Raw genomic sequence first — 111,384 nt, forward strand, 5'->3', positions numbered from 1 at the left:
GTCCCTTCCAGTCCTAGAGTCTATGAGTCGCAGCACCGTACACTGCACCATTAAAATGTGGTGTTCGTCCTCCATAAACCAGCATAGTTATCGGATGGAATTTGTCCCCTAACTCCATCAGCTGGTAGATGTATGAAAGGCTGATAAGGTAAATGAATACCTACATATCAAACATCTGCTGTCCAGGAATTCAGACTCTGATACATTGTCAAACATATTATTTAAGCATGCGTACAATGAATTATCTTCTAAGTAACTACTCCTTCACAGTGTGATAAATGATCATTTCCTTTTACTGTTAAACTCCCTTTTATGTGTACCCTAGCCATATCAAATTAATAAAAGATCAATCTGCTAGTACAGTGCGGCAAGATTTTAAGCATATTTGCATATCGTTTTGGAACCGCAAGACAGTAATACTAAATAGCTCCTTTCCGCAGCAGTCTATTTATAACTGATATTGTGATCTAATTTCCAAAGGCACGTGCCCACGAGAAGTTGTGCTTGCACGGATACCTGCTGTTTGCACGAAACCTTCATCTGCTCATTCACACTGGCATTTGCATCTGTTAAATAGGCACTGGCACTCCCAGGGCAGTCATTATTTGTGCAGTTTTAACCAATTTTGCTGGCAATCCTATAAGGTTTGCGCATACAAAGGAAACATATTCAATTTTGAGAAAGGAGACTGAACATCATCATTTCAACATTCATCCCTATATTAACTATGTGCAGATTACTAGAAATTACCATGTTACTACAATATAAAACTCAATGGTTTATCCTCACCTTGATCACTTATTTCAGTTTTGGTCTCCCCATGTAAAAAAACATAGAAAATGGCTAGAGAAGGCAATGAAAATTACTAGAGACACAATGGGCATCCATATGACAGAAGCTTAAAAAGACCAGGACTAATTGCTACGCCTACAGCTGCTGCAAAATATGGCTGTCTGCTTGCTTGCAGCTGTTAGTTCCTCAAACAAATGCTGTCATTTGCTCTGTGATGCAGGGCTGTTGATCTAGAGCTCTTAACACCCTGTGACTAAAGTTTTCTCAAGTGGTTTAGTGATTTTTAGGAGTTTTGCAGGAGACGCCCAGGCCCTGATTTTCAAATGTGCCAAGCACCCACCATTCCAGCTGACATCAATGCAAGTTACAGTCTTTATGTTTTTAAGATGCAGGGGTGGCCCACAACATTTTGGCAGCTGAGGCGGGGAGCTCAGATGATGCCCCCTCACTTGGGTCAAAACTTTGAAAGGTCTCAATTCTGCCGTCTTCCTGTTCTACTCCTCTCATGGTACTGCTTTGCTACCTACCCCAATAAAGGAGAACTAACAACTTAAAATGCCTAGTTCAAAAATTTTAAGTAACACTTAACTTTCAAACACCTGAACAGCAAATGTAACTTTTCTTGTCTGCATAGTAAACACTGGCATTTTTATCTGTTTGAATAATCAAAGTGGTGCTTTCCATGCCTTCTTGGTTGCAAAGATTTGAACTGTTTCCTGAAGATCCACAGTCTGGGCCAACTCATGCTCTATTGAGATGGTTGCAAAGCCAACCAGCCTTTCTGGTGTCATAGTGGAGCATAGATGTGTTTTTATTAACTTCAGCTTGGAGAAGCTGCGTTCTTCACTAGCAACTGTTATAGGAAGTGTTAGAAGTATGCGCAGAGCAACAAAGGCATTTGGAAAGAGGGTGCCATCTTATTTGTGCACATATATTCCAGAATAGCCTTTGGAGTTGATCCTGCTGAAATGTATCTTGAAAGGGTTTTCAGTTCATCACCTAAATCACCCGCATCAATACCACGCATGTCATCATGTATCAACACTGTCTCTAGTGCCCTGCATTGCTGGTGTAGGTCTTCTTCAAGTATAGTGAGGAGTTTTGGATTATCATACAACATCCCAAATATACTGCTGTGTTCCTTGAGCTGCATGAAACGTTCTTCAACTGACTGTATTGCATAATCTAGAACCTGGTTAAAGAATTCAACTTTGAATTGTTTTTGGGTCTCTTATGGGATTATCCTGTGCTTCGTAATCAAAATGTCATCTTCTTCGGTGACTCTTGTATTCTTGAATGAGTGGGAAAATAGCTTCAGTCTGAAGTTCCTCTGCCAACTTCCGTGGACTCTTCAGAACATTTTGAAATCCCTCATCTGACCTGTAAGACTGTAGGTATGACTTTGCTTTGTCCAGTTGTTCCATTGCTCCAGATATATCAAGGTCAACACCTTGGAATCTCTTGCTTACAACATGTATTTCAAACAGTTTGTCATGCCACAGTATTAAGCCACACAGAAATTTGAAGTTATGTATGTTTCTGGTGATTCCATTTCCCTCTGCCACTATTCCCTTATGAACAATTCCTGTCATAGCATTATCCTCTATAGTGGCAACTATGGCATCATCTATCTTCCCAATTTGGTGTTTGATAGGCTTTATTGCCTCCATGTGACTTTCCCATTGTGTGGCACTCAGTGGTTTCAATGTCAGAGAGGATGTTCCCAGATGTTGCTTCAAAATTTGCCGTTGATGAAAAAATACATAGAATTACATTAAAAAATTCAGCACCTTCCCTAGAAGCTGATGCTGCATCACTGACCACCAAGTTCAATGAATGAGAACTGCATGGAACAAAAAAAGCTTGAGGGTTTAACGCTTGGCTCCGTGTCTGCACTCTTCTGTTCTTTCCTCTCATGTTGGCACCATTATCGTAGCCCTGACCTCTCATGTCAGCTATCGCAATTCCTGTATCTTCCAGCTTTTTAAAAAGCACATTTGTCATACCAGCTCCTATAGTATCATTAATGTCATTAAATTCTATAAAATGCTCTCTGACAGTCACCATTGCAGGGACATTTTCACTAGGTTCTGTTGTTGTTACAAAACGCACCATTAAAGTCATTTGTTCCATATGGCTGATGTCAGGTGTGCCGTCCAGAGTAATATCTTGCTGACTTCAAATCTGCCACAATCTTCTGTTTAACTTTTGTAGCCAATAATGGTATGATCTCATTTTGAATTGTTTTTCCAAGGTAGTGGTGTGTGTAAATTTCTTGAGTGGTGACTCTTCTTAGATGCTCCTGGAATACAGCATCAAACTCAGCCATTAGCTCCACAATTTTAAGGATATTTCCATTGTTTGGCGCATACGGCTGATCTGAAGTGCCACGCAGCGCTAGGTTTTGGGTAGCAAGCATTCTCACAATGGCAATGAGCCTTTTCAGAACATTTTGCCAGTAAAGAGACTCTGATGCAATCTTCTTTTGATGCTGATCATATATGGTGGCCTTTAACCTTAGTCTCATCTCAAGCTCTTTCCACCTATGGAATGCTCTCTGATGATTTTCTGCCTTCTCATGGCATGCAGCAGCAGCTCCAAGCACCAGCACTCCAAGCGTGTACCTGGGGCAGCAAGCCGCGGGTGGTACCCTGCCGGTCCCTGCAAGGGCGGCAGTCAGGCAGCCTTTGGTGGCTTGCCTGCAAGAGGTCCGCCGGTTCCGCAGATTCAGTGGCAGTTCGGCAGCGGGTACACCAAAGCCCCGGGACTGACGGACCTCCCACAGGCAAGCCGCCGAAGGCTGCCTGACTGCTCTGCTTAGGGCAGCAAAAAGGCTAGAGCCATCCCTGATGGCATGCCAGATTTCTAGCCAGATTTTTCCAGTCTTTTGTTCCTGTGGAACCCAATGTGGCTGGAACATTAGACCGGAAGAGTTTGCAACGAAAACAGTATGCAGCATTCTGGGTTTTTGAGTACATAAGCCATGGCCTCTCCACTTTGTCACCATTGGGGATTTCATGCTAGTAATGTGTTGGATGGAAACTTCTATTTTCATTGTCTTTGCGGAACAGGAAGTTTTTCACTTGCTGTGGCCCATGCAGTACAAGGAAGTCCCTCAGGCTACTGCTCAAGTGGGTCCACAGTCCTGGAGCATCTAGACGTAAGAAATGAAACTCAGCAGCAGCTGTTTCTTGTGCCTCCACCACACTCTTCTCTGATCTACACTTTTCTTCAGGAATGCGCATGCTTATAGCCATTTGAGATGAAGATACGGATGCTTCAGTAGCTGGCAGGTCACCTGCACTCTGACTAACTAGAAGATCAGGCATCTCCTCGCCAGTCACATCCTCACTGGGGCCGGAAGGCTCACCATGAACATTTGTGTCTATGTATCTCAGGAGAGCTCCTTCCCGCTTAGATAGAAAAGCTTTCTTTGCTTTCTTTCTTTTTCTGAATGCAGCCCCAGAGGGGCATTTTCTTCTTTCGCTCATGACTGCTGTTCCATGCCAGCTATAGTTATTTGGTTGTCATGGTTTTTGTTCCCATGGCAACTGAGCTGGATTATTAGGGGATAGCCTAGCGTGCTTCAGCTGGTTAGGTGAGCTCTGTGTGTGTAAATAAATGGTAGTTTTGTTAGCTGTCTGCTGTCTGGCCTCAAGTGATTTCTTCCTAAATCGGCTGCCCCCAAGGATATAACAAGTGGTGACGATGGATGGGATTCCAGTGCTGCTCCAGGAACAGAAGGAAGTAGAAGTCAAGGTAAAAAAAAACAAACAAACAAACAAAAAAACTGCTTGTTTGCACTGACTGTGAAAGTGAAACAAAAAATCATGGCTACTCTGACCAGGCCACTGGAACCTTTTCATGAGAATATAGTGCAGTGGCCTGTGTATACTGAGCATTTTGAGCTTTTTGTTATTGCAAATGACATTACAGAAGCGAAGAAGGTGCCAATATTCTTAAGTGTTGCAGGGGCTAAAACCTACTCCAGCTTACTACACCCTGTTAAGCCTGAGACTAAATCTTACAGTGACGTTGTGGAAATCCTGGGGTCCCATTTTCCCCCAAAACCACTGGTAATTGCTGAGAGATATCGGTTCCACAAAAGAGACCAAAAAGAAGATGAAACAGTTGTAGAATTTGTAGCAATTTTAAAAAAGTTAGCAGAACACTGTGAATTTAAAGAGATGTTAAATGATGCCCTGCATGACAGGTTAGTGTGTGTCCTGTACAGTGAAGCTATATGGAAGTGCCTACTGACAGAGGCTCAGCTTACATTACAGAAGGCTGTTGATATTGCTATCTCCATGGAACTGGCTACAAGGGACGCGCAATACATCGGTGCATCCCCTACGGTGCAAAAAGTGTCACAAGAACCTACACACAAAACTGTACAAAGTCAAGAATGTTACCGCTGTGGTAAGCCAGGTCACCAGGCATCAGAATGCTGGTGTAAGGACCTGGTGTGTTGACACTGTGGCAAAAAGGGACACATTGAGTGTGCCTGTAAACAAAAGAAAAAGAGGCCTGTGGTCTGGTCAACAAAAAGAGGAACCCTGCATACCCTAGAACAGACCCAGGATGATCAAGGTGACACCTCATCGCAAGAGGAAGTGCCACTGCATGTTTTGTCTTTGGCAGTGGGCTCACATGAATACTGGGTAACCCCGTTGTTGGATGGCAAACCTATATACATGGAACTGGACATCAGTGAAGCCGTCTCGCTGGTCTCCGAGACTGTGTTTAAAGAAAAGCTATAATATCTTCCACTTAAGGCAACAAAAACGTCTGAAGACGTATACGGGAGAAGCTGTGCCCATGTTGGGCACTATTGATGTTAAGGTGGAGCTCAATGGAAAGGCTGCTAAATTGCCACTGTTTGTGGTGAGAGGTAACTCCCCAGCCTTAATGGGTAGGTCTTGGCTTGGGAAGATTCAGCTGAACTGGGCAGAAGTGCACCGGATGACTAAAGAAGAAACCAGTCTAACCCCTATACTAAGGAAACATGGTGCTGTTTTTGGAGATGATTTGGGAAGTATGAAGGGAATCACTGTGACATTGAACATTAAACCTGACAGTCCACCAAAATATCTGAAAGCCCGAACTGTGCCATATGCCATCAGGTCAAAAGTTGAAACAGACCTGGAGTGCCTAGTCACCAATGGAGTTCTAATACCAGTTACCGATAGCTCATGGGCCACTCCTATCGTCCCAATAGTGAAGAAAGATGGCTCTCTCCGGATTTGCGGTGATTTTAAAGTCACTGTCAACCCAGTGTTGTGTGCAGAGCAATACCCGCTTCCCCGCATCGATGATCTCTTCTCAGGCCTGGCTGGAGGACAAAAGTTCAGTAAGATTGATCTGAGTCAAGCATATTTACAGATGCACGTCGATGAAAAGTCCCAACAGCTGTTGACTAATGTGACTCATAAGGGGCTTTATCGATACTGTCACCTACCCTTTGGAATAACGTCTGCTCCCGCCCTGTTCCAGAGGGCTATGGACCAGATCTTGTGTGGCTTGTCAGGAGTTCAGTGCTATCTGGATGATATCCTGGTCACTGGAAGGAATGAAGAGGATCACTTAAAGAATTTAGAGGCTACCCTACAAAGACTGGAAGAGTATAGCCTACGAGTTCGCAAAGACAAGTGTGAATTCTTCAAGCCCTCTGTTGAATATTTGGGACATATCATTGATTCTGCAGGTCTTCATAAGGCCCCTGCAAAAGTTAAAGCTATTGTGGAGGCTCCCCCACCTCGAAATGTAAGCCAGCTGGGCTCGTTTCTAGGACTACTGAACTATTATGGAAAGTTCATCTCACAGTTAGCCACACTGCTAAAACCACTTCATGAGCTCCTGGGGCAGAACAAGGCCTGGAAGTGGACTGAAGCCTGTGATGTTGCATTTAACAAAGCTAAGGATGCATTGCTAAATTCTGAAGTTCTAACACACTTTTTGATCCATCCTTACCCCTACAATTGGCCTGCGATGCCTCCCCTTATGGAGTGGGAGCAGTCGTGTCACACATTATGCCTTCGGGAGAAGAGAGACCTATTGCTTTTACTTCACACACTCTAAGCAAAGCAGAAACTAACTACGCCCAAATCAAATGAGAGGCATTAGGAACTGTTTTTGGAATTCGGAAGTTTCATCAGTACCTGTTTGGGTGAAAGTTTACTCTTCTCACAGACCATCGACCTCTGACATCAATTTTTGGACCCTACACAGGCATTCCCCCATTAGCTGCTAGTTGTATGCAACTTTGGGCATTGTTACTTTCAGCACACACATATGAAATCATATATCGAAAATCCACTCTGCATGGCAATGCAGATGGCCTCTCAAGGTTGCCTTTGCCGGTCAAACATCAAGATAGTGCCCAAAAGGAAATCTTCTACTTTGAACAGGTAGAGAATACATCCATCACTGCTACTCAGATAAAGAAGGCAACTCACGTTGACCCAGTATTGTCCCAAGTTATGGACCTGGTGATGCATGGAAAATCTCGACAAACCTCTTCGGTCTCACCCAACCTTGTTACCTACATGTCCAGGAGGACGGAGTTATCTGTCCGATCTGGTGGTTTGTTGTGGGGGAGACGTGTCATTATTCCACCACCACTGAGATCACAGATGTTAGAACAGCTACATTTCGGTCACTGTGGAATAGTGTGCATGAAGGAAATTGCATGAAGCTATTTTTGGTGGCCTGAATTGGACAGTGCTATTGAAGAGAAGGCAAAAGCTTGTATGTCATGTCAGGGTGTGAGGAATGCACCCCAGTGGGCACCCCTACACCCATGGGACTGGCCTGAAAACCCATGGCAATGTATTCACATTGACTTCCCTGGCCCCCTTGAAGGAAGCATGTTCTTGGTGGCAGTAGATGCCCATTCTAAATGGCCACAAGTCTCTATAATGCAGTCCACTACTGCAGAGAGTACTATCCAAAAACTACGGGGACTTTTTAGTCTTTTCGGTCTGCCAGAACAACTTGTGAGCGACAACGGACCGCAGTTCATCTCTCAGGAGTTTTAAAATTTTATGGAGGCAAATGGGATACACCACATCACGTCAGCACCACATCATCCATCCACCAATGGATTAGCTGAAAGATTTGTGCAGACAATGAAACACGCTTTGAAATCAGCAAGGGGACAACACTCCATTCAAAAGCATCTGGATCCCTTCTTACTTTCCTACAGAAACACACCTCATGCTATGACCCAGGCATCCCCGGCCTTTCTAATGATGGGACGACAGCTGCACACTTGCTTTGATCTGATGAAACCTTCTGAACCCCGACAAATAGTGTAACATCAGCAGCAATATCAAGTCATCAGACGGGCACCCAGAGCAAAAGACCGAACCTTTAGCCCAGGACAGCCAGTTTTGGCTCGGAATTATACTTCCAGAGCTAAATGGGTCCCTGCCACGATCATCAGTCAAACAGGACCTGTTTCCGGACTGCAGAGAATGTTACCTGGCAGAGACATGTAGATCAGCTGTTGCCAGGTCATGCCAGTCCTCAGGACACATGTGCAGTTGAGTGGTCTGACTTCACCTCTTCTGGTGAGACACTGAATCACGAATCACCTGTTTCTGACTGTTCTCCTCCATTACTGCCGGCGGCTGAGATACCCCTTTGCCCAGCACGAACTGATACCACCTCCTCACCTGTTCGTGCTGCGGACCCTGAGCCCATGGTACTTTTGGGTGCAACAACACCAGGAGTTCGCCGTAATCCACCTAGAGACAAAAGGCCTCCTCATCGGCTGGATCTTTAGCTATGGCAAACCCATGGTTATGAGACAAAATAATCCCCAGGGTTTAGCCGGGAATGGAGGCAGTCTACCCTCCTTCTCTAATCTAGTGTGTGTTTTATTTAGGAGATGTTCTTATTAAGGGGGAAAGAATATGTTGTGTATTTGGTTGTCATGGTTTTTGTTCCCATGGCAACTGATTTAGATTATTAGGGGATAGCCTAGCATGCTTCAGCCGTTAGGTGAGCTCTGTGTGTGTAAATACATGGTAGTTTTGTTAGCTGTCTGCTCTCTGGCCTCAAGTGATTTCTTCCTAAACTGGCTGCCCCCAAGGATATAACAATAGTGGCTCTCACAAATAAGCAGGCTGGTAGCAGGCCTGAGTGAGGGAAGGTATCAGCATCTTAAGGGCCTAACTGGCTCCTACTACTTCAGTTGGCTGCCTGTTCTCCTCAAGTGAGTTCAGGGAAGCAGCAGGAAACAGGAAGCTGCCTGAGAAGCTGGTGTGAATCAGTCCAGGCTCCTGGGGGTGCTAGAGAGGTACATAAGTGGCTCCTCCTCCTTTCTCTCCCTGAAGCTCCTGCTGCTTTCTCTAATTCCCTCTCCTCTTTTCTCCTGCCTGCCTGTTATGTCTCTTGTGCCCGCTTTCCTACAGCACAGCACTCCACCATCTCTGTGCATCTAAAACAGAGAGAATACATATGCACCAGAAGCAGACAATTTTCTACACGCTGGGTCCTAGTGACGCCCCCACACACACACAATCTGGCACCTGCCTCATGGTAAGGCCAGACCTATTAAGATGCCCGAATGGGGCACCCCAAGTCAATGGCCACGTTTGAAAAATGTGAGCTCTGACTTGGTCACTAGCCAAGACACAAGAAGTAATTCTTCCGCTCTACTCTGCGCTAGGCAGGCCTCAACTGGAGTATTGTGTCCAGTTCTGGGCACTGCATTTCAAGAAAGATGTGGAGAAATTGGAGAGGGTCCAGAGAAGAGCAAAAAGAATGATTAAAGGTCTTGAGAACATGACCTACAAAGGAAGGCTGAAAGAATTGAGTTTGTTTAGTTTGGAAAAGAGAAGACTGAGAGAGGACATGATAGCCGTTTTCAGGTATCTAAAAGGGTGTCATGAGGAGGAGGGAGGAAACTTGTTCACCTTAGCCTCCAATGATAGAACAAGAAGCAATGGGCTTAAACTGCAGCAAGGGAGGTTTAGGTTGGACATTAGGAAAAAGTTCCCAACTATCAGGGTGGTTAAACACTGGAATAAATTGCCTAGGGAGGTTGTGGAATCTCCATCTCTGGAGATATTTAAGAGTAGGTGAGATAAATGTCTATCTGGGATGGTCTAGAGAATATTTGGTCCTGCCATGAGGGCAGAGGACTGGACTCGATGACCTCTCAAGGTCCCTTCCAGGCCTAGAATCTATGAATCATCTGGCACACCAATAGCTAAGATCACCTGGGTCATGCAAGCTAAGAGTTAGGATGTTGTTAGTGAAGGGCTTCACTCTGAATTTTGTTTCCCCCATTCATCTGACAGGGGCTGAACTTGAGACTCAGGAGGCCAGCCTTTGTTCGTGGATGAGGATGTTGTTAGAAGGTCAGGTGTGTAATTTATTCAGGTAGAGCTGGCTGATAATGTTTTGTTTTTAAAGGAATCTGTTACGTTCAATACTATAGAAGTGCCTAGAGATGCTGTGTTGAACATGCTTTAAAACCTGAATATTAATAAATGGTCCTTAATGTTCTTTGCCTCTTCCAGCGGCTTTAAACATTTTCCAATTCAACTGCATTGTGACCTTCGTTACTTTCCTGATGTGTACTGAAGGACTGGAATGGTCTCAAGGAAGTCCAGGGTCTGTCTACTGTCTGGCCATGGAGTTTCAGTGCTCTGTAACAAAATGGTAGGTTTGTTTCAATACATTTCTTCTCTGAGGGAGGGCAGGAAGATACCTTTTTAATATGAGAAAGCAGAAGTAAGTGAAGTGAATTTTTAGGAGAAAGGGTTGGAACTGGCCAGCTGGACAGTGATGCATGACTCCATCCATTCTCTTAGGGCCCAGGTTCATAGATACTTGGCACACAGAACTTTCTCTGACTTCAGTAAGTATCCCATGGATGATGCAGCTACAGAATCAGGCAGTTGGAGGCCAGCCAGCATTGAGTTCAGAGCACAGACGCAGCAGTGCTGCTCCCTGGCTGGTGAATAATGGCATTGCCAAACCCAAGTTCAGCAGTTCAGAAGTAGAGTTAAATAACTTCTAGCCTGTAATGCAGAGGGAACTAGTTCTGTGGGCATGGGTCCCCACGATGTGCATCTGCATGACAACATTACTGTGGTCTGAAAAGAGCAGGAAACATCCAACAAAATACCCCCGGGCAGAGAATAACTGTACCCAATCGACAGGTTTAGCAATTGGGTCGCACTATTCAAAGCTGGCACCTCACCTCCCTGTCAGACATGACCTTCCAAGCTCCCTCTGTGTTTCCCTCACAGATCCATTAGCCCAAGTGCCCAAGCCACATTTTACATCTTCGCCTACTTTGTCTTTAAACATCCCTTCTGAGTTTCATTCTTCTACCCTCTCCCCTGGAGCTGCAGCAGCACCTCAGGCAGCCCCAACACTGAGTCCCCCAGAAAAGCTCAAACTCAGAGCCTAATTGCTCGGTGGCCTCCTGAGCCTCACATTTGCTGCCAATCAGGAGACCCCATTATCAAGAGGTGGTGCCACCTATTTAACTGCCTCTTTTAAAGGGCCAGCAGCTTACCTGTAAGTTCAATGCTTGTCCTGAGGAACAATTTCAGGGTAAGAATGGTAGCCTCTCTCAGACTTGTTTGATAAGTACTTAACTTGTCAGATCCAGGATATTCTACAGCTCACACTAACTCAGCATGATGGCCCATGTGCAGTAGCTGCAGGTATTTGGACATTGAGATATAGCCCACTTATGAGCAGAAGGTATAACTGCATGAGGGCAGTAATCAAATATTTTTCTTTAGCATATGCATGGTTTAAAGTTTTGTTTAGGTCACTGCGGCATGTTGCGGGTTTTTTAATCACCCTTAACAAAGAAGCAGTTTCAAAACTTTTTCAATTAAATTCTTCAACCTAATTGTCCACATCTGCTAAATTTCACAATTTTACTAGTGAAACAGGATGTGTTACCTCGGAGGGTTATAGGACATGACGAAGGCAATCTGCAAGAATCTAACCACAACACTACTAAAAGAGAGGGTAAAAAGCAGAATTGTCATTAACTGGGATTTAAAACATTGCTAGAAACCCTCTTTGGAAATAAATATTGGTTAAATTGGACTGACTACATTATCGGCATGTTAACACTAGAAAAGGGTGAGGTTTGGGCTTGGTTAGCTGGTTACAGATCTTGTGTTTTTGAGGGATTTTGTTTGTTTTTTGCTATCTGCACTGAATAGGTATTGCCTTCTCTTACTATAACAGATGTCAGTTCTAGAACAATGACTATGATGTATCCATCATACAGTTGCGCCCTCCTTCCATGACCAAGAAAGGGATGGTGTGGAAACTCTTTGAAAGACCCTGGTTCAGAAATTAATCCTGGAAAGCCACTGCCACATGGTGAGCTGGGAAGTGGACCACAGGGGAGGATGTTGCAGAGCTGTGGGGCAAACAGGAAGGGGAGCAGGCTGCAGCAAGAGATGGAGACCCCCCAGAAGAGGGGTTGAATCCCCTTTAAGACTCGGGGTGAGACCAATGCAGACCTTACTCAGCACATGACATTTCAGTCTGTCATGAGCCAAGCTTCTTATATCTGTAACAATTTTACTACCATTGTCATGTATGACTTAATTCTGTAACTACTATTAGAGCACCAAAGCATTTTGTAATATGTATGGAATGATGCTACGTGACTGTCAGGACTTGACTTCACTAGAAGCGGAATTAGGCCAAAGTTAAGTGCTTTTGAAAATGCTATCCAAGATAGACAAGACAGACAAAAGAAGTATTAGTGTGCCCTTTACAGATAACGGTCTGAAGCATGGGTAGATTTAAGACCAACTCAATGAAAGCCCTTAAGTACATGGGTAATCCCACTGAAATCAATGCGACAACTCACATACTTACAGTTAAGCAAGTGCTTAAAATGCTTTGCTGTACTGGAGTCTAAGTGACTTGACCAGTGTTACACAGTGACTTTGTGGAAGAGCCAGAAATTGAGTGACAGATCTCCTGAATCCCAGTCTAGTGCCTGATCCACAAAGCCATTCCTTTTCCATTAGGTGCCAATGCAAGAAAGCACTTTAAACGTGTTTTTCTTTATGCACATGCTTAAGTCCTGTTGACTTCAATGGGACTGACGCATGTGCTTAAAGGTAAGAGTGTGCTTAGGCATTATACGGAAAGGGGCTGTTTTTCCAGAACTGAGGCCTGGAAACATAACAACTGTTAAAATCCTAAAATGTCGTGGTGACCTTAGATTTTGCTACTCTTCGCTCATTAAATAACAGGCTAACGTGGATGAATGTTCAGTATAGAAATGAACACTGTCAGCTTGTTTGTTGTGTTAAAAGACAACATTTCATTTTCCCAGGAGAGGGCCACTTAAATAGAGGCCAAAGGAGACAGTATCAAAATGGGTTGATCAATTCAGGGCATTCAGTTCCTTCTCTGTTGAAATGATAAAGAAGAATTTCTGGATTTTTAACACGCATGTGACTACCACAGGTAATTCTGTGACCATAGCATGTTGGAATGTATGTGAGTCTAAGACTAGTAGGGACTGGTACTTTAAAGATAGTTGTTCTTTAGAAAAATGAGTAGTAGCTTCCCTTGATGTAAAATTTTATAGCAATAATGCCTCGTCATCCTCTTAAACAGAACTGAAAAACAATTGTAGGACAGTCATCTTTTACATGAAGTCATTCCTCAGTCTGACACAGCAAATGTTACAAAATGTGCTGAGTAATACTGCTGTGGGCTATAATATCTTACATCTTTAATTCTGAAAGTCCCTTTGCTAACCACACTATACAGCATTCCCTTTGCCCGCTGTTGAAATGCAGCCACTTCTGCAATGGAGTGAGACAGCTGTTTAACAGCTCACGCTAACACTGTACAACTATGTAGTACAGAAAATGAAGAAGAGTAGCATAGCTTATTGAAACAACAATGGAAATTTAGGTTCAGGAAAGCATCCCCCTTCAGGAAACCACATTAATATGCTCAAGTGCTGTCCTGACTCAGCGCCTTCGGAAAGTACCATGTAATCACCCAAACTGGAACTTAGCCAGGATGTTGGGCTGCTAGCACATAGTCCGGTGAAGAGGGCCATGGAATTGTTAATGACCACAAATGGTAAAGAGGTTTTATGGGTCTTCTGGGAGATGGCTTCTCTAATAGAACAATGCTATTTAACTCAGCGCAGAGGCATTTGTCCAATATTGACTCAGAGCATCATTATTGGTCCCATCGTAGCCGCAGAGATTGGGGGTGGATTGGCCATGTAATGAAATAGAATAGGTGAATTACTGCACTAGTACGGGAGCTGAAAGACTGCTTGACCGAGGCAATCCCTTTCAGCCTCAAATCCATTACCTTATATTATAGACACGGAATATTTCAGACTTGATCAGTGTTTCCAGCTTGTTTCCAATATACTCAGAGATTCTTAAATAACAAATTTCCTGATAGGTCAGTATAGATATAGATAGATCTTACAAATAAGGATCTTACAACTAAGACATGAGCGGTACTCCCGTTATCATACTTGGTTACTGAAGTCCTTTCTTTGGGGAGAAAGTTAACTGTAATGCACCCATGAATGAGACCCCACCCCCTACTGCTATGGCACATGCCCCATAGATATTTCTAGCTGTCTTCACAAACTGTTATATGTGTTGTCTTGCGAAAAATTAATCCAAGTCTACAAATAGGAGCAAGTTTAATGCTCTGAGCTGTGGCTGTTCAACACCTTTGACAACCAGCCCATTCATTTAGGAACATAGATAAGGATTTAGGTGCTTACCTTTACATTAAACCCAGGTTTGAAAATGTTGGCCCAAGGTCCCATTCCTGAAAGAAACCTGCCACAGTGTTATGTGCTGTTTAAGGTGAGTTACAGATACCAGGCTAATTCTGAGCCGGACCTGACTCCTGCTAGGCATGGCAGAGAGAGCGCACCACAAAGGAACTTCTTTCTGCTCCCTGAGTCTGGGGCTGATTCTACAATGATCCCAGCCCTATCATCATTTAAAGCAGCCTCAGGGCTGAAGTTCACCAGTTAGTAGCTGCCTCAAGAGGCCATCTGCCATCCAGGGAGAGCTGGAGCACACAGCACTCTAGCCAAACCCTGACATAGGGTTGTAATGGGGAAGAATAGTAGCTGGCTATGCTGGCTGGGGTCAGGGTTCCCCCTCAACCAGGGAATCCACAGCTAGGTAGATCCTGTTGCTTTCAAGCCTCATTAGCATCACTAGTGTTATGCAAAGGGGTCACATTCTAGCACAGTCACTCTATTTTAGAATGGCGGGGAGACTTTCCTGGAGTACTGTCATAATGGTTGAAATCAGTGGCCTGCAAATGGAGCAGACTTGTGCATTCACCATGACTGCCACACATTGAATAAGATAACTTTCTCTTTAATGCCAGGTTGTTTGTGATTCCCCACATGATGCTATTGCAGAAAGTCAGAGTCAGAGTCACATTGCCTCTTACAAAAAGGTTACAAAAAATCATCGAAATAACAAACAAGGTGTGGTGCTTCTCTCACACACCTGGTCAGATTCCTCTCTGCTAACAAATGCTCTACCAAGTCTGAGTGTTCATGAGTCGTCCAGGACTTCAAACACCTGCACTGTAGTTTAGACCTTGAAACGTCGATCTACAGCAGGGGGAGGCAACCTATGGCACATGTGCCAAAGGTGGCACGTGAGCTGATTTTCAGTGGTACTCACACTGCCCCGGTCCTGGCCACCGGTACGGGGGGCTCTGCATTTTAATTTAATTTTAAATTAAGCTTCTTAAACATTTTAAAAACCTTATTTACTTTACATACAACAATAGTTTAGTTCTATATTATAGACTTATAGAAAGAGACCCTCTAAAAACATTAAAATGTATTACTGGCACGCAAAACCTTAAATTAGAGTGATTACATGAAAACTCGGCACACCGCTTCTGAAAGGTGGCCGACATCTGGTCTACAGGTTCGTTTCAATTTTCAGTCTAACTTGGACGGTTTGATTATTCCCCCCCTAACCTGCCATGAATTCAGAGTGGACAAAGAAAGGACTCTCCAAGGAGCTGAAAAGGAAATGATGCAAAAGGATATTGAAGAACAACATATCACAGTCTCAAGCCACTTCCTATTTGACAGATGTCGACATCCTTGAAACCACAATCTCCATTAGCACTCACTGCCTCCCTTGTAGCAGCCTTTACAGAGGGGACAAAGTAGGAATGTGCAGGAAGACTGCACTACCTTTTACTCTCACAGGTGAACCTTGTAGGTCAGGAACTTAGGAGCACAGCAATTGCTGTATCAAACCAATAATCCATCTAGTGTTCCTTCTCTGACATTGTCCAGTATCTGCTGTTTCAAAGGAAGGCTCGGGTGAAACTCCTCAAGGGCAAGTGATTTCATAACTCTCTTGCAAAATCTCTTCTTGATCTCCATAACTCAGAGGTTAGTTTTTGCCCTGAAGAATGAGAGCTATATCCCTTCCAGAACAGGTGTGGTTTGGTCAGAGCCATAATTAGGTATTTTTGCCCCCGAGGCAAGAATATAAAATTGTGCCCTTCCCCAGGATCGGCTCTTCGGCTGCAATTCGGCGATGGGTCCCTCAGTCCCTCTCGGAGGGAAGGGCCTGCCACTGAATTGCCACTGAAGAATGAATGAAGGGGCGGCGGTAGAGCCTGTGATTTTGGGGGGGGTCTAACTCATGATTTTTGACTGGTTGGGGTGGTAATGTTGCTTCCAAGATGGTCTTTGGTTCCAGTCCAGTTCCAATCCAGAGAGGGACTCCCAGGTTAAGAGAGGAGGGAGGTGCTAGATATCAGCTGTGGCCACTAGGGATCAGCATGTGTCCTGAGAATGCTGGGAGTTCAGGCTTGCAGGGCAGGATCAGGTGTGGCAGGTTTGTAGAAATTTTGGTGGTGCCCAGAACCTGCCCCTGCCCAAACTCTTCCCCCTACCCACCCAAGGCTCTGGGAGGGAATTTGAGTGAGGGAGGAGGTCTGGGGTGCAGGCCCTAGGCTGGGGAAGGGGATTGGGGTGCAGGCTCTGGGAGGGAGTTTAGAGATGGGAGGGGTGCAGAGGGATGGGGTGCAGAGGTGAGGGCTGTGGGTTATGGCTGCAGATGAGGGGTTTGGTGTGTGGTAGGGGCTCAGGGTGAGAGTAGGAGTGTCGGGGATGAGGGCTCTGGCTGGGAATGGGAGGTTTGAGGTGTGGGAGGGGCTCAGAGCTGGGGCAGAGGGTTGGGGTGTGGGGAATGAGGGCTCTGGCTGAGATTGGTGATAAGGTGCTTGGGGTGCTGGAGGGGCTCAGGGCTCGGGTTGAGGGTGTGGTGGGGGGTGAAATCTCTGACTGGGGGTGTGGGCTCTGGGGTGGGCAGGACTGAGGAGGAGTGTGGGGTGCAGGCAGGCTGCTCTAGGACAGGTGCCAGAGAGGAGGACTCCCCCCAGCCCTTTCCCTGCAGCCAGCAGCAAGCTCTGGGGGAGAAGCCTCCCTTCCCCCCCCCCCAGCAGCACACTCACCCCCACCACTGTCACTGCATGTGCTCCTAGGGCCCCTCTCAGGTCCAGGAATCTCCCTCGCCTCCCTCGTGGTGAGTGGGGCAGGAGTGGTGATTGTGGGGGGAGGATCCTATTGAAAAATGAAAGGATCTGAGGGGGAAGGGCAGGCTCAGAGTCAGTCTGCCCTGGCAGTGAGTTGGGGGCACTAGAACCCTGTGGCAGCAGTTGCTGCAGGGGAAAGAGAGGGACACCCTGCTCCAGCTGGGAAGGAGGGGGGAAAGCAAGTCGGGGCCAGGAGACACTTGGGGGAGGCATGGGGATGGGGGGGCGGCAGGTGGGGCCGGGGGGAGATCACCTGGGTTATAAATATCTCCATGCGAGGGGCTTTTTTCTCCTCCACTGCTTTCTGTGCCCCTCGGCTTTGTGTGCCTGAGGCAAGTGCCTGACTCCCCTCGCCCTTGTTACGGCGCTGGGTTTGGTTTCCCCGAATCCTTACTATTATAACGCTGGCTAATTTTGCTCTCATCTAAATGTCCAGTCCTTTAGGGGATCAAACAGACAACATGGTTTGGGGAGTTTTGCCCAGCTGCTGCCTGGGCTCTACCTGCAGATACAAAGACAGCTTCAATTCCTGGTACTTGTCCCAAGGACTAAAGTCCCTTTAAAAAAAAAAAAGAAGAAGAATGAATGAAAGTGAAAAAACACACCAAAAAGTTACCAAAAGCTTCTCAAGCTCACCCATTCATACCTAGAGGAGAAAAGAAACATTTTTTCTACTATAGGATGCCTCCATTTCAGTTCTGCTTGCATCTGGCTTGACACCTTATATTTTTTGATATGTAGTCTGTGGGCTTAATGTTAACGGGAAAGTAACATGTCTCAGCCCCTCGGGGATCATAGGAAGTGCCAGAGGAGATCTGATCCAGAGTCCAGTGTCCTCTCTCAAACAGCAGTCAGCACAAGATGCCGCAGAGGAAAGTGCAAGGCTACTAACTCTGTGAAGGCCAGCCCCTAACCGTTAGAGATGCATTTAAATTTTGACGTATGGGGGGCTTTTGGAGTAACTCAGACAGCTAGAATCAGCCATTAAAAAAATCCAGGTCTTCTCCACTGTTCCTGGTTTACTGCCGTCTTAAAAGTTTTGTGCTCTTTGCTCTCCACATCCAAACATCTGTGCTTTTTGCTCTCCATAGTCTCTCCCTTCCTTTGCTTTAAATAACAAATAATTTATCTTATTGCGGGCGAGCTGTCCCCAAGCAAGCCAACAGAACTAATAGCATGCCTTCTACTCCTCCCCATGATAGCTCTGATGCAGGAAAATGCAGGCCTGACGAGATACTAGGGGTTGTCTTATTGCAGCTGCACTGATTTTTTGTAAAGATGAGCAGTGGCAGGTTTTCTCACAACCCTGCTTCCTTCATATAAAGCTAAACATGCAATGCAGTGTAAGCTGGCTCCGCCACGTGGCCCATCTAATCAACTGCATCCTGATTGTCCTGCTTCAGTGACGGGGGGGTGCGGAGGGTGATTTATAGCAAAACAGGAGTGCTTTCTCCTTTTATACCGTGCTACGGACTCATTAGATTGGCACTTTAAAAAAATCAGTTATTCATATTGTTTATATGTAATACACCTACAGTATTTGGGGGATTTTACAGACTGGGAGGAAGAGAAGCTGCCTGCCCTGGAGAGCTTACAGTTGAAACTGCCAAATAAAGCGAAGGAGAGAGGAAGAAGAGCAGTGTGATGGAAAAGACATCGTTAAGCACACGTTTGGTTAAGTACCACGATTTTTGCCTGGATTGTTTTTAATGAAGCTCCAGCAAACATTTTTCATGGAGTCTGTTAATATCCCTGCAAAGTGAGGGCGGGTAGGACAGGGTTTAAAACTCTCCTTGAAGAAGTGTGTTGTCAAGGGACTTGCTTGAGGAGAAAGTGGAGGAAAGCCGGACCAGACCAGGGAGCATGCCGGTCATGAGGGGCAGCCCACAAGAAGGCTCAGAAAGGAGAGGAGCACAAGGACATAAGACTTGGTGTAAAGCTTGACAGAAATGATTTTTTTTCTTCCTGTGAAAAATTTTGATGAAAACTTTTTTAAAATCCCATTTGAAAAAAAACAACAATTTTTTAAAATATATTGGCAACCAAAATCTGAAAATGTTCGGCATAAAAATGGAAAATTTTGGTCAAAAATTGAATATTTTTTTCAAAAATTTCCATTTAACCAAAAAAGCCATTTCTCATCAAAAGCATTGTCACCTACTTCTTTTGACCAGCTCTAGTCTTATTTTCCACTGACTCAAGTGAGAATTTCTGGGTACTCAGCACTTTTGAAAATCAAGCCATGTCTTTAGGTTCCTAAATATGGGTTTAGGAGCCTACCATTTGCCCCCCAGGTTTGAAAATCTTGGCCTGATGGTTTTATAAATTCTTCCTGATTAGTGACTTTCTTTTCTGAATACAAGTGGAAAGCTAAAAACAACAGCTCCATATGAAACTCTGCAAAAAGTTGGGGCTTGAATGTAGCCTGAATGGGCTGCTGGATGAGGTTAATGTTTTTGGATGGGGAGTTGAAGGAAGGAAGTTGAAGCTGTTAAATATATGGCCCTGCTGTATGTCTTACAGCAAAAGCCACCAGAGGTCACTGCAGCCCAAAAACTGTTTATTATTGTTCTTTAACTAGGAGCGGAATGCAACTTCTTGGGTCAGATAGTTTTATTTCCTTATGACATGATAATACCATCCTCAAATATTGTTTAAGAAAAGGAGAGGTGGTAGCTGAAGCATGTTCTTATGAAGCTGATCCTGCAGAGAAAAAGGATGGAGCATAAGCAATGCAGAGTCAAAGGGAAAGCAGAGAAACAACTGGGTCAGGACAAGCTGCCAAACCTGTGACCTCAGTGCATGCTGCTAACAGGAATCAGAAATCCTCTCCCCTGTCACAAGGTTACTGGCCCTTGAAGGGGAGATGGGTTTCAGCCCCCCTATGACACTACTAACTTTCCCCCCTAGTTGGGGAAAATGAGGAAGGTCATAGAATAGAATATCAGGGTAAGAAGAAGCGACCTCAGGAGATCATCTAGTCCAACCCCCTGCTCAAAGTAGGGCCAATCTCTAGACATATTTTTCACCCCAGATCCCTAAATGGCTCCCTCAAGGATTGAACTTACAACCCTGGGTTTTGCAGGCTAATACTCAAACCACTGAGCGATGCCTCTGTCATATGATTCAATCAGGGGTAGAAGCTGGGGTGGGGGTATTTAGCATTAGGCAGCGGCTCCATCCAGAGGAGTTGTAGAAAGGCTCCTGAAGAAGCCCCTGAACTAGCAGGGGTGAGAAGCAGAGGAGACTTTAGTCAGAGAATACTGTTTTCCCTGCTGGGGTGACCTGGTCTCCAAGCTGTGGAGGTTGGTGGGAAGACTTCACTCCAGCAAAGGCACTATGGAAGAATGGCCAGTCTGGGTGGGATGAGGGTAACTTGAGGGTCAAAGGAAACATCAAGGACTTACATAATTAGATCCCAGAAGGGAATCTTTTGTTTTGAATACCTTGGAGTGAGTGGAGTTTTTAAGGAGCACGGAGGAGAAGGAAACAGAGGTAAAAGTGCTGCAGGGCCATGTAGGCTGTGAGGGAGTGTTCTGGAGATGATGAGCGTGTTCTGTCCTCATATGACTGACTTCCCTCTGCCAGGAGCATGGTGTGGTTGGTGAGCTGCCACACTGCAATGAGATGAAAGGGTCAGACACCCCAGAGAAGGGGGAGTGATCTGTGCACAGAACATATCTCCCTTGGAGCAAAGTGAGTGCAAGAGACCAAACTGTGACTCTGAGTCTGCTCCTGAGTCACAACAACTGCATCCGTCCTCAGGGGCAACTCTGTAACTGGTCCCCTAACAAGGTGTGTGGGCCAGTGTGAGGAATCTTTGTGGCTCCTGTTCCCAATGCCTAAAAGCTCTTTTTTTAAAAAAAAAATTGTGTGTGACTGGAAAGAGGGAAGGAAGGATGGGAATCGTTGGGCTGATCCTACTCTTTTCTGCTGCCAGAGACCAGGAGCCCAGCAGCTCCTGGGGGGGAATCAGGGTGGGGGGATGATTAGGGGCTGGTCTAAACAAATGTTTTGCGGAGGCCTTTCTGCAGATAAGCCAGAGGTTTTCCAGGGATTTTTTTCAATTTGTGTTTTTGTCTTTTATTCCACTCATTTAGCTACAAAATCCTGAGCAGTCCGCGTATGGGGACCCAGAATAACCATCCCACCCTAAATAGGCCATCAGCCAAGTAAACAAGACACTGCAAGAACAGATGCAAAATGGAGGCTGCCAACAACACTGCTGAGGTGCATTTACATAAAATAGTTGCCACCAGCACTTGCTCCTTCTGCCTTTAGCTGAGCTGGCCTCTGTGCTGCCCCATTCTTGTGGCTGGAAGCTGTCCACCTAGCTCAGTGGAGGAGCTGGCTCGGCAATAGCCAGACAGTGGGTTATTTGTAGATATCCTAACATCATCATCCTGCCTGTGCCCTCCCTCTTCCCAGAACATCAAGGGATCCATGACCATGGATTTCACAGGCCGCAAAATCATCCTGGGCAGATGTAGCTGGGGCCATGGACAAAAAGAATTGGGACGAATTACTCAGACAAATTCTTCATGCTAGGAATAGGCTTAGATTTAAGGCAGTGGAAAGGGCTAGAAATTTGCTTTTCATTTTTAAATGAAAGATGAGATTCTCTTTGAGGTGTAAAGAGCCCCAAAGCTCGGTAGCAGGTTTTGCAGCCCCGTGGACCTGCAAGTAGGAAATTCCTACATTAGACAAGCATAAGAAGGTCCTAAAGTATATGGGCTAGTGTTCTGAGCACTGAGGTCGGAGAGCCAGTGCTCATCTTACCTACCGCAGTGACTTCTTCTAAGGCCTCTTGCAGTCAGGTGCTAACTCCTCTGCTTCACCTTTCCTCTGTGTAAAACAATGGGAATAATACTGGCTTTTTACAGGTCCTACCTCATGCGAGATTTTAGGTCCAGATTCTGAAACCGTTATGCATGGTGAATAGCACCTTACTCTGAGAATAGACCAAAATCAGTGGAACTGCCTGAAGAGTAGGGAACCAGAATCTGTCCCTTAATGTTTATAATCTGCTTTGAAGATGAAATTTCCTTGTGATTTAAGCTTTCTGCCAACAAGCTGGTGGTCTTAGAGTAGAAATACTCCTCCTTTCTCCTCCCAGTTCTGGCCATGTGCTCTCTGGTTCTAGTCAACATTATCAAAAACATCACCAAAGGAAATGTTACTTGCTGTGTGAGGTCGTCCCAGCCAACCAGTAGCGAGGGGGTTGGAGGAGGCATTGTTGGACTTTTGTGTTTGATGGGAAAGGCATTTTTGTTTTCTTCTTGAATGTCTGAGGGACAGACAGATGTCAACAATGACAAGTTCTGCAGTTTCCCAACAAGATGTTAATCTTCATGTTAAAGCCTAAGAATTATGCTGAATGGACTCTATTGTGCTGAAGGGAGGTACACCTTTCCTATGTGCAAGCTGTAGGGCTGTACCCATGGGAGTGGCATGCGAAGAGAGGAAGTAACCACCCCATTGAAGAAATGCCACCCTAGGTGAAACAATGTCATGTAGCAAAGGCAGTTCTCCAGAGACAACAGAGATCAAGGGTGCTGCACCTGTTCGAAATAATAGGGCAATATGGCAAGAGGATGGTGCCCTGGCATGCACCAAACTGAGTATTTAGGCCAATATTTTCAAAAGCAGCCACTGACTTTTGTGGGGTGGGCGGTTGTTTCTGCATCTCCCGCTAGACATGCATTCATGTTTCAGAAAGATGTTACAAACTGAGCAGCCAAAACTGAGGCACGCAAAGCCAGTGGCCATTCTTGGCATGTTTGGTGTTAGTCTTTTCTATTATGACAGGAATTACCAGGTGGCACTGCTACAGCCTTGCAAATGCTTTTTCTTAGGCGAGTGAACAGTGTACTGTATACCTGGGAGCTCTCAGCATCCACATCTGCAATGGGGTGCTCTCTGTCCAGTTGTTGTTTCCACCAGAAATAACTGGATAGAAAGATCCACTGAACTTGCATGATCATCATGCGCTTTCTGGCTGCGAGTGCATGTCCCCTACTTCATGTGCCCTCAGGAATAGCATGGTACTAACTACTCTAGTGCTGCTCCGCTGTGCACATTCCCCTGTCTGCAATACCACTGGGGCCTGATTTCAAGCCTGGGGTTGCTTTAGTTCATGCACCTGTTAGAACCTGTGCTGTGTGTGTGGACCTGAGGGAACGTAACATGGCGCTCGTGATCCTGGAGACACTCCCATTTCCCTCCTACCATCTGGCTGTTCTGTGGAACTTGCCTTCTGTGCACAGCAGTTGTGCTAACCTGAACAGTACTGGCTGCATAGAGAGGGAACACTCTGGATTTGTCCCACCAGAGTTTACTAAGGACGGGATCAGTTTCTGTGACCTGGGTGCACTTCCCCTCCATAGCCTGCTCTGCAGAAGCCAGGATGACAGGAGCTCTTTGTGGGCTGTGGCTGAACTTTCTTTCATTAGCAGCAGGCAACTTGTTGAAATTCTTCACTTGCAGGGGCATGTCTGTTGGCTGGAATCAAAGGTATCACCTGGAGGGCTATTCACCTGAGAGGTAGGTGAATAGAATTCCAGACTGAGACCCACCCTGTGAACAACCAGGAAGAAAGACTCTTCCTGTAATTCTTGCACCCTTCTGACTGTCACTTACTGGTTTACCCTTCTTTACAGAGAGTCCACATCCCAAGACAGACAGTGATTCTGCATGCTACCCTAAAATGAGGTTTCATAATTGCTTCTCTCCTTGCCTTAGCTATGTTTCTATAGCACGCTTAAACCAGAAGAATCCCAAAGCACTTTATAGCCATGAGGCCTGGTTTTGCCATCAGTAACACCCATGAAATCCCATGGCAGTTTTGTGAGTGAGACTGAGCACTGTGGGAAGAATTTAGCCCTGTAGCATTTAGAGAGAGAGCATTTAATCTAATACCACTGAAATGCATCCATCTCTGCAATGGCGCTGTCCGCTCACTGCTATCCATAGCACGTGGCATTCACTATATTGGCAACACTGCTCAGCAGGGTGTGAGGGGTCTATAACTTATCTAAATGACATGAACATCAGCAGAATTGCTCTTTAGAAACCTTTTCTTCTGCATTGTAGTTTGGGTAAACATGAAACATACTGAAGATGTGATGATGCAATGCAGTATGTATCTGAATGGGACAACAGAAGTAGCTAGCTTGTGATGTATTTAGTACTATGGTGTTTATTGTTTGTAAGGGGAGAGGGCTGAAATTCCCTATTAATGCCTCGTTGTAAGGACAGCACCATATCAGGGAAAGGGAATTTGAGAACAGACAGCTACAGGCTTCCCTTTACTAAGAGATGGTTCACAGGCTGGAGAATGAAGACTCCTGAGCATTTGCCCCTGAAATACATGAGGGTGGGTGAAAATGCTAAGAAAGGAGCAGTACTTACAGTTACAGCCAAACATGAGGCAGATCCACTCCGAACCAGCCAACCTCAGATTCGCGTTCTCCCCTTTGGATTTCCCCATCTCAGTTCAAGTGCACACGGTGGGATTTTCGAAAGTGCCTGAATGAGTTAGGAGCACAGATCCCACTTGGACATATTTGAAAATCCAACTCTAAATATCTGCCTAGCTAAATAATTCAACATTAACAGCATCCATTTCCTTAACTCTGTCCATACAGTTTTGTCACAAACACAAGAGTGTTGTACTGCTTAATTAAATGGGTATCCATATGCAAAGGATTATGTGTCAATTTTCCTCTTTCTTACTTCGTTTTCACAGCAGTGTGACTCTACTGATATCAGCGGAGTTACTTCTGAGAAGTACAGTACATATGTGCTGTATATAGTACAGAAATTCCAAGAGAAGATCTGTAGAACAACAGAATGTGACCTACTCCAAGAAGACATACGTCCTATCTTTAGAGCCCTGCAAATCTGCGGAGATCCGCTTTATATCCTTGGATATCCACAGCCGCAGATGCAGACATCCACAGGCCACATTTGCAGATTGCAGATCAAATGCAGATACCAAATTTGTATCCGCTCAGAACTCTACCCATCTTTACAACTGGAATTTACCTGCCTCTTATTCTGCACCCAAACAGGAACAGTGTGAAAACCACAGAGCACAGCAATTTGTATTTGCTGCCACTCCTTCTCAGTCTAAAATTATTTAACGAAGAGAATCAGATTATCTGCGAACAGTTACAGCACCCTCTGCTGCAGCTACAGAGTAGAGAATGGTGGGTACAGTTACCACTGAAACCCTCGTGTATGGTAGACACTTAAGAAGGATGGATTGTCCTTTCACTGACAGTGTTGTAAATCAAGAGTAACTCCATTGAAGTAAATGGTCCAAGTTCTCTGCTGCATAGGCAGGCATGTTATTCTTACAATTTATTTGGGTACTTATATGGCCTAAATCATCTACTGTCTGAGCTCTTTCAATTTGTTAATAGATTTTTCTCCCTGTGAGGTAGGGAAGTGCTCACTCCTTTTAACAGATGGAGCACTGAGACATGATAGATTAAGTGACTTTGCCCAGTCACTCAGAAAAGTTTGTGGGTGAGTTGGGAATTGAACCTAGATCTCTGAAGTCTCAGTCAAATGAGTCTCAAATCTTAGCCATTAGACCATCATTTCCCCCCCACACACACACTTTCATCAGAGTTTCATCTATTTACACCATCAGAATTTGGCCCAAATATGTTACAATGGTATAAAAAATATTCAAAAACCAGAGTGAAGATAAAGAGCGCCTCCTTTTTGTTTAATCAAAATCCTCTCAATCAGTTAAATCTCTGCTTAAACTGGATTTGTCCCCCTTGAAACTTTGACCCTTTATAGCACAGCTTGCCAGTGTATGTTACTGTTGTACCCATTCAGCACACTGGAGCAAGTCTGAAAGCCCTCGTGGTGCAAAGAGCTGTACTTGCCATCAGCGATATGAAATTCAACAAAAACAAGTGCCAAGTTCTTCACATAGGAAGGACATATCAAATGCACCACTACAAAGGGGAGAATAGCTGGTGGTGGTACTGCTAAAGGAGATGTGGGGGTTATAGTGGATCAGAAATTGAATATGAGCCAACAATGTGACCATTCCGGGGTGTATTACAGGAATGTCACATAAGACATGGGTGGTAATTGCCCTGTTCTGCTCAGTGCTGGTGGGGCCTCAGTTGCAGTGCTGTGTCCAGCTGTGGGCACTATGCTTTAGGAAAGATGTGGGTGAACTAGACAGAGTTCAGAGGAGACCAATCAAAATGATAAAAGGTTTAGAAAACCTGACCTATGAGGCAAGGTTTAAAAAAGAAAAACCTAGACATGTTTAGTCTTGAGAAAAGAGTGCGCGGGAACCTGATACATCTTCAAATAAGTTCAGGGCTGCTATAAAGGGGACTGTGATCAATTGTTAACTGTAAGTAGGATAAGAAGTAATTGGCTTACTCTGCAGCAAGGGAGATTTAGGATAGATATTAGGAAAAGCTTTCTAACTATAAGGGTCGATAATCTCCAGAGTAGATTGTAGGTTTTTAAAAACAAGTTGGACAAACAGCTGTCAGGGATGGTCTGCATTTGCTTGGCCCTGTCTCAGCACAGAGGGCTGGACTGGCAGACTTCTCAAGGTCCCTTCCAGCAAGGCCGGCTTTAGGAACTGCGGGGCCCAATTCGGTGGAGGTCCGGGTCTTCGGCAGCATTTCGGCAGCAGGTCCTACTCGCTCTGGGGCTTCCACGGCACTGAAGGACTCACAACCGAAATGCCACCGAAGACCCGGAGTGAGTGAAGGACTCACCGCCAAAGACCTGAAGCGAGTGAAGGACCCGCTGCCGAAATGCTGCCAAAGACTTGGAGCGAATGAAGAACCCACTGCTGAAATGCCGCCAAAGACCTGGACTGCCGCTGGGTGAATAAAAATTAAAAAGTTAAGAACTCTTCCTTAGGGCAAGGGGCCCTCTTAGGCGCAGGGCCTGATTCGGGGGAATCGGCCTAAAGCCGGCCCTGCCTTCCAGCCCTATATTTCTATGATTCTATATACCAATTTGATTATATCTGCAAACAGAGACCAAGGAGCAGCCTTCTCAGCACAGGCTGACGTGCTAACACACTGAAAATATCAGTGTGCACTTGCAGCTCGGGCTCTCAAGCCCACTCACTCCCTAGGCCTGCCATCCTGAGCTCCAGCCCAAGCTACAATGTCTACACAGTTTTAACAACCAGAAGGACTTTGCTGCATAACTGTGAGTCAGCGTGAATAGCAATGAAAGAGCAACATGCTTCTGACTGTTCCTGCAGGACTGTAAGAAGAATGGAACCTGGCTCTCTAGTGTCCCATTTTGTTATGGGGATGGGAAAGCGTGCCTAGGTGATACTCCAAAAGGACAATTAAATTTTGTAAACACATTTGTTAAACCGCAACAGGAAGTGTGGCTGATTGGGCAGCTGATTCTGGGAGCTGCTGAAGTTGGGGAGACTTGCAGGGCTGCCTGTACCTCTCAGGAGCAGGATCTGTGAAATTTCAGGAGCTGGTTCTGAGCAAGATGTGGGCTGTTTCCTTTGAGAGTCTGATTCTCTGTGGTGCTGAACACCAACTGTTAGGTGTTAAGTACCCACTCCATTCCCATTGACTTCAGTAGGAGATAACAGTGCTCAGCAGCTCACAGGATAGGGTTCTAGTTTGTATATCAGAGCTATTTTGCCATTTAGCAGCTACCACCGCTTGCTGCAGCAAATAGTGCTGTGCAAAATATTTGCCTCTCCCACACCCAAGAGAAAATCTCCTGATATGGGGGTTTATTCATTACCAGCTCAACACTCACCCAGGTTCCTTTTTTTAAAAAAAAAAAACTTATTTGTTAAGGTGCACAAATCTGGCATGTGAATCTAGGTGCAGTTTTGAGTGAACTTCAAATAGTTCATGTTTTTGCACTGGGACTCCGGGAAATTTGCAGTTCCACATGGGCTTGGTTCAAAATGAGGTGAAAGTCTATGGTTACAGCTGAAGTTTGCTTTACGATTTTGGCCTAGTGTGGAAAGAACCATTCAAATCTGGCTGTGAGGTAGCCAGGCTTTAAAAAGAAAAGAGATGGGATGAAGCCAAAGATCTGGATCCCGTATTCCCAAGTGGGCTTGTAACAAGGTAGGCTGTCCTCTTCAGAAACAGTGGAAGTCTGGAACCAGCCCACCCTGTTCCAAGGCATGACCCCTTTAAGAACAAGTAGTTCAGAGAAGGCTCACCAAAGCTGGGAATGGTAGCCAGGTGTCTAAATGGTGTGATCAGCTGATGAGGATTATAAAGGAGTATTCTTAGGGTGGAGGGGAGCTTAGTGTCAGGAAAGATTTTCAGGGAGTGTCTTCTGTGGTGAACCAGAATGAACTGGGGAAGCCTGCAGGGCTTCAGGCATAGCCCTAGGAAGGAGAGCTGTGGAGCCCTGCCCCAAAGACAGAAGGAATTTGAACCCAGGAGCCAGGACTATGAAGAGACCTGGGGAAAAGTATTTTGCGAGAGTTCCAGTGGCTGCAGTGAGAGTGGCATAGGGGCAACTGGGGACCTGAGAGAGAGGTGCAGTTTGAAGTCCTGAGAAAGGAGGAGTTTCAACCTGGAAGGACCACAGGAACTGTGTGGTGTGAGGCGTTGAAAAATTAGACCATACTTTGAACAAGATCATTGGAGACTCCAGATAAGTGGTTCTCAACCTGCAGCCCAGTCAGCACACAACTGCGGCCCATGTGACATCATTAGGGCCATACAGGTAGCACATATATATACTGTGTAGATGTGGCCCACATAACACCTAAAGAGCTGCATATGCAGCCCACAAGGGTAAATAGGTTGAGAACCAGTGGTCCAGAGGCATGTGGAGGTGGGGTGATTACAGTGCCACATTGTGGGGTACTCTGGGGCTGTACCTACAACGGGGCTCATCTCAATGGAGAGGGCACTTGTGCAATTTCACAAGCATTCTTTCAATATCCTCATCAGGATGACTCTGCTGGAAATGGTCCATGACAAGCACTCCAAAGCATGAGCCTGATGGCATTTGAGAACAGCTGTGTCTCTGAGCTGAAGATGGGCTGTAACGGCAAAGGGACTGATTCTGTAAGTCTGCATGCAGGTCAGGGATTTTGCATCCTAGGGATTTGGTCCATTTCCTATCTGAGCCTGAAGTTTGTTTACCCCTCTCTCCTTCTCTTCCCACAGCAGCCTGCAAGCAGGTTAATGACAGTGCGGGGGTGGGGAATCCCTTTTTAATGGGAGAAGATGATGTTCTATCAAATGGAATTAATCCATGAGCTTGGTCATCTCTCCTGTGTCTGCTGTTAAACTGCTGCTGCCCTGAATGTTAGCCATGGAGAGTCTGATTGTGTCTGGGCCTTACGTAGATGCACAGTGGGTATGGAAGAAGTCTCTCCAACCTTTATAAAAGGACCTTGTGGTCTAGGGACACTCCCTCACTCTTCCTCATAATGTCCCAAAGAGAACCGGGAAGGAGGTGGGGCCATGATCCCGGTACACTAGTCAGAACAGATGGACACCAGTACATGGGCAAGTAAGAGGATGGTTGCTGGATGTGCACACTCTGTGCGCCCAGCAGTCAGGGCCACATTCTGCCTCCTTACTCTCCCCCTGGGCCAGTGCAGCTCAGCACCATCCTGCACCGAGGGCTTTGGCTACAGCGCAGACTCTACCACATTGCTGCTGTCTATGAATATGAGGCACTGCAGAGCAACAGCAAAAATCCAGTTAAAGACTGAGATTTATTGCATGGTTAAACCAGTTGTTTTTAATTACTTGTCTTCTTGCTAATGTCAACAGAAGAATCCTTATGGTGCCCCCAACGGAAAAAAAATCATGGACTGATCCTCAGCTAGTATAAATTACCTTCAAAGGAGCTATACCACTTAACATCATGTGAGGCTTTGGTTCTATAACTTAATGTCTTTCTTAGATTTGGATCTGGACATGATCTGGATACTGCAGGTATCTGGGATTCTCCAAATAGCTGTTTACTAAATGTAGTTCTTTGGATATTTCCCTTCTCAGTAGAAAACTTTGAGGGAAAAATCTGTTTTAAGGTGATACCATATGTACATAATGCAGCATATCTTTGAAAACAAGCTACGCCAAATTCCAGGTTGCCTGCTTCATCTTCCTAGAGCACGTTCATTCATTCATTCTGGCTTTCCAGTCCAGTATTTGAGGGTACGTCTACACTACAGGATTATTCCAATTTTACATAAACTGGTTTTGTAAAACAGATTGTATAAAGTCAAGCGCACGCAGCCACACAAAGCACAACAATTTGGCGGTGTGCATCCATTACCGAGGCTAGCGTCGATTTCTGGAGTGTTGCACTGTGGGTAGCTATCCCATAGCTATCCCATAGTTCCCGCAGTCTCCTCTGCCCATTGGAATTCTGGGTTGAGATCACAATGCATGATGGTGCAAAAACAGTGTCATGGGTGATTCTGGGTAAATGTAGTCACTCTTTCCTTCCTCCGTGAAAGGAACGGCAGACAATCTTTTCGTGCCCTTTTTCCCTGGATTGCCATGGCAGACGCCATAGCATTGCAACCATGGAGCCCGTTTTGCCTTTTGTCACTGTCACAGTATGTGTACTGGATGCTGCTGACAGAGGCGGTACTGCAGTGCTACACAGCAGCATTCATTTGCCTTTGCAAGGTAGCAGAGATGGTTACCATCCCTATTGTACCGTCTGCCATGCCATTGTAAATTGGCGATGAGATGACGGTTATCAGTCGTTCTGTACTGTCTGCTGCTGTCATGGGTGCTCCTGGCTGGCCTTCGCTGAGGTCGGCCAGGGGCGCAAAGACAAAAATGGGAATGACTCCCCGGGTCATTCCCTCCTTTATGTTTTATCTAAAAATAGAGTCAGTCCTGCCTAGAATATGGGGCAAGTGTACTAGAGAATCAGAGAACCAGAAAGCATAGCCACTCTATGTCAGATCCCGCAGAAATGATGAGCTGCATGCCATTCTATGGGGTGCCCCTGCAACAACCCCACCTGTTGCTTCCCTCATCCCCCAACCCTCCTGGGCTACCGTTGCAGTGTCCCCTCATTTGTGTGATGAAGTAATAAAGAACGCAGGAATAAGAAACACTGACTATTTAGTAAGATTAAATGAGGGGGAGGCAGCCTCCAGCTGCTATGATAGTCCAGGCAGGACATTAAACGGTGGCAGGGGAGAGGAGCCCAGCCTCCCACTGCTATGATAGTCCAGACAGTACAGAATCTTTTCTTTAGATATGAAGGGGGGGGGGCTGATGGAGCTCAGCCCCTAGTTGCTATGATGAAGATGGTTACCAGCCGTTCTGTACCATCTGCCGGGAATGACCGGGAGTCATTCCTATTTTTACACAGGTGCCCCCGGCTGACCTCACCTGAGGCCAACCAGGAGCACTCACGGGATGATGACAAGGACAGCTATCAGTCATTTTGCACTGTACGGTCTGCCACCGGGGAGGAGAGGGGAGGGGAGAGGATGCTGCTGTTCAGTGTCACAGCACCACGTCTACCAGCAGCATGCAGTAGACATACGATGACATTGAAAAAAGTCAAGAAACGATTTTTTTTCCCTTTTCCTTCACGGGGGAGGGAAGGGGGGGTAAATTGAGGAGATATACCCTGAACCACCCCGGACAATGTGTTTGACCCTACAGGCATTGGGAGCTCAGCCAAGAATGCAAATGCTTTTTGGAGACTGTAGGTACTGTGGGACAGCTGGAGTCCTCAGTACCCACTCCCTCCCTCCATGAGCGTCCATTTGATTCTTTGGCTTTCCGTTACGCTTGTCACATAGCACTGTGCTGTGGCCTCTGTCTATCATAGCCTGGAGATTTTTTCAAATGCTTTGTCATTTCGTCTTCTGTAACGGAGCTGTGATAGAACAGATTTGTCTCCCTGTACAGCAATCAGATCCAGTATCTCCCATATGGTCCATGCTGGAGCTCTTTTTGGATTTGGGACTGCATCACCACCCATGCTGATCAGAGCTCCACGCTGGGCAAACAGGACATGAAATTCAAAAGTTCGCAGGTCTTTTCCTGTCTACCCGGCCAGTGCATCCAAGTTCAGATTGCTTTCCAGAGCAGTCACAATGGTGCACTGTGGGATACCGCCCGGAGGCCAATACCGTCGATTTGTGGCCACACTAATCCTAATCCAACATGGCAATACCGATTTCAGCGCTACTCCTCTCGTCGGGGAGAATTACAGAAACCAGTTTAAATAGCCCTTTATATCGTTATAAAGGGCCTCGTTGTGTGGATGGGTGCAGGGTTAAATTGGTTTAACGCTGCTAAATTCGGTTTAAACGCGTAGTATAGACCAGGCCTGAGTGAGAATCCCTCTTGTTTCTTCCAATTCTCCCAAATTTCATTCACAGCTCTAATGATCTATGTACCAGTGACGCTGGGCCAGATCCTTAGCTGGCATAAATTGATGTAGCTCCACTGACGTAAGCTAAGCTAGGCATATTCAGATCAAATAAGGATTTGGTCTTTTATTTTTTAAGTAATTGGCTATGTAGCTTAGTGACTGTACACACATGCCCTGCACCTTCCACAATAACTCCTGTCTTGTAGTAACAAAAGAATGATGCTGCATAACTAAGCTCCTTCTTTTTCTTTGGTATAACTATAAAGCAGGTTTAGGGGGCATGCAGATCCACTGGATGAGAGCATATTATCTTTCCTCATCTCTCCACTTTTCCATCCACGACTTATAATCAAAGGTAGGGAATGGCTTCCATACATGGAGAGACTAAAAAGATTAGGGCTGTTCAGCTTAGAAAAGAGATAATTAAGGGGGCAGATATGATACAGAGTTCTATAAAATCATGAATGGTGAGGAAAAAGTGAATAAAGAAACATTGTTTACTCTTTCCCACAATACAAAAACCAGGGGGTCCCACAACACAAACAACAGGAAGTACCTTTTCACGCAATACGTAATTAACCTGTGGAACTCATTGCCATAGTATGTTGTGATGACCAAAAGTATAACTGAGTTCATAAAAAGAACTAGGTACATTCATCGAGGATAGGTCCATCAATGGCAATCAGCCAAAATGGTCAGAGAGACAACCCCCTGCTTGAGGTGACCTTCTACCTCTGACTGCCAGAAGCTGGGAGGGGAAGAAAGGGGTGAATCTCTCCAAAAACTGCTCTGTTCTGTATGCTCCCCCTGAAGCTCTGGGACTGGCCGCTGTAGGAAGCAGGATAGTGGGCTCGATGGACCCTTAATCTGACCCAGTATGGTTGTTCTTATGTTCTTACGTGTTCTAATTTAAAGCTGTTTCCTTTTTTCCCCAGGGTGTTGCCTATTTCTGATCTGCAGTGTTATTTCAGTGGCATTATTCATGTTTGGCCTTAAAGCAAGTGAGATCAGAACTAGGCCATAGCTAGGAGTGGAAGTTCCACAGTAGATACAAAAGATACAAACAAACCTGAGCCAAGATCAGGTCAATCAGGAGATAGAACTTTTTTTTTCTTTCTAGTTAGAACAATTTTGCATTTACCTGAACCACCAAAAAGATTTTCAAAAGATTTTCCAGGTAACCCTGTGTATGTTAAGTGATTTGAGGATTTCTTCTTCTTCTTCTTCTTATTATTATTATTAATTTATTTATTTTATGGGCATTTGAAATTAGTCCAAAACAGTCTCTCAGCTGGTGTATATTGATGTAACTCCATTGATGGCAGTGAAACTATGCTGACTTAGGACCTGGCCCTAAATTTTAAATATTCTTTTTCCAGAATCAGCCTCCCGATCCTGCAAAAAAAGTCCAGGCAAAAACTGGACTGTAAAAATGGTAAGTGTGGTTCAGGTTTTCAACTGGGTGACCCACTTAGAATCATAGGTTGCTTGCATCTTCACTTCAGTTCACAGGCATGAGTGTGAATCTTATCCCTTTCCTCAGTTCTGTCTTGCAGAGCATTGAAATGTTCATGAGTCCTAAGCTGTAGTGTAGACCTGCACCAAAACTCTGGATCTAAGAACACGTGACTTTTGAGTAGCTTGAAATCTAAACCCATATGTTTTTTGATACTGTCTATATCTTGACTTTAGTAGGGCTTTTGATACAGTCTTGCATGACCTTCTCATAAACAAACTAGGGAAATACAAACTAGATGGAGATACTACAAGGTGGGTGCATAACTGGTTGGAAAATCATTCCCAGAGAGTAGTGTGGCAGAGCTCTGACCTTGCTCCCGTGGGTCCTGCGCTTCTAGGCGGTTTATGCTAGCCTCAGTGGCTCACTGTGACCCTCCACATAGCCTCTCTCTCTCTAGGGCCAGGGTTACAGTCTACTGAGCCCTTTTCATCATAGGCCTGCAAGGAGGTTGGTGAGAGAACTCCCACAGTCTGTTCAGCCTCCTGTCCTGACTTCCCCTCCCAGGAGATGTTCCTGTAGTGGTGGGTTGGGGGGAACCCGGGCGACCCTCTACTCCGGGTTCCAGCCCAGGAACCCTAATGGTAGCAGTTGTTGGCAGCCAACCTTTCACTGCCAGGGTTGCTACATTTCCCTGGGCCACTTCCCCACAGCTCTCCTGCTTCTCCCTTCTTCACTCTTACCTTAGGGCTCCTTTAACGGTGGTCTGAGGGTGTCTTCAGTAACCAGCCCTTCAGCCACACTTCCTCACCTCTGGCTCCCTGGCTCTTCCCTGTCTGACTGGAGTGAGCCCTTTCTATAGTATCAGCGGGGCCTTAATTAGAGTCAGGTGGTCTCATTAACTGAATGGCCTCACCTGACTCTTTGCAGGTTAATTAGAGTCAGGTGTTCTCATTAGCCTGGAGCAGCCCCTGCTCTGGTCAGTCAGGAAACAGAAAACTGTTAATCCAGTGGCCAGTATATCTGACTTCAGCTATTCTGCTGTACCCAACTGGCCTGGGTCTATCACAGTAGTTATCAATGGTTCACAGTCATGCTCGAAAGGCATAACAAGTCAGGTCCTGCAGCGTTCGGTTCTGGGTCCGATTCTGTTCGATATCTTCATCAATGGAGTTTGCGGACAATATCCAGCTGGGAGGGGTTCAAATGCTTTGGAGGATAGGATTAAAATTAAAAATGATCTGGACAAGCTAGAGAAATGGTCTGAAGTAAATAGGATAAAATTCAATAAGGACAAATGCAAAGTGCTCCACTTAGGAAGGAACAATCAGTTGCACTCATACATAATGGGAAATGGCTACCTAGGAAGGAGTACTGCGGAAAGGGATCTGGGGGTCATAGTGGATCACAAGCTAAATATGAGTCAAGAGTATAACACTGTTGCAAAAAAAAGCAGACATGGTTCTGGGATGTGTTAGCAAGAGTATTGTAAGCCAGACACGAGAAGTAATTCTTCTCCTCTATTCTGCACTGATTAGGCCTCAACTGGAGTATTGTGTTGAGTTCTGGGCACCACATTTCAGGAAAGATGTGGACAAATTGGAGAAAATCCAGAGAAGAGCAACAGAAATGATTAAAGGTCTAGAAAACATGACCTATGAGGGAAGATTGAAAAAATTGGGTTTGTTTAGTCTGGAGAAGAGACGATTGAGAAGGGACATGATAACAGTTTTCAAGTACATAAAAGGTTGTTAACAAAGAGGAGGGAGAAAAATTGTCCTTCTTAACCTATGAGGATAGGACAAGAAGCAATGGGCTTAAATTGCAGCAAGGGCAGTTTAGATTGGACATTAGGAAAAACTTCCTAACTGTCAGGGTGGTTAAGCTCTGGAATAAATTGCCTAGGGACGTTGTGGAATTTCCATGAATGGGGATTTTTAAAAGCAGGTTGGACAAACACCTGTCAGGGATGGTCTAGATAATAGTTGGTCCTGCCTTGAATGCAGGGGACAGGACTAGATAACCTCTCAAGGTCCCTTCCAGTTCTACAATTCTATGATTTTGTGCCTCAGACCCATCACTAGCCTTAAGATGAGATGCTTTTATTGTAAACGTAATGATACGCTCCGCTTCCAGTACCCGGCAGGAAAACTGGAGTATTAGTTCAACACCATGCACACTGTCATCATGTACCTTTGAACAGGATGAAAGCAAATATGCTTATCTAGCCATTACAGAGCCTCTTTCAAGACATCTCAATATTATACATGCCACCGCAATGGCAAAATATACACCTATGAAATACATGGCATCTGTGCATTTTGCAGATTCAGTGCATGGGGTGCTAATGTGAAACAATTGCCACTAGCACAAGCTGTAGAATCAAACTAGCACATAATCATAGTTTCCAAACCCAAATACACTATTCTGTGCAACCAGCAGATCACTCAGTATGCAGAGATGTAAGTGAAAACTGAGTGACCCGAAGTTAAATATTTAGAGGATAAGCAATAATACCCTTTATTTTTAGTGGCGAGTATCTGATTCTCCTCTTATCTACACTGGTTTAAATTGGGAGTCACTTTATGAAAGTCTCTGGCGGTACAACAAGTAAAATTGGTTTATGAGAAGAAACTCAGGCCCAGTAGTTTACACTTTCTTCTTTTTCATCACAACCTCTCTTTATGTGCCCCAATGACTTGCCTCCATCTTACCTATCCACGAGAAGCCATCTAAAAGAAATGAATTTCCAAAATCTTGTGACATGGTGAATGTACAATATAGAGCAGCATTTCAACTGCAACTTATGCAAAAAGCTGAATTAGGCAATTAGCTGGTATGCAATTAACAGTGACATATGCTGCCTAATTGGTACAGACCTTGACCAATGAGTCTTAAATAAATATTGCTTAACTGCATAATATCCTACTATAACTGGACAACATCTTTATGTATGTAGATCTCATTGATCAAGATCTGGCCCCATTAAGGGGCATATATTGCACTCTGATAATTTACTTAGCAGCTAATTGCATACATCAGCTGTTGTACTGAACCCTTACAAAGATTGAGAGTACACTGGAGTCTAGGGACCAGGAAACCAGTATGGAAAAGAATTACTTTCAGCAAACAGGTGGTGAATGTTTTTAGGATGCATCTGGCCAGTAAATAGCTATTTAGCGTCAACAGTCTGCCTTCCACTATAAAATCAGCAATTAAAGTGTTAACAAGAATAGTCAACCCACTTCCCTTAGGTGTGTAACCCTGAGTAGGGAGTGCTCCTATCAGCTGCTGGGAGAAAGGAAAGTAAACACTCGCAACTGGCACCAAGGTACAGGGAGTGTCTCATGTTTCCAACACTTCCCTGCTTGTTGAGCAAAGTAACAATTAACAGCTCCCTGAAATCTTGCATAAAACTGTTGGAGGCATCTGTCAGGTAGAGAGCAGTGCTGTCATGCGTCCTCAGCGGCTCAGTAAAAAGGCATGTGAAACACCTCTGTTACTTTTCAGCTGGTTTTGATCACACACACATACAGGTAAGTGAATTTAGCTGGAGCTGCACCTCTGCTTTCTGTTTAAAGTTCAGTAAATGATTAGTATGGCGACATTGTAGAGACTTCATGTCAAATTCCTTTCAGCTAGTTAGTGCTCCCCTTCAGAAATTATCTCTTATAAGATGACTCTTATACTTAAAGGTAGTCCCTGCAATTCAGGGTGAGGGTAAGATAGGTAGAGGAAAGTGTTTTTTACCTGTCTTGTAGCTAAACAGAAGCCATAAGTCTCTGGTGAGGTCATTCTGCTATTCTTCATTAATTCTATTGCAACTATATTTTCAAAGGTCACTTTGACATTACTTTTTCCTGGTAGCAGGAATTTTAGGTAGCAGGAATCCATAAAAAAATGTTTCCTCTTCATAAATATCAGTCATCCATTATTAGAACAGACTAGCTCACGTAAGCCTTCTATTAAAGCCCCTTGTATAATGTTTACCACGGCAAATAGGACAAGGCATGTTTATGGGTCTATCCCTTTGTGGCTAACATTAGAGCTACTGGGCCACATTCATCAGTAAACTTGAATGTGCTTTGCAGTGCTGCAGTGATCCAAGCTAGCTGTAAAATCTGACTTATTCAGCCAGTTAAGCTGTGTTTATCATACTGGTGAGTCTGGTCCCGCGTTATGCATTGAAACAGTTTTATGTTGGTTTTTTTGGTCATCTTTCTGGTTGTCCAAACTTACGCAAAATTAACTTATTTGAATAAATTATATTTTCCATGAGAGCTATTGAGGCACTGGAAGAAATAAGGTCCTTTTAAAACAAAATCTACATTGGGTGCTCAGGACACTACACCTAACTTACAGCATCACAGAACAGTATAAAAGCAGATAAAATCCATTTTATACTGATGAAAAGTGGATTGCTTTTTACATAACACATTTACATCCACAAATATTAAATAAAATCAGATCAACAAAAAGAAATACCAGGATACAAACTGAAACAAGAAATAATCAAAGTACCAGACCTCACGGAACCTAAGAAAGAAAGGATTTAAGGTCACTCCTATACCTTTGTATTTATAATGTAAAGCCCTGCATCCTATGAGGTATGTATTTTGTTGAATCGTCCTTCTAATATAGATAGCTGAACTGCACTAGAATCTGAGGCAAACAGTAAAGCTGTGTGAATTAAGGATGTCTTGGTTTGGTGACAGTTCCAAAAAATCGGTGGGGAAGATAATTTTGGGTTGACCTGAAACATTATTTTTTTTTATTATTATTTATTTATTTATTGAGATTTTTGGTGAATCAGAAGATCAAATTCAGTTTGGTTTGAAAGAAAACACTTCAAAATGAAAGTTTCACTTCACTTTTGAAATTTCTTGGGTTTTCTGTTTTTAATAAAGTTGAAGGAAATATTGAAAGTCATTCTGAATTGAAAAATTAAAACATTTTTCATTTAAAAATGTCAGTGAAACATTTTGATTTTTGTTGGAATTTTTTGGCAAATAATTTATGACTTGGTCATGAATTTATGACATATTTCAGTTGACTTGAATTTGCATTTTTTTTGCTGCCTTCTCCCCTATCCACCCAAAAAAAGTTTCCAGTTAGTGTAGGGAAGAGTATCTGATTCAACTCTGACCTACACTGGTATAAATTGGAAGTAACAGCATGTAAGTCAGTGGAAATATACCAAAGTAAAATAGGTTTGAGAGAAGAGACTCAAGCCCAGTATTTAACCCATTCTTCTTCATTACAACCTCTTTATATGTCAGGAGATTAAGGTACAGTTAGATAGTGGGAGAAGCTGTAAAAAGGGTATATCTGAGGGTATGTCTACATTGCCCGCCGATTAATCGATCCAGCAGGGGTCGATTTATTGCCTCTAGTCTAGATGCGATAAATTGATCCCCAAGCGCTCTCCTGTCGACTCCTGTACTCAACCACCGTGAGAGAATGTTATTTTTGTTTCAGCTGAGCTGGGCTACATGTAAGGAAAAGGGTAGGGTGTTTCCTAGATCAGTCACCCTAGCTGAACTGGGAGAGGCTGGAGCCCTCCCTGGAATAAGGCAACAAGAGAGGCTGTGTGATGAGGTGGGCCGGTGCTGACTGCCTAATATGTGACAGCACTTGTGTCCTGAGACAGCCGAGCCAGACCAGATGAAAGCTGGCTCTGGCCTAGATAGATCAAGGCCAGACCTGCCTTAGGAATGTGCAGAACCTAGAGATGAGGACCTGGGCAGCTGAGTTGCTATGGAAACCAGTCAACAACCCAACTGTCATGTCCTGTGGGAGGCAGAGAAGAGAACAGGAACCCGTATGAACTGTGTGGGTTTGAGACTTGAAGTCTTGTGGGTTCCAGGTCTGAGTGTAAATGTGTGTAAATGCTATAGCACAACAGATTGACTTGTAATGCTCTTCTCAAATAGGTGTTTAAGCTGCACTGGCCAGATCAGAGGGATAAAAGTAATGAAAATTTTGTAAAATTGTCTCACCACACCTTTTTTTTTCTCTTCCCCCCCCTCCCGCCCCCTCGAAATTTTGACTGTGTCATCCATGTGGGGGAATTTTGTGAAAATGTCACTGGTTGGTTGGTTGTCATGTTTTTGGCCTTCATCAAAATTTGAAATTTGGATGGAAAGTTTTATCAACATTTCAAAATTGAGACAAAATTTAGCTCTATTGTGAGTCCCCCTGGGCATATCCATGGCAAATGTCTTCAAAGGAGGGCTTTTGCTGTGTGCAGTGGATGATTAGACCATCAGTAAAAAATCTTCCGCCATACAAAAGATGCCCTTCGCTATGTAGGAAGCCATCTGCAGCTCTTGGGATCCACTCCTTAACTGAATAAATAACCTGACTGCTAAAATATAACAAATAATCTGTTAACTCTGTGATCAACAAAGCAACTGTAAAGCAAATAATCTAGATTTAATAATTTTATCTGCAGTGCTGGGTGTTAAAAAGACAATTTGTTGCTGGGCTCCTATTGGTAAGCTACATTCTGTTTGATATAAGGGACAAACCTAATTGTGTATTGCTGGCCAGCCAGAGACCAATGCCACCATAAAAATAAAATTTTCTCAAAGTATGAAAAAGGGTTATTTATGCATGGTTGTTGACTCTTTATTTTTTTCTTAACTGTCATCTGTGAATAATGGGGTAGCCCTTTGGACTGGCACATGGGTTCAGTTTGGTATAAACTAGTATCTAGCTAGCAGTGTTAGTTAGTAAATCAGATTAAATCAAAGTAAATTACTTCAGAATACATTAAATGGTTCCTATCAAATACACTGAGGAAGAGAACACAAAGTAATGAAAGTTGTATGTAAGGATCTCCATTTTCAGTCACCCACCAGAACATTCTGTGTTGTGCAGTAATCACTGAGCAGATTTCATTTCTCAGAAGGTATATTCAACTGGATTCGAGATGATCCAATGTCCATTGAAGTCAGTGAGACTCTTTCAGTTGACTTCAGTGAGCTTTTGATAAAACTCTTTTATCAAACGCTTTCTTTTGCCAAACTCTGAGTTTGGCAGGGGAAAAAGTTTCTTGCACTTCTTTACCCATAAAGTTGTTTAGTTATAGTCGCTTCTGTTCTTATAGGATAAGTAGCAGGATTTAAATTTATGGGGAAATAATGATGCATGCCAATGACTGGTGTTCTTAGAATTACCGACTGTTAGAATCCTTTCCCTACCTTCTTAGCCCAAAATGGTAAGAGTCAGTATGCAGAGTCATCCAGTCCTCTGATGTCTCCTGCTTTCATGACTTCAAATTCTCTTTCCAGGATGCCTCAAATGCTCTTGTACATCCATCAAAGTGTTGTGGATGGTTGGGATAAAGGTATTCTATAAATGGTATGTTAAGCCTAAGGCGACTGGATGCCCTGATTTTATAGGGACAATCCTGATTTTTGGATCTTTTTCTTATATAGGCTCCTATTACACCCCTACCCTGGTCCTGATTTTTCCAATATCACATTAAACCCTAGTTAAGCCTCTTTGCTTGCTAATATTTGCTTAAATATATTTTATTTTTATTTTGGATGTTTATATACTATGAATGTATACAGCTATAAAAGATCTCTCTTCAGAGGATCAAATCTTGTCTAAAGGAGAGAGGTTAGAAGCTGGCATGCACCAGGGTCTTTCTGATTTTTAATTTCCCTACTTCTCATTTCTGGCCATTCAGAACTTCGCTTCTTCAAATGCTTTTATTAAGTTCATTACTGCAGTTGTAGAGCCCGGTTCACCCAGACCCTCCTTCAACCTGGACTCTGCGGCCTCCAGTTCATACAAGGACTGATCTAATGGTCATTGAAGTGAATGAAAAGTCTCAGTTGGCTTTGGTGGGAATTGGATCAGGCCAACAAAGATCCTTTAGGTCCTTACTCATGGTCAGAATCTGCTCTATAAATGCAGAATAACTCTTAATGGAATTGGGCCAGGTTCACATTGGTATAAATGAGAGCAGCATTTGATATTCAGTTTTTACTCATTCCTCAAACAAATGCACACCAATTGGCTTCAATTGACATTTGCCTGAGTATGGACTAAGTAAAAGCTGAGTAAAGATCTTTGAATTTAGCCCTTAGAGATTTGAGAAATTTACCTTCTTAACTTTATTATCTCTTCTTGTCCATGTACCACAACACTCACAAATGATACTTAATTGAAAAAGCTAAATCTTGATTCTCTTCAGTTACACTCTACTCAGCCTGCCTTTTTTTCTAATACCGTGGAATGAATTGAGAGCAGCCAAAATTCTATAATAATATTTCCCAGGAGTTCACTGTTGGAGTCTCATTGGTCTAGCTTACGCAGTGCCAAGACAGCTATAAGGAAAGCAATTGATAACGTTGCAATTAGTATCCTTGGTTTCTTTTTAATACCTCTGCTTTTTGACTTTGTGTGCCACAGGACTCCACCGGATCAACTGGAATTTCTATGTTTCCCATCCAATTCCACAGGAACCTGGTTCAGCTTTACTTGCTAGGACACTTTCACTTCGTGACCTGAGGCAACTTTACATCAGTTGTCCATGAGCTAATCTATGCTGTGCCAAGGATTCAAGTCTCATCCCGGTTCGAGCCTCTCTCATAAAATCATACTAAAGTATTTTAGAGTAGTTACTGCAAACCGTTTGAATTAGTAACACCATTGTAAGCTGTGGTATTTGGGAGTATTACTATACATAGTACATATAGTCCCTTTATATTACAGGAACTGTATGGATTATGTATAGTAATAGTCATACGTATAGTGGGAATGTCCTCCTTTAGAGTGCTAGCACAGAATATATTGTGTTCCGTCAAGGAAAAATGACATCATTTTAATGTCAAGTCACAAACTTTAGGAAAAACCAAGTATATAAAAACCAATACGTTTTCCAAGTGTAGCACATTAAGTGAAATTACATTGCAAATAGAGAGATGTAATGAACAATGATTAATACTTCTGTTCCTTTTATGTAGTGCCATCTAATCTGAATAAATGAAGAAAGTGACTATGAAATCGCAACATCTACCATCTGCTATTTCCATCAGTGAGGACAAGTACATTACCAGGTAACTTTTCTGTAAGAATATTGAAAGCCTTGGTAATGGGCTGTTCCACTTATTCATTAAGATTAGATGCTGCAAAGGAGAAGTGTTGAGTCTATAATAGTAATACAGATGATGAGAGCCTGATCCTACTAGCTCTCTACATACAGAACTCCCAAGGAAGTCAACAGCATTCACACACTCTGATCTTACAGAACTGAGCTTTTCATCTTTTTGATTGACTTCTGTACACAGGCATAGAGGCCAACATTTGCTAACATGAGTGCATAAATTCAATTTCAGTGTGTAAGAAGTGGATGCTCAGCACCTCTGAAATTCAGTTTAGAGGACTAAAAATGGGTTTGGGGGCCTAACACTTGCTCTTTTGAGAAATTGGACCAGACATCTTTTTCCAAATTGTCTACATATATTTGCATATAGGATCATCTACATGAGAGATGCACAGAAGCCTGTCAGGTCATCTGCTCCATCTTCCTACGAATGTACATGTTTGTTCAGTCAAGTCTGAAAAGTCTCCAGCAATGGAGCTGACATTGTTTCCCTTGGCAGACTGTTCCACAGTCATAGAGTAGATCTTGCTGTCAGGAAGTTTTCCTGATATTACACTAAACACTGAGCTTTCTGATGCACAAGGCAACTGCAGACATTGCACCGTCTTTTAGGACATAGAGCCTCCTCCCCAGGTAGTACCTGGCTTCATATGTGGGCTAGTGTGACAGAAATGGGGTCCATTGCCCCACCTCTTCCCTGACTTTCTTTAACCCCCTTTTGGATGATGTACATCCCCGGGGTCCCACAGCAGGAACAGTCCCTAAGGACGTACAGGGGCTGTGACTGTCCTTTCCCCCACTCCCTATGCACAGGCCAATCACAATCTGTCCCTTAGTGTTTATACTTTCAAGTATCAGAGCAGACTCAAATCGCCTTACTCCGGTTCAGTAGCACCTTACTCTGTGTGGGCCTGTTGATTTCAATAGCGTTACTCAAGGGACCTATTCATTGTAAACAGGGACATCAGAACCTTACCAATGGCACGTAATTATTACCTACCTATGTGCTCCCTGCTTAGTCATCATTCCCCTTATGATAATTCTGCTTTAGGACATCGTGCTGTAGGTCTCACCAGTAATTAATCAATTAAAATTTGTGTGAGCACAGCACACAAACACATGCACTCCAGATAAGGCACTAAGCCAGCCAAAGCCTTTTGCTTCTTGTTAAATACACATATGCCTAATTAACTGGCTGAGAGACCTGGATCAAAGCAGAGGCTTTTCAATCTTTCTATTGCCATGCAAGTTTCTCTGCTTTGAGGAAAATGAAAATTTGAAAATGAATGGGCATTAAAATAATGTTTGCTGACTAAAACCACTTCAGATATAACTTTCATATTGTATCTTTCCATTGCCGTAACCTTGGATCTGCTGTTATTACACGTGCCTCTTTCAGTACTGTCCTGCACGATGCTCCACAACACAAGCCCATTGTCTTCAATTTGCCCAAGGTGTGGATCAAGAGAGAAAACAAAAGGGTGTGTGAAATGAGCTGGCTGGCATGCACAGCACCTTCTCGTCTCTTGATAAACACCCCATTAAGGGTGCCCACAGAAAACACAGGCATAACAGAATCATGCTGGAAGGGACCTTGAGAGGTCATCTTGCCCAACACCCTGCACTGAGGCAGGACCAAGTAAACCTAGTGCACCCCGAGAGCTGTTTGTCTAACCTGCTATTAAAAACCTCCATTGGTAGGGATTTGACAGCCTATTCCAGCGTGTAACTATCCTTAAAGTTAGAAAGTTTCTCCTAATATCTAACCTAAATCTCCCTTGCTGCTCAGTAAACCCATTCTTGTCCTATCTTCAGTGGACATGGAAAACAATTGACCACCGTCCTCTTTGTAACAGCCCTTAACATATTTGAAGATTATCAGGCTTCCTCTGTCTTTTTTTCTCAAGACTGAATATGCTCAGTTTTTTTTAACCTTTCCTCATAGGTCAGGTTTTCTAAACAGTTTGTAAGTTTTGTTGCTCTTCTCTGGACTCTCTCCAATTTGTCCACATCTTTCTTAAAGTCTGGTGCCCAGAACTGGAGACAGGACTCCAGCTGAGTCCTCACTGATGCCGAGTAACATGGGACAATTACATCCTGCATTTTACATACAACGCTCCAGTTAATAGACGTCAATATTAGCCTCGTTTGCAAGTGTGTCACATTGTTGGCTCATATTTAAATTGTGATCCGCTATAATCAATGGATCCTTTTCAGTAATACTACTTCTATCCTGTCATTCCCCCATTTTATAGTTGTGCATTTGATTTTTCCTTTCTAAGTGTCATACATTACACTTGTTTTTATTGGATTTCAGACCAGTTCTCCAATTTGTCCAAGGTTGTTTTGAATACTAATCCTGTCCTCTTACCCCTTCCAGGTCGTCTCATTTTGCAAATCTGATAAACATAATCTCCACTCCATCATCCAAATTATTAATGAAAATCCTGAATAGTAGCCAACCCAGGGAAGAGACCTATGGGACCCCACTAGATAACCTCACCCTTTCCCCAGCCAAATCAGTTTGACAGCCAGCCATTGATAACTGCTCTTTGAGTGAGATCTTTCAACCAGTTGTACACCCACCTTACAGTAATTTAATATAGACCACATTTCCCTAGTTGCTTATGAAAAATCTAGATATATCACATCTATTGCTTCCGTCCTATCCCCTAGGCCAGTAACCTTGTCAAAGAAGTGAATTAAATTGGTTTGGCATAACTTGTTCTTGACAAATCCACGCTGGCTATTGCTTGTAATTTTATAATCCTTTAGGTGCTTACAAATTAATTATTTGATCATTCGTTCCTGTATCTTTACAGGTATGAAAGGCTGACTGGCCTATAGTTCCCTTGGTCCTCTTTGTTCCTCTTTTTAAAGATAGGTACTATGTTTGCCCTTCTCCAGTCCTGTGGGCCCTCACACATCCTCCATGAGTTCTCAAAGACAGGGCTAACTATTCTGAGATTGTTGCAGCTAGTTCCTTAAGTATCAGGTCCTACTTATCTAAATAGTCTTTAATCTGTTCTTTCCCTATTTTGGCTTGCATTCCTTCCCCCTTGTTGTTAATATCATGTTAAGTATCTGGTCACAATTTACCTTTTTAGTGAAGACTGAAGAAAAATAGGCATTAAGCACCTCACTCGTTGATGCCATCCATTATTAGCTCTTCTTCCCTGCCAGGGAAAGGATCTCTGCTTTCCTTCATCTTTTTCTTGCTCCTAGTCTATTTATAAAGCCTTTGCTAGTGCCTTCTATGTCCCTTGCTAGGAGTAACTCATTTGGTGCCTATAGTCAACTTGAAAAATCTTAACCACTCTGTGTATACAAGTACCTAGTAAGTTGTATGTATTTTAATAAGGAAAGAAAACTAACATCACTTAAATCAGGTCCATTTTGTCTTCTGACCTATTTCCAAGGTCCCGCAGTCAGCTAGAAAGCATAGCGAACAAGTAAATCTGGTCTGCTACCAGAGTTCCCCTATGGGATTTTAGTTCCAAATGGTTTGCACAATTTTAGTCAGACTGTTGATTGCACTGATGCAGGGCAGATATTGAGGGTGTCAGTTTTTGGTTATGCCAACTCCCACAGACAGCTGTCAGCAGGCGTGTTGCCCGAGCAAGCGCTGACTGAAAGTTGAGTAAAGATTTTTCAGGATTAGTCTCTGTTTTAACCTGATATAGAGCCAATCTCAAAAGTAACCCCCGCAGGGTCACGCCGTGCTCTCAGTCCATGGCTAAAGTTCTCGTTGCTGTCTACAGGACTTGCAGCATGCATGGATCAAGGGCCATATATGGCCCTCAGCGTAAGACCAGAGCTGTTAAACTCTTTCTTCATCCCTTCTCCAGCAAGGAACTGGCAACCTTCACAGAAATGAACCAGTCGGCCAACCTCCCAGCTGTTGAGTCACCACTGCCAGGTGGATGCATTATGCACAGATTAAAATGCCATAATTAAAAGCTTTCGAAACATGAAAAGATTTTTTTCATTCATGACTTTTTGGAGATTCTTGCATTGAGGATCAGCAGGAGCTCAAATACTACATACCATATTTCTGAAAAAAGTGCTGAATTTTACCCTCCAGTATTTGTGAGGCCCTGCACATGCATGATCAAAGACATTCTTGACCTTAGTTGTCTTCAGTCATATGACAGGGAATTTTTTCTTTGCTTGTTTGTGTCATGGTTCAGGGCAACATTGCCTATATTCCCCCTCTGTGGCTCTCGAGGGCACCCACTGTAGGCTCCCAGTTCTTCAGCTCTCACCTCATTTGGGTAGACACCTGTGTGTGATCGGAAGTTTTCAGATTGCACAGTATCCTGCCTACACTGCGTTATCTCCTGCAAGCCAGACCATGCAAACAGGCCAAAGTCTGTGCTTTGCTAACTCACCGAAGGCTATGAGCAGCTGTAATTGCCAGCAGCCACAAGTTACCCCTTTCTAAGCAAGCACATTTATTATTAAGGTGAAAGCATTGCAGAGAAGACATTTAAAAACAATAAAAGCACCTGCACACATGCTAAAAAGCTTACCGGAGATCACCCCCAATTCCAGCAAGGGCTCTGGTAGGAGTCAGTCCTTCAAACCCGAGAAAAGTTTTTTTCTGTTATTACAATTTCACAACAGTCTAGTGCAGAACTGGTACCTCCTCCCTCCATCCCAAGGAATAGATACGTCTTTCCTTTATTCAGTTTGGGCCTTTGATTATGAGACTCTGGGAACAGTTAATCATCAGACAATGGTCTCTTCCTTGGGGCATAGCTTCAAAAAGCCGGGGGTCTGTTCTGCCCTCCCCCTAGAAATTCCTCAGGCAAACCACTTGGCACTGTTTTGTCCCAAAGTCCATTCTTGTGTGGCCTGTTGGTCAGTGTAGTCTCTTGAAATTCATAACACTTTCCAAGGTTCACATCACATCTTCCCCTTTAGAGAGAGGTTACATACAATCCTGGCCCACAATGATACCTAAACCATTCATTTCATACAATGGACCCTCACTATACTTAAACGTAATTCGATATGGTCTCCCAGGGATATTGCAGAAAAATGCCGTATCTGTCATGGTTTGTTTCATGTCTCTTCGTATTTTAAGCTTTCTATTTATTTTGTTCTGGGGTGACTCAAATAGTGCGAGTGGATACTCCTACACTATTCTTTCCTGGCTGATTGGACACAAGGGATGAATGACAAGCAAATTCACTTCAAATACAGGAAAGTGTTTTCACCAATCTCCTTACTATGATTAAAGGCAAGGACGAATGGCAGCTAACAGTTGCTTGGATTAGCCGAAACTCTAGAGCCCCAAAACTGCTCTCCAGTTGGTGGAGCTGCTGGAAAAATTATTTTGGGGGGATCATTTTGATCAATAAGGTATTGATCCATACAATAAGGTCCTAATCCAGAGCCCACTGAAGTCAATGGAAAGATTCCAATCGACTTTAGCGGGCCCTAATACTTCAATCTGCTACTGAATAAAAGATACACCACCAAAGAAGAGATTCGCTTCAGGAGTCATTTCAGTCCTATCCTTCTTGGGAAAGTACAATACAATGCTATTCTGTTCAGTATCTTTCAGAGAAACTGTATTACCTAATGCTTTGCATGTGCAGAGATAAGTAATACAATTAAATACTAACAAAGGAAGAAACTGAGACTGGGCAAGGAAGAAAAGTCCATTTAAAATGGGGTTTGAAAACAGACAGAAGAGTGGCGTAGGCTACAGAGACAGGAACATTATTACATATGGCAGAAACCTCAAAGAAGCCTCTTACTTTAGTTGTAGCAAGACAGTGTGAAGGAACAGACAGAAGAGAAAGTACTCTTGTCTTTCAGAACCCCACCATCTATTTAAGACTAAGCTTGATAAGTTTATGAACAGGATGGTATGATGGGATAGCCTAATTTTGGCAATTAATTTGGCAATTGATCTTTGATTATCACAGGTAAGTATTCCCAGTGGTCTGTGATGGGATGTTAGATGGGGTGGGATCTGAGTTACTACAGAGAATTCTTTCCTAGGTGCTGGCTGGTGAGTCTTGCCCACATGCTCAGGGTTTAGCTGATCGCCATATTTGGGATCGGGAAGGAATTTTGCTCCAGGGAAGATTGGCAGAGGCCCTGGAGGTTTTTCGCCTTCCTCTGCAGCATGGGGAACGGGTCACTTGCTGAAGGATTCTCTGCAGCTTGAGGTCTTCAAACCAGAATTTGAGGACTTCTATAACTCAGACATAGGTTAGGGGTTTGTTACAGGAGTGGATGGATGAGATTCTATGGCCTGCATTGTGCAGGAGGTCAGACTAGATGATCTTAATGGTCCCTTCTGACCTTAAAATCTATGAGTCTATTCTTTAATACCTTTTAAAGTAAAAGGCGGCAAATTTTGTACATAGCTAGTCTACACTGCCATATGTTGCTATCACTCTCACCCTCATCCTGTTTGTCCACCATCTTTGCTTGCAGTTATATCGACTTTTGTTGCCTCTCGTCTTCAGCTGTAAGCAATTTGGGGCGAGGATTGTCTTTTTACTGCATCTCTGTACAGAGACCAGTACAATGGGTCCACAATCTGAGCTGAATGACTGGGAGAAAAATAATCATCGTATCTCTCTCTTACTTCCTGCCAAAATCTATGCTTCCATGAATGAGGCTGCAGTGCCTAATGTGCTGACGGACTAGTGCTTTGATCCTGTTCCTGGGAGAGTACCCCTTTCCAGAGATGACAAAGCCCCTTGTGATGTCACAGCAGGCTCTCTATTAGAGCTGTTTGGAATATTTTTGAGTAAATGAAATTAAGTCAAAATATGCTGTTTTGGTTCTAGACTGGGACATGGCAGGCCCAGGTTCAAGTCCCTGGTAAGCCTGATTCAGAATGATCTGGGATGAGAAAATCTGCTGTGAATGAGGCAGAGGAGGGGCTTGGATCTGGGTCTCCCACATCCCAGGCAAGCGTCCTAAAAGGGGGTTGGGAAGATTTTTTTCTCTTTCTCTACCCCTACCCCCTGAATTGAAAGGTTCAGGTTTTGGACACAACCTCCCCGCCCTTCCTAAACTGAAAAGCTCAGGTTTTGATCTGAAAACGGACATTTCGACAGAATCCCGTTTTCATGAAAATGTTGGAAAAACTTTATTTTCATGTCACTGCAGAACAAAAAACAAATGTCAAAACCTCGAAAGTTGCCCCAAAACAAACTTGTGATCCTCTGATCAGTTCTCCTACCCATCAATACGTTGATCATTTGTTTGTGCTTTCTGGTACTTGCAGGCACAAATCACATTGGAGGGACATCCAAGTAATAGTTGCTGGAGGAAAATGGGAAGCTGGTTTGAGACACTGTTCAAAATCAGGCCCTTAGTCTTTCACATCCGGTTTCCTTATTCACCTATGTACTTATGGTCACTCATTCAGAACCATATGGTGTTCTTGATCAATACAGTTAACTCCCATTGCCAACTCTAAGCATACTACTTGCTCATGAAGGATTGTACACTGCAAGGCCCTAACAATATATAAATATTGTACATGATTCTTCTTTAGGTTCCTGGTCAACTATGGGCCAGTTGTTCTAATATTTACACGATGATCTGTTGCTTTGTATGATCCTGTGCTTGATTTAAATGTCACTTTTTTCCTGATACTACTATAAATATATTCTTGTAACTTTCCAGCCCTCTGTAAATCATTATTGGCAAAGGGATTAATTAAATAATTCTAAGAGTAGATGTGTACAGTGGGTTTTCAACAAATGTGCACATACCATTTGTTTACTTGGGTGAGTCTGCAGATGCTGTGTTTTTGCTTTGCACGCAGGCAGGTTTTTATTAATATTTATTGTGCTTAACGGATTATGCCCTCTGGCAGTGATCTGCATGGGTTTGTACCTCTGGTTTTGCTTTCACTTTCAGGTTTGATCAAACCTAGAATCTAAAACCAATCATCAGCTGAAGCTACCAGCTTTCTCCCGATTTCATAAATTTTGCCATTTGCTGAAAATCATCCTTAAATTTCCTAGCAATGTTTAGTGAATCATTCAATGGATGGTTTGAATTTCAAGTTTATAGTATAGCCTGAAACCTAGTGAGTTTCCCTGGGTTTAAGTTTTCCCAGCAAACCTATTGCACAGCTCTAGTCTTAAACAAATTATGGTAAACTTGTGTAAAAACCACCATCATTACACCCACCCTCCATCTCAAGGGCCTGGTAGGTCAAAAGAGCGTGCATGCCTGTGATACTTGTAATAAGACACAATTTGTAAGATGTGCACTCAAGAAGAAAGGAATGTTCACCAGAAAGGGTCTGCACGGTGTTATTGGAACCTTCTCCATTCTGCCCTAGAGTATTTTCCTTTTCTCTAGGTTGTGAGTGTGTTTAAACCCTGACACAATGGCATTTAAACACTTATTTCCTCCTCTCCCATTTTTCAATGCTAGCTACCTATAAATAACATCAAGCGGCAGGACCAGGGGTATTGAGCCTGCTTTCCCTCATATTTTCATTACCAGATTTCATTGCAGGGAATTCTGTGCTCATCATTCTATTTTAGGTCTGAGGTTTATTGTCTTTGTCCAGGAAATATTGGAAGGGCAGCTGTCTTCCTTCTCATTCTCTTGCCCATTCCCCTGAATGTGGAGTTGATACATCTTTCTGTAACTCTGCAAGCAAAAAAAAGTGAGCTAGGTTGTGTAGTTATTTAATAGCTCCATCAAATGAAGGCAGGATAAACATACAGTTACCAAAGCCCCATTAATATTCCTCTTGCCAAAGAGAATTTCTTCAAAGTAAATTAAATGAACCATAGTATTTATTTAAGGCACAATTTTCCTGCTTGCTTTGCTACTCATTAGTATAATCTGAGTACAAAGTGCAAATTACTCTCTAGCGCTATTATTGCTGGTGCTGAGTCAGACTAAAACAACCTTGACTATTAAACTATCTGTCACGAGGCCATCAGTTGCCCCTGCACCCACATATGAGCCTGAGACCTCTTCTGGGTGCAATCATCAGTGCCTTTTATTTACAGTGTCAGCTCCCACTGGCTTCTATTTACAGACTGCTAGCTTCTCCAGCCAGCAGGGATGCACAGCCCTTGGCCCCTCCCTTCACTGCCTTCCTGCCAGCCCTATATAGCCCCCTGGCTAATGAGGCCCACAGGTGCTTCCCTTCTATCAGTTAGGCATGGCATACTCAGCCAGCCCCAATTAATGCTTCTTAATTGGAACTGGGCTAACAGTGGGCTGGCTCAGGACCTCCTGGCCACCACCTTGTTACACAATCCTTTCAAAGAAATAGAAAGAAAAATGCAGGCCAATATTCCAGAGGGAAATATGCCTCCAACAGGATGTGTGGTAATCACTAACAAAGTGCCACAAAGCTGTAATGTGTAACAGATTAATATCCCATTCTCTTATATCATACAGTGGCTTGTGTGTTTAGCAGCCCTGTTCTCTGCTAGCATATGTTAAACTCTGCATATCTGCTCCTTCACTACTGGAGCTAGTGGAGATGGCCGGCCCCTTCATGTGTTTTTAACTTTTAACTTAGAGTCATGAGTTCAAGTCCCTTTGCATATGGTAAAAGCACAAGCTACTGCATTCTCGACCTTTTTGGGTTTGAATATCATGAATGAGATCCCGCCCTCATTGAAGTCAATGGCAAAACTAAGTGGAATAATATTTTGCCCCCTATATTTGCCCCAAAATAGTTCAACTGGAGATCCAGATTTTCAGAATTCTGTCCTTCAGTTTCACAGAGAGATGCATTATCTGTGGGTCTACAGTAAAGGTTTTCTTTCCTGTCTGTTCTATAGCATCATCCCAAATAAGGAGAAACTTAACATTTTACACTGGTCTTCTTTACCCGGAATATTGTCACCCTGAGTTTCACAGGCCTCCTGGCTCTACTCCTTTCCATTTGGAAAGTTAGAGGTGTTATTCAAATTGATATCTAGGAGCAGTGCAAAGTTTATACATTTCCTAGACTGGATGGACTATGTAAGCTTTATTTCCAACATTCTTCCTTTTCTGGCCATGCCTCACTCATTTTCTGGTATACCTGTTCAGTAGTATCAATCTGCCTTACATTTTGAAACAAATGCTATTCTGTGGATCGTGGCCTTAGAAAAGGGTCGGGGCTGTGAATTCTGAGTGTTACCTGGGAATGGTGGATACTAATTGAAGCTCTACTTAACAAGCTTCCTAAGTATCAAATTTGAGTTGCTGGGTCTTTAAAGCTCCAACCCCTTTGCCAAATAAATAGATTAGAGAACTTCTGACTAGAACTCATGAGTCCAAGCTGTGGGAAATGAAATTCATTGTTTTGTTCTTCAACCAGATGAGACAAAGGGCCTGATTCTGACAACCCCTCTCAGGCTAAGGAGTACTTTGCTCTGTGAGTGGCCTCACTGATTTCAGTGAGATTACAGATTATCCAACGTGTGTAAGACTTTCAAAATGTGGTCCAAAGTGTTTTATGGTAGCTTTAAAATCTCAGAGCATAAAAAGCAAAAACAGAGAAGCATTGAATTGCTATCTCATAAAGGTGATTTCTTTCTGTATATGAAGCTGAGATCTATCCTCCAGCTTCATCTATTCTGAACTATATTTTTCATGTTTCACATCAACCTAGCTAAATAAAAAATGAGACCAATTGTTATTGTAACATTGTTATTTTAATTATACAGAAATAAAGCAATTCAGAGTAGAGAGTCCCTTAGGAACCTTTTATCTGTCTCCTTGCATGTGTGCATTGCAATGAGGTCTTCCTTGCATAATCCCAAAACATGTCTGCAGTCATAATTTTGTGCACGTAGGATTGTGCTGATCATGTTATTCCTTTGTATTATTTGGCACATGACATTGTCCACTACTTTGTGATCATCTAATAAAGGACCCTGCTGAAAGATATATGTGCAAAAAGGGCAGATTCTAGTCATTTGAGGAACACGAGCTATGAATTTCCAGACTCTTGCATGATTCAACTTTCAAGCTTAACTTTACAATACTGTAGCTTTAATTACAGATGGGAGGACACTTACATTCTAGAGTGTCACTACTGCAACACCAGCACATAAAATGTTTACGGGGAAGATTTTCAAAGGCACTGTACCTATTGGGTGTCTGGGAAGTGGGCGGTTCAAAGGCACTGTAGCGAGGTGGTTACCCGCTGCTGCCCTTTGCAGCTTAAAACAGCCCAGGCGGGGGCTGTAGCTGGAGCCAGAAGCCTGGGCTGATGGTGGGAGTGGCTTCAGCTGGGGGCCATGCCCCAAACTGAGCAATAAGGCTGTATAAGAAGGCCAGGGGAGCCAGAAGCAAAATGAGTCTTCCTCTGGCTGTAGAGGGAGAAGGGCCTGGCTGCTGGGAACTAGACAGGGTACCTAGCATGGAGCAGGGCTGGGGAGCTCCTGCCTGGAAAGCCCCAGGCTGTGGCCTAGGATTAGGCCAAGAGGTACTGGGGTTGCAGGTGCAACCCAGGGGTAGACCAAGGCAGCAGGTCCAAACCCCTTTGCTGATGATGAGTGGCTGATACTGCAGTCTGCCCCAGGGCGTGGGGCTAGACAATGACTGGCAGTAGCCAATACTGAAGCAAAGTGGGGACAGAGGGTGGGGTGTTCCCAGGGAGGGGAAACCCTAAGGAAAAGGGGTTGCTGCCAGGGGGCAGAACCCTATGTAAAAGGGCACTGGGTCCAGGGAGTGACATGGGGGCCAGCCAGGACAGGTGGATTACTGGCCTGCAGAGGGGGCTCCAAGCTGGAATATTGAGCTAATTCCTGAAGTGACCAGCAGGAGGTGCTGCGGGGGTGAGGCCGCCGGGTTACAGGCACAAAGAATACGTCGGGTACATCTACATTTTGAGCTGGCAGATGTGATTCTCAGCTTGCATAGATGTACCTGCACTATCTCTGCTTGAGCTAGTGCCTAAAACCAGCAATGTGTCAGCAGTGGCATGGATGGTGACTCACTCTAGCTCCTAATTAATTAATTTTTAATTAATCCCCAAATACGTATCCCTGGGGCCAGGCAGGAATGTACTTGGGGAAGCTGGTCCGACCGGCCTCCAGCGCTGCCACAGATGCGCTGCTATTTTTAGGCACTAGCTCAAGCAGAGCTAGCGCAGGTATCTCTCCACAAGCTGGGAATCACAACTCGCAGCTCAAATATAGACGTATCCTTAAACACCCGACTTCCATCTCCCCTTCAAATGGTTTGAGAAACTATTTATATTGATTTATAAGCAATATTTTAACTAGGACTTATTCCAGGCTCTAGACTAGATAGTCTTCAAAATGTCTTATTTTTTCATGAGCTAGCAAATTCCCCTATTTTAATGTTCCAATTACTAAGCAAGCACTTCTAATTGCAGCAAGCCCAGAGTTCTGTAGAAAAGTTCTGGGAATCAGTTGTTCCCAGGCCTGTTACTGTACTGAAGAAGACATTTTGTTATTGTACAATATACTTATTTTATATTGTTATTGTAAAGTGTCCATTCCCATTAAATTATTGTATTTGGGCCAACATTTCAAACTTGGGTGCTTTAGGCCTGGTCTACACTAGGGTGGAGGTTGATGTAAGATACACAACTTCAGCTATGGGAATAGTGTAACTGAAGTCGACGTATCTTATTTCGATTTACCTCCCATCCTCATGGTGCGGGATCGACGGCTGCAGCTCCCCCATTGACTCTGTTTCTGCCATTCACCCTGGTGGAGTTCCAGAGTCGACGGGAGCACATTCAGGGATCAATATGTCACATCTAGATGAGACGTGATATATCGATCCCCAATAGATTGATCGCTACCCGCCGATCCGGCAGGTAGTCTGGACGTACCCTTAAAATTGGCTGCCTAAACTAATAATTAGGCACCAGAATACATGGCCTGATTTTTCAGAGGTGCCGATCGCCCCACAATTACCACTGATGCCAGTGTGATTGCAGGAGCTGAGTACTCCTGAAAACTAAATAGGGATTTAGAAGTCTAACAATATTTGAAAATGTTGACCTTGACATCTGGATTTTATGGCACTAGAGAGATTTTTAATAGTCTCATTCTGATCACTTCTTCTAGGGATCAACTTAACTCTTTACTGAAGACATATAACTATTTTTATACTGACCAAGAAAATCTGCAACTCTCCTATAATCAGGTAAGAAATGTAGGCAAACAGAACTATTTGAAAAGCACAGCAGGAGGGGGTGCCAGTGAGCTGTTGGTACATACTGCAGGTGAGCTGTGGAACATGGGGTTTCAGATACCTTAGGAGTGAATTAGTGGCACATTAATGTATTATGTGGAGTGTGCTTCTTCACTTATAACATAAGTCTTTACAATATAAAAAAGCAAGCATGACAGCCAAATTCTACAGTCCCATTCTTCAAGAGTGGTGGAGAGCTGAAACTCACAGATCTAGGTTAGGTGAGTCATGAAAAGGGAAGGAGTTATTGACTCAGCAGCATGATCTCCCTGCCACCTCACTCCTTACTTTACAGGGAGTCTTACTCGGAGAGCTCCACAAGGATCCAGAATCATCAGCTGAGGGAAGCAGCATTGTGCCAGGACACTCTGTACCTCCCCCAACCCAAAGGAGGAAATCTCATGGTCACTGGTGCTCAAGTTTGCTGTAAATTTTTCAGCATCCTCCTCAACACAGGAAAACCCCCAGTAGGAGCCTTTGGGGACAACAGCAATCGGGGTAGATCTTGGTAGAACAAGCCTAGCATAGATCATGGGGCCAGGGGGCAGGGCCCAGTGTGAAGGCAAGGGACCTCAGAGTGAATGGGTCTTGTTTCTGGTGCATCTCCCAAAATCCCCTGGTTTCAAGGTCTGACTCATTCATTCTCTTCCACAGTGGACAGCTTCCGCTCTTCTGCCTTCACGGGAACACATGGGGCCCTCAAGGAAATAACCCTGGGAAAATAATCTGCAAAGGGGGAGCATGGGCTTCTCAATCTGTACTCAGTCAAAACTCCACTAAGTCATTAAGAGTTTTGCCACAATAAGGGCACTATGCAAGGACAACAGAATATTGGCCTGATGCAAGGCCCATTAACCTCCACTGACATCAGTGGGTATTGGAGTGGGCCCTTTCCCCTTAATTTACTACGTAGCCCTGCAGTGTAGTCAGCAATCCACTCCATGACTGCAAAATCCAGGCCAGGACTTAAGCAGACCCTTTTTGGTGACGCTCCAGCACAGACTTGGGTTTCTCAGTCTGGGAGCTAGAGTGCCAGGCTTGTCTGTGGCCTGGTCTGCACAAGGGGTGGGGCCAATGTAAGATGCACAACTTCAGATATGGGAATAACGTAGCTGAAGTCGACGTATCTTATTTCGACTTACCTTCCTTCCTCATGGCGCGGGATCGACGTCCGCGGCTCCCCCATGGACTCCACTACTGCCACTTGCCCTGGTGGAGGTCCGGAGTCAACGGGAGTGCATTCGGGGATCACTATATTGCATCTAGATATATTCCCTAGGTCCATCATAACACTGAACTCTGATTTTTTTTTTCAGCCAGAAGGCAGCAAACCAGTTATCGAAGGAATTCTAGCTATTTTTTGGGGAGTACGTTGTCCCATCTGGTTAAAAATCCAAGATGAGAAGCAAATTCCCCCTTTTGTGACTCTGAAGTCGCCAGAGCGTGTGAGTTTGTTCCCTAGTAAAAGGTAATATATTAACTTCTGTAAGCCTCATGGAGGCTGATGTTTTCACAGTCCAACTGTGAAGATAAAACAAAGATGACATTTGTACACCAGATACTATAAAGGCTCCACTTGGCCTTTGCATGGTGGAAGCCTGTGTAAGGTTTCATTTGTTGCTTGTTTGGCCTTGTGACAGCGTCTGCAATGCAGAAAGCAGACACTTTTTTGTAATGAATCCAGGCTTTAAAGTTGGATTTAAAAGTAATTACAAAAATCAATGACAAAAAAAGCCCAATCTCTTATATGGGCTACTTGCATATCTGAGGTGGGGAACTCTGCACGTGTGAACTGAATTCCCCCTGCATTCTGCAGTTATGGTTGGGGAATGGCATATTTTCTTCCCTCCCCTCGCACCAGCAGATCCCCTGAGACAACTGAAAGCTGTGTGCTTCCTCGTAAACCCTAAGCCAGAGCTCTGTTGCTAGGGAATCCTCCTCCATCCCCAGGAGGAAGCAGACTGAATCAGCATTAATTTAACCCACTAATGTCCCACAGGTTTCAGGGTGGTGAAATCACAGAGATCATCTGTCCCTTTCTCCAGGGCATAATTCTCAAATAGAAGCTGAGCAACCTGATTTTGGTAATTTTCCTGATGACACTGCCTAGTATGCCATGTGGCCCATCTGTGACTTCTAGCAGCAGATATCCTCAACAGCCAGAGATGGGGCACTAAATGGGGAGGGTTTTGAGTTGCTACAGGGAATTCTTTCCCGGGTGTCTGGCTGGTGGGTCTTGCCCACATGCTCAGGGTTCAACTGATCGCCATTTTTGGGGTCAGGAAGGAATTTTTCCCCAGGTCAGATTGGCAGAGACCCTGGGTTTTTTGCCTTTCTCTGTAGCATGGGGCATGGGTCACTTGTCGGTTGAACCTAGTGCAAATAGTGGATTCTCTGTAACTTGAAGTCTTTACATCACAATTTGAGGACTTCAGTAACTCTGCCAGAGGCTAGGGGTCTATTACAGGAGTGGGTGGGTGAGGTTCTGTGGCCTGCGATGTGCAGGAGGTCAGACTAGATGATCACAATGGGCCCTTCTGGCTATAAAATCTATGAGCCTATATCTAGAACAGGATTTTTTGTTCGATTTTTAGATAAAACACCAGATACTCATACTTTGCTCCATGTAGTACTTTAAAAGGGTAAGGCTGTGTGTCTGTCAGAGAGGTCACGGAAATCACAGATTCCATGGCTTCCGTGACTTCTGCAGCAGCCAGTGCTGGCTCAGTGGCTGCCCTGGGCCAGCCACAGCCATTTGAGTGTGAGAGGGGGCTCAGGGCTGGGACAGGAGGGTGGGGTGCACGGCGGCACTTACCCCCACCAGCATGTTCCTGCAGCTCCTAGGTGGAGGGGCAAGAGGGCTCCGTATACTGCCCATGCATGCAGGTGCCACTCCTGAAGCTCCCATTGGCTGCAGTTCGTGGCCAATGGGAGCTGTGGAGCCAGCACTTGTGGCAGGAGCAGCGCGCACATCCCCCTTCACTGCCCTTCCCCTAGGAGCTGCAGGGACACGCGGAGCCAGGTGGGGAGCCTGCAAGCCTCGCCAACCCTCCTCTCCCCTCCGCCCCTCCCAGCACCAGCACAGGTCCCGGGCCATGCACTGCTGCCCACTACCCCACCCCCCAGCATCAGCAGGGGTCCCGGACCACTCTCCAACACCCCTGGGCCAGTCCCCCAGAGCACCCCCGGCTGAAGTTTTAGTTAGGAGTATATAGTAAAAGTCATGGACAGGTCACGGGTCATGAATTTTTGTTTACTGACCATGACCTGTCCATGACTTTTACTAAAAATACCCATGACTAAAATGTAGCCTTAAATATGAGCCATGCACTTAATGATATGATCAGATTATTCTTCAAATATAGTTTCTGACACTTTTGCCATTATTTATTGAATATATTTCCATGCAAATTGTTTACTGCAGTACTTGATCAGTGCTATAGTTGGTCAAAGACTATTTGTCAAAAAATTGAATGAATAAGGGAATTATTTATACAGAGAAAGTTGGATCTGTGGTTAAGGTACTTCATGGCATTTAGGAGAGCTTGGTTCCCACTGGACCACAGCTGGTCCCAGTTGGGCCACAGATTTCCTGTGTGACCTCAGACAAGTCTCTTGTTATTGTTTTATTTATATTATCACAGTGTATAGGAGCCCTAGTCCTGGATGAGCACCCCATTGTGCTAGGAGTACAGATCTCTGTGGTCATCAGTTCTCCACCTGTAAAATGGAGATAATGAGACCTCATTGGCCGGTTTTATATATATAGAGTATAAGCTCTTCAAAGCAGGAACTGTCTCATATTATGTCTCTGCACAGTGTTTAGATCATTAGGACTTTCATCTCAGTTGGGATCCCTACGTGTAACTATAAAACTAATAATAAAGTGTGAATAATTTGACACATTTTTTTCCATAGTTGACCTGTTCTGCTTAGGTTTATGAGTAACCTGTGGTGCCCTTGGTCCCACATGTTTAGTAAAACATGATATTGTGATGTACTAGAGTTACCTACTTTATACCATCAAATGAAAGACTCTAACATGATGTTTACAGTTCTGAACCTGAACAACCATCCGTTATGTGATGCTTGGCTGGAACCTAAACTGAATTCACCCCAATTACAAAAGAATATCAACCTGTAAATACATGCTTGATCCTTGTTTCAGGGGGATGATGCGCTGGGGTGAAGTTCATAATCTCCATCACATTAGCAAAGAGACACCAAATTCTTCAGAAGAACCCCCAAACTGTGAGGAAGGTCAGTGTTCTTTATATATTCATCAGAAAGTCCTCTTCTGTGGCTGTGCCAGTACAATTGATAACAAAATTTAGCCCTGTCTGTGGGGAGGAGTATTAAGAGACCTCTTTCCCTGATTCCAGTTTTTAGACTTGAATACATTATAATAAATAGTAGTGATGGCAATACAGCTATGTGCTCATTATCTATATAGCAATCAGCCCATAATACTGAACTATACTATCTCTAAGGAGATTACTGGTACTTGCAGCCAGTTCAAACAGCCGATAACTCTATGACTGCTTTATGAACATTGCAAACCATGATGCCTTTGTACCAGCTCCACATACTGGCAAACAGCTATAGAAATGATGCTGCAAGAGGCACTGGGCTATAGTAAAAGGGTGGTGGAGTAGCTCTACAATGTTGATGATGTTTTATTTTGTCCAGGTTGCTTCTCTTACGAGAGCAGCACCCTGAAGCCAAGGAGTGTGCAGGAGCTCAACTCCCTGACCCCACACAGAACCAGAACCTTGAGTGATGCTGCACAAGTGAGGAAAAGGGCAAATTCCCCTACAATAGCAAGAAAAGATGTGGAAACGCACAGGTTCTCCATTAATGGGCATTTCTACAACTACGAGGTGTGAACGCTCTCCTGTGTTAAGTTACTGTGAATGCGGCAGAGAACTGATGAGGTGAAATGCAACGATTTGTTTATGGCTTGATTCTGCCCTAACCATCATCAGGTGAGGTGTGGCATGAGCACTCAGTGGCCCAAGCCTCCAGAGAGCTCCCGCACAATGTTACCGCCGTGTCTGCTGCACCATGCTTGAGGAGCGAGCAGTGTCCAACCTCCCCACTCTGTGTCTGGCTAGCTCAACTGGCTGGTAAAGAAGAGACATGGAGTCATGACTCTGCCCTCACCCTATCCCTCCTTGCCCTGTTCCCAGCACCTAATACAGCTGGGGATGCTGTACACACTGGTCTGTGGTTATGTCAGAGAAGGTAGGCCACAGAAGTGTGCCTTGCACTTGGAAGAGAGGTTTGGGATGGTCCTTCATTCCTGTGGGATTTTATTCAGCAGCGTTGGACCCACCAAGCTCTGTCTCCTGCAGAGGCAAGCATTAGCCTTACAGCAAATGGTTCCATTGTGCCTGAGGAGAAGACAGTCATATTCACCCTAGAGCTTTAATCGATCTTTTAGATATCCTGAGCCCAAACCATTGAGCTCCTTGAAGCAAAGGGACAAGACTTTGAACCTGATGCAGTCTTCTCTGGGGAGCCAGCGTAGAGAGCAGGGGACTATGCATCTGTACCTGTACAAGGTCACCACCCTGCCCTCTTAGGGGGCCCTGGCTCCCTTATGCACATCCACATGGGCTGACCAAAATCTTTTCCAAATGTGTTTGCTGACTGGAATAGCCCCCTGAGATGCACCTCCCAGTTTTACAAGGTCTTATTCCAACATGCAGTACTTCAGTATCATCTCACTAATTTTAATTGTTGTACACTACCTTCAAATGTTTGGGGTTTGTAATGTTTTACTCTTGTTTTTTTTTTTTAGCTCATTAATTTTTTTTGGCCAGACATTAATTTAAGGTCTATTATCATAGGCTGTGACATGACAGGCACATTTGCTTCAATTTACCCTTTCAGAGTCCCCAGTAAATCTACTTCAGGCTCATTTGATTAAATAATACCCCTTCTTGGGGCCAGTTTATTACCAAAACACAGTTCATTGATTCCATCAACAAAAATCCCAAGCGCAGTCCATTTCCCATAACCCCCATACCTGGTCCTTTCAACCCTGATCTCCCCAGCAAGTATCCCACCAGTCTCTCTCCTGAAAGTCTTTCCATGGCCCAGTCCGGTGTCTTCCTCTTCCACCACACTTAGGCTTCTCATTGGTCCTTTTCTGTCAAGATGCCTAGCCCAGACCTTCCAGCTGGAGCACAAGCCCATTCTTCCTAGCAGGAACCCCCACAGCCCCTCTGCTGGGAGATCAACTTTACCAGGGGAGTGTTCCTCACTCCCCCGTGTCCTCTCACTCTTCCCCTGGGTACAGCTCTCCAACACAGAGACATCAGTGAGTAATCCTCTGTGGTGGTCCCCTTGCCTTCACAGTCCTCTCTGGCTTGGGGAGGTCAGCTAGCAAACCCCCTCTTGCTGCTTTCTCTGCCTTCAGGCATCTTCCCCCAAGAAACACCTTCTTTCTCTGGCAACTGTCAGCTTTCCCTGTTCCTGACCTCACTCAGACAGCTCTGATTCACCATCTGTCTCTCTTGCTGGGTGTCTCCAACTCACCAGGTCTTGCTCCTATCCTGGTCTCTTTTGTCTAGGGTCAGCTGCCCTGATCCGCTACAGTCCCAGGTGTTGCCCTGTCCTTTTAATTGGGCATATTGGGAAACCCTGCTCTGGCACAAGGGCTCTGGACTTATTTCATTCCCAGGGACCAGGCAGACTGTGACAATCTTTACATACAAAAAAGTTTTAACCCTAATCTTTGGCCCTACTGAACTAAACTACTTTCCGAATGGAATATTTGAGCCAAATTCAGCACTCATATCTGCTGGGAAAATGCAGACTAGCTCCATTAAAATCAGCGAAATTAGCCTCAGAGTTAGTGATAACTGAGATCAGAATTTTGGCCTATTGCTTTTAGTGCTAAGAAATAAAAACTGTAATCTAGGATTTTGCAGTAGAAATGCTGTCATAGTTATAACTATAGTAGCTCAGAATATCTTCATAATATTCTAATTAATTATCTTTATATTCTTTCTTTCCTTCCTTTTTAAGAAACTAGAAAAAAAACAAAAAACACAAGAACCACGCATTGGATAAGTCTGTTCACAGAAATATGTCACACTGAAAAAAATTGGGAATTTTTACCAGGCTTTTAAAATACGCATAAGTAGATTTCAAGGAGCAGACAATTTCAAGCAAAGAAGGAATAATATACCTGTTGCATGATGTATCGTATTTTCCCAGAACGATTTTACAACCGTGTGTTTTCACCATATTGGTGTTAATGTCACATTTTCTTGCTCTTGTTTTTTAGACGTCAGTTTTCACTCCAGCCTTTGGATCAGAAACTAAAATAAGAATAAACAGTAACATGAAAACAGGAGAGGTAATAGAGCAACTGCTTCAGAAATTTAAGGTAATTCTCTTTGTGTGTGCGTGCACACACACACACACAATGAATTCTGGAAAAGATAACCAGAATATAGAAATGCCTTCTGTTGCCGACTGTATCTAAGGACAAAAATATTATGGAGATTTGCCACAAACAGAAAGTATACCAAATGAAGTGTGCTATTGCCCCTTTTAAGGATGAAGGTAGGTCTTATTTTCCTAAGACTTCACAGGTGTTCTGAGACGAGTGACAAGTATTTGATGCTGTCATTACTCTAGTTTCCAGAGCAGAAGAAACTAGAAAATGACTTCATTATAATTATATTGACAGTAAGGAAAGCTGTACTATATCTTCTGCTTTTCCCAGACTTGGAAGCTAATGTATTGCTTAGTGCGTGTGACCATGTCTCCCTCTAGTGACAGGTCCTTGCAAATATGATTTGCTTATAACTAGTGACAGTTCATCAGCCCATACCAGTCAGGCTACAAAATACATTTTGAAAACTCTGTTTTACTTAAATCTGTATATGTTTATCAGTCAAGGACAAACTGTGATTTGATTTAAATGTCACAAGTCACTCTCTCCAGTAGCAAAAGAGGCTCAAATCTTGGTATAACTAATAGTGCCTTCTGAATCTGCCTTGTTACCATGGCAATTTACCACCCAGGAGTCACTTTATAAGGGTGTTGCTGTGGTAACCACTGTCTGGTGCAGTCATAGCAGAATTATAGCAGTTAAGCCCAGACTGCAGGGAGTTTGCAGAGGGTAGGGATGGGGCCTGCACCCTGTGCCTTCCCAGTCTCAGCCCCATAAGGTAGGCCCCATGCATGAGGAGCTAATGTAGCAACTCCAGCTGCCTGGTCTGCTTGCTGCTGCTTCCATATAAACAAGGTAAGCTTTAATAGCTATTACATTGGGCGGGGTGGAAATAAATATTTTGTGATTTGAGCCTCACCTGCAAAAAAAAAAAAAAAAAAAAAAAGTCACCAGCTTCCACTGCTTACAGCAAAAGAAGCTTTCCTTCAGCTCAAGTGGCAAGACCTGTGTTTTAGTGAGGAAGCTCCCCTGTTCAAACCTCACTGGTAAAACATGGCATCTGGATGTATGCAGCCAAGGAACATTACAGGAGCAGAAAGGCTATTAAAAATAGGCTGCAATGATCTTTTATTCTGGGGTGACTAGAATAACCCTTCCTTTGGCCACTGTCTCCAGTCAAAACTCTCATACGTTCTCATAACTAAGGTGCCACTAGCTCGATGCCCATAGCTTTTCTTATATTTGAGTGTTACATAAAAAAATGCCAAAAGAACAGTTCTAAATTGTGGAATATAATCCCCTATCTGCAGTTCTTGCCATTTCAGAATCACTTTATACTGGAGATAATTAATAATAATAACAACAACAACAACAATAGTGCCTAGCTTTTATATAGTGCTTTAGATCGTTCTAATCTGACCTTGCTGCAGTACAGAACCCTTAAGTGTGAAGTCGGTGAAATGCAGTGGAACATGTTGTGAAGTAAAATGCTAAAAGGAGAATGTGGACTTTTATGAATAATACCCATAACTAATTTTGTAGTGTTATTTAGGCAAATCAGAGGTAGTAAATCCAAATTCTCTACTGTCGTGTCTCTACAGCTGGCAAATCTGATTGTCGCAAAAAAATTTGTATGGAATGTTAGTGTTTCCAGGGAAACAAAGGAAGTAGCGATCCATTGCTATTTTGTGAGATGATCCACTGTGGGGATCCATTACTCTTTTGGAAAGTACAATGGTAGTTTTCATTAATTACATGGTAGCTGGGGGCAAAGGGAAGGAAAATGGTACCTTAGTGTGAGACCCTATGCAAAATCCAGAATCTTTAAGGGTGTCACACCTACGAATTTTTCTATCTACTATCAGTACTGAAAGCCCACTGTGATTTAAGATCACAAATTTCTGGTGCATCTCTGTTATCCGCTGACAGTTTAATGATGGGGAAATGTAGCATATGTGAAATCTGTCACTCGGTGCATTGAGTCAATTCTGGTTTTTCTTTGGCAGATTGAAAACAGTCCACAAGAATTTGCACTTTATATCATCCATGCATCAGGAGGTAAATAAGCCAAACAGTTTGTTTCTCTATTGCTCCACTTCTGATTATTCTTCCAATGGGTTTTGGAGGCTGCTCATATCTTTAACAAAAGGGACAGGCATTGCAGTCTTACTTGTGCTCTGCCAGTTGGGGATTAGGTTGGTCTAAAACCATTCAAGAAGACCTGGTATGGTCTCTCAGTGGAAAATGGAACTTAATTTATTCATCATATACTTTGTATATATAATGTGTGTCAAGTTAACTTTGTTATTTTAGAAAAAGCAAAAATATGCTTATGGACCTAACTTCAGATAAAATGCTGTGAAACCCCACTGAGCACTTTGGAGTACCGGGTACCAGTTAAGTTTGTTGGAGGACGTTCTATTTGAAACCCATAGTATATTGCTCTCAAAGGGTAATAAAATACTTACATGAGGCGGCAACAGCCAAAATCTCTTTCAAATGGTGGCTGTCTGTCTATGAGGTCTGCAATTTTTATTCCTGTTATATTTTACATTGGCTTTCAGAATAAGGAAGCTAATCTTAACTCTCAGTTGTCCAGTTTATATTATTGTGCCTTCAGCAGAGAGTTTATCATTTAGTTTAGCAAAAATACCCTGCTTCCTTTATTTCATTAGAAAATAGTACATTTCATAGGTTAAAAGTAGCATTCACAGTGGTTAGGCCTACTTTGGACAGAGGGGAATGTATTGGTCATTCATGTCAAAATGTGAAAGATACAGAATGGTTTGCAGAATTAGTCACTGGGATTTTATTAAAGAGAAACTAAGGCTAAAATTTCCAAACCAGTGGGCCTGAAATTAGGCTCCTAAATCCATATTTCATCACCTAAATAGAAACTCCTGGTTCATTCTCTGCCAGTTTCTATTTCAATGCCTAAATAGAATTTTAGGGCCCTAATTTAGGTCCCTGGTTTGGAAATTTTGGCCTTAGATCTGTAGGACCATATGCTCCCATTGATCCTCATGTGGCACTCCCATTTATGTTAAGGACAGTTGTGTGTGTTAAATAAGAGCAGCGTATGTCCAAAGTGTGAAAGTAGTATGTCTAAGCAAAGAATTGGCCATATTATTTGGGTTAGGTATTAGTTACTACTGCTGTATGTTGTGCCATAATATGAACATGCATCAATTCATTTGTTTTCATTCCCAGAAAAGAAAAGGCTCAAGAACACAGACACTCCACTGCTGGAGAGACTTTTACAGGGTCCCTCAGAAAAGATTGCCCAATTTTTTCTCATGGACAAGAATGCAGAAGAAGTTACCAGTGATGTATGTACATCCTCCTCGTTCTGCATATTTCCCAATACTCTTCCCATTTAACACACCTTACTGATGTGCATTTCTTGTGGTCCCCACAATAGGTTGCTCAGTACCTTAAATTTCACGTTCCTCTTCTGGAATCCTTTCTGCACAAACTAGATGAAGAAGAAGAACGGGAGATTCAACAGACAATTGCAAAGTAAGTAGGAGCAAACTAGGTAGGTTTGCTTTATTTGTTTAGTCTGAGAAAATACACTTCGTTCAAAGTCGTTGGTAGGTTCTACAAAGTAGCACCTATATACAGCATGGTGCTATATTGTGGCTAGCTCTGCACAGATGTACAAAAATAGAGAGAGGGTGCAGGTAGCCTTCTCATCCCTCGGGCACACCTGCCAAGTAGCAGCCACAGTCTCATGGATTACCATCCCAGTGTGCAAGACCTGTGGATGTCTTCCAGGAACAACTGTCCTGAGCATACTGGCCAGCACGGCGTGCACACTGCACCCTTTGAATGGTGTTGCAGCTTCCACAGCCTCAGTGCTCCCAGAGATATTGTTGCTAAGTCAGTCAAAATGCCTCCAGGGACTGCCGCTGGGCCAGAGCACACCTGCATCACACCCATACCCAAACTTGCACCCCTCACTCACCCATGATCTGTGGCTGTAAATGCCAGAACAAATCCTGTAGTGTTTGCATAGCACTTAGCAATGATTTGCTAATAGAAGAAGGGAGGGTCAATGGTGAGGGTGCTAGCCTGGCACTCAGGAGACCCAGGTTCAGTTCTCTGCTCCACTGCCCATGCCCTCAGTTCTCCAGCTGTAAAAGGAGGCTCGTAGCGCTGCCCTTATGAGGATAATTGTATTAAAGCAGAGATACTCAGACTGAGGCTCGGGAGCCACAAGTGGTTTTTAAATGTGTCTCCTCTGGCTCTTTGCAGGACATGATATTAAAACACTGTGATTTAATTATTAACCAATCAGGATGCTTTTACTATGTTATTAACTGATTATAATTGATAAAATAATAATACTTGGTCAGTCATTTTGCTGGGAGCATAATATATGTATATACATAAACTAACTATGTCCCCTGTTATACAGTTTAAATATGAATAGTACTATAGTAAATGAAACAACGAATTCACACTACGGTGGCTCTTTTGGGTAATGTCAATCACTAATTTGGCTCCTGAACCACTGAGATCTGAACATCACTGTATTAAAGATTGTGAAGTGTTCAGAGACTATAGTAACCCTAGTCTGGATAGATGTATAACTCAACACCCCTTAAAACTGCTCTTCAGCTAGCTGACATGCACTTTCTTGATGCCAGCCAGGGATATACCACAGTCACAGGCACTTTAAAAACACAGATAAATAGCTAAGGCTAGGTCTACGCTGGCAATTGAATGACAAAACTTTTGTCTTTCAGAGACGTTAACTCCCCGTCTCCCGCTCCTGAAAGACAAAAGTTTTGCTAACAGTGTTTTGTTGGCACGAGCGCTCTCCTGCTGACAACGCAAACGCCGCTCATCTGGGGTGGAAGTTTTTTATCGGCAGGAGAACCAACAAACAGCAGCTACACTGCACGACTTTTAGCAGCACAGCTGTAATGACATAGTCATGTCACTAAAAGCTGTGTAGTGTAGACACAGCCTAAACATGTAGAGGACTTGTCACTGAAGTCAACAGAGGATGTCAATTTAAACCAGCTGATGATGTGGCCAAAACAAACAGGACAGGGAATCCAGAAAAATTCAGAAGTTTTCTAACAAAGTTGCCATTTCCCATCAGAAATTTTTTTTTCTGATGAAAAATTTCTGACCCATTCAAATATTTTGTTGAACATTTGAGCTGAATTTCTGCATAGTTCAGTGTGTTTTGAAATTATTGCTCTCTCTCTCTCTCTCTCTCTCTCTCTCTCACTCTCTCTCTCTCTTTCTCTCTCTCTCTCCCCCCCACCCCCCTCAGATACGGTAGGGAGAAGGATATCATCCGTCAGCACCTTGACAGTAAAACAGTAATAAAAACGGAGACTACCGTATAATGTCGCAGCCTGCAGCTGATAAAACACTTCCTCTAAGCCAAAGGAGACTTAATTTTCTATCCCTTATATCCTTGGAAATATTGAGAATGTGCCATAATTCTGACATCTATAGCACATGGGCCTGTCAAGTGGGGTAGGAGGTGTTACTGGTGACTGTGCATCTGGGATTGAAAAGAGACTCCACTACAATCTGAATGGGAATTAAGAAGAGCTGATAAAAATCATATTGTTCTCTAGCCTGGGTACTGCACATTGCGAACACTCATGTAACTTGAAACTTCAGAAAGGAGAAAAGCCAATTAAAAGGGCACAGCTTTGAAACCTGTTCACTTGCCCCCCACTAGCCAGAGCCAGAGAGAAATATCGTAATCACCCAGATGGAGTAAGAAACGTACCGAAAACTGAAAATAAAGTCACAGGCTGTCTTTGTTTTAGAGAAATCATTTAGTCTGAGTCTAGGGGTGTTCGTTAATGGATCTAGGGCCAAATTTACAAAGGTATTTAGGCACATAAGCAGCTGAAGTAGCTAAATCCCTTTGAAAGTCGATGGAAGTTAGGCACCTAAGTCTCTTCCCTTTGTAAATCAGACCTTTAGTGTGTTAGTTTGAATGAGAAGATCTGAAAAAGACCCTTCCCCTCATGCTTTGTATTTAATCAATTGATTAAAAATAAGAGGTTAATTTTTCACCTGAAACTCCTTTTTAAGTCACTGTTTATTGAGCTCTCTCTAAACATGATCACAATTGATCAGTTTCTTCAAGACCCCACAGAGGTATTTTCTTTTGGATAAGAAAGTGACTACTTTCCTATTTCCTTGTTCCTTCTTCTTTAGAGGCTGAGGTGGGCTCTGGTCAGCAGGCAAAAATATGTGTAGGCAGTACGATCCCAGTGGGTATCGCTGGGGCAGACTAGCATAATTTACCCATGTCCCAGGCATTGTGTGGCCACAGCACAGAGTCTGTATCAGTCTCTTCCTTAATATCAGTCACTTGGATCACGCATCCCAAGCATTTTGCTAAGGCCAAACTTGCTAAGTTGTGAATAAAGCTCATCTAATTCATAGGAATAACTCACTGCCCTCTGTGATCAGGCTGTGCTTGCCTTTTGTCTTGTGGTTTCTATGTCCCATGCTGAGCTGTCATGTACTTATGCAAATTACACAGGACAAACATTGAGGGGTTGCTGTACCATAATGCACAATAGGCTGCCATAGAACATAGTGGAATAAATTACACAAACATAAATAACCACTTTACTCTTGCCTGAGACATTGTAACTTGGATGGTGCATCAAAAATGAAAAGCACTGGTGTTAATGGGAATTATTATTTGTTATCAGCAACTAGTTTATTTTAATGCACAGCTTCTTATAATCCTGCCTGTGCACTTTAATAAAAAGTGCTTATTTTTTAGCTAAAACCATTCTGCAGTCAAGAATACTTAGTATTAAATATCTCAAAGCTAGAACTGTCCATTCCTTACACCAAGAAACGCAGCTGCAGTATTTGAAAAGTTTCATTGCCAAACCTTAAAAAACAGGAAATATGAGCCAAAAGGTTTAGGCTTGTAAAGAGCAGGCCACATTTCAATGAAGTCCAGACCAGTTTATGGGTTTGGGTCAAACTCAAGTAAATTAAATGATTATGTGGTTTCCACCCAAAACCAAGCACAAGTTACAGTTTTAGCTGAGTTTCACATTGAGTTTTCAGTTCACTTGACGATGGAGTGTAACCTTTGGCGCCGGTTAGATAGCACTACACCATAACTTACTTATTGTTATATTAATGTAACTGGAGTACAAGCCTTTTGGCTGATTAGAAATTATATAATTTGATTGTTTTAATCTTAATACAAAAAAGTATTTTTTGTTACTCTGGTCTCTCTCAATGGTTTGCAATGTATCCAGTGCATTATATGTTTGAAAAAATTCTAATGAGTGTTATGTAGAATGGCCTATGGAATTCAGCCTCGTAACTGGTGAGTAGTTATTTATGAATACAGAGTATGAAAATGTTGACATATTAAAATATTAATAACTCAATGACCTTGCTGACATGTAAAAGCTCATCTATCTACAGGCCATATGGAAAATGCCTGGGAAAAATTCAGGTCAGGTCCAGTAACACCTACAGGCACACAGTTCTTAATGTAGCAAAGCACTTAAGCATTGGCTTAACTTTAAGTAAGTGCTTAAATCCGTTGGCTTTAATTGTTTAACCAAATCGGGCTTAAGTAGAGGGGAGTTCTGCATTTACATAAAAGCTGCAAAATTGGTCCCACTGAGAGGGTAAGTGGCTAGATTTAAGGTACTTTAAATCTAATAGGTCTATTTTCAAATAAAATAACCCATTCCAGTAGATAAATTATGAGAGTAAAAGTTCATCCTTACAAAGGTTATCATGGAGGAAAACAGGCTCATATCCAATTATTCTTATTACATTTAAATTAATGTCTCAATTAAGGGGAAAAACTAGTCTGTCTACATGGATCTTGGTCACCCTCTCATTGTGCATATTGTTTCAACTGTCAAATTTATCTTCCATTTGGTACTTGAAGATCAGGAGCAGATACAACCTGGTAGCCTATGCTTTTGTTTTTTGTCAGGGCTGTAGAAATACAGCCCCTCAGAATGACCCTATCAAGTTACACTCATGTATATTGGGGCATATGTATCGTTTTCAGAAATCACAGAACTTAGCTTTAATGTGCTCTTCCTGCTTGGTAATGAGCCTTTAAAAAAAATAGAAGTACTTGTGGCACCTTAGAGACTAACACATTTATTTGAGCATAAGCTTTCATGGGCTACAGCCCACTTCATCGAATGCATAGAATGGAACATATGGTAAGAAGATATATCTACACACAGAGAACATGAAAAGGTGGAAGTTGCCTGACCAACTCTAAGAGGCTAATTAATTACAATGAGCTATTATCAGCAGGAGAAAAAAAACTTTTGTAGTGATAATCAAGATGGCCCATTTCGGACAGTTGGCAAGAAGGTGTGAGGATACTTAACCTGGGGAAATAGATTCAATTTGTGTAATGGCCCAGCCACTCCCAGTCTCTATTCAAACCCACGTTAATGGTATCTAGTTTGCAAATTAATTCCAGTTCAGCAGTTTCTTGTTGTTACTTTTATGTTTGTTTTATTTCTACTCTGTCAAACTTATCAATGCGTGAAATACAAATGAAAAGTAAAAGAAGTAAGTGTTGTAAAAAACCAAGACTAAGATAGATGGAGAAGACTTTAACAATATAAGAAACCAGAAAAGAAAGAAAAAAGGCTGATTCAGCAAAGAAATGAAACGCAGGCTTTAATTTTAAATGTAAGTGCCACTGACTTTGTTCAGAGATTGAAAGTCAAGTACATCATTTGAGTGTAGTGTCATCTATTGAATTCTGTTCCTTTTCCTTTGTCTGTATGTTGTATATGTAGCTTGTTAGTTATTCAGGGCAAAGACCTGTCTTTCCAGGTTTGCAGAGTGTCTAACACTTTGGGGCATTATAAAAATAACTGGAACCTGGCATGGGCCTGGATGAATTTTTCTGCAGTGTCTCCACCACCTGAACTGTTAAAGAAACAAAATTACCAGTTTGTAATGGTACCAGCCATTTGCAAACATGGCAATGATTTTGTAGAAAATTGTTTGAGCGTGATTGTCCAATGTGATGAATCAACTGGCCAGGACAAGGGAAGAGTTTATTCAAAGCTTTATTCGTTATTGAATGAAAAGCAGCAATGAGAGATGAAAGTAAGAGCAGAATTGCCTTTGTTTCTTTGAATCAGAGGACTATGACAGTGACAACTAATAAGAAAGCAAGCAAAAGCAATAAACAGGGCAGAGATGAACTTTATCTCCATCTTCACAGATGAACTAGGAAAAATGAGAAAAATGAGTTATTTACAGTGGTAAACAAGAAAGTGGCTTTCTATTTTTGGTAGTGATAAATCACTTTAAATGAGCCACATTAAATCTGAACATCTGGGTATATCTGTTTGTAAACCTTTGGGAGGAAAGGTTTTCTTTTAGAGATATTTGTGTTTTGGTATTTGATGGCATCATATACCCTCAGTTCATTTATATGGATAAACAGGAATGCCAAAACGGCCCCTGTTGCAAGTTACAGCAACCTCAGGGAGGTTTCTGGGGAGCCATGCTGCTGCACGGGTTTGCCAGATTGCAGCACATTCCAACTCTGCGTCCAACATATCCTTCATCTGCCTTTATGCCAGCCTTTTGCTCTACATCTGTTCAGGATACCCAACAAGACACTCTTCAGGTGCCTTAAGGCAGCTTTCTAGTTCCCCTTGTGCTGTTGTAGCATCATGTGCATTAGCAAGTTAAAGTAGTGAATGTCTGTACTGTACTTTCAACAAAGTGCTATTAAAATGCTAAGTTAATCGACGATGATTGATTATGCAGTGACACAAAGGAGGCTTAAAGGGTGCTAAGGGGCTGGCCCAATCTACAGTTACACTAGCTAAGCTAAAAATTACAAAGGCTTTCAATTCTTTTGCTGCACAGAATAAACCTGGAACAAGATGTCCCACTTCCATGATACAGGGGCCTTGTAGTTGCACCAGTTTAACTTAAATCATTTTTCTACTCAATTTAGTTAAACTGGTGCAAAACACTGTGTGGACACTCTTAATTTGGGTCTGAGTAACTTACTTCAGCTTGTTTTCCCTGTCCCTAATCATTCTGAGCTAAATTGATGTAAGCCAGGTGTCTATCCATTTAAAGAGTGTCCACACGGCCTTTAGTTCGACTGATGCTAGACTGGGTTTCGTGTTCCACAGCTGGCCAGGTGAATTATGGGGCGTTTATATCTTTCTTTGAGGCATCTACCATAGGTCACTGTAGGAGACTGGATAGTGGATTAATTGTTAGGGGTAGAGCCTCACTTGGTGTGAATTGTCACAGCTCCACTGGCTTCAATAGAGCTAGGGCAGTGTACAGCAGCTGAGAATCTGCTCCTTAGTCTTTTCCACCATGGCAATTCATAAGTTCCAAAGCACACTTCATGGAAATTTGGACTAGACAGTCTCACAATTAAAATGCCATTACTCCTTTATGTAATTCACAACACATTTCCCCTGAGGTTACCTGCGATGGTTTATAGCGCCAGTTGAGCCTGACTTTCTGCTATGAGTTTCGGACCCTAAGAGAAAAAAAGGCAAAGATTTATAGGTGTGAGAATCCTGGAAGAGAATGTATATTCAGACAGACAGTCCTAGCTTTAGGAGCATTTCCTGTCATTTAGAAACATACAGTTGTACATGCTGTATATACATAAAGTTGCAAAGTTCTCTCTTCAAGAAATTTCACTCAATTCCTATATTCACTTGGATCAACTCTGAAATACTTCAGTTGAACCCAAAGGGAAAAGAAAAATCTCACTGTATTTAACACAGTTAAGGCTGCTACTCTTGGACTGAGATTTTTATTGAAAGATGCTGCAGTTGTTAGAAAAGTATTTAAAGTACAGTTCCGCTCTGAAATGGAACTGTAAACAGTGGCCCTTTCTACCTCTATAGAGCGGCTTGTTGTGTGGATTCAGAGTCTCAAGTTCTTCCTTTTATTGACAGAAATGAGTGTTCACTGCATTTTACCCCTTAGAGCCTTGCAGAGCAGCTACAGCTTTAGAGGAGAGAGCTGGATTCCATTCTGGCTCAAGCAGCGGAAAGGGGATTGGTAACTAAATTCCAACTAAGGAATATCCAAAAAAAACAGGGGAGCGTGCTAAGAAAATGATGCACAGAACTAGGGTGGGCAGGAGAGAGAAGCAAAAGGAGGTGGTTGTGTGATTTAACAGTGAAATGAATCTAAAGTTTCTAAACCAATATGGAAAAGAATGGGGAGACAGGGAGAGAAATGGAGCTAGGTGAAAGAAATTGAGAAAATCAATCACTAAAAATCTAGGAAACAACTGCTTTCACCTAACTTTGAGCATATACCACTCCTCCCTTGCTAAGAGCTGGTCTTGAGGAGAGAAATTTAAATTAGAAATTACCCCACAGGAGAAACTGTTAGATTAGATTTGAGAACCTGCCCTCAAGCCTGCATCGGTGAAGTGTCCTTCAGGCCTTTAGACTCTTGACGCTATTAATAAAGGGTGTGTTCTGTAGGTGTAAACTTTTGAACATGAGCAAAAGGTTAATACTAGATGCATCTTAGACATTCTTTGACATTTTGGAGTTTATATATTTAGATGCAGGCAATATGGTTCCTTCTTTAAAAACCTAAATGGAACCATTCTGGCTACTTGTAGTAGTTTTTTAAAATGCAGATAGGTACACCTCCCAGGCCTGCCTTCCTTTTTGATTAAATATACATGAAAAAAAGGGAGCTACCTCTTCTCCAAAGCATGCCTCAGAGTTTTCTGCTTTGCAGCACTTTTCTCTCATGCCAAGGAAAGATGTAATGATGGTCTTCAATTGTTCATCTGTAATGGTGGGCTTATATTTGATGAGACTGATGAGCAGTCTGAAAGGAGAACAAACCACAGCAATGCTTACTTAGCTTAAAGATACCACATAAATTACCAAAGAGTGTGTATGCCCTCAAATCTACAAATCCTTATTTCAGTTACATTGTCACCTCCTTTCCTTTGTGTAGTTTCACTGGACCTGGTCACTGCCTCATGGACAAATGGGCAGGTAGGTGGAAATCTCTGCACCGTTCCTCAGTACAGAGTAGTAATCTTTGCTTGGAAGGTTGATTGGCCCTTGTATGCAATTGTGCAAATATTTTTGTAGCCACCTGTAACTTTGGCGACTCCAAGGAAGAGAAGGACCCCTCCCCGCACCAGGGCCTCAGAGTTCCCCCTGTTTGGGTGTATGACATGAATAGTTTGGGGGGAAGGCAGATCAGCAGCCTGACTGACATGCTAGACCAACTAGCTACAGGCACCAGATGGTTCCCATATGGTGGCATGGTTCATATGTGTGCACTGTCCCCACACAGACACAGCTCTAGTTGCCAAGGTGTCCGTTTCCAGCACCAGGAGGAGATGCACCTCTCTCTGTGGGAAGAAGAGAGAGCACACTAAGACCACAGGTCTCATTAGTTCTAAGGTGTGCCACAGAGCCACTGAGAAGAGAGAAATATTCGGGTTCTACCATTGTTGGGGACCAAAAGATGGCCCAGCGGTGCTCATTGGAAGTTGAGAGAGCCAGGTTTAGTTACTTGTTCTGCTGCTGATTTCCTGTGTGACCTTGGGCAAGTCACTTAGGCGCCAAAATGCCGTGTGTAGACGACGCCAGACGGTGAGTGGGAGCAAGCCTCCTAGCCAAGGTCAACAGACTGGGGTTAGCATGGCTCACGCTAGTGCTCTATAAATAGCTGTAAAGAGAGTGCTCTGAAGTTGCAGCTTGGGCTCTGAAGACTAGGGAGGAGGTGAGCTTCAGAGTCCGAACTCCAGGCCAAGCCACAGCTTCCAAGCGTTGTCTATATAGCTAGAGCAATAGTGTAAGCCTGGCTGGGAGGCTTGTTGCAAAATGCTGTGTAGACATACCATCTGTACGTCAGTCCCCCATCTGTAAAATGGGAATAAGACGGCTGCATCTCACAGGGGTCTTGGGCTAAAGACCTCAAAAGATTCTGAGGTGTTAAGATACTACAGTTACAGGGCCATGTAAGCACCATAAACAGCCCTATTTATAAAATTGCTTGTCTTAATGTTAGTGTCCTAAATCCATATTTTGATAGATAAATGTCCATTTTAGGAATGTATCGCTGATTCAGGGTCCAGATATGAGCATTTAGAGCCCTAACATTTCAAAACTTAGCTAATATGAGACATCTTAAAGGGGCTTGATTTTCAGAACATACTGAATCCTCTTCTTCTGAAAAAAAAATCAGACTCCCTTCCAGCCTCTCATGTTAGGCACCCAAAAATAAAATTATTATCAGCTTTAAAATTTTATACCTCAGGGATAAAATTTTCAGTAGCACCTATATGATTTAGGAGCCTGAATCCCACTGATCTTACCCATGGTGCTTAAATCGCAATGTAGCCACCTACATTTGAAAATTAGTTGCTTACAATGGAAGGAAAATGAAGACCAAACAAAAAACTGAACAAAACTTCAGGAAGCAGGGGTGGAAATCCAGAGAATTGGTGAGGAGAAGAAGTAAGTAAATATTTCTGAAAGAGCGATTTTTTAACATGGGATTTGAAGGAGGAAGAGGAAACAGTAGATGCTAGAGAGAATGCTGGGTAGACAAGAAGAGGGTGGATAATAGCAGGATGGTGATATAGAAGCTGAGGAAAACAGAATAAACAGGCATATCTTACTCCTGCTTCTTTTTCTGTAGCCCTGCCTCTTCAGTTGCACACAAGTCTTCATGGAAGGTGAACAGATCGGGAGTCAACGGTATAGGCACATACTTCTCATCGATTCCCAAGCCGGTAATGCACGGCCTTCTGAGAGCATAGGAGTCACTACAGCACTTGCAGACATTAGGGTTGATAGAACTGGCATAGTGTCTTCGACATATTTTGCCAAGAATAAGGTCAACCTGTATGGCGAGGGAGAGAATAGTTTTTTTACATTGGCATTTAAAAAAAACACAACAGACACATGCTGTCCTTGGTAATTTCATGAGGGTTTCAACCTTTATAAATAAAAACCTTTATAATTTAAAGCAAATTCCTTAAAAGGAAGCACCAGCCCACATTCCTATTGAAAGCTGAGTGCCAGCAACACAAAATGGGGCCAGATTTTCAAACAAGTGGCCTCCATGCATATGCAATTTAATGCGCTGTCATCTGTGCACACAAATTATGGAATTTACACATGCACTCGATTTGTTTGCACCAGCAGGGATTTACAGGTATATGTATGGGTGACACTGCAAAAACACCTGCATATGCTAAAGTACATGTGCAGGCCAGTTTGTGGCCTTTTTAATAATTTGGCTCATGAGATAGATGTATCAGTGATGGAAGAATGATCTAAAGTTAATCATCCCAAGGGAGCAATGTCATAGCCAGGCCATATTTGCTCCCAGTCTGGTTCTGCTCCCAAGGTATGCAGGAGACACGTGCTACTGACTGCAATGGGAATGGGATCAGAATTCCAGTATGTGTAACTAATGCCCTGACTCAGCAAAGGACACACTTTACTGTAGTCTGACTGTTTTGTTTGCAAAACTATATGCTGGATCCTCAGCTGGTGTGAATCAACATAAATCAATTGACTTCAATGGTAATATGCTTGTTTACCCCACCTCATGGTCTGTCCCTGCACCGCAAGGCCAAGTCAGTGCCAAGTTGTACATTTTGCTACCTCTTGGGGGTTCTGAGTTAGAGCTTCTCTCTAGACCCTCTGGGCAGTTGGAGATTGGGAATAGTGGGGAGACAGCAAGATCTCCAGGAACAAATGGTACTGAGATAAGGAAAGAAACATACTCACATTTGTCTCAGCACAAGGAAATATTTTGTCCTCACTTAGATGGCAGCACTTGGTGCCAACTTCTGCCAATTTCTTTGTGAAGTGGAGCAGCTCTTTGGATGACAGCTGAGGCATCCTCTTGGTGTAGCGGACTAGGATTCTGAAACAACAACCTCTCAATTACAGGTGGTTCAGCAGGTTAGTAATTGATGAGCCAAATCCTCAGCAAGTGTAAATCAGCGTACCTCTGATTGACTTTAATGGCTCTCCAACCATTCACACTAGCTGGGGATCTAGCCAGTTGCTTTCCATTTACACAGGTGTAAGCAATAAGATTCAAGTCCTTTGTGTTTACCTACAAATACCACCACTCTACCATTGCCTTCAATGGGAGTCAAGGGACCTTATCTGTTTTCAAGACAGCCCTCTGTGACTTCATGGAAGGCTGCAGTAGGGCAGGAGATGGGCTGGAAAAGAACCCACTCTTCTTCATAAACAAGACAAACACTGACTGTGGCGTGAAAGGTGAATAGACTGATGGTCAAGCCAGGTTTGCTGGGACATTTCTCCTGTTCCAAAGGCCTTTTTAAAAGCAAATGTATTGATTTGAGAGGGACCATACTGAGAGGGCAGCATATCCTGTACATCTCTCCAGAGAAGAAGGGGCCAACTCAGCAAGGCACTTAGGAAGATGCCTAATGCTAAGCACACATGTAGTATGAGTGACTTCATTCAGAGTACGCCTGTGCTTAAAGTTAGTCCTGTGCTTAAGAACCTTGCTGAATTAGGGCCAAAGCCAGCTGCCTTGTGAGCTTGTCACGCTCCCTGTGACCTAATGTTCGTCAACCCTGACATGGTGGGACTGTCGCCTGGGATGAGGTGGTTGTTCAGTCTATTGAAGCTTTGATCCCTCTCCTGCACAGTTACATTTTTTTGTTAATACACATGAGTGGGGCATATTGCAGCACACAGAGAGAACAGCAGCCTATGAGAAAGGGCAAAGCAACTCACTTTGAGCCATACTATGGCTTTTAAGTCAGAGCTCAGGGTTCAGAATTCAGTCAGAGGGAAACTGCACATCTCAGTGATCAGCAAATCTGACCTGTATTATACACAGGAGACCAGGCAGTTTAACAAAGTATTTATTATCTTCACATGTCATGAGTTGAAATATGGACCTAATTCATGAGCTAGAACGTTACTGTGACAAAACCTAAAGTTGTTTACACCAGACCGTTGGCGGGTATAAATCAGCATAGCTCTACTGATTTACACCAGCTAAGGATATGGCCCCCTTTTATTTAAAACTGGTAAACAAAGGTTGGATGCTCATTAGGAAACAAACCAAAAAAACAAAGCCCCAAACATACATGTTTTGGAAGTGGTACTCTCCCTGTGCCTTGTACACGTCACAGTTTGTCTTCATCAATTCCTGGTTTTCCTGGATTTGCTTTTTGAGTATTTCTTCCTGAAAAACAGTGTAACTATATTGGTAAAGCAGTCAGTGTGCAATGCAGGATACTACTGCCTCACAATGAAGCTTTGATTATCCACAACTTCCTGTTATCTGACATATCATTATATCTCTGCTGATTGCATTAAAATTGCCCTCCACTGTCTGATGCCTCAACTATCTGAACATAACTAGTGTATAGACCATTAGCCCCTACATCTCTTAAATAACAGAATTGATAATTATTCAGGGCCACATCCCTATGAGTCCTGGGGGACCCTAACTGCCACAAAGGGGACTTCCAGGCAGGGCTGATCAATGTTGAGGACAATCAAGCGGGTGCATTAGGGATGCTGAGAAGTTCATTGGTTGGAGCCCACAAAGGCCCCAAAGTGCTCAGGGATTTTACAGACCTGATATCTCCCTTTCTTGGCACCTCTCTCTCTAGCCACGTGAAGATCACAAATAGGGCAGCACAGCAGTACTAGCGCCCTAGGAGCCATCTGCCTGGAGGTGCAAGGAAGGGGCAGAGGGATCAGTGATGTGGGATTTAGAGTGCGCTCCTTAAAAACAAGTGTTTGCATGTGGAGAGAAGGCTCTGCTGCCATCCTCCCCTACTTCCTGTTTTCCAAGAGAGGGGCTTACTTGACCCAAATGGGCAGGAGTCCCTCCCAGCTACCTGCTCCTGTTTGAACAGCGAGCTAGCTCTAGGATCAGTGCCCTGGAAGAGCAGATGAGAGCTTCCAGTTGCCACTGAAAAAGCAGATGCTGTCCCCCACATCTCCCGCACAGGGATGTTCATTCCCAGCAAACCCCACATGGTTCAAATAATGGAAGGGGGAGAAGACTCCAGTTGCCTTCCTGCAGACTGGAGACCATAGACCCTTATTACTACAGCTCTCTTCTTCTAGGAAACCCTGGGGTGCAGTTCCAGACCAGGAGAGTGGAAATGCTTCCACCTCATGCCTCAATCGGCATCAGACGATGACCGTTTGTGAATTCCGCTCAGGCCTCCCGGTTATTACATGAAGTACAGTGGCACCTACCCCTTTGCCATAGCACTCGGGAGGGTTACTTTCTTTGCAGCAATTTCCCAGTAAATCCTCGTAGCCTTTACCAACTCTTAAAAGCATGAGATGGGAGAACTCAGGATGTCGTCTTGAGTATTCATAGACAAATCTGCAACACATGAACGATGTCAGCATTAGAAATTAGGGCCCTTCAAAGATTCATAACTTTTAAGGCGAGATGGGTGCATTACTATAATCTAGCCTGACCCTCTGCAGAACACAGGCCATAGCATTCCACCTGGTGAGGCTAGCCCAGCAACTTGTAACTGAACTGTATAGAGTACATCTATCTGAACAACTCTTGCTGTTTGGCTTATCTGACATGCTTATTAGAGTCAGCTCAACTTGCTTAAAGCATAAGGATGATAAGCTTTGATGATAAGATGTTTTTCTTCTCAGGGACCTTTTAGCCTGTCTAGCTGAAGATTATCATTATTATTTAGTTTATTTGAAGTTACAGGCCATTAATGAAAAATTTGGCCCTACGTACAATTTGTATGTGGCTACTGACGATACATGCAGATTTCATTTATTTGCAGGGTTTATGGTAAAGATTAGCTATTTAGTTATTTATTTTGGTGTGCGGAGTTATTGGTCCTGATCCTGATAATGCTGAGCACCTCCTGGTCATGAAGTTAATCTGGCTGTTACTAGAACTGGTTGGGAAATGGATTCTATTTCCAATGAAACATTTAGAAAATGAAGATTTTTCAACATTGGCTAATTTTTTTTTGATGAATTGTTCAAATTTTCATCAAAAATTAAAATAACAAAAACATCTTGGATTTTGAAATCCCCAACAATGGCTTTTCAGGGTGGTGGTGTTTCGTTTTTTGAGGTGGGGAGAGTATGAAAAACTGAAAAATGTTGAGGAAAATGCAAAAAGGTATTTTTCATCAAAAATCTTTTTGTCAAAAAAAATTCTTCCCGCTCTAACTATAAGACATTTTAAAAATGCATAGCTTAGCTTTATCCATTTACCTCACATCTAAATGCTAGCGAAATTCTTTCCAACAAGGAATCAAGTCCTCAGATATGGTGTCATTCAAGTGAGGTAATCAGCTTATACTAACCCAAAATCTGGCCCAGAAGATGTTGGCTTTCACGTTCATAAACGAAAGCACTGTATTTCGTTTGACCTAAACAGATTCTGGGTGTATATCTGGGATGTGATCATGCTTCCATTAAAGCCACTGGAAATTTTTGCTATTGATTGCAATGGGAGTAGAATCAGAGCCAGAATCGGACTAAAGCAGACATGTTTAGATAAAGATCTGGGTTTGGTTTAGGCAAGTTTATGACTGAATCAGGGCTAGCACTGGAATCAAGGATTGGAATGGACAACAGTGGAAATTTAAGATTTTCACCATTTTTGGTTATGATCGACCAACTCAAATAGCAGAAAACTTATGAAATCAGAAGTTCCACATTTGCTCCCATCCCATTCTGAAATTCAGAAGCATTGAAGGTTCTGTTTTTTTCCCTTTCTCTAAAAAATGATGGAACTGGCAGTATTCAGGTAAATCTCAGTAAAACCAAATAGCTCTGCGTTTATATTTGTGCTAATATTTTTAAATATTCCATTAAGTCCCCTTCAGAGCCAAAAATAACACAGTATTTCAGTTACTGGATGATGGAATTATAGAACTATGAGGCGAGCAGATCTTTCATTGTTTTAGTCACATAAAAGGTTTACAGATGTGTTAATAAAAACCCATGATAAATGTAAAGGCAAATACAAGTAAAGGCCAATATTTGAAATAAAAATCCCTTGAAAATTAGACATACTATTTTTTTTGTTTGTTTGTTTGCAATAAACCTACTCAGTGCCTAAACCAGACTTAATGGGTCAAGACATGGACTTCTACACTGACCACATTCCCACATACAGGCTTAGTTCACAAGCTGGAGTTTTGCAAGCAAAACTTTAGCTTCTAAATTGGAATAACAGAATCATAGAATATCAGGGTTGGAAGGGACCTCAGGAGGTCACCTAGTCCAACCCCCTGTTCAAAGCAGGGCCAATACCCAACTAAATCATCCCAGCCAGGGCTTTGTCAAGCTTGGCCTTAAAAACCTCTAAGGAAGGAGATTCCACCACCTCCCTAGGTAAACCATTCCAGTGCTTCACCACCCTCCTAGTGAAAAAGATTTTCCTAATATCCAACCTAAACCTCCCCCACTGCAACTTGAGACCATTACTTCTTGGCCTGTCACCTGGTACCACTGAGAACAGTCTAGATCCATCCTCGTTTCAGGTAGATGAAAGCAGCTATCAAATCCCCCCTCATTCTTCTCTTCTGCAGACTAAACAATCCCAGTTCCCTCAGCCTCGCCTCTTAAGTCATGCGCTCCACTCCCTAATCATTTTTGTTGCCCTCTGCTGGACTCTTCCCAATTTTTCCACATCCTTCTTGTAGTGTAGGGCCCAAAACTGGACACAGTACTCCAGATGAGGCCTCACCAATGCCAAATAGAGGGGAGTGATCACATCCCTCAATCTGCTGGCAACGCCCCTACTTTTACATCCCAAAATGCCGTTAGCCTTCTTGGCAACAAGGGCACACTGTCGACTCATAACCAGCTTCTCCTCCACTATAACCCCTAGGTCCTTTTCTGCAGAACTGCTTCCTAGCCATTCGGTCCCTAGTCTGTTGCAGTGCATGGGATTCTTCCGTCCTAAGTGCAGGACTCTGCACTTGTCCTTGTTGAATGCTGGGCCTAAACAATTGGAATGCTGGGCCTGCAATACTTAAATGACAGAGATGCACCGGAGTAGATTGAGAGCTGCATTACTTGGCCAGGAAGGCATCTTGTTCCTTGGCAAAGTGCTCACACACATCTTTGTCTTCTATGAACTCTCTGACTGTGGGAGACAAGTCTGCAGGTTTGTCATCATTTTCCAACTCAATTATGCATTCGGTTCGTTCCACCTCTGACTTTTCACAGCAGTCGCTGAGTTTAGTTGATATGGTATCTTTGTGGGAACAGACATAATTTGACATCTCTACCTGTAAAGAAATTAAAAAAGACTGGTACTTATATCTAGTTTTTTCCCATTGTTTTGCAGTGGAAAACCCCTCTTTCCGTTATGATTTTTATATAGTAGAGCTTAGAGAAGTCCCCAGCTGAGATAAGGGCCTCATTAATATCTACCTCCTAGCTGTTACACAGTGTTTTTCATCTACACCGCTTGGGGGTGGGGAGGAGGAGGGTTGCAGGGCGTGGGAGTTGTTTTACAAAGGTCAGTATCAGTATCTTCATTTTACAGATGGGGAAACTGAAAAACAGAGATGTGAAGTGAATTGCCCAAGGGCAGACTGTGAGTCAGCACCAGAAGTGAGACTAGAATCCTAGTCTGAGGCCACTGCTTTATCCACTAGGCAACACTGCCTCCATTGTCCTAAGCACTGTACATACCCATAGTAAAAGACAGTGTCAACCCTGAAACTCTTAAATCTAAATAGGTAAGACGGACAAAAAGTGGGACAAAGAATTGCAATATGCAAGTAGAAGATGCCTTGAAGGTATTTAGGTGCCTAACTTCCATGGGATTTAGACACTTAACTGCCTTTGAAGATGTGGGACAGAGAGATTAAGTGATTTGCCCAATATTATACAAGAAGTCTGTGGCAGAGCCAGGAATTGAACACAGTTCTCCTGAATCCCAGTCTAGTGCTTAGTCACAAACTCATCCTCATGCCTTATGCTTTCTGCCTATTTCACTCAAACAGAGTCACATGGGATAATTTAGCAGGCTAAACAATTCTCATCTATGTATCAATCTTTGAGGCTTTAAATGCCTAATTTGGAAAACAATTAACAGATGCATAAAAGATCAGCAAAAAGGAACAAAACTAGAAGGAAGAAACCCCACTATGAAACCTACTTTTTTAAACATAGAAGTGGTAAATAAGTTATTCTTTTACCCTCTCGTGTATACAATCCATCATGTCACTATGACAACACTCTGTGTGCATGTGAGCAATATCCGTTGCAAGTTTGGTAGCAGTAACAAAATCAATCTTTGGAAATTTTTGGCTGACTTGAACAAGTTTCCTAGAAAGAATAAATACAAGTATTGTTTAAAACTTAGAACGCAATAATATGATCTCTAGCAGTGGCCTGCCTCTGCTGCCACTGAAGTTAATGATAAAAACTGCAATTGAATTCAGTGGTAAGGAAATTTGGTCCCCAGCTCCCGCTGAACTTCAATAAAAGCTGGTCACTTAATTCCCTTAGGCCTCTTTGAAAATCTAAGACAATGGTGTTATTCATGAGTACAAAGCTGAAGTTACACATTGGTAAATCAGGCCTATAACTGGTACAGAATTACCACAGGAACACTACAGTGACTATTTAGAACTAGTTGGGCTGCATTTTTAAGTCACACCGGCAGCCACCAAAGGTCTGGGCTGGTGTAAATGAGAGCAGAATTTGGCCATTATTTTAAAGCTAACTTCCCCCTAAAAGTTAAGGTTTTAAGAAAATTATGCTACACTTACTTGTGTATTTGCATGCCTAATTTGCATTCCCGATTACACATCCGGCAGGCAATCTGCATGTAAAAGTTGGGGTGGTTGCATGCACAATCATGGTAACTGTGTGTTCTGGTGTGCACATGTTTTTGTGTAGACATTTAGCTGCACATAAAGTTTTCTGCTAAAGTGACATGTAAGTTCTGTTATAAAATGGACATGAATTAGAGTATACTTGTTGCTCAGATGGCAAAGCAGTAACATTGAGTCCCTGCTCTTTACACATATCAGCCTCTGTCAAATGAATGTGCACAAAAATGATTTACTGTTATCTAAGTAATTTAAGTGGGGCCTGCAACCTCTAAAGCTTTGTGGACTTTCATTTTATAGCAATCCTCTTCCTTTCTCTTTGGTAATCCCTAAAGTTGCAGATGGCTGCTTGTGGTAAGAAAAGTGAACAGCACGATATAGTACTATCTGAGAGGATAACGTTTTCCCCTGCTTGCAGATGGGATTTAGGGGCTTTAAATAATTCGGCAAAGAAACACTTAGAGCTTAGGTTCATCCCTTCAACCATCGTACACAGTGACAGGAAAGTCCACAAGAAGGGTATGTGTGGTGATGCAAGATGACTCCACTGATGAGCCTTGAGCCATCCAACAGTCACATCAGCACTGGCTGGGGAGAGGGGAAGATTAGTATTATATTAGCAGGATGCACCTGTTTATTACATCCCCTATGCAGCCTACAGCTTTAGAGCTTCATTCCACTGGCAACTGTGGACTGCCGGAGGCCTCATGGTCCTACCACACCCTGCCCAAGAAAAGGAGCAATAAAGGTGGGTCCTACAGGCCTGCCTAGAAAGTCTGCAGGGAAGCAGCCAATCAGAGCTCAGCAGGTGCAGAAAAAAGGAGCTGCAGGGGGGAGCCATTCATTTCCCTGGTGGGGACCAGAGACGTGAGGATGGTGCTTGTTGCCAGAGCTCCAGGAAGACTCAGATGGGTTTGGTGATGCTGGCATTCCCTGAGGAAGAATTTCAGCCCTGAGGTAAAGGGTGAAGGGGCTATGTGGGAAGTGGCCCAGGTAATAGCAGCAGCAACTATTACAGGAAGCAGCACATGGCTGCTATTTATAGGCTCCCTGGATTGGGACCCAGAGTAGTGAGGGAGGCTGGGTCCTACCCCCCTGCACCCGGCAGGTGGCCTAAGTGCCAAGAAGGGGATACGGCTTGTTTAGTGGCCCAAGTGAAGGGCAGGACTGATTCTCCAGAGAGGAAGCCCTAGGGCACTGCCCTATACCAAGGCAGACATGTCCTTAAAGTTAGCCCAGAAGGGGTAGAGGACTGAGCCCAGAAACAGGATAAAGACATTGTCAATTGCCCAGAGATGGGGCTGAAGACCTTGGACAGGGCCAACAAATTGTTGGCCTTCGTTACCCCGGGAGGGGTTTGCAAATTCAGTGCATATTAACTGTGTGACTTGGGCCACAGACGACAGGGGCACTGTGAAAAGAGCAAGAGTGCAGGTCTGCACCTGCTGATAGAAGGTGCTCATGAGAGGCCCTGGTCATAGAAGGTAAGTTTAAAATTATAGAGCTGTGTGTCCTCAACTTCCTAGAAAACAGTCATAGTGTGTTGGGGGAGGGAGCCACTTCCGGGTTATGTTCATTCAAGCAGTGATGCTATTGTAAATGAACATCCTCTGAGTGCTTCTTGGTTCTGCCTCCATCACCAGGCTGCACAACACTACATGGTGTCTTGCAGGAGAACCCTCCCTGAAGCACATCCATCCTCACTAGCACAGGCAGATGCAAGTTGAATCCCCTTGCACCAGCTCTAGCCAGCCAAAAAAAACCCTGGTGCTTAGCCATCCTTATCTCTGTCTCCTCCAGAGACAGGTTGCCATGGAGAAGAGCTACAGTCTGGAGGCCTGTGGGGTTGTTTTTTTTTGGGGGGGGGAGGGTTGGGTTTTGAGTTGTTGTTTTTTTAAACATCTCAGGGCCCTGCCTTGTGTTCTTTGCACACCTCTTTCACGGTCCCTTCAGTTCACTTTGTCTTCTAAGGACAAGCAGTAGGCTTCTGGCAAGTGTACAGTTGTGGCAGGGGAGGGACCTTTTTTCTACGTAACCAAAAAGTTGTACATTGAATAAACAAACTACAGACTCACAGAGCCTTTAAGGCTCTTTCTCCAAACTTCTTCAGGATCTCACATGTTTGTTCCTCTACCAAGCTACTTTCTGTCACTGACTTGATCATAGATGAAGCCTGTTATAAAGATGAGATCAACCATTAAAAAACAAAAACAAAAAACAACATACTGATCAAATGAATGAAGAAAGCAGAATGAGAAATAGAGAATTTTAGCAGAAACACAAAAAGGTTTTTTCCTGCTTAAGAACATAAGAACATAAGAACGGCCGTACCGGGTCAGACCAAGGTTCATCTAGTCCAGTATCTATCTACTGACAGTGGCCAATGCCAGGTGCCCCAGAGGGAGTGAAGCTAACAGGCAATGATCAAGTGATCTCTCGCCTGCCATCCATCTCCATCCTCTGATGAACAGAGGCTAGGGACACCATTCTTTACCCTTCCTGGCTAATAGCCATTTATGGACTTAGCCACCATGAATTTATCCAGTTCCCTTTTAAACATTGTTATAGTCCCAGCCTTCACAACCTCCTCAGGTAAGGAGTTCCACAAGTTAACTGTGCGCTGCTTAGCTATAAAGTGTCCACCAAAGCAAAAGGAAGCCGTATCACATCGTTTTAATTCATGTGGCTGGATCACCAGCCCCTTATTTAGTTACGGAGTTTTGTGAAATCCCGCCTATTAGAAACCCTTTATTAAACACTAATCTGTGTTTTTAAGCTGGGCAGTTACGGACAATCTGCTCTGATGAGCTACAGTACATATGCCTCCTTCTTAAGAGTTTCATTTTGCAAAGTGCTGTGAGCCTCTTAAAGTACTCAGCTACACTATACTGCTGCCAAAGATGTTAGCAGAAGGTGATGGTTCTCGGCACCACGCAATATGAGGCCCCAAGCCAGTCTAATGCAGCTATTCTCCCATCCTATTGCACCAATATCTTATCAAATAAGTACATCTACCTGAGATTCAATAGTGAGAAGGGTTACATCAGTACTACACAGACAGGCAGAGATAAAGAAAGAAGATAAGATACTTTGTTCATTTAGAATAACAGGAAAGAGGAATTTTAATAACAGAATGTTGACTGAGATTTTCAAACACTCTGGGTGACGTAGATACAGATGTTCCATTAATGTTAGGGGAAGTTGTGTCTAAATCCTGTACACTACTTTGAAAATCTCAGCCACCAATCCTAAAACAGTGTCCTCTCTTTGAAAATAAACTTTTTGTTGTTACCTTGAAGGCAGTAGGAGCTGCCAGTGCCCAGCACCTCTGAAAATCAGACCATTTTTCTTAAGAGTCAAAAACCCCAATTCAGGAAAGCACATGCTTAAGTCCTGTCCTGAATGGAGGTGATTGCTGGAATCAGGGCCTAAATAAGGGTTTAGGTGACTAAAATGGAAAAAGCTGACCTTCAGTTCTGCTTCAAGCATTTCTCTAGCTATAGGAGACCACTAATCAAAACCTTAAGTAAATGTACATATTAAAACAGAATACCTTTTCATTGAAGCATGCAGTCTTGTTATCAGCTTTGCAGCAGTCTTTCATTATCTCCTCATAATGACCAGCATTGCTAAGAATTGTTGGGGAATACAGGAAAGGATTCCTCCTGGCAAGTTCATAGATGTATCTAAAATGAAAATGTGCCTTGAATTAACTTTGAGCTTAAGCTCCCAGGGCAGAGTCCAGATGGTTTGGATTGGTTGTAAAGTGTCATGCGCTTATGCTGCTCTATAATTAATATACAGCAAAGCCTGTTATAACAGCCACCCCAGTCAGTGCTATTTTCCTGCCATTATAACTGGGAACAGTATAATGCAATGGGATTTACCAGGAAGGAATTCTGTTGCAAAGGGGTGCTAAGATTTTGCTAGAATTTAAGGGCTCAATCCTGCAAGGTGCTGAGTGCTCTAGGCCAGATCCAGCAACACATTTAAGCACATGCTTAACTTTTAAGTACCTGTGACTTCAAGGGAACTTCTTCTCATATGCTTAAAGTTAAGCCCAAATGTGTTGCTTGATCAAACTAGTGTGGTTGGCACCTTGCAGGACCGAGTGCCATGAAAGATGACCACACTTAGCAGGTCCTAGAACAGGGTTCATAATAGAACACCGATTGATGTTTGTTCTGGGGTATAATGGCCCTTTTGGAGCAAAGAGGGGCAGAAGACCCCATTCTGGGGAGTTGAAAGGTACAAACATCTTGAATGGGATAATGGGGGCAGAGGGTGGGGGGTGGGAGTTGAGATGCCAGTTAGTTACCTGCCAGCACCTGAGGGGGAAAAAGGTGAGCGCCAGGCTTAAGTAGTGATAAAGCCACCTGGAGAAAGAGCTGAATGGAGGTTCTTATAAGAGAAGGAAACTCAGGGGTGCAAAGGAACCTGCTTGGATCTTCCAAGCAGGAAGAGTGTGAGGAAAGCTCTTAAGGCAGGTTGGCTGAGGGAAGACCCTGACTAAGCAGGGGAGAGAAATAAGGGGAATTGGAGAGAATGGGTAGGAAGGGACCCAGAGAAGTTGCAGTGCAAGTGAAGGAGCAGACTATCCGTTCAGCACAAGGTCCCTGGACCAGAACCCAGAATAGATGGTGGGATTAGGTTCCCCTACTGGCCCCAGGCAAAGGAGCATACAAGCCCCTGGCAAGGATTATTAAATTGGGAGGCTGCAGGCTGAGCCATAAAGACATGCTGAGGACTAGCCTCGGATAAGGCAGAAAGATTTTTTTCCCCCTGTTAAGATGTTTCTGCGACTTCTAGTAGCGTTGCCAACCGTTCTGGCTTTGCTGGGAGTCTCCCAGAATCAGGCTTTATCTCCCAGAGGCTACTGAAGCCAAACTGGGAGATTTGAGGCAGGGGGTCTCCGCACACTGCCCTTGCCCCGAGCACCAACTCCACAGTTCCTATTGGCTGGGAACTATGGCCTATGGGAGCTGTAGGGGCAGTGCGTGTGGGCTGCAGGAGCGGCTATCAGAGTGATGTACCAGTCACTTTTAGGAGTCAACCGAGGTAAGTACTGCCCGGCTGGAGCCTGCACCCCTCACCCCCTCCTGCACCCCAACCCCTTGCCCCAGCCGGGTGAAAGTGAGCGAGGGTGGGGGAGAGTGAGCAACGGAGGGAGTAGGGGTGGAGTGAGCAGGTGGTGGGGCTTCGCGAGTGGGCGGGGCAAGGGTGTTTGGGTTTGTGCAATTAGACAGTTGGTAACCCTAACTTCTAGTTTGGACAAATGCGACTCCAGAAAGGTTGGACTTAAGATGGTGATTCAGCCAGAGGGCCAAGTTACCAGCAGAGAAATTGTGGCTGTGCAGGCAGCCCCAGAGAGAGAGGAGCTGTGGCATGCCCGCCCACGCAGTAAGTTTACAGTGCTGAGGACCACGGTGTGTAACTCATTCGATTCTAATAGAAAAGTAGTTTACTTACAAGCCCACAATTGCTACTCGATTCTCTTGGTACTGTTTGCATGCCTCTTCAGGGTCTGGTCTTTTAAAAGGAGAAAGGAATCCTGGTGTAGAATTTTTATGGGATAGAAAACATTCATTTCTTTCAGGATCAGCTTTAGCACAACAGGCAGCTAACCCGTATTTCTCAGGAAGGCCTTGCTCATGGCAGATTTCATCCAGGAAAATGGCAGTCTGTGGAAAGAAGAAACGTTTGTCTGTAGTTGCACTGTCTTTCCTCTTGTGGAAAGAACATTGAAGACCACAAACTATTGACAGAGCCCTGACTCACACAAACTGATTCCCACCTCCCTTTTTTTTATTCCTTTCTACTTTGACTGCAGTGGGAATTGGATTGGGCCCTAAACTTGTAGGCCAGGATTTATCAAAATTGGTGCCTCACTTTAGGCTCCTAAATCCATGTTTAGGCAGCTAAACAAGTGAGATGGTTTTCAAACATAATGAGCACCCAGTAGCTCCCACTGAGGTTCAGATAATCTTCAAATCTTTACCCAAACCAAGATGGTTTGTCCACCTCCATATTGTAACATCAAGTATGACAAGACACAAAGCCATGTGTGCTTGTGCATCTCTGATTAGAATTCAAACTGTGTGATGAAAAGCATCCTCCTCCCTACTTACAAAATAAGTTCAAGCAGCAAAATTCAGATCCAGATCCCAAGCTCCCCACAGAGCTGGGATGCTTGCTTGTGTAGGGGGACTGGTATCCCCTTTAACATTCAGTGGGGGTGTTTTGGTTGCTAGCTCCCAGCACTAAAAGGGGAGGGATTGATGGCAAATCAGGACCCTGAGACTGACAGTCCCCAGGAACAATGGCAAGAGGCCAATGTTCCAGGTCAGCCTGACTGATGGGGCGGGCAGGCTAATCAAAGAGACAGAAGGCCAGGGTGGGTCCCGTCCTCCTTGTGAGCTGGAATTGTCTGAGTCAGACGGAGTGAGGCCAAGCTAAGGAGAGAGCAGGGGCACATGCTAAGCTGCTAGGAGCAGAGCTGCAGCCCAAAAAGCCAGAGCACAGACCAGAGAGAGACCTGCCCTGGGAGGGGAGCTGCTGCAACCAGAGCCAGAGGGGCCAGACAAGCAGCCCAGGAAGCAGGTGAGAGCTGAGATAGAGTCACAGAAGCAGCCTGCAGAGCAGACCTGCCCTGGGAGCAGAGCTGTAGCAACTGGAGCCAGAGAGGCCAGAGAAGCAGCCCAGGGAGCTGGAGGCAGAGCAGCAGCAGCAGCCGTGCTGAGGCAGTGTGGAGCTGGGGCTGGAGCAGTCTGGGGCTGGGTGCGGTGAGCAGCCGGGGAGAGCGAGGGGGACGCTGGGCAGTGGGTCCAGTACAGGGAGATGCCTCAGCCAAGAGGCTCTGCAGGCCAGACTTGGAGGGGGATCGTAACCCTGACAGGGCGGGGGTGACACTGGGGAGAAGGGTCCTGCCACCCAGAGCCTGAGAGAGTGTGTGGCCACCACCAGCAGCATCCAACCTGCAGCGTCCCTGCAGCACAGCCAGGGCCTGAGAAGGAGGCCTGGGACCTACAAGGAACAGACTGTGAAGTGCCCTGATGTCCAGAGACACTGTTTGTGATGGTCCCTGCCACAGAGCAGGGTGATGAGTTTTCCTTTAACCTTTCCCATTTTTCCTTATTCTTTTTAAAAATTAATTGTTAATTAAATAACTTGTATTTGCTTTAAATTGTATAATGTGATCAGTGGGTCAGGGAGGTGCGCAGTGCAAAGAGAGTACCCCAGAGTGGGGACACCCTAGCCCCTGTCCTGGGTGATCACAGCAGGGTTGGGGGTTGAGCCCCCCAGGAATCCTAGGCCCAGCCTCGTTGGGGTTACGAGGACTCTGCCAGACAGGAGAGTGGAAGGGGAGTCCTCCAGGGCAGGGAGGCCTCTGGGTAAAGGAAGTGGGAGCGAGGACTCAGATCCTTTCGCCAGCCCACTTTACCAGGGTAGTGCAGAAGCCAGGAAAGTTCCCCACAATAGCGGGACCATTCCCCGGCATACACTTGGTTCCAGGGTTTTGGTTCAGCCCAGTATAACAAATAGGAGGCATGTGCACAAATGTAATCCAGATTTGGATACTGAAACAAAATTTCAAGGATATTTGGATGCAACATTTTTGTTCAGACTTCATCTCTGACAGAAAGTCAGACTGCTATGAGTTAATTGCTAAAAACAAATTAAGGCTCCTTCCTTGCTGGTAATGGATGGCACTGGCTGCTACTGAATTTAGTTACATTGACCTTAGATGCCAAATTTCTGTCTAAGCAGACTTTTTTTTTTTAAAGATACAGACCAGGATTTTTCAAAAGTGACTAAAGATTTTGGAGGGCTTCAGTTTTGCATTGCCTTACTTGAGATGCCCTAAAGTGAGCCTTATTTTCAGAAAGTGCTGAGCACTCATCCTCTGAAAATCAAGTTCCTTTGAGGCACCTCAGGGTGGACATCCAAAATTGAAGCCCCTTTAATCACTAGTCACTCTTGAAAATCTTGGTCATGATAGAAATACAATCACATTGTCTTGGCCACAATAATAATACTATCTTGGCTTACCAGCGGCTTCAGACATTCTGGGTCTGCCTTACTTGCAACACATTTTTGTGCAAGGTCTGTGACATCTTTTACCATTTTAGCTGCTTCTTCATAAGTCATTTCCTGCACATTCTGAGCAAATATGGCCATGGCACTGCAACAAGATAATACTGTTACATACATAGCCAGCTACCAAAAAGCAAAATTGATTTCTTCAAGCTGTATGGGTGCTATGTCTGATCCAGATGTCAAAGACTTCCTCATAGGAGCTGGAGGACAGGTCCAACATAGAACCTGAGATGCAACTAAAGACAATTTTTCCTGACCTACTGAACCATGGTGGTAAAGTCAGTGTGGAATCAGACTTATAGTCATGTTTTTTCATTGTGTAGTGATAAAATCTGATGAAGATCCATCTCAAACCTACAGGAGAATGGCTGAAGAACCACAATGCTGAACCATTTGCTCAATGCTGAACTGAAGACAGTTTAAATTAATTTGCCTTTCTATAGCCATGGTAGAGCTAATGCATTGCAATAGAGATTTCCATTCCCCACGTGTCCATTATCATGGCAAATCAGTCTCTTACGTTCATATTAGTTGGATATCATAATTAGTATTTCTCCGTCTGATCATTAGGGTTATTTGTATGATAACTCGTTCCTACTTTTTTGTCTGGTTCCCACTCTCTCCCACCCCCATTCTGAAATGAAAATCCTCTGATGCAAGAATATAAAATTAGATGTTAGGAAGCAATCAAATTCCACCAAGATTCTTGCAGTTACAGAAAACTGATAGTGTGAAAGACCCTCACATCAGCCTTATCAATGATCCACACTCATTGTTCCCAGGCAAGGCAAAAAAAAAAAAACATAATGGAGGGATGGGTATGCTTTCTTGACCCAAAATTTGGCTGTCCACTTAACTCTGAGTAAGAACCATCATAGTTAAGCATCTTAACCCCACTTTACTATGATGAAAGCTGATGAACTCTCAAACATGGAGCCTGCTATTATGAAAATGCTCAAGTTATAAAAATTGAGAAACACAGAGAAGGTGAAAATGTTTGACTGTTCATCAAGCTTTCAAGGAGAAGAATTTTCAAACGGGGTGTGTGTGTGTGTGTGTGTGTCTGTAAAGCTTCAGCTGCATTTCATAAGGAATCTGTAGGTGTAAATAATTTCTGCACTGCTTGAAAGAAACAAGAGCTTATCAGAGCCTGAACTCCCCCCATCCCTATGCTGTGTAAACAGCAGAGATCTGCATTGCAGAGAGTGGTTTCCAGCTGGCAGTTCTCTTTCCTCCTGGTGTTATTGCAGAAAGGCTGAAAAAGTCAATGGACTACAGTAAGGGCAGGGAAGAAATATTGGCAGGATTCTGCACATTTAATGTGCCTTCCCAACACCTTATTGTTGAATGTGACAAAATCTAACTGCCCTGTAGTTTTGATCTTGGCTTATCTCTGGCTGCCGTGGTTCCTACTAGCCAGAAATAGTCTTTTCTTTTAAAACTCTAGTTCCTTTGACTGTTGCCGTTTGAAGTATCTCCTGGAGATGAGTTTATGAACTGGTGGGGATAATGGGTAGCTAATACTTGGGACTAGATAGTGCAGTTAAGCTCAGTCCTGAGCTGGGGTGGTGTATGAGCTGCACCATCCCAGGAGGCACTGTAATTCATCAACAGCCCTCTGAGTCATAATTTCTCCCATGCTGTTCCTTCTCCAGAGGGACAGCTGTCTACTACTGGTGTATAGCCTCTCCCTGTGCCTGCTCACTGAAGCACACCAACACTTCATTTGGGGGAAGGCTGCAACTAAAGTTCTGCCCATTCTCTGCTTCTCCCCACCCCCACTCCCTTCGTGCTGTCTCTAGCTGAGAGCTAACAGGTGCCCAGGGCTCATTGGCACCTGCATATCCACAGGCAAGGTGAGAGCAGTCTGCATAGAGCTGCAAGGGCCTGTTCTTATTGCCCCGCTTCCTCATCGGTGGGGCAAAGGCCAAGTCACCTAATTTGTCTCACTTTATGTGATGTTTGCTCTGACTTATTTTGTTGCTCTGAGGATCGCCTTTTATTCTGCCAATATTTTTAATGTATTTTTTTCAGTATCTGGCTCATTTCTGAATTGGATAAAAATACACCGTAAGGATCATTGGCTGCCCACTTTCAGCTGGATTTTTATCAGTCACACTTACACGCCTTTAAAATTCTCCTCGTGTAGCTCAGTAAAACAATGGCCAAGAGTAGGTGCTTCATCTGAAAAAGAAGATAATTTGGTCTTTGAATCACCAAATGTTTAATACATATGTATTTTATGAAGCATTTTCTTGATCTGTAAAGAAGGATAGTTGAATAGTTAGGATGCTACCCGGCCCTGGAGTCACATCTCTGCTCTGCCACTGATTTCCCATGTGACCTTGGACAGGTCTGTTAGTTTCCCTCTGCTTCTGTTCCCTGTCTGGGTTATGGGGACAATAGTGCTGCCCCACCTGACATGGTTGTTATGATGGGAATAAATATGCTAACAATTAAGTGCTCTGATACTTTGGTAATGGTGGGCCAAGTATTTAGTACCTCAGTATCTTAAAACCTTACTTCGTTATTTAAAGGTATCTTTGATCACTGACCAGTTTGAGTTAAAATGGGGGATTATGTATTTAAAAACTAATGAGCTAAAATCAGCACTGCATAAGTGGCTAAAACTCCTTTGAAGTTAGTGGAGCTTGCCCTCATACACCCAGGGTGAATTTGGCCCAATGAAACAAAATGGGTCTTAGTGGCTAAAGATTGCATGCATTTTTTCCCCCTTTCCTAATGGGCCCAATCTTGGACATACTGAAGACAATGCTTCAACCGCACAGGAGTGAAAGAAGCGATTATCTGAGAATGTAGCCGGAAAGAAGTCAGTCTGTTGAAAATCTAACTATTTGCCCATGGGCATTTGTGGAAACCAGACTTTCAACCAGGGCTCTCAAGAATGCCTCATTTTTCTAGGAATCTAAGATTCTCAGTAGGCACTTTTTTTTCATTTTTTTAGGACCTGCCTCTGCATTCAGTAAAGTAGCTGCCAAGGTGAAAGTACAATATCAACATGAGTATGATGAAGCTCTGTGTGTTTAAAACCAACCTGCATATTGTACACCTCTAAGTAAATATTATACTGTCCCATATATTACATGGATACTCAAAGCATTAATAAGCCACAAACTGGAGAATAATCACATAAAATTGGAAAAAGGTGACAGAAAACATCTTCTAGATTTTAAATATTAAGGGCTAGATTCTGCCACTGTTACTCACTAAAACTAATTGCACTGCTTACAGAATAAGGTGCTAATCAATATAAGTAAGGGTGGTGGAATTGGGCCCTAAATATTCACCCAGTTTGTTCTTCAAAACATATTTTAAGAAACACTAGATAGCGCTAATAATACTAAGACTCTTACTGACAGGGATATCAAACTGAGCATTACATATAAAGTCCAAATCCTGTTTACCTTATTCATGCAAATCTCCCCTAGCTCTCCATGACTTGCATGAAAAAGGTGAGCAGATATGTCTTGAAAAGAGACCGTGTACTTGCAGAGTCTGACTCAGAACCTTAAATGTTTTCTAAACCATGTTCACAAATCCAGTAGGTAATCATGGTTATTGTATTTGAAATGTAGTAGCCTATTTTGAGAAGTCAGACCCACTTTGTGCTTTTGATCTAGTTCCTGTGAAGTCAGAGCCATTATATAACTGTGATGTACTATTCAGATGTATCAATTATAACTGTTAACTTTTTTGTTTTAGAATGGGCAATGACCATATGAGATCCCCAAATGACCACAACAAGTTGTGTGTGGACATTATATGAAAGCTTATAGTTAATGTACAAGAAATATTCTTACCTACATCCCGATATCTTCTGGGCAGGGTTTTTGATTCGGTAAAGCTTAGCAAGAAAATAAAAGAAATTAATGTTCCCCACTTCATGGTGTCAGATTTGGGAGGGCCTGGAATTTATATGAAATGTAGAAAGACAGAGGAGAAAAGTGTTTCTTTTATATTCTTCTCAAGTAATGTCTGGTTAATGAAAAAACCCTTTTGCTGTCATATCTGATGTTAAAACATTTGGAATATTCCTGCTAATAATTAAATAGATAAAATTATTTACTCATTATGTTTAACTGGGCATCTTGTCACAAAAAGGCCTTGTAGATTCATTAGCCTTTCATAATTTAGACAAATAGCCTTTTGTAAATTACCTTATCTCACTACAAACAAGATGTTTAAACAAACTGTTTTTCATTACTGTGCTCTTTATCCTGTAGCCGATAATACAGACTCTTCCAACCCCACCAGCATATGTTCAAAGGTGAACTGTTCTGCTAGCAGTGCATAGGTGGTGCCCTGTCAAGTGAAGGACCCCGAGTTCAGAAGTAGACTTGTGACTCTTGCTTTCTAGATTGCTGAGCCAGCGCTCCTCCCAGCTACAGTGCCACAGTGGTGGAAAAATTGGAATAAGGTACCATGTAAGATACTCGATCTGCAAAATTATCCACTAGAACATATCCCCAAACTTGAAAAAAGTCTTTAACCTTCTCCCAGAACTTGAAACAAACCTGATCTGTAGGCTGCAGAATGGAGAGGAAATGCAAAAAAAAAAAAAAAATCCTTTAATTTTAGTGACTCCTGTTTCATTTATTCATGCTACAGTGGTCACTATTAATAAATAAAATATTAGGAGACACATAATGTAGTTTTAAAATTGTAACAAGAAACGAGGTAGGAAAGGGCTGGAGTAGGAGCTATGCATTAAGCTTTAAAAAGCAAAGTTGTAAGAGGCAGAGATAGCATAGCTTTCAGGATTGTTTTCAATTCTTCTAATGAAATTTCTCGTTCCATGGTAGGAGAAATCAGACATGGTATCAGAAGCCAGAAGCTGACTGATACTGAACCAATATTTAAAAAAAAAAAAGGGGGGGGGGAATACCAAAATCCAGCCCTCCCCAAATCTTTCCATCTGAGAAGCCCACAGAATGGCTAAAGAGGATGGGGAACTTCAACAGATGCTGAAGCGCAATGAATCTTCACGCACAGAGGTGAAGTAACAGCTCATTAACTTAAGCTGAAAGCAGTTATAAACCATTGTTCTTTACTCAGGAAGGAGGCTAACTTAAAATAATTGAGCATTTTATTACACTCATTTTTGGAATGAACAAATGGGTGTACTTTTTACCAAAAGAGATCCACAGAAAACCTGGAAGCCATTGTAAGGGCCCCTGTATGACCAACCAGAGGACTGTGGCTTTTGGCATCTGTAAAGAAGAATACGTAGCAGACCACATGGCAGTGGGGATTTTAAACAAAGAACTTTCAGAAATGTTACATTAATTGCTGGTGTAGCTCTTCAAGAGTGGGTACGAACTGATGCATGAGCCTCCGCTACTCAAAATGGAAGTCACCCAGTAAGAAACAGTGGAAGCATAATGCAAGAAGTAGCAAATAGAAAAATTCCATGGCAAAAAGGGAAACGGTTTAAAATATACATCTTAAGGGCACTGAGCCCTCTGCGCACACACAAGCCAGGTGAGGATTACCCAACCAGTGGAAGCATGCACAGGAAACATAAGGAAGAAAGAACACTGGGGGCATCTCTGTTAACGCAGAGGAACTATAACACAAGGTGGAATCATGCGAGACTAGGAAGATCCAATTCAGAGAAGCATAGCATTACCCAGTGGGCCTTGAAAAGAATAGATAGCTCAGTGTGAGGGGAAAAAGGACACACTGGTCTGGAAGCCACTGACTATTCTACATTTGTTCAAATTCAGTCTTTTGTCAGATGCAGAGCAGCAGATCAGAGAACAGTTTTCTGATCCAGAAGAAATAGTCACGGACGGCAGACCATGTCTTTCCTTCTCTGAATTCCTGGCTGTTGGGATACAGTGTGATTTCACTCATATTACACCCAGCCCCCAGAAGGCACTAGAATGCTCGTTTCAGTGCATTAGTCAAGTGGTTGTTTCCACTTGGTTCTACCTTGGCTGAAGATCTGTGCATCCAGTCCTATGAACTACACCTTCAAACTGCTTCTTGTGATGAGATGGCGGACTAGCCTACATGGGTCCCCTTCAATCCCAGCCACACCTGGGCCTGTTTTGTAGCTTTCCTTGTCATTTCCTCATCACACTGATGTTTTCTTTCTCTCTTGTGTTTGCTCCCTAGGATCCAGGAACAGACTATAAACCAAGCCAGTCCACCCTGGGGACTCCTGCACACAGCATGAGTTTCCCCCACCCCAGATCTGAGGCAGCCGGAAGAACACCAGAGGTGGAAGGTAGCTGGACAGGTGCCAGACAGTGAGCAGGGGAGTTGTACACGGTGAAGATTATTCCTATTCTTATCGGGCAAGGATGCATGGAAGGGCTGAGGAAGGCTGTCAGTCAGCCTGTCACATGCTCTTTATTGCTGCTTATGCTCCTGACAGAATTTGGCTCCGGGGGTCTCAGTTGGGCACCTTCCCCAAGCACTGATTCCAGTGTAGGAAGTGGAGCAAGAGACACTCCTTTTTAAGTGCCTTTCAGGTGAGGTGTTAAATTATTTAGATGAGGACTAATGAAGTTGTACCGAACAGTTTGTGCTGTAGATGCCTGTTAAACTTATCAACCATAAAAGTGCCTGTGCTGAGGAACACTCCTAAAGGCAGATACCTTTCAAATAAAGGAGCAGGCAGATTTTAAGTAATATCTTGCCTCTGACTAATAAAATGAGTCTGACTGGGGATTACACCCCTCTCTACTCCCAGTATTGGCTCCATTGCTGTACAAACAAATAAGGAACCTTATGCTCCACTGGAAAATGCCTAGAGGAATGCGTATTACTTGGGTGACTGTTGTGATTCAGTGAGTAGCACTCTTTCCTCTGCATCGCTACTGAACCAGTGGCGCAGCATGACGTTCGAGGGAACTTTGCTCTGACGGTGATCTCCTTCAGGTGAGAGACCCAGTTCCCCACTGCCCTGCAGACTGTGTCATCATTTATACCTGTGCAGGATTCTCCCCTCCCTTCTGCCATGGGCAGTGTTTGCACCTGCTTTGCACAGGCACAGATGACTACACAGGTGCAAGGCAATGGAATCAGGCCTGAGATGTATAACTGAGGTCCTGAGTATAATATACAAAGCACAGCACACAATCTCGGTGTAGATATCTTGTATTTACGGTTACAGGAAACTACAAAGAAAGAACGAATATAAATCTCCATCAGAAAGAGTAGGGTAGGTTGCTGACTCTGTAGTCCTCTTGGATCCCTTACATCTCTGCCTCTTAGGAGGCCAGCACACATACTTTCTGGTATTTAAAAGTGCACTGAACAGAAAACAGAATTCCTTGTGCTACAAAAATCCCATGGCCCTCTTTGCAAGTGTAAGGGGGGTTAATTTTGACAGCCTGGGTTTGAGTAATTGGTCACTCTTTCTTTAGTTAGGAGAAGGTATATTTCACTTTCTTACACTCTAGTGCAGCATTGCTCTGTACTGTTTAAAGACTGCTGCCTTTGAAGGCACAGAGGTTATTGTATTTTACAGATGGGTGACATGAACCCTGCACACAGAACAAACAAGTTTAACTGAAATGTTTCACTAACTCAGTCCAGCCTCATGGTTTCAAGGACATCTGAAATCTTTGGGAAAGCAGTTTGAGTAAGTCAGGAAGCAATATCCCACACAGTACACACACATGGGTCTGTGGATGAAAGGTGTTCAAATGTGTCACACTTAACATAATTAAAATGGTGACTATTTGTATGCAAGGGCTATAAGCTTAAACGCCCTTTGCCATGTGTAAAGAGCTGCTTATGATAATTTCTTATTTCTCATCCTTTGTCTAAGCAACATAACTGATCTTGGTTCTGCCCTCTTTACCACTGTTACCTGACATCACAATTTTCTAACAAATCACTAAATTAAAACCGAGGGGCAGGCAGGAGGGGGAACTAGTTCTCCTGTGTTATACATCAAGCCACTGTTAACTCACTCCCACTCCTAATGTCTTTTTAGCACTGTGGAATTTCCTATAGCAATACAGACTGCATTCTGCAGGATGCTGAGCACTCCTCAGCCCCCACCGAAGGCCCTGATTCAGAAAAGCATCTCTAGGCAATTCAACCCTATAGTACTTTTTAAGTTAAGTGTGTGCTTAAGTCCCATTGACTTGCATGGGACTTAAGTACATGCTTGACTTTAAGCATCACTGAAGTACTCTCCTGAATCAGGGCTGAAATCAGAGTAGGAAGTGCCTCATTCTTCTAAGGAGTGCTCAGCTGCTTGTCGAGTCCATCCCTGTAAGACAGAAGCTCGTTGGTCGCAATGACAGTAACACAGAAGAAGCCCCATCTAGATGATGTAAAATAAGCTCTGTTTATATATCCCGTCACAGCTATTTTTGTGGCTGATGGACCTCCACCACTACTCATCACAGTCATTGGGCAAGAAGTTGAATTTGTCAGCTCATTTGAGTATCTTGGCTCCAATGTCAGCAAGCAAGGAGGTTGCCTTGCTGACATGAAGTAAGGTGATACTAAGTATTATCTAAACAAGCACCCATCAGGGATGATCTAGCTCAGGGGTTCTCAAACTGGGGGTGGGGACCCCTCGGGGGTCACAAGGTTATTACATGGGGGGGTTATGAGCTGTCAGCCTCCACCCCAAACCCCACTTTGCCTCCAGCATTTATAATGATGTTAAATATATTAAAAAGTGGTTTTAATTTATAAGGGGGGGTCACACACAACGCTTGCTGTGTGAAAGGGCTCACCCGTACAAAAGTTTGAGAACCACTGGTCTAGCTAATACTTAGTCTGCTTTGAGTGCAGGGGACTGGACTAGAACACTTCTCAGGGTCCCTTCCAGTCCTACAATTCTATGAAACATTGAATCAGCACTGTTGTGTGTGTTATGCACATTCTTTGGAAGCCTCTGTCCTATTAATGCCACTGGTCAACTCGGACTATGACATGTATCTATCAAGCAGCAATGGCTTCTTAGTGGTGTGGCTCCACAGAGACACAAATGCACTGCTGGATGCTTTTGAAATGAAATAGCAATGATGTATTGAAGGCATATGGTGATGTCATCATGTAATGATTGAGGATGTCAAGCATTGGACCAACCAGCCTCCAGTGTCTTCTCAAGTGACTTCATGTTGGCTCAGGTGCCTTGGCTATTTGCTCTGTATGCTGGAGTCCATATCAGACCACTACCTTTGTGCATTTGTCTAACAAAAGCTGGATGGAGAAGACCTTGTGGACTGCCTCGCACATGCTGGAGGGATGTTATAGCCTCTGACCTCTCATGCCTCAGCCTTAAAAAGAGCAGGCTGAAACCTTGGCAGGAGACCAGGCTCTCTGGAAACAGATGATTCCAAAGAGTGCGCTCTGTTCTCCATGAGCAGGAGAATTAGTGAAACAAATGAATCTCAGCGATTAAACTGTCATGTTCCATGGGCATAGGTTGATGGTGCCATTGGCTAAGGTCCTCACCTTTGATAACCTGTCTGTTATTCCCTGGTAACCAGAAACTTCTATGCTTAAACTCTGTACTGTTCACTTTTTTTTGAACATCATCTTAATAAAATTTTAAAATCTGTTAATCTGCTGTGTGACTTTGACCTCTCTATCAGTTTCCCATCTGTAAAATAGAGGTAATACTTATTTGTCCTTGTAAAGTAATTTGAGGATGGAAAAACTATATATAAACTAAGTATTGTTATTACTATTGCAATAATCCATGAAAGTAAAGAGCCAATTATTATTTTGCTGGAGCAAGACTGCAGGATCCTGTAGCATCTAATGAGTAAATGAAGTGAGAACCTGCTGTAGAAAGTCTAAGACCCTAACTCAGACTCTCGAGGAGTCACTGAATTCGATTTGTGTTAGATGTTGTCATACGTATTTGAGAAATGAATGTTGCTAAACCACCTGATTTGCTGCCTGATTTTGAAGACTTCAGTTAAACTCCTCTGCTCTCCTTTTCCTCCTAGTCAGCAGTAAGGAGAAGTGCTGTATGCCTCAGACATTTTTAAGCTGCTGCACACTATCTGAATGGGAATCTGCCTATCCACTGTCAATGGTCTCCTTCAGTGGTGGGAGGGAAACACTCCTACAGTCCTTATCTGTACTGTTTGGAATAAAGGAATACGTCATGTCACTCAGTGAGCTTGGAAGCACAGCAGACAGGTTAATATAGCTGTGGAATTTAACTTACACTTTAAACTGCTGGGGCCTGATTTCCAGTTGGTGTAAATCAGCATAGCACTGTTGACTTCAGTGAAAGTATACCAGCTCATGCCACATGAGGATCTGGCTTTTAAATGCTCACTTTGTCAAATGTGTTAACTGCAATGTCCTGAGACCATGTGAGATGGCCCTTAAACAATACAAGATTACTGCAGAAATGATTCATGATTTTTAATTGCTTGGCTGCAAAGTGAATTACAAATTCTGGAGTGTTTCAGAAATAACACATTGCAGGAGATGGGTAAGACGGGGAGTGAACTTCCTGGGGAAATCAACAGCTGTTGAACAGCATCAGCGCTCACAATGTTAGGCTTGCGGCGGGGGGAGACAGCTTGGAAAGGAAATATAGGTTTCAGTGAAACTGATTATATAATTTTCATAAAACTGCTCACATTTGTTTCACTACTTCATTTTATGTAGTTAATTTGGGGGGAGGGATTAGTCCCCATCATTTCACTTTCCCCAAAACTTCAAGGAGCCTGCAAGCCTTTTGCAGCTTGGCCTGTTAAATCCATTTCTAGCTCAATGTAGCACATTTCAAACTTCACATGAAGACACGCTTCCTGACAGCCATCTTTAAAGCAATAGCTGGACAGTCACATGTATGGTTATAACACATTCTATACACAGAGACGTGCATGCACATAATAAATACCACGTGACTTAGGTGATCAATCAGCCTCAACCAACCCAGCTCAAACTTTGAAAAAAGCAATGTGAAAATCTGCCACATAATGTTTTCAGGCATCTTAATGAAAAAAACACACACACATTCATCAAACAAATCTAAATTTTAGTAAAAGTCTCTTCTGTTTTACAACCCCAGAACCAAGCCTATTTCAACAAATCTTTTTCATGTGAATATTTTGTCTGTGCTATTTGAGAGATACCTCTCCTAAGAAAATGAATGAAATTAAACCACTCCTACATAAAGCAGAGAGAAATAATGAATCAGTTAATTTAGGCCTCAGTTCAACAAAACATGCATGCTTAAATTTAGGCCTGCACTTAAATCCTCTTAAAGTCAGTGGTACTTAAACATGTGCTTAAAGTTAAATATGTACTCAAGTGCTTTGCAGAATAGGTAGGGACTTAAGCACACACATAAGTGCTTTATTGAATTGGAGCCTAAGGCAAGACCAGAGGCGTAGTGAGCGCCCTCCGTACCCTCTGACCGGAGGGGGCCCCGCAAGGAAGGGGGCCCCTAAAAGTGGCAAAAAAAATGTAAGGTATAACTAGGTAAGTGACATTTATTGACGCTATTGCACAATCCATGTCGGTTTTACTGACAAAACCGTGAAGTCATTATGATACATCATAATGCTATTGGCTCCATCAGTTGTCTGTCGGTCAGTTTCGAATTTTAGTTGGACCCATTCAAAGAATGTGTATTTGCGTTCATAATGGCGGTCGGCGGATAAATGTTATTAATTTAGTTTAGTTTTTTATCGTTTCCAACGCAGAAGCGTGCTTTGTGATGTCTAAGAGAATGTATAAGAGCGGAGCTAGTAAACGAAAGGCAGCAAAAGATGCCGAGAAGGAACTTGAGAAAATTCCAAAGTTGTCAACGTATTTTGCGCTGCAATCCAACGTACAGGTACAGGCACATGAAACGGACAGCGCTAGCAGCGACGAATCGTATCCAGAAGTATCCGGAAGTGCTTCAAGTGAAGTCGAAGGTGAAGCCAGTTGTTCTACCAAACAAACTGTGACAGATATTCCAGCTGCTGCCGGGAAAGAAGTATCTGAATCTGAACCACTGACTGATGATCCAGGAGATTGGCCGTCTATAATATCGGACAGGCAAGTGTGTGACATTGTTGCACATGGCCCACCGCAGCAGAATGAAAGTTACGAATTTCCATTTAACGAGGAAAGACGGAGGTTCACAAGTACTCATTTCTATCGAACCATGGCAAATGGCGAGAAAATAAGACGTTCATGGTTAATGTACTCAGTTCAGAAAGATGCCATTTTTTGTTTTTGTTGTAAATTATGTGGCACTGGCGACATACCGCTGCATCGTGGAACATCTGCTTGGAAAGCACTGTCAAAAAGACTTCAGCAGCATGAAACAGGCAAAGGTCATCAAGACTGTATGGTGAAATGGTTTGACCTTCGGTCAGGCATAGTAAACCGTACATCTATTGACCAACTCGAATTGCAGGCTTTTCTGAAAGAAAGAGATTTCTGGAGAAATATTGTCAAACGCATGGTTGATGTCATTATTTTCTTGTCCGAAAGAAACTTGGCATTTCGAGGAAGTAATGAAAAGCTCAGTGATCCTTTGAATGGCAACTTTTTGGGACTGTTTGAATTGCTTGCAAAGTATGATACTGTCCTCAGCGAACTTTTTCAGAGGATTAAGAAGGCAGAGACACATGTTCAGTACCTCAGTCCACAGATCCAAAACGAGCTGATTCAACTTGTTGCCAGTAACATTCAAGAGGCCGACATAGCGCAGCTTAAAAAAGCAAAATATTATTCAGTTATTTTGGACTGTACTCCCGACGTGTCACATGAAGAACAGATGTCTGTGGTGTTACGCTTTGTTGAATGCAACGATGAAGATGGTGTCAATATTCATGAAGCGTTTGTTGGTTTTCTTAATGTTCATGATACAACTGGCGAGGGCTTATTGGAAGCGTTTCTTGAAAAGGCAAACAACTTAGGAACAGACATTGCTGACATAAGAGGCCAAGCTTATGATAACGGCGCAAATATGAGAGGAAAGAATAAAGGAGTTCAAGCCCGCATGCTAGAAATAAATGACTGTGCCTTGTATGTACCATGTGGAGCTCACACTTGGAAACTTGTGATCTCAGACGCAGCAAAGTCATCGAAATATGCCGTTGACTTTTTCGGTCTGATTAACAGAATATGCGTTATCTTTTCTTCTTCACCTTCACGTTGGGATATACTTCAAGAACATATGCCAATATCTGTTAAAGGGTTATCGGACACTCGTTGGGAGTCGAGAATTGATGCTGTGAAGCCATTGCGTTATCACCTTGAAGAATTGTGCAATGCTTTGTCATCTTTGCGAGAATATGCGCTCGAAAAGAAAGATGGCAATACAGCAACAGAAGCCGGTGCGCTTTTAGACCATGTTACTACGTGGCCTTTTGTTCTGACTGTGTACACGTGGTAAGATATACTGTTTCACGTCAATAAAACCAGCAAATTAATTCAGTCACCAGATGTGTCAATTGACATACTGCAGGCAGAAGTCGGTGCTACAATGAAGTTTTTGGAAGACTATCGAAATACAGGATATAACTCTGTGGTCACAAATGCAAGTGAAATAGCAGAGCATATGGGTATTGAGCAGGTGTTTCCAGAAACCAGAGTGCGACGTAAGAAGAGAATGTTTGATTATGAATGTCCTCATGATTCGAGTCGTCTTTCTGCCGAAGAAAAATTCAAATCGCAGTTCTTTCTTGTTCTCACGGATCAGGCCATATCTTCTGTTTCGTCGCGATTTGACAACTCGTGGAGTGGTATAAGTTGTTTGGATTTCTGTACAACGCTAACAGCCTGAAGCAGTGTCACAGAGAAAATGAACTGGAGAATCAGAGCAAAAATTTTGAAAGAAAAATGGGAGACATTGATGCCAATGAACTCATAATGGAATTGAATCGTTTTATTTTTGTCATCGAGAAAGAGAGAGGACTTGTCACGGCAAACAATTTTTTAACGTACATATACAAGAACAGCCTTCAGGAGATGTATCCGAATCTTTGCATTTGCATCAGAATTCTTCTGACCACACCAGTTACTGTCACTGGTGCTGAAAGGAGCTTCAGCAGAATGAAACTGATCAAGAATATCCTGCGCTCAACCATGACAGATGACAGGCTTTCTGCGCTTGCAGTTATCTCAATCGAAAACAAGATTGCCAGATCTCTGGACTATGAAGCATTGATTAACCAATTTGCGGAGAACAAGGCTCGAAAGAAGCGCTTTGCGTAAATACGGAATACATGTACACTGTAGGCCTATGTATACATAATATGAACCCTGTGTATTGTATAAAATAAATACTACATTCCAGTTTCTGCATTGTAAGGGGCCCCGGACATATGTTCGGAGGGGGCCACGTTCTTTGTTGCTACAGTCCTGAGCAAGACTACCCTACAGCGCGATAGCAGCAATGTCATACATAACCCTGTAACACAGACACATACTGCAGAGATGGAAGGGGTTGGTCTGTCTCTGTAGGAACTCCACCTCCTGGAGCAACAGTAGTTAGGTCAACAGCAATAGTGTTTCATCCGCCTATCTGCGTATCCACTGGAGATTAGGTTGGCATAGCTACAGTTGTCAGGGGAGTGAGAATTTTTTTAGCAGCCCTGCATGCGTAGCTATATCAACCTAAGTTTTAAGTGTAGACCAGGCCTCAGACAGAGGAGGGAATAATGTTAACCCTGTTGATAGGCTTTGTCAGAAAACAAAATTTATACTTCACGGGAAATTCCAAGATGTGTGGGGGGGGGGAAATTCCATTCCAAACCTCAGTGAAAACAAAAACATTGAAAATTCCCACAAAACAAAATTAAAAAAAAAATTAAATTGTGGGAGGTCAATCTAAACCTTTGGTTTTAATAAAATTGAAACATTTTATTTCCATTTTTACCATTAAAGTGCATAATATAAATTCCTAAACAGGCACTTTGAAACAAAAGAATTAAAATATTCCATGCCAAAAATTTCAAAAAGGAACATTTTCACCTTATGAAAATGGGTTTTTTTCTGAGCAGCATGGTAAGGGGGCTAGGGGATTGGATAAGGGGCAGGGGCAGACAGGAGCATGGGGTAGTTGGATAGGGTGGAGGTTCTGGGGAGGCCGGTCACGGGATCGAGGGGTTGGATAAGTGTGGGAGTCCGGGGGGGGGGGGCCTGTCAGGGTAGGGGTGTGGATAGGGGTCAGGGGATGGGGAACAGAGGGGGTTGGATAGGCATGGGGTCCCAGGGCGGTTGTCAAGGGGCGGGGATGTAGATAGATAAGAGTCGGAGCACTCAGGAGACTGGGAGCAGGGGGGGTTGCATAGGAGGTGGGGTCACGGGATGGTTAGGGACGGGGGGGTCCCGGGAGGGGGTGGTTAGGGGACAAGGAGCAGGAGGGGTTGGATGGGTCAGGAGTTCTGAGGAGGGCAGTCAGGGGGCAGGAAGTGGGTGGGGGGCGGATAGGGGGCAGGGGCCAGGCTGTTTGGGGAGGCACAGCCTTCCCTACTCGGCCCTCCATACCATTTTGCAACCCCAACGTGGCCCTCGGGCCAAAAAGTTTGACCACCCCTGCACTAGGCACTTTCCCCTGTTTGTGTGGGTCTTTCACACAGCAGCTGGAGAGAAAATCTTTTAAAAAGCAAACAGAAAAATACTATGATAAAACACCAAAATTGGTGACAGGGATCCAAGACAGAGTTACACTTTTTAAAAACTGCCTAGATTTCAAGTCGATGGCACCCCTAAAGGGTGGTAAACCTGACATACATTTTCCTCATGTCCCAAATATCAGCCTTCATTCAGGCAACTTAACATTAAAATGACAATGCAGAGCCTATGCATTTTGGCCTGTGCACACATGTGGACAAAGGGCTAGAGGTTACAGGCATTTCCCTATGTCTTACGAGGAAATTTCAGCCAATCAGTGGCTGAATTGGGACTCAGAGTCAACATTTAGCCAGCAGTGTGCCCTCCTCCCACTCTTTCTGGCACTGGCGGAGAGTGTAAGCAGTTGTCCTGTGCAGTGTTGTGAATACTTCACATAGCCAAATGCTCTGTTATTGCATTAGCAATGTGAAATAGCTCCCATGTAAATCATGCGGTTGTTTATGGGAGAAAGGGTGAAAAGCAAGGAGATAAGCTGTGCTGGGTTGCATATCCAATGCACATTGTGCAATGGTGAATATGGGCCCAGAGGCCAGTTAAATCAGCTAGAGTGCACCTAGAGGATGGTCGAGGCCTAATTAGAAATAAACCCCAAGGAGCTCCCTTTTCCCCTGCCCCCATAAAGAACTGGTGAGGGAAACCCAGAGAACAGAAGATGGAAAGGTTTTGCTTTCTGGGAAGCAGCCTGAAAGAAAGCTAAGATGGAGAGACAAGTAGACAGGCTTCTCTGGGGGTTAGCTGGAACCCTGAATGGAGCCCCTGAGTGAGGGGAGGAGTTTGTTGATTGAGGTACAAAAGCCTTGTGAGAACAGTCTAGGGTGGTAGAGGCACACCTGTGATGAGGTGGCTGCCCGCTGAGCCTAGCCAGGCCGAAGGTTTGGTTTTGTATGTGTTTCTTTTGGACTCCGGTAAAAGACACTGTGGCCCTAGAAGGGGCAGGACTCTGCAGTGATCTGGACAGAGGCCCAGGATGCTCTTGTGGCTGGAGCTGGCCAAATGATTGTGGTAGGAAACTGAGGCAAGGGGGCTGTAGTGCCACAACCAGCCAAGAGAGGAGTGTTGGGGCAGCAGCTCTGCCACAGAAACCCAGGGATTTTGTCTTCACCTCCCTGCAGTGCTGGTACAAAGGGGAGGAGGAAAAAAGGAAGGGGGTGTATCTGCTCCAAAGGGGGGTTATGAAATGACCTTACAGGCTTCAAGGTTTCTCATCTGTGTCTCCAGAACAGATTTGCTGAGGTTCCCAAGTAAGATGTCAGTTGTGGGGTTTTTTGTTTCTTTTCCTAGCTGTAAGCCCTGCAAACTCAAGCTGGGCTCTGACCCTCTCATGAACCTGCATTGTAACAGGGTGGCCTGCTCCTTAGAGGGCCTGGGGCCAGTCAGCCCTGTTCATTCAGCTTTACCTTACTACAGCTGGGCAGGTGTGTGACTCAGAAGGAGGAAAGGAAGCTGGGGGGGAGTTGTGGGGGAAGGTGGCCAGAATCCCCTGGGTGAGGAGGGGAGGAAAAGTCTCGTGACTATCACTGAGGCAAGAAAGCCTTAAGGATTATCATTGTAGAGGGAGTTGGCCTAGGAGGAGGAAAGCCCGGCATTCGGGCTGGCTGATGAAAAGAGCAGACAGCCTGCTCCATGGGGGACAGGAAGCTGGGCTCGGGCTAGGAACTGGCTGAGGGCTACAGCCTGCCAGAGGCCCTTGGTAGGAAGCTAGACCTGGCCTAGAAGGCTGGTTTGATTGGAACCCAAGAGCTGGCAGTCAAACAGTGGGCCAGGCCATTGCTGCTGGGACCCTGAGGCTGAAGCCTGAGCCTGGTGAGGCTGAAGACACTCTTGTTTTGATATTGTGTTTGGAATTGGACCTAGAGACTCCGTTACCCTGGAAGGGACTGAAGGCTTTAAAGTAACTTGATTGGAGGGTCAAG

General features: G+C 43.6%; 2 protein-coding genes across 2 annotated transcripts; one reads left to right on the forward strand and one right to left on the reverse strand.

Annotated features, from left to right (window-relative positions):
* Window positions 1-37,553: 37,553 nt before the first annotated feature.
* RASSF6 (Ras association domain family member 6) lies at window positions 37,554-72,055 on the forward strand. The gene is made up of 11 exons (XM_050945054.1): window positions 37,554-37,737; window positions 43,183-43,275; window positions 56,378-56,456; window positions 57,821-57,972; window positions 60,673-60,764; window positions 61,194-61,384; window positions 63,802-63,903; window positions 65,922-65,973; window positions 67,126-67,244; window positions 67,337-67,434; window positions 69,206-72,055. Exons 2-11 carry the CDS (start codon window positions 43,202-43,204, stop codon window positions 69,279-69,281), a joined length of 1,035 nt encoding a protein of 344 aa, XP_050801011.1. The 5' UTR covers window positions 37,554-37,737; window positions 43,183-43,201; the 3' UTR covers window positions 69,282-72,055.
* Window positions 72,056-72,099: 44 nt separating this feature from the next.
* LOC127047087 (alpha-fetoprotein-like) lies at window positions 72,100-97,774 on the reverse strand. Its single transcript, XM_050945018.1, has 15 exons — window positions 97,690-97,774; window positions 95,992-96,052; window positions 93,821-93,953; window positions 91,241-91,452; window positions 89,325-89,457; window positions 87,847-87,944; window positions 85,133-85,262; window positions 84,000-84,214; window positions 81,180-81,312; window positions 80,051-80,148; window positions 78,702-78,840; window positions 77,582-77,805; window positions 75,636-75,768; window positions 74,389-74,443; window positions 72,100-73,155 (listed from the first exon to the last, which is right to left on the reverse strand). Exons 1-14 carry the CDS (start codon window positions 97,772-97,774, stop codon window positions 74,399-74,401), a joined length of 1,839 nt encoding a protein of 612 aa, XP_050800975.1. The 3' UTR covers window positions 72,100-73,155; window positions 74,389-74,398.
* Window positions 97,775-111,384: the final 13,610 nt, after the last annotated feature.

Source organism: Gopherus flavomarginatus, chromosome 3 (genome assembly GCF_025201925.1).
Source record: "Gopherus flavomarginatus isolate rGopFla2 chromosome 3, rGopFla2.mat.asm, whole genome shotgun sequence".
In the NCBI taxonomy this organism is placed as follows: domain Eukaryota; kingdom Metazoa; phylum Chordata; order Testudines; family Testudinidae; genus Gopherus; species Gopherus flavomarginatus.

Bases quoted from the DNA above. Each gene is read 5' to 3' on its own strand.
- RASSF6 (XM_050945054.1), top strand. From the start codon at position 43,202: ATGAAGAAAGTGACTATGAAATCGCAACATCTACCATCTGCTATTTCC. The intron at 60,765-61,193 runs GTCAGTGTTCTT...TATTTTGTCCAG, and splicing joins ACCCCCAAACTGTGAGGAAG to GTTGCTTCTCTTACGAGAGC. The intron at 65,974-67,125 runs GTAAATAAGCCA...TTTCATTCCCAG, and splicing joins TATCATCCATGCATCAGGAG to AAAAGAAAAGGCTCAAGAAC.
- LOC127047087 (XM_050945018.1), bottom strand. From the start codon at position 97,774: ATGAAGTGGGGAACATTAATTTCTTTTATTTTCTTGCTAAGCTTTACC. The intron at 89,458-91,240 runs GTAAGTAAACTA...TTTTCATTTTAG, and splicing joins CGAGTAGCAATTGTGGGCTT to ATACATCTATGAACTTGCCA. The intron at 80,149-81,179 runs GTAGGTGCCACT...ACTGTTTTTCAG, and splicing joins CCGAGTGCTATGGCAAAGGG to GAAGAAATACTCAAAAAGCA.